This window comes from Sabethes cyaneus, chromosome 2 (assembly GCF_943734655.1).
Source record: "Sabethes cyaneus chromosome 2, idSabCyanKW18_F2, whole genome shotgun sequence".
In the NCBI taxonomy this organism is placed as follows: Eukaryota; Metazoa; Arthropoda; class Insecta; order Diptera; family Culicidae; genus Sabethes; species Sabethes cyaneus.
In genome coordinates this window covers 145,920,715-146,045,442 of record NC_071354.1, presented here as the reverse complement: position 1 = coordinate 146,045,442, position 124,728 = coordinate 145,920,715, and the positions used below count along the sequence as shown (strand labels likewise).

The window sequence follows — 124,728 nt, the reverse complement described above, 5'->3', positions numbered from 1 at the left end:
ATGGATGGATGGATGGATGGATGGATGGATGGATGGATGGATGGATGGATGGATGGATGGATGGATGGATGGATGGATGGATGGATGGATGGATGGATGGATGGATGGATGGATGGATGGATGGATGGATGGATGGATGGATGGATGGATGGATGGATGGATGGATGGATGGATGGATGGATGGATGGATGGATGGATGGATGGATGGATGGATGGATGGATGGATGGATGGATGGATGGATGGATGGATGGATGGATGGATGGATGGATGGATGGATGGATGGATGGATGGATGGATGGATGGATGGATGGATGGATGGATGGATGGATGGATGGATGGATGGATGGATGGATGGATGGATGGATGGATGGATGGATGGATGGATGGATGGATGGATGGATGGATGGATGGATGGATGGATGGATGGATGGATGGATGGATGGATGGATGGATGGATGGATGGACGAAGAACGAAAAACGAAAAATGAAGAACGAAAATCGAATGAACCAGAATTGTTTGTTCTATTGAATGAAATACCACCACCAATTTGGAACTGTTAATGCTATGCTAAGCTTTTTACTATAACATGTACATTTTCTGAAATCTTGTTTAAAATTCCTTAAAATTGAATGAATTATGTACATTTAGTTAAAATATCTGAACCAGGTTCCAGTCAACGCTTCGCTCTTAACCAGCCCTAACGGCTTTTCTCAAAATGTCGCTAATCGCATTCTCCACTCACGCGAGCTATTCAAAGACGCATAAAGCAATATGTCCTGCGGCGATAAACAGACAAATTCGATCAATGGCTTTTTAGTCGTTCGTTCGTTTACCCTCATACGCTGCTAGTGAAATAACGAGAACCTAGAACGTGCCGCTCTGGTAGCGAACCCTACACGAATCGTGTCACTCACTCAATCCCACTTCCTATATCACAAACATTTTCAGGCCAACCGAAAAGGACGCCGGACAACGAACAACGGAGTGATAACGTAAGCAGGCGGCAACAGCAGGATTATTTGACATGCTTCACTAAGCAACCATAAGCTACGAGTTGCAACCGTGCAAAACTCGCTCCGCCGCGCGGTCGAGGGGAAATCACGGAGAAAGTAGTAAGAAGCAGAATAAGAAAAAAACTTTCTTCACTCAGCTCTGGCTGATGCATCAGCTTGCCGGCAGGTTGCGGGTGCAGGAGGTATTCTTCATATATGAGTTACGGGATTTTGGGCAAACGTGACGGGAAACTGTCTCTTCTCGTAAAATGTGTAGCGTCAAACTCAATTTCCACTCCCAATCACGACATAGGACATAGAGCTGCGCTTTGTTGCATTCTACTGCAGGCAATCGCAACCCGGGTAACAGTTCGAGGCAAGGGACAACATAATTGCACTTGAAATAGGAAGCAACCTAGAAGCAAGCGCACCCTTTTGGTCACGTGAACGTTGCATTCATTCTGAGTGTATTTGAAAAGTTGAATTCAGCTCCTTATACATCTTGCTATTATGTAGACAAAATGTATTTGGAAAAACCTGCCTGATAAACACCGACAGTGAAGGGCCACACGTAATAACTTCCAATGACTAAAAGGGCGGGAATTTTGTAAGATTTCGACCGAAACGTAGGGGACACTCTCCTTTAGCAACCACCCTCTCATCCTTGTACTGTTCGATAGCACGAAACAACGCCAGCAGCAGGAGCATGAAATAGTTTATCTCCTTCCGAGTATTTAGCAGGATTCTGTTCTGGTGTGACATTGTCGACAAATACCCCGCTGCTACTCTTTGAATCAGCTGGAATTGGGAAATTGCTGTTTGATTATGCTAAAGATATGATTTGCACTTCATTTTCCGAACGCAATTTGGGGGTGAGAACAGTTGGGATTAGGAATCGTCGCATAGATAAAACGGGCGGCGACTGTTCCTATTCCCATCGGATGACTCATAGCGAGGGTGGGTGGATTTGGTTCTAATGTCCTGCACGGTAGGAGATATTTCAACTCGAAGAATATATTTCCTATGATGGTGAAAAGAAAATACTGTCGAGTCAGAATAAATTGCGCTGACTTCTATCTTGCGGAACTTTCCGAAACTCAAACAGAGAGGGAACAAAAACAAATAATCGCGAAAAGTTAACCGATTTCCCCGAACAGTGAAAATAAAACGCGCGGTTTTTCACCTCTTGCAAACTTTGCTCGTGTGGCACAGGGATCACGGAAAAACTTCCATTTCTTTTCTGTTTTATTATGAGCTTTTTAAAACTAGATCACGACATGGAGAGCGTTTCCTGTGGCTCAATGCCATATATTTTTTGTGGCTTTTTGCCGTATAACTTACTGATATCTACACTGATATTATTTGATTCTTATATTTAACATCGCATGAGCGGAAAGAATGAATACACAGTTTTGGTCATTGAGCCACTTTACGCGTATTCTATTGATGCATATGCCTCAGTATGCCAATAGGAAATGCTATCAATTACAGAAACAAAAAGGATAATGAATTTATTTGTTTTTCAACCACAACTTTTCATAAGATGTAAAATAAGAGATATGGTCAACCGAGAATTGGTGTTCCGCAAAATGGTATTCGGCGAAATGGTTTGTAATGATGGCGAATATTTAAATGCTATCCGCTTTATTTTATCAGGCTAAGCAATGGGGAGAGTTGTTTTCTTCTTTACTGTGAGGAAAATTTGTATATTAAAACACCCATGAACTTCCCAGAAACTTGCAAAACTCAAGATTGTGAGAAAGGGCATCCGTGATTCACGATTTATGTACAACACAGTTTAATTTGTGGCAATACGAAGTTTGTCGGGTCAGCTAGTATTTAATAAGAGAGGTGTGAAAATCAGTACACGTCGAATATAGATCTGACCACAAGTGAGGGGCCAATCTATCTATCTACCAATCTATCTCCGAACGATTGAATATGAAATGCTGTATTTCGCAAGCTATACCTAAGATGGTGGACCCATCAGCGGGATATATGTATTGCGACCCCGGTAAGCTCATTTGCCACAAAAACGAAAATGATTATAAATCACTGTGGCGAAATAAATCCCAACGAATGATCCGTCTAAAAAATTCTATAGACTCAACCAAAATTTGTCTCAGTGAATGTAACGTTAGGCTTCTTACAGTTTTACTTAGACTATGTTAGGCGCCGTTTATCCTTTTAGCATTCGACCAGCCAAACATATTGACTTCATGCATATTTTACGATAAATTTGCGCTCTCTTCCGGAGAAGAAAAAAGCAGAGCAAAATACAACATCTTAGGGTAAGAAGGGCAAAAGAACCATACAATATAGTGCCATCAAGCTGTGTGATTGATGGATTTCAAATTGCTGACTCGTTTCCCGATGATCTGCTACCGATAGATAAAAGTTATTTCTCTTACGCCACCCCATTAGTTGTTGAGAAAAGGGAAGGAAAAGTGAGCATCAAACAAATATTGTATTTTGGACTTAAATCTTTCGATCGATCCAATTTTGTTTGACTTCTATACTGGAGGAAAAATGATGTTATAAAAATGCGTTATATTAAAATTATCACCATATGTCAAAATAAAATCTTGAATTAATGGACCATTCATTCTGTTCCTTGACCTAAATACGTCGTATTGAAACGCTCGTTAAATGCATGCATATATCCACATTAAATCAGTAGTAAATGTCACTGCCACTACCAATCAACAATCGCAACAATAAACATTCCGACCGATAAGTGACCACGTGGCCCCATCGTTGCAACTCACTGCGCCGTTCCAAGGAGAGTTTTACGTCGGCCGAAAGATTTTTACGACAGGCAGTGGTTTTTATTGCAGTTCGTATTCTTGCTGTTTCCGGAGGGTCAGAAGGGCAGCTTCCTGTTTCCTAATGCCATGGCATGTGCCGTTCATGCTCTGCGGTGAAAGCCAGTTGGTGAATGTCGACCGCTGGGGCATCTGCAGTGAAGCACCAGCTACGAATTTAGGTTACGAAAACGTTTCCCAGTGTTGTAATATTGTAATAAATTCATTGGCAGTGGCCTGAAGCACGTTTTATCAGCACGTTCTAAAATAAGTACTTATGTTGAAATTGTATCGATTACTCTCATGACCCATTGACCAATAATTTCTGCGTGGTACATACTCATAATTTATCGTAATTTTATTTGACATGAGCACTTTAAAAGTCAACAGAAAATATTCAGAAATATTATATTCATTAGAGTAGTAGCTACTTTACTGCTAACTTCCACCTGAAGCACAATTCTAACAACGCGACTTTTAACCGTAAACCCCACCAGGCGAATCATTACTGCCATGACCTGTAGCTTGCAGACGTATGCCGGAATTCCGAGCCAAAGTCCCACTACAGGACAATTATGCTCTTGGCATAACTACAGCCGCAGGCCTGATGATGTAGCCTGTGTCCTTGTTGCCGGCAAAGTCATTGACCGTAAATAATTCATTCGACTATTCTCCCACTGAACGTTGCATCGAACTGCATGTGTATGAAGGAAGATGCAAACTTGCGTACCCAACCCAACTCAACCAACCAGCCAGCAGCGAATAGGAAACTTAGCTCTGATATATACAGCCATCAACAATGCTCGAAAGTGTTTGCTCAAATAGGAAATGTCGTCTTTTCAGGCCAACGAAGCCATTCGTTGAAGATGCTAGGGACACTACTAGGAACGTAGCAGAAATTGCACCAGTACCTAGTAATTGAGGTCTTATTGTTTGGAAATACTTTTCAATAGAATTAATTACAACAGTTGCCTTACTAGGCTGTAACTATCGTTGATGAAGGGATATGGGTGTACAAAGAGAAACAATATCTTCAGCAGTTACAATGCTGTGCCAGAGTAAGTTAATTAAGTTATTGAATATTGATTTAATGGTTTCTCTTCTTCTGTTAAACATCATTGTGTTTCAATACACGGAATTACCAAAATCATAAACGGATTAGACTTTAGGGAGGTGTTTCTTGAAATTGTTTTTCACATCCATCTTGTGATTTGTTACTGAATCAGATTATTACGTATCAGAGGATTTTCAATTTCGAAGACTATACTTATTGAAAGCAATTGTTTAGAAATTATTTACTCACTAAAGTAGAATGTTTATATTAGTTTTCTTTGCCTCAATGTATTCACGCATGTCACTAATAAAAATTTTATATATATTTTTCTGACGCATGACTGCATTCAATAGGAAGGTAAAACGAAAATTTAAAAGTAGAAGAATGGCCAGGTTTTGAACCCTAAATAATAACTGCTTCTCGATTTATTGGTTTTTCATCTCACGACAAGGAACTAAATTCCTCCAATTTACTTGGTTGCTGGCTGCCGCTCTACCACTACCATCCCTTGGAAACCGTGCACTCGCCGCCAGATGTCGTTTCGCCTAGTCTAACTATCTTGCGGGAGGGGTGGTAGACCCGGTAGCCGTCAAGTACACATACTCTGCATTTACAACCGAATCGTTTTGGTTTCGAACCTTAGCAAAATGCAGGTTATTCAATGTCAAATAACTTAACCAAGACTTCATTCTTAGGCCCCCATTACCCTTCCTTCACATTAAATTCTACCCTTCCCCTTTGGAACTTCTTGACAGTACAAGAAAGGTCACTATCATAGTTAATAAGTTGCACATAACCACATCAAGCATTTACTCTTCCCCAAGAAAAAGAGTAGATAAGAGTACTGTTCAGAGGCGAAACCTAGCCCTTGACAGAGACAGCTATAGCTGGATACAGTATTGAGTAGACTAACGAGTGGGTGTAGTAGAGCAAGCTACAGGAAGGATAAACCCAAAATACCACAAGCCTACATAACCAGCGTACGTATTCGTCCGGCCTTAGTCACTTTTGAACATTGGATTGATCGTAGACTTACGCGAATTCATGGTTCATCCTCCGCCTCCATACTCCGTTCTCGTGAACGCCGCTAAAGATCGTTCTAACCACTCTTCTCTCGAAAATTCTGAGCACGCACAAATCCTACTCGAGCATTGTCCACGTTTCATGACCCGCAAAGAACTACTGCTCTAATAGGGTACACTTTGTACAGGGACTACGTCTGTTTAACCGCAATTACCTGTAATGCATCACACGACCACGCCTCTGAACCTTTCGGCTGGTGTCATTGTCGCAGCCTTCAAACAACCAGTGAGCGTTTGCAGAACAACGGACATGAGAGACCATCACCTTGATGAGGCGCTTCCTAGGGTTCTGGCATTCGAATGAATTCAACAATCAGTTTGATCAGTTTCCCAGGAAAGCCGTTCCAGTATATAATTTTTCATAGATTTTTGCGATCGATAGTATCATATGCTGCATGAAAATCAATCGGGGCCCTTTTTTCACACCATTTTGGAAGATTTTCGGCCATTCGTCAACAAAGCCAATAACTTCCCATAAATCTACTCGCAAGTTGTGAAACTAGGCGGAAGATAATTTGGGAGAACACTTTATAGATTGCATCGAAAGCGATGAACGCATGATAGTTCTTAGAGTACCAGTTGTTCAACCTAATATTTTTTACAACTAATAAAAACAAACTAACAAAAACTGGAAAAACACACACGGTAGTGGTGTGTTATCGAACAGGCCGTTCTATCACTTTCTAACCTGAGTATGATAACTGTCTATCTGGAAACAATAGAAATAAAGGGCAGTCATCCAAAAATAATTACCGTCGGTGAGGAAGCGTGTGGTGCATATAGGGAATGATAGAATTGGAGCAACAAAATTGGATCTTGGACTACCAATACTAACGGATGACGGTAGCTTAACGCAAAAAACCTTCGGGTACCAATCGAAAGATTGTGGGTTGAAATTCCACCTGTCATTGCACTCCCCGATATATTTTGGTCCATATCTCGAATTTCCAAGTTCATCCAATTTACCATTATGCATCATACGCTACTAGCATACTTTCGCACCTACTTTCCACGTTTGAATATTCGGAAACACACCTGGAGGCATCCAAATGGAGACTCTAGCTCTCAGATCGATCATGTCTTGAATGACGGTCGACACTTTTCGGATGTTATCGATGTACGGTCTTTTCGGGGACGACCAAATATCGACTCTGACCACTATCTCGTAGTGAGTAAGATTCGCGCAAGGCTGTCGAACACGGCGAAAGCTCGCACTGAGAGGACGCTGCGTTTCAACATCCAGCGGTTAACGGCAGACGTCGTAGCAGTGGAGTACGCCAAGAAGCTTCACCAACGAATCGCAGAACAGCAGGTAGAAGAAGAATATATAAATGGGCTGTGGAGGAACATCCATGGTGCCATCCAAACAGCTGCGAGAGAAGTGGTAGGCACGACGCGTGGAAGACAGCGTAACAGCTGGTTTGATACCGAATGCCAGATAGTGACAGATGAAAAGAACCAGGCCAGGAGTCGCATGATCACTGTGGCAACGCGTCAAAACAGAGAGATACAGAGAGACTAGAGCTGCGGAAAAAAGAATCCATCGTCTAAAGAAACGCGAGTACGAGGAGCATGTGCTCGCCGGCGCCGAGGAGCGATACGCCAGCAACGACACACGGAGTTTCTATAAAACGGTGAGATGCAGGAATTTTGCCATCCCTGTGATGTGCAATGATAGAGCTGGCAACCTGCTTACCGACAAAACGGCGGTAGCAGCCAGGTGGAAGGAGAACTTTCAGACACTATTGAATGGAGAGGTAAATGCGGAGATCAGCAGGAACAGGATAGAAATTCTAAGCAATGGTCATGCTGTGGAGCCACCAACACAGGAGGAGGTTAAGAAGGTAATCAGTGAGCTGAAAAACGATAAGGCTGCTGGGAAGGACGGTATCCCGGCTGAACTTCTAAAAGCGGGGAACGAGCGGCTGTACGAAGCAATCCACCGGATCATTGTCAGGATCTGGGAGGAAGAACAAATGTCGGAGGATTGGTTGGATGGCCTCATTTGCCCAATTTTCAAAAAGGGACATCGAAAGGAGTGTAAAAACTATCGAGGAATTACGTTGTTCAATTCTGCCTGCAAGGTGCTTTCCCGTATCCTGTTCTGCAGACTGAGACCGTTAGCGGAGTCCTTCGTCGGCGAGTACCAACCTGGTTTTCGTGAGGGTCGCTCCACGACGGATCAGATATTTACCCCACGTCAGTTGCTAGACAAGTTCCGGGAGTACATCTTGCAGACACACCATCTGTTTGTAGACTTTACAGCGGCGTACGATTCAGTTAAACGAAATGAGCTGTGGCAGATAATGCTAGAACATGGTTTTCCGACGAAACTAGTTACGCTGATTCGTGCGACGCTGGACGGATCCAAATCATGCGTGAGAATAGCGGGTGAGACCTCAGCTGCTTTCGTGACGTTGGATGGACTGAAGCAAGGGGATGCACTCTCTAACCTGCTATTCAACATTGCCTTGGAAGGTACATTACGAAGTGCAAACGTGGAAAGGAATGGAACTATCATCACGAAATCTCACATGCTTCTTGGTTTTGCGGATGACGTCGATATCATCGGAATCAACCGTAGAGCAGTGGAAGAGGTCTTCAGGCCTTATGAAAGGGAAGCGGCGAGATTGGGACTTACCATTAACACCGCCAAAACGAAGTACATTGTTGCTGGTAGGGAACGTGGGAGCTCAAGTGGTTTTGGTGCTGAGGTGGAGTTAGATGGGGAACGATATGAAGTAGTGGAGGAATTTATATACCTTGGTACACTCGTGACATGTGACAACGATGTAAGCCGCGAAATGAAACGACGAGTTGCAGCCGCGAATCGGGCTTTCTACGGATTACGTAGCCAGCTGAAGTCCCGTAGTTTGCAAATTCGCACAAAACTGGCGCTCTACAGAACACTAATCCTCCCGGTGGCCCTTTACGGACACGAATCATGGACGCTAAAGGAAGCTGATCGGCGAGTGCTTGAGGTTTTTGAGCGTAAAATTCTGCGATCTATACTTGGTGGCAAAATGGAAAATGGAGTGTGGCGCAGACGCATGAGTCACGAGCTGTACCAAGTATACAAATATGCTGATATAGTGAAGGTGGCCAGAATACCCGATGAAAGAGTAGCCAAAACTATTTTTCAGCAGAGAACCAGGAAGAGGCTGTAGACTCTGAGGCAGACCCCGCACCCGGTGGGTGTGTGCTGTCGAAGACAATGCACGTTCAGCTGGTGTTCATGGGGATTGGAGAACGGCATCGGCACCCTGGACCGACGGTACTGGAGGACCATAATTCGTTCGGCGCGGGATCGGTACCCGAGTAGCACACTTTTGTCATTTCTGGTTGCTGTAACCTATTCATGACTGAAATTAGTCATTATTCGGTTACCACAACTTGTTTATAACAACTGTGCTAGTAGGGTAACGGACCGTTGCCACTAAAGTAAAGTAAAGTAAGTAAGTAAGCAACATACGCTACTTTACTTCCCAAAAAATGAGTTTTACGTTCGACTGCGTATCAGTCGGCGACAAGTACAAACTAATAAAAACTGGCAACCTGAGTTGTAATCCTCCAGTAGCCGCTCTGTAACCCAAATTTATATTATTAGCCGGTGCAGACAAATAGCCAGCTATACCGTGCTTTTAAAAGGTCTGGACCGATCTCATCCTTCCTAGCCAATTTATTGTTCATAAGCTGATTGTTCTTCATTTGTCGCATCCAAAAAAACATTCTCCCCGCCGCCATGGTTCGCTGGTAGGAGCTCGGCAAAGACTTTTATAACTTTTGAGTTTTGTAAACGAAATACAACTTGAGAAAAAAGAAAAAGAAGACAAAATTTTATTTTTTAATCCCTCTTTTCTTCTTCTTTTTCGATTTTCTCAAGCTGTATTTCATTTACAAAACTCAAAAGTTATAAAAGTCTTTGCCAAGCTCCTTCCAACAAAATAAAAAAAAAGTTTATTCCAATACGTTGTGTAGTTTCTGAGAAAAAGATACATAAAGTTTGAAATTCGTGGTTTTTCAGGAGCAGCGTTTTATTCCGTCGAGGTTGTTCCACGCCGCATTGGAATGCTTATGTGTGTGATCGTTTTTCAGCCACTTCCCGTGGTCGGATCATTACAAACTATTACAAGCGGAAAAGATTGCAAAATCAAAATCTGAAACAAAAAAATAATGAATTGGTTTATGTCCCCTTAAGTCAATTTCCATATTCTGCGCAGATTCCGGACGCTCGACCGCTTTAATGGAATCACTCGATTATGTCGTTAATGTCCCCAAAATTGGTTCCAACATGCAATAACTCGTGACCGCGTTCGTATAGAACGTTGCGGTCTTTAGGAAAGTTATTCAAATGATTGCAACTTTCAAGATGGTATGGAAAATAATGGAAAATCGACTCACTACGTGGCGCTAGCGTGTATATAATATCCTTGTACAGGCTGTAGCATTCGCTGCTGACTATCTGGAAAGTTACGGTCTTCGGAAAGGTTATTCAAATGACTGGCCACCTCTGAGATGTAATCCTGGTATGGTGAGACAATTCCGAAATACTACAATCTAACGAAACCCAACGAAATCCAACGAATTGGTTGGAGCCAATTAAATTAATTGCTATATGCTACGTAGACTCCATTAAGACGGTTTCCATTAAGGCGATCCTTATTAGCGATATTATTGGGGGGATTGCTGTATGAGACTTTAGAATGATTTTATTCTTAGCACTCTCCACATTCTTCTTTCACACTAAATTCTGCAATTACCAGCAATAAAGCCTCTTGACAGGGTAAGTTATAAGAGTAATACCGGACAAAGGTGCGTAATAAAGACTCTTGGCCAAGGATAAATTATAACTTGTTCCACTACCTGGTTCTAGATTTAGATTGGTGATGCAAAGAACACTCTCACTCTTAGTGCTGAACTCTGTTTTATCAACCATAATGCCTCTGGTCGGGGCTAGCAATAAGAATGGTACTGGCTCAGGGTGCGAATGAACCCTCTTGTCCGAAGGCAAATTAAATTTAGCCTCCACACTTCCGGGTTCCTGTGAACGGTTGAAAAGTAGTCAAAAGAAAAAAGAAGTGAAAACACCGATACTTAAGCATAGGTATTAACCAGTTCGCTCACTCTATAGCGGTACTGCAGGAAAAAAACAAAGTGCGGACAGCAGAAAAGAAACCTGAACGACATGACAATAGATCAAAATACTGGTCGGAGTGATAATGCTCATACATCATGTTCAAAGAGATAGTTCACTGATTCGCTGTTGATAGCTGTTTTGATGGCGTTACAACACAGGCCAGCTTGTCCTTTTCCAGTAGCGCAGCGACTTACTACGTTATGGTCATATCTTTGGAGGCAGTGAAGGTGATAAATCTTAGGCCCATTTCGTTAAGCAGCAGATGTGTGCTGAACCCTCCGATCACCGATGTGTATTCCTCCTGCTGGCCGACCAGGACCTTGAAATCCCAAATGACATGATTTGGGCAATATGATCGCAGTAACGCTCTAACTGTGCGTAGAATTCCTCCGTTTCATCATCGGGCCTTCCGAGGTGAGTCCTGTGCACGATGAAGACGCTTAAGTTGAAGAAACGAGCCTTGATTCTCAACCTTTATATTCCGGGACTACTTGACCACCTGTTGCCGCATCTCGTTCACTACCATGAAAGTTGTACCAGGCTCGTGTCTTTTACCGTTACTCTTGTAGATGATGGGACCACCCCTGAAGGTTCGTACCGTCGAGCCCTTCCAGTACACGTATTGCAGCGCTATGACATCGAAACTGTAGCTCTTCGGAGAGCGCTTGGCTAATCTTTTAGAACTTGAGTGATGTTCGAAACTAATTTACTTTGCTACAGGAGTGCCAGTGAGCTTAGAACCTCTTTGAGTAGTAGCTCAGTTAGTGAGAGAATAGTTTTGGATCTATCATATCGCAAAGGTTTAGTCCGCATTCCGTTCACGAAAAGTACGGAATAAAAGCTCGAATATGTAACAATTATTTAATAAAGTATTTAAGCTTAAGACAAAGCAATGTTACTTCTATTCATTGTCAGCCACGTTAAATCGGCCTTTACAAAAGCTTCGTCAAGTTCAAAACGCTGTGAATTTTGGATTCGGTGCAGCTGCGATCATTCCAAAATTAGTCACAAAATATTCAGAAATCGGCAGTCTTACTTGTTACTTCTTACTTCTAGCAGTATAGAGCCGGGTTGACTCTTGCTGTATCAAGAATTTCTCTCCACTGTACTCGGTCCTGGGCTACTCGGTTCCAATTCGTTGATCGTCTCGAAACGCGCAAGTTGGCTTCAACCTAGTCGAGCCATCTGGTACGTTGAGCCGATGTTTTCCCGGTACCGGTGGAGTTCTTAAAGTGAACGGATTTTACTGGACAGTCGTTCAGCATCGTTGCGACGTGGCCGGCCCACCCTAGTCTCCCAACTTTCACCAGGTGTTCATACACCTACGCCACTCTCCGCTTTTCGTTTGTTCGTTTGTTTGTGTGAAGTATGTCTTCTGTAAGCAAAGTTAGAGTCTCAAGTCCGTAGAGTACTACCGGTATGGTTAGCGTTTTGTATATCATCAGCTTTGCTTATGCTTGATCGAATGCGTATGAATGGTGTATGCGTATGCTTGATCAAAGCGCCTTGCGGAGCGAAATGTGGGCATGACTTCCAGCTGGAATGCGTGGTTTAATCTCCACACTCGTATAATTATCAGATAGTTGAAATCCCAAACTTATCAACTCATCAACTACTTCCTGTTCATCGTCGTCAAAAGTTGCTGTCCGTGGGAGGCGAACATTGTTTTCTCTGGAGCCACTTTCTACCAGATATTTGGTTTTCGTCGCGTTTATTTGTAGCCCAATCTGTTGGAGATTACCTTCACCGCCCCAAGTATCAGCATCTTTGGCTCGAGCAGCACGTTCCTCCTCGAGCATCGCCCCAAGGTTTCTAGTAATGGTGTCGAGATCATCTGCGAAGACTACGAGTTGGCTACTTTTGCTAAAGATCAATTCCTCTGGTTTCGATACCCGAACCCCGTCAGTAGCGCTGTTGAATAATATACAGGACAATCCATCCTCTGCCGCAACCGTTTGCGCGATTCGAAAGGACTCGAAAGTAGAACACGACTCGCCCCAAGGTAGCTTTAATCAGCTATCTCAGTATGTACGAAAAACCGATCTCGTGCATTATCTGCCATAGAGGTCGCCCTTTTTAAAGATGGAACAAACCACACATTCCATCCACTTCTCAGGCATCAGCAGCTTCTCGTCCTCCTTGCAAAACGTTAGAATCATCCAGTAAATTGCCGTTGCTAGTGGTTCTTTGCCGTTTTTGTGGAGTTCTGCCGGGAGTCGGTACTTGTCGACGACTCTATTGTTTTTCAACTGACCGATTTCTCGCCGGATTTTTTCGAGATCGGAAGCCGGCATACTGTTATCGTTTATAGGCGCTCCTAGGTTAACTTCCGTTCCGTTCCGTTTACTCTTTACTCTTTACTCTTTACTCTTTACTCTTTACTCTTTACTCTTTACTCTTTACTCTTTACTCTTTACTCTTTACTCTTTACTCTTTACTCTTTACTCTTTACTCTTTACTCTTTACTCTTTACTCTTTACTCTTTACTCTTTACTCTTTACTCTTTACTCTTTACTCTTTACTCTTTACTCTTTACTCTTTACTCTTTACTCTTTACTCTTTACTCTTTACTCTTTACTCTTTACTCTTTACTCTTTACTCTTTACTCTTTACTCTTTACTCTTTACTCTTTACTCTTTACTCTTTACTCTTTACTCTTTACTCTTTACTCTTTACTCTTTACTCTTTACTCTTTACTCTTTACTCTTTACTCTTTACTCTTTACTCTTTACTCTTTACTCTTTACTCTTTACTCTTTACTCTTTACTCTTTACTCTTTACTCTTTACTCTTTACTCTTTACTCTTTACTCTTTACTCTTTACTCTTTACTCTTTACTCTTTACTCTTTACTCTTTACTCTTTACTCTTTACTCTTTACTCTTGTGGTGTATGTGTGTGTATGTGTGTGTGTATGTGCGTGTATGTGTCTATGTGTGTATGTGTGTGTATGTGTGTGTATGTGTGTGTATGTGTGTGTATGTGTGTGTATGTGTGTGTATGTGTGTGTATGTGTGTGTATGTGTGTGTATGTGTGTGTATGTGTGTGCATGTGTGTATGTGTATGTGTGTGTGTGGAACGCAACTTTTCTATCGCCTGTTTCTCGGAGATGGCTGAACCGATTTATCCGCAGTTACTCTTGTTTGAAAAGTATTATTGTCTAGTATATCACTATTTAATTGTTTTGTGGTCCGACATTTCGTTTAAAAGTTATAAGCAAAAATGTCAAAATTACGTCAAATTTTCTCCGTAACCACACAACCGATTTCAATGATCTTAGTACCAAATGATAGCTCTTGTTAACGCTAAATTTTTCAGGAATTTTTATTGAAAACAAACAAGTAGTTTAAAAGTTATGCTTGAAAAACCTGTTTTGACAAGGTAATATTTAACGCCTGTTTCTCAGAGATGGCCAAACCGATTTATGTGCTAATAGTTTCATTTGGCAGGTAATAGCCGGATAGATCACTATTGAATGATTTTTTGATTGGACGTTTAATTTGAAAGTTATGAGTAATCGTATACAACACATTAAAATTTCCTATAATTGATAACGATTTCATCATAGATAATTTATCTAGTTTAAATTGACTGAAGTTTTTGGAGCGTCTTAGTAGAATACGAAACCTAAAAATAAAAATAAGAAAACTTATCCAATTTAATTCTACTATGTGTATTTTATTCAATGACAGATACGTATTTCGCCTACGACTTGCAGGCTTCCTCAGTGTCTGTCGCAATAATTTCTCATACGCAATAATTTCTGTTTTATTTGTATGAGAGTCTTTATCCTCAAGGCATTATAAAATAAATTCATGCCTCCAATAACCCTCACATTCCAAATTTGGTTCCATTTGCTTGATTAGTTCACGAGTTATGAGGAAATTTGTGTTTCATTTGTATGGGAGCCCCCCTCTTAGAAGTAGAAGGGGTCTCAGTACACCGTAGAAAGAAATCTTACCTCCAAAACCCTCCACATGTCAAATGTGGTTTCTTTTACTTGATTAGTACTCGAGTTATGAGGAAATTTGTATATTATTTGTATGGGAGCCGTCCCCTCCTAAAGAAGGGAGGGGTCTCAATTCACTATAGAAAAAAATCTTGCCTTATAAACCACCACAAGCCAAATTTGGTTCCATTTGCTTGTTAGTTCTAGAGTTATGAGGAAATTTGTTTTTCTTTTGTATAGGACCCCCCCTCTTAGAAAGGGAAAGGGTCTTAGTACACCATAGAAAAAAAAATCCTGCCTTCTGAAACCTCCACATGCCAAATTTGGTTCCATTTGCTCGATTAGTTCTCGAGTTTTGAGCAAATTTGTCTCTCACTTGTATGGGAGCCCCCCTTCTTATGCCCTCCTTAAAATTGGTCTCCAACCCCCCGTAAAATTGCTGGTAATTTTATCTATCCAACGACATATAAATTGATCAGTTCCGTTCAGTAGTTTAGTAGTTATTAGCATTTGAAATCTTTCATTCAAACGTTACACTTTTATTTTCGTTTTCACAAAGTGCTACCCAGTCCCAGTATAGTAAACAAAGACGTAGTCCTACGTCAAAACAAAATATAATTAATAAAAGCAGTAATTTTGTGATGGAACATGACCAATTCTATTGCATAAAATAAGAAACAAAAATGTGAAAACATTTGGATTTGAGACACTTTTACAACAAATTTATTATAAGTTTCAATGTCCACAATAAAAAATGTTGTAAACGCATTGTTTATATTACAGAATTCAATGTAAATTTTTTTACGGGTAGTTTCATGTCCGTAAACTTGACTCTGAAACAGGATCAGAATTCTGTACAGCGGTAACTTTGTGCAAGTTGGCAAGCTTTGATGGCTACCGTAGACTTGGATTTGGCAGAGTAATTAGTGAGCATCTTCGTATTCTCGTTCTCAAAGGCCTAATAGACTCCTCCGCGGTCCCTCGGTCGATGATTTCAATGTCATCTGGCAATGAGACTTCCATATTTTCTCTTCGTATTATGTACATCGTTGTACATGCTTTTGTAATTTTGAGAGAACATTCCGTGTTTCAGTTCATCCAAAGTCACGAAAGTGTATGAGGATTCTTCCGCTATTTATACGCATAATTTTTTCCGTTTTAAAATCTTCTAACTAACCCCATTCTGCTTTGCTTCAACTTGTGCCTTTTGATGATTCAGTGCAAAGATATCGTGCTCACCGCAAGGCGCCTTATTTTAGAAGAGCTCCAGGAGCTGAACTATAGCAGCTATTTAAATACCTTTTTTCAAAAACAAATTGTGTTAAAATACAGCCAAGAGCTACTGTAAGATTTATATAAATATTCACTTTAATCAGTTAAAAGGTTTTCTCTAAAAAAATTCTAGAAAAATCCACTTTTTTAAGCCTCCTAACTGTATATAACCCCTTAACCTTCGGTTACTCACACTGTTGTATTTTGTACAACACGCGTAGGTTTTTGAATGCCATATTGTTTCTATAAAGTTACAAATCGTTGTTTAACTAACGTATATTCTTCAATTAACTCGTCATGAGTAAAATGTCATAATTATTCGATGCATTAATACTCTAAATTGTTGGGAAAATAAATCAGCATTAACCGACATCACAGAAACGAAGCAATCGGCATGTGAGGTGTACCGCAATTGGCTTCAACTGGAATTTTCTCCCGTTGCTTCATGTGGAATAATGATGTACAGATGCAGCAAATGTATAATGTTTAAAATGTATCCATTTGTTGGTAGTCGAGAAATTCGGGGTCAAAATTAGGGTATTTTTTATAATCAAAGTTCTACAGTTCCTAAACAAGCAAACATAGAGGTATACTGTGTTCACCAAAATTGTGTATTTTTACTATTTGTACAACTCTGTAATACATGAACAAGTAATACAACACTTACAAAAAGAGCTAAATTAGAATATCTGATTTTACAAATTCATATACTAATTTAGCTGATTTTGTAATTCATCAAGAGTTTTCTATCTTCGCTGAAGAGATAGAAGGTTACCGTCTTCAGTAAAATTTCTTGTAATAATATACTCTAAAACTTTGCAGAACACATTAATGTGGTATATTGAAACTGAAGAAAAATATTTTTTTTATTTCACGTTTAGGGGGATTAATCAAAATTTAAATTCTGCCAGACGATAGAGCTTTCAATTTCAAGAAACTCTTCCAAAGGTACCGTAAACCTAAAACTAATTTTTCTCAGTCAAAACTCCAGTGCGCACGTTTTTTTTTTGGTTTTGGGCTATTGTGCGTGCGAGTGTGTTACAAAAGTTGGCGCGAGTGTTCGAGGGTTAATATCTTTTGACCGGCAAAACTAATTTTTCCAAATTTTGTAGATATATTTGCAGCACTAAAACCTCTGATTTGATGGCAAAATAATTTAAACTACCTAAAAATAAAAATAAGAAAACTTATCCAATTTAATTCTACTATGTGTATTTTATTCAATGACAGATACGTATTTCGCCTACGACTTGCAGGCTTCCTCAGTGTCTGTTTTCGAACCTGAGTTCGAAACCTGAGTTCGAAAACAGACACTGAGGAAGCCTGCAAGTCGTAGGCGAAATACGTATCTGTCATTGAATAAAATACACATAGTAGAATTAAATTGGATAAGTTTTCTTATTTTTATTTTTAGGTAGTTTAAATTATTTTGCCATCAAATCAGAGGTTTTAGTGCTGCAAATATATCTACAAAATTTGGAAAAATTAGTTTTGCCGGTCAAAAGATATTAACCCTCGAACACTCGCGCCAACTTTTGTAACACACTCGCACGCACAATAGCCCAAAACCAAAAAAAAAACGTGCGCACTGGAGTTTTGACTGAGAAAAATTAGTTTTAGGTTTACGGTACCTTTGGAAGAGTTTCTTGAAATTGAAAGCTCTATCGTCTGGCAGAATTTAAATTTTGATTAATCCCCCTAAACGTGAAATAAAAAAAATATTTTTCTTCAGTTTCAATATACCACATTAATGTGTTCTGCAAAGTTTTAGAGTATATTATTACAAGAAATTTTACTGAAGACGGTAACCTTCTATCTCTTCAGCGAAGATAGAAAACTCTTGATGAATTACAAAATCAGCTAAATTAGTATATGAATTTGTAAAATCAGATTTTCTAATTTAGCTCTTTTTGTAAGTGTTGTATTACTTGTTCATGTATTACAGAGTTGTACAAATAGTAAAAATACACAACTTTGCTGAACACAGTATACCTCTATGTTTGCTTGTTTAGGAACTGTAGAACTTTGATTATAAAAAATACCCTAATTTTGACCCCGAATTTCTCGACTACCAACAAATGGATACATTTTAAACATTATACATTTGCTGCATCTGTACATCATTATTCCACATGAAGCAACGGGAGAAAATTCCAGTTGAAGCCAATTGCGGTACACCTCACATGCCGATTGCTTCGTTTCTGTGATGTCGGTTAATGCTGATTTATTTTCCCAACAATTTAGAGTATTAATGCATCGAATAATTATGACATTTTACTCATGACGAGTTAATTGAAGAATATACGTTAGTTAAACAACGATTTGTAACTTTATAGAAACAATATGGCATTCAAAAACCTACGCGTGTTGTACAAAATACAACAGTGTGAGTAACCGAAGGTTAAGGGGTTATATACAGTTAGGAGGCTTAAAAAAGTGGATTTTTCTAGAATTTTTTTAGAGAAAACCTTTTAACTGATTAAAGTGAATATTTATATAAATCTTACAGTAGCTCTTGGCTGTATTTTAACACAATTTGTTTTTGAAAAAAGGTATTTAAATAGCTGCTATAGTTCAGCTCCTGGAGCTCTTCTAAAATAAGGCGCCTTGCGGTGAGCACGATATCTTTGCACTGAATCATCAAAAGGCACAAGTTGAAGCAAAGCAGAATGGGGTTAGTTAGAAGATTTTAAAACGGAAAAAATTATGCGTATAAATAGCGGAAGAATCCTCATACACTTTCGTGACTTTGGATGAACTGAAACACGGAATGTTCTCTCAAAATTACAAAAGCATGTACAACGATGTACATAATACGAAGAGAAAATATGGAAGTCTCATTGCCAGATGACATTGAAATCATCGACCGAGGGACCGCGGAGGAGTCTATTAGGCCTTTGAGAACGAGAATACGAAGATGCTCACTAATTACTCTGCCAAATCCAAGTCTACGGTAGCCATCAAAGCTTGCCAACTTGCACAAAGTTACCGCTGTACAGAATTCTGATCCTGTTTCAGAGTCAAGTTTACGGACATGAAACTACCCGTAAAAAAATTTACATTGAATTCTGTAATATAAACAATGCGTTTACAACATTTTTTATTGTGGACATTGAAACTTATAATAAATTTGTTGTAAAAGTGTCTCAAATCCAAATGTTTTCACATTTTTGTTTCTTATTTTATGCAATAGAATTGGTCATGTTCCATCACAAAATTACTGCTTTTATTAATTATATTTTGTTTTGACGTAGGACTACGTCTTTGTTTACTATACTGGGACTGGGTAGCACTTTGTGAAAACGAAAATAAAAGTGTAACGTTTGAATGAAAGATTTCAAATGCTAATAACTACTAAACTACTGAACGGAACTGATCAATTTATATGTCGTTGGATAGATAAAATTACCAGCAATTTTACGGGGGGTTGGAGACCAATTTTAAGGAGGGCATAAGAAGGGGGGCTCCCATACAAGTGAGAGACAAATTTGCTCAAAACTCGAGAACTAATCGAGCAAATGGAACCAAATTTGGCATGTGGAGGTTTCAGAAGGCAGGATTTTTTTTTCTATGGTGTACTAAGACCCTTTCCCTTTCTAAGAGGGGGGGTCCTATACAAAAGAAAAACAAATTTCCTCATAACTCTAGAACTAACAAGCAAATGGAACCAAATTTGGCTTGTGGTGGTTTATAAGGCAAGATTTTTTTCTATAGTGAATTGAGACCCCTCCCTTCTTTAGGAGGGGACGGCTCCCATACAAATAATATACAAATTTCCTCATAACTCGAGTACTAATCAAGTAAAAGAAACCACATTTGACATGTGGAGGGTTTTGGAGGTAAGATTTCTTTCTACGGTGTACTGAGACCCCTTCTACTTCTAAGAGGGGGGCTCCCATACAAATGAAACACAAATTTCCTCATAACTCGTGAACTAATCAAGCAAATGGAACCAAATTTGGAATGTGAGGGTTATTGGAGGCATGAATTTATTTTATAATGCCTTGAGGATAAAGACTCTCATACAAATAAAACAGAAATTATTGCGTATGAGCCATATTTTTGTAACAAGCGGTAAGCTGTGAAAGTAAACTAGTAAAATCTCGGAGCAAAAGACAGTGAATCGACGTCGCTAACTCACGTGTCAGTTTCCATTCATCTCAAAAGAGAAGGACATACTTAAGTTGTAACCAATGACCATTTTAATGACCACAAGCGAGTTAAAGTAAGATTTTTGAAACATGTCAAACTACGCATAATCTTATTTAATACAATAGTCTGTGGGCTGGTCATTTATAACCATTTCAACCTCTATGATGCACACAAGTGATTTTTAAAAGAAATCTCTTTGTCTGATTGGTTGCAGGCCTTGTACTAACTTATGAACCCCCGTCCACGTATTTTCAAAGCGACCATTGCATTCAATAAAGAATTGAATTTGAATATTTCGCTCTTCTCTGTTCAAAGTTCAATTGCAGTTCAATTGCACTAACAGATTCTTATAAACATACATATGCCAGAAATGCAGTTTACATTAGTCCTTGATCTAATGATCTGATGAGTCCTACGTCACCCTTTCGTACAACCCTTAGGGCTGCATACCTTGTAGTTTTTCCGCTTTAAAAAATACCATGAAAGGACGATAACTGAAGATGAAACAATACAATAAACTGGAGTGGACTATAATAAATTGGATTGGTTGGTTAACTTTTCTGACGATAAGTTTTATTGTTTTTACTGTATTTTGTATCCTACTGTTACAATAATTTTTATCTTCGAGCTATGGTTAATTTTTTTCCGGGTAGGACACTGTAGGAAGTAGATAGATAGGTGGCCTTATGAAATGCGTATCTGTCGGAATAAAATTCATTGTAGAATCTAATGTATCATTGAACACAGCTGGTTTTAGAGTGGAAAAAACTTGCTTTGTATTCTAGTAAGCCGCATCCGTACATATGTCAAATGTGATTTACTGAGTAAATGAATAATGAGAAGTGACCTGGTGACGAAAGAAATCAAAAGTAAGCACTTGTGTACTCTAAAGTCGAATGTATTGGATTACGTTTTTCGTTGGTTCATCATTTCCCCGTCTGCAAATCTAGAAATCAATCTATCCGAACTATTTTTCTTCTTTCAACTTCAAGATTGAGAATAGCATGAACCGATTCACTCGCTACACCAACGCTAACGGCAGTTCACGGAAAATCGTGCTGACGGTATTGGAGAAAATTGTTTACCTTTGGCATATAAACCATGAAAATAAATTGGAAAACGCCGACACGTCTCGCGCTTCCTTACACAAAAGCAAATGTTATGCATAATTACCACTTATAAGATGACATCCCGTATACTTTGATACCGCCGAACAAGATGCTATGTTGAAGCTAGGACTTCCATCATTATTAATCTTTCTTTCCAGCTATGAAAGGAAAACAGGGTGTATGAAATATTCTCAAACATGACGTTGATTATGATTGATGGGCCTCTAAATTGCTAACTACATTGTAGTATGGCTGCTCGGAAGCTTTTTATATGAATAAATTGAATTGATAGCATCGTTGCATGATGCTGCGTCATTGGCTTTGTCACCAGACATTGCTGGTGATTCATACGAAACACTTTGGGCCGATGTCTACAAATTATGTAACATAGACCGGTGCCTCATTTCAGTTGCATCAGATATAGTTTGAATTTATTGACATTTCTGACAACTCTTTATTCCCAGAACAGTCTCAAACGAAAGATAAAAACTCAAACTGAAAGCGTCCCCCAATGTGTACTACATTTTATCCTAAACAGCTCTCAAATAATAACAAGACCGACTAGTCTCTTGCTTCCCCATTCCAAATTTAGCATTCAAATTGCTTCATCTTCAGTTCAGTAGCAAATTTCGTTACTTACGAGATCGGTGCGGCGCGTGTCAAACACTCGTCCTGCTGCTGCTGCTCCTGCTGGCTGGTGTCGACCAGCTATCAGTGATGGCATTGCTGTAACCGACAATGTATTTCAATGCAAACTTCCACCGGGGGGAGAGTAGGATTCACTGTGGCCACCGAAAGCCGCGTCATTCATTGCGAGATAAGTTTGTCATTTTTCCCGGTTTGAAGGCTGCTGCTGTGGGAAACCGGCTTTCTGTCCGCATCAGCGTCCCATTGAACGACGCAAAAGGGAGCATTTGTCAAACAAAATTAGTATGCAAATTTCCGATAACAATCCCGAGAGGTAAGCAGCCATGCTTGGCGAAAGCGACAAAACGCGACGGAAGTTCCATCTAGCAAATGAAGGCAATTTTAAATTTTGTCACAGTTGGAAGCACAGCGATATATATTTTAAAAGTGTATAGAGTAAAGAGTAACGAGTAAAGAGTAAAGAGTAACGAGTAAAGAGTAAAGAGTAAAGAGTAAAGAGTAAAGAGTAAAGAGTAAAGAGTAAAGAGTAAAGAGTAAAGAGTAAAGAGTAAAGAGTAAAGAGTAAAGAGTAAAGAGTAAAGAGTAAAGAGTAAAGAGTAAAGAGTAAAGAGTAAAGAGTAAAGAGTAAAGAGTAAAGAGTAAAGAGTAAAGAGTAAAGAGTAAAGAGTAAAGAGTAAAGAGTAAAGAGTAAAGAGTAAAGAGTAAAGAGTAAAGAGTAAAGAGTAAAGAGTAAAGAGTAAAGAGTAAAGAGTAAAGAGTAAAGAGTAAAGAGTAAAGAGTAAAGAGTAAAGAGTAAAGAGTAAAGAGTAAAGAGTAAAAAGTAAAGAGTAAAGAGTAAAGAGTAAAGAGTAAAGAGTAAAGAGTAAAGAGTAAAGAGTAAAGAGTAAAGAGTAAAGAGTAAAGAGTAAAGAGTAAAGAGTAAAGAGTAAAGAGTAAAGAGTAAAGAGTAAAGAGTAAAGAGTAGGATTGGGCGATACCGTATCGATACCCGCGATATCGATACTCGAAGGCCGATATTTCGATATATTTCATCGATACTTACGACGTCGATATTATGCTAAATCGATAATTTCATCCCGATACTGTTTTGATAAAGCGGGATATGCAGCTAAAAATATAAGCTAAAACTAGGCCTGGATATACTGAAGAAAGCAATATTTTAAAGATTTTTTCTGGTGCTGTTTTCTTTTCAGGTACCTACTAAGCTTAATTCTCAAATTTACTTTATTGGAATTGACTCTTATGCAAAACCTTGAACAATGTCACTTACATGTTTAATGCTTATTGAGCAGTAAGTGCATACGATACGCGATTTTCAGCAATTCTTACCTGACCAGAGAGCACAGAGAGTAGTATTGGGCGTTGACGCTATTAACAAAGACTTTCCAGCTTTTTACACGCCATAATAGCGGTGAAAGTGGTAGGGGTGGGACAGAGATCGAGAAGAGCTAGAACCGGAAAGGAGCAACTCCCGGCGAAACTCTGTAGGAATGGCCAAGAACCGCCAGCAACGACACATCACCGGATGGTTTGAGGGGTTTGGGAGAGGGCAGCCGGACGAGTGGACTTAGGGTGTGGTTTGTCCCATCTCAGATAGATTGCTGTAATTACCGCAGCATAACGCTAGTCAAAGCCACCAACAAAGTGCTCTCCCAGATTTTGTTGTGTCGTCTATCCCCGGCAGCAGGAGAGTTCGTAGGGTAGTACCAGGTGGGCTTTATGGAGGCCCATGCTACTACCGATCAAATTTTTACTCTTCGGCAAGTCATCCAGATGTATCGGGAGTACAACCCATCATATTTTTGTGGATTCCTGGGCAGCATACGATTTAGTCGGGCGCGAACAGCTGTGGCAGGTGGTGCACTAGTGCGGTTTTCCGTACAAAGCGACGTATCCGAAATAGAGGTGTTTTTATTGATTAATTTTATGAATCCCTTTTTTGTGTAGCATTTCCTAATCCCAAAATGCCGCCTTAAATAGTATCGATAAATCTAATATCGATACTTCATGAACGATATATCGAAGGCATCGATAAAGCGGCGGATTTGATATTGATATTTAATTATCGATACTTTCGGGAATTTTGCCCAATCCTAGTAAAGAGTAAAGAGTAAAGAGTAAAGAGTAAAGAGTAAAGAGTAAAGAGTAAAGAGTAAAGAGTAAAGAGTAAAGAGTAAAGAGTAAAGAGTAAAGAGTAAAGAGTAAAGAGTAAAGAGTAAAGAGTAAAGAGTAAAGAGTAAAGAGTAAAGAGTAAAGAGTAAAGAGTAAAGAGTAAAGAGTAAAGAGTAAAGAGTAAAGAGTAAAGAGTAAAGAGTATAAAACAAAAACGAATTAGTAGTATTCAAGCCTATATCATTTAAGTGCTGCTCCTGAATCGTTTTTTATTCGTGATGAAAATGAAAAATCAATCAACTCGCTTACAGAGCGTTTTTTGTTGTCTTTTTCCACGTGTCAACCACGAACGGTTCAGCAGAACGGAAGCGCATAATCGAAAACAAATTGTGGCACATACAAACACATGTTGAAAAACAACACCAACCAAAACACCGCAAGCGCCGTCCGTCGCTTTCACAATCATAACTTTCCTGCTGCCTATTGTTGCTTGTTTGCAGGCCAATAAATCAGAGACACAATTCGATGGAATTTTAATTATGTTCCACGGTATGTAAATTAGTGCGAATACATCGCTGCATAGCGCTTCAATATTTCCGTTGTGGGTACGGCGCGTGGTGCACATTCACATTTCTGCCATTTCATCGCGGGGAAACTCAGCATCGTACGGTCAGAACAGCCACTTTGAAGAATGAAAATGTGGAACGTTACTCGAATGGTTGGAAGGATTCACGGTATGTTTTCCTGTGCTCTAAATAGGAGGGTATTACAGTATAAATAGCAGTACGTACTTAGAAGTGCACAAAGAAATTGTGATGCTGGTTTACCACGTTAATAAAAATTGTCAATTTTTAGATTTATTTGTCTTGGCAGAACAGCATTTTCTAATACAAAAATTTGCAACTTTATTAAATAAATAATAAATAATCTACACTGATTTGATTTAAACTGTGGTTTTATAGAACTGAAAAACTTTCTGGCATGTTGCATTTCCCTTTGAAACAATTCACATCAAAAAAGAATCAACATTAAAAAACTAGTCAAGGAGACTAACAAAGCATTCGCAACCTTTTCCCCCGAAGTTGTAACGCAACAGCTAAACTGGGTTTGTTAGATGATCAAAGGAAGTAAAATGACACTCACAGCTCTAGATGGCATCGATACAACCCCTCGGTGCTTGGTGCTCGGTGCCCAAAGTTTGCTGCTTTTCCGTTTCCGTTTCCAACAGTAGGTACACTAATCGGCATCCAGTTTCCAGTCGGTAAGCAGAAAATTGAACTAAATTAAAAACAGCAACTTTGACTGCTGCAGTGCAATGCTTTCAGTCTATCTCACTCGTCGGCAACTCACTCGAACGTCATCCGTTTCCGGTCGGAAAAGCTGATCAGCTACAAATAAATAATTCCACCCCGTTTGAGAGCCAAACGACAAACGACTGTTGCTTGCCTTCGGCTGCCGAATGGAAAGTGTTAGAGAACGGGAAAACTACAAAAGGACGACCGAAGCGAAATGATCACCACGCCAGAGTAGGTACGATTCATTTCGGGTTCAATTGTTTTAGTTTTCAATTAAATTTCAATTCGAGACACAAAACAATTTTCCACCACAACGAATAGCTTTGCAGCGAGTTGAACGCATCCGCTCGGTGGCGCTCGGTGAACCAGAGAGCCTGGCTGATCGTCACGATGGAAACTGTACACGACAGCAGCGCGCTAGCGTATCGGCAAAGCGCTATGTAGTCTGCAAGGACGCGGACTATCGCATCGCATCGATACAATGCAATCTCGCTTCATGTCGTTTGTCGGGACTCTGACTGAAAATGAGATTTTGAACAGCAAAATCGTCAGATGACAAATAGATCGTATTACAATTTGCTTCCGCTTACGAAATGTTTCGTTGTTGGGGTGCTGAAATTGGTATCGAAATCAACCGTGCATACTATGGGTTTAGTATTTGTTTTGTACAAGCATTCTAGTGTTTCTGTTATCTTCTACTCGCTAGGGTGATCATTCAAGAGAAAAATGATTAGACCGATTTTGACTTGGGACTACGTTTTATGTGGGGTGTCATTCATTCCAAAAAATCTAAAAATTCCAACATAACAGAAAATAGTTTGGTTTTAAGTTAAAGGGTGTCCTCGTTAAAATTGCAACACACAAAATTAATTCACATAATTCGATTGCCATCAAACTTTCAGGCATCAAGTGAAACAATTGAACTTAGATTTAGCGAACTTACTTTGGCCTTAACCCTACCCATGATATTTTGACCCCCCCCCCCCCCCCCCCCCCCCGGCATTTTTTTCGACAATTGCATTTGACCATTTCAATAGTTGCATGCACCGAATAAACTTCCATGTGCGAATGGCCTGATACCATGAATTTTGCGCGTAATAATTTGATATCTTTCACCTGTCGGAAAATTGATTTATTCATCATAAAATTCACCGTCCGGTTGCAGGTTACTTATAAGATCTTGGATGCAGTATCTAATTTCATATGCCCCACGTCGAGCTTTAAAATCGTCCCATGAAAAGCAGTGCGCTTTATTTGTACCCGGTAGGTCACAAACGGACCAAGCCGTCTATTTTTACTTCTGCATTTACTTATGGCGAAGGACTACGTCTTCCAGCAGGGTGTCATTCCAAAATTTAGATTCAGGTGAGCGTCACGAAATAATAAGATTTTGAACGCTAGTTGCTCAGCCAGTTCTGAACGGTTCTGAGTGGTTTGTATATCATTCGAATAATAAAAGGTGTGGCAATTGTATAGTAATCATTACAACATTGTTTTTTTATTTGTTATATATTGAAAACCAACGAAAAGCTTCAAGGTCAAATATTTCGTTTTCTTCGTGATCGTCTGGCTTGACAGGCAGGAACGACAGTCAAAAACACCATCTGTTTACTGTGAGCTCGATTATTTTATATTTAGAAAAAAACTACAAGGTATACAGCCCTAAGGGCTGTACGAATGGGTGACGCAGGACTATATCAGACCATTAGATCAAAGACTAATGAAAACTGCATTTCTGGCATATGTATATTTATAAGAATCTATGAGTGCCATTGTTTAAATAAATGTTTAAAAGAGAGCGAAATATTCAAATACTTCATAGAATGCAATGGTGGCTTTGAAAATACGTGGACGGGGGTTCATAAGTACAACGCCTGCAACCATTGAGACATAGAAGAATTTTTTTAAAAATCACTTGCGTGTATCATAAAGGTTGAAATAGTAATGAATGATCAGCCCACAGATTATTGTAGGGGATTGTCCCCTCTTGTGAAACGGTCCCGGTTGTGAAACACCCGCAATTTTTAACGTTTTTATTATCCTAGTACAGACAAGTTACTACCAACGTCTAGTCTCATAGTAATATAACTTTTGAGCAAACAACGGTCAAACTTCAACATTTACAATACTTTGTAGGAAAAGTGTTCAAAAAAACACCCAAAAAAGTTTTTTCGCATGTTTTGCAATTGATTATTTTGTGTACCAAATGGAATAAAAAAGCTCAGGTAAAGGCATATAAGCGAAGTTTTGGACCTTTATTTCATCACACAGACAAATTTTGGGGGAAATAATTGACTCAAAAAGTAATATATAATTTTTTTGTAATATGGCTACCGCCCCGGTTATGAAACAGTCGAGTTCCCCGGTTGTGAAACATCTAGAAAATCAATTATTTTATACTTCAATGATCGTACATTACTTCAATTGGGGCTTTACGAGTTTTTATGACAGCAGGATTCATTTAGGTTTAGCAAAAACTCAATTCTTTGTAACGTATGTAACAGGCCAGTGCATTTGAAATGCGCCAATGCATTCATTGCGATTCAGATTTAGGTGATTAAACGAAGAAATTGATTAATGATTTTGTATTTTTAGTTTTTTTATGAATAAATGATTTCAATTTTTGATTTTTCTTCGATATTTCTATATTTTATTTTCTTTTCTAAAGATTTCACGAGGTGTTTCACAACCGGGTACACTTTTCTTTTAGCCACAAAAAACCATGTTTTGAAATTTTGCTACAACTTTTGTGTTTTAAACAAAAACCATATACTTCCTTAGGCAAAAAGATAGGTATACGTTTAAACTTTCCAATGCTTTAAAAATATTTAAAATTGGATGATTCGATCAAAAGTTATGGCCAAAAAACAAAACCTGTTTCATAACCGGGGACATATTAAATATGATAATGCGTAGCTTGACATGTTTGAATAATCTTACTTTTACTCGCTTGTGACCTTTAAAAGGGCCATTAGTTACAAATAACATTAAAGCCAAAGCACGTTCATCGCAATTATGATGTGCCATTCGGATGTCCTTCTCTTTTGACATGAATGACATCAGGCACGTAAGTTAACGGCATTGATTCACTGTCTTTTGCTCCGAGCAGGTTTTACTAGTTTACTTTCACAGCTTACCGCTTGTTTCATAGTAGAAAATATGGTACATACGCAAAAATTTCTGTTTTATTTGTATGAGAGTCCTTATCCTCCTACCACAGAGGTGAGGGGTCACAAACCATCATAAAATAAATTCATGCCTCCATAAACCTCCACATGCCAAATTCACGTGCCAAATATGGTTCCTTTTGATTGATTAGTTCTCGAGTTATGAGGAAATTTGTATATTATTTCTATGGGAGACCTCCCCCCCCTCCTAAAGAGAGGAGTGGAGTCTCAATTCACCATAGAAAAAATTATTGCCTTCTAAAACCCCAATATGCCAAATTTGGTTCCATTTGCTTGATTGGTTCTAGATTTATGAAGAAATTTGTATTTCATTTGTATGGGAGCCTGCCCCCCACCCCTTTTAAAAGGGGAAGGGTCTCAGTACACCATAGAAAAAATCCTACCTTCTGAAACCCCTACATGCCAAATTTGGTTCCATTTGCTTGGCTGGATCTCGAGTTTTGAGGAAATTTGTGTTTCATTTGTATAGGAGCCCCCCTCTTATGCCGTCCATAAAATTGGTCTCTCGCCTCCTCCATAAAATTGCTGATAATTTTATCTTTCCAACGACATGTAAATTGTTCAGTTTCGTTTAGTAGTTTGGTAGTTATTAGCATTTGAAATCTTTCATTCCAACGTTACACTTCTATTCTCGTTTTCACAAAGTGCTACCAAGTTCCAGATAGTAAACAAAAACGTAGTCCTACATCAAAGAGGTAATAAAACCCCCTCGTCCAACAGATTGATGATTCTTTATGACTTTCACTTGATGTCTGTGCTCGGGAAGCAAGCCAGAAAAAGTGATAAGTCCTTTTGTTCAGTGTAATCATAGTCAATGACACTCCTCAAACAGACATAGGGTAAGGAACGAGTTAAGCAGTGTCACCTATTTTAATCAGTTGAAAATCACACAAACACAATTTACTGGGTTTCCGACAAGAAATATGATGAATTAAAAATTGTTGTCCAAAAACGTACATTTTCAGCTGCTGAAGGCAATCGCCATCTCACTACTAACGAACCTATCATATTTTTCAGCACTGATTACAACCACTCTAAAAGTCAAGCACTCAATTGTCACATACCATATTATTCACTATCTTTTTTCCATTATCTAAGGCTTTGTCACTAGCCGAAAGTTTTATTATTTTATAACAAAACTGAAAACAAATTCTGAATTGACGGAACCTGTTCACCAGTAGCAGCAGCTGCAGCATAACTGATGAACTATCGTGTTGCCAAGGCACTGTTTCGGTTCTGGAAATAAGAATTATAGGTTTGAAATTAACTGAAACCTCTAATGGTGAAAACGTGGTTCAATACTTTCAAGAGAAATGTATGTTCATAATTAATTTTTCTTTATTAAAAACAACAGAAAACAATAGCTTTTTCAATAATTTTCGAAGATTTTCTCAGTGATTTAATGAAGCAACGATGTGTTTCAATGTTATTTGCTTTGACAACACTGTTCTGAGTCGGACCGTGTGTACTGCTATGTTTACCTCTTTTGTTCTCCCACCATCCTTATGAACAGCGAGTGAGAAGTCAAACTCGCAGTTTCCCATAAGAACACTAGAGAATTAAAGAGACGACTAATACCGTTTGCCGAACGGTGCGGTGAGTGTATGCCCCGATAAACAATTTAGACAGATGGCATTTTACGCATCTGTGCCGATACGCTACGCCAATTTCGCATCAGATGCCGATTAGCAGGTCGCGGATAGGAACTCGAACTTACTGAATAGGGGGAAAAGTTTGAGGGATTTTTTATGGGGACGTAAAAAAATTCAGATTCCAGGATTGCTTAAAAGAGCACCTTGAGGGTGAAAATATGTTTGGTCTGATCAAAATTAGTTAGACCGCTCCAACTTTTAAAGCGAAAATTCAAAAGTTTAGCTCAACAATAGTGTCTTCCAATGGTAACAGCTTGAAAAACTAAAGATAGCAAGAAGACTGGTATGCTGATATCCCGCACTTAGTCAACCCATCGCTTGTAATAAGGTAAAACAATCAGTGACCCGCTTAGACTGCTCAAACCCGTTCCTTTACCCTATAAACTGGGTTTTAAAATTCCGTGCAGCAAGTCGATTGAAATTCCACCTACCGATAAATGTAGTTAACAATCTCGGAAGCAGTCAACAGAAACACATTGTTCCAAAAGATTAGTAGTGAGTGGTAGACATATTAATTTTTGTTAAAGAATTTCTTATCGCTAAACTTATAAAAGTGTTTTTTCATTAATTAAAATTTAAAATTACTTGTTAACTTAACTTATTTTCTAGAATCTAGGACTAATTCCTTAAAATTACTAACTTAACAGTTATTCTGTTCCAATACGGAAACCAAATTGTAAGTCACATGCAAAATTACTATGAATTGGAACTACTAGAATTTAATTTAGCTTTAGCTGATCATTCGGAAAAATTGAGTGGTTTGCTAAGAGGATTCCGAAATACACATTTCTACAAACACCCCTCATCCCAACAAGATTTCTTAGGATCGAGATAGATCTAGTCCAATTTGATGTACAGAAAGTGAACAGTTGTAAAAAAGTGAGCGACCAACCCCATCTTTCGCCCTATTGTATCCACATACTGCACGAATTTAATCAAAGCTGATGTCTTATATGAAAAAGGGGCTAACAGAATATTCATGTAGGGTTTATTTTTAATTCCCGTCGTAGTAAGGAAAGCCACTTTAATTTTCATCATTTCTTAGGTAGATTTAATGAATACTCCAAAAGTTCTGCTGCTGATTTGACTCAAACACACTTATCTTCCGATCCGTGCCCTTTGAATTCAATAAAAAGCGATTATTAAAGCATTTTATTCAAATTACGCAACTGACTTTGTATCTTAAATTCGTCGTACCGTTTTAAAATCCGTCCATCGAAATTTTTCATCGTCCGAACTAAAAATCACAGTAATGTTTATGAAGCTAGCGCGCATGTATTTGTGTAGGACGGCATGACAAATGTTATTCTGGAAAATTTCTGCAGGTCAGGTAAGTTTTCCCGGCTGCAGAATAACGACAATGCGTTGCGTGAGCCATTTTCATTTTATGAATGACGGAAATTGAAACGATTCGTCGACATTTTCTTCTTCGTCGCACGAAAAAACGTAGAAAATTTGGCTACTAGGAATTCTTTAATGAAAAATGGCATTTAAATGGCATTTAGATTGATCGCGCATGATAGTCAAAAAACTAAAATATTAGGGAATAACTAATTTTGCATTGTGTGTCATAAAAATCGCTGATATGTTTCATAATTTGTGTTGGATATGACGGGAATAGGCAATTACGACGGAGCAGCGACATACCCTATTTGACGTGGCACAGTAATTTTCAAAGTAAGGAAGAATTAGCAACTGTCTAATCCGAAAATAGGGAATGGACGTTTAATTTGTTGCTTTACAATTAGTTGCATGCAATTGTTTACGTGTCTTTGATTGTATTGCAAGTGTGAAATAACTGATAAACAGAGTGTCAAAAAGCACTAAATATTCATGTGCAGAAGATGTTGGCTAATTCTCGGGTACTTTTAAATTTCGACGTAAGAGACAATGATATGTCGCCGTAATAATCGGAAAAGAGGGACACCAAAGAGAATCTCTCATTATCACTTACGTCGAAATGAAACACCCGAGAATTGATAATATTTTAATTGTAACAATTTTAACTTGTTATTCGTATGTTAGTTGAAAGGCAACTATATTTTAAATTAACCTGCACAACAAACGGTGCCATATATAAACTATTTTCAAGGAAACGAAGGACGAATGAGTGAATTAGTGGTAAATGATAATCGAGATTATTTATTTATTTTTCCCTTTCAACCGTAAGTTGTGCGTCCAATTACAATTAAAAATCAGTTAACATTCATTTCAAGCCAGTTACTTAAAGTTGACTAGTGCTACAAGTCGCATAAAAACTTTTAAATTGCGATATCGTCGCCAATCACCAGAAAGAAGTGTATTTGTGGCCTGATGCTATTCTTAATGGAACGGCAAACTTTAAGAAGCTTAAAGTTGAGAAATTTAAACTTGCCTTCTTGTATCAAATTTATAGGAATGTTCCAGAGCATTTATTACAATACAGTGAATTCAAAAATTGCGTGACAAACATTGGCAAAAGAGGCGAACCAGCCGCAGGCTGAAAACCTCTCTAATATAGAATTAAAAAAAAAATTGGCAAAATATCAAGCTTTGCTCAATTGAACCTGCATTCGTAGTCCTACATGATCCCCTCGTGCGCGCCCCTACGCACATACCTTCATACATTTTTTTTCCTTCATTATTTAATATTTCTCTAAAACGTACGAAAATATCTTTTATTATTTTGACGATAGCTTGGTCAACTTATCATTAATCTTAAAAGTATAATTTTAAACAATATTAGTCGAGAAAATAGTACTAGCTTATCTAAGTCCTCTATCTAAGTGTTTTTGTGGTTGAGTCGGTCGAACGCCTTTTCGAAGTCGACGAACACCAGCAGAAGAGAGTCCTGGAGTTCATTGATCTGCTCTAATATAATGCGGAGCGATGTGACATGGTCAATACAGCACAAGCGACGACGGTTTCCCCTTGTTCGGCTAGGGAGTCAGTCCAGGTTCTCTTGTTCCGCCTACAAGCTCGTTTAACAGCCCTCTTCAGTTCGGTGTATCGTTGACGGGCAGCCAGGTTTCGCATCTCTTCGCTTGTCAATCTTGCTCCAAGTTTCATCCGAAATCCACTCTCTCCTCCACTTCCGCCCGCTATGCGCTTTGCCGAGAGTTTCGTCACTGGTCGTAATGAAAGCGTTCTTGACGCCGGTTCATTGCCTATCGACGGTTACACCAGGTGGCAATTCCGAGGCTCAGGTTTCAAGTTGCTCGACAAATGCCCTTTTTACCTCAAGATTCTCCAATCGGCGGATGTCGTAACGGTATTCAACTTTCTCCTCTCGTCATTGGACACGTGCGACGCGCAAACGTATCTTAGCCATAACAAGATGATCGTCGGATATAATATCGGAGCTGCGTTTGTTGCTTACATCAAGAAGACTGCTTCGCCATTTTCGACTGATGCAGATGCAGTTGATTTGGTTTTCTGTTTGGTCATCGCGGAAAACCCATGGGGAAAGAGCAATCCACCAAGAACTATGTTGTTATTACCACAGAATTCTGTAAATATCGTCCCGTTTTCACTTATTCTTTCGTTTATCAGTTCCCACTTCATCAGGGTCGCATGTGCCCCTGGGCTCAGTAGGTATCCAACTTCTCTTTCTCGAGTAGCAGTTCCACTTCGTATGCTAGAGTAAAGCAGGACTTGCCCGGATTTTGTCTTACAATCGACAGTACCCGGCCAGCGGACCTCGCTTCACCCCAGGATTCCAACCTTCAGATGGCCAACTGGCCTTGCAAGTTGAGTCAGCTTACCCTGCTAGGCAAGCGTTAGTATATAACATGTTCCGAATCGTGTCCTTTTGTGCTAAAGCCAATAATCCAGTTAGATTTATTTTTTACTAGCTGACCCGACAAACTTCGTATTGCCACAAATTAACCTGTGTTGTACATAAATCATGAATCTCGGATGATCTGTGTCACAATCTCGAGTTTTGCAAGCCCCCCGCTTCCGACGGCGGGTCACCGGCAACACTCGCGACCGTCTCGTCCTGAATGATCTAGTGTTACTATAGATAGTTTTTGTGGTCTTGTATTGACTAATGTTTTATGAAAGAGTCTCGAATTTCTCGAGTTTGATTAGTTTTTGAGTTTCGCAAAAATTTCTGTTTTATTTGTATGAAAGTACACAGGGGTGAGAGGTCTCTAACTATCGTAAAATAAATTCAAGACTCCAAAATCTCCCGCATGCCAAATTTGGTTCCATTTGCTTGATTAGTTCTCAAGTTATAAGAAAATTTGAATTTCATTTGTATGGGAGCTCCCCTCTTAAAAGGGGAAGGGGTTGTAATTCACTATAGAAAAAATTTCTGCCATCTAAAACTCCCACATGCCAAATTTGGTTCCATTTGATTGATTAGTTCTCGAGATAAGAGGAAATTTGCATTTCATTTGTATGGAAGCCCACCCTCTTAAAGGGGAGATGGGCCATAACTCGCTTTCTAAAGAAGAGAGGTCTCAATTCACCATAGAAAAAAATCTTGCGTCCAAAACCACTTACATGTCAAATTTGGTTCCATTTGCTTGATTAGTTCTCGAGTTATGTGGAAACTTGTTTTTCATTTGTATAGGAGCCCCCCCTCCTCTTAAAGTGGGGAAATCCATAGAAAATATACCATAGAAAATATTCTTGCCTGCAAAAACACCCACATGATAAATTTGGTTCCGTTTACTTGATTAGTTCTAGAGTTATGAAGAAATTTGTATTTCGTTTGTATGAGAGCCCCCCCTCTTAAAAAGGTAAGGGGTCCTAATTCATTATAGACAAAATGGTTGCCTCCAAAAACACCCACATGCCAAATATGGTTCCATTTGCTTGATTAGTTCTCGAATTATGAGGAAATTTGTATTTCATTTGTGTAGAAGCACCCGCTCTTAAAGTTGGGAGGGGTCCTAATTCACCATAGAAAATATTTTTGCCTCCAGAAACCTCCACATACCAAATTTGGTTCTATTTGCTTGATTAGTTCTCGAGTTATGAGGAAATTTGAATTTCATTTGTATAGGAGCCCCCCCCCCCCTCCTAAAGTGGGTAGGGGTCCCAATTCATCATAGAAAAAAAATTTGTCTTCAAAAACACCAACGTGCTAAATTTGGTTCCATTTGCTTGATTAGTTCTCGAGTTATGATGAAATTTGTATTTCGTTTGTATAGGAGCCCCCCCTCTTAAAGTAGAGAGGGGTCCTTATTTACCATAGAAAATATTCATGCCCTCGAAAACTTTCACATGCCAAATTTGGTTTCATTTGCTTGATTAGCTCTCGAGTTATGAGGAAATTTGCATTTCATTTGTATAGGAGCCCCCCTCCTAAAATGAGGAGGGATCCCAGTTCATCATAGAAAAAATTTTTGTATCCAAAAACACCCACGTGTCAAATTTGGTTCCATTTGCTTGATTAGTTCTTGAGTTATGAGGGAATTTGTATTTCGTTTGTATAGGAGCCCCCCCTCTTAAAGTGGGGAGGGGTTCTAATTCACCATAGAAAATATTCATGCCCTAGAAAACTTTCACATGCCAAATTTGGTTCCATTTACTTGATTAATTCTCGAGTTATGAGGAAATTTGCATTTCATTTGTATAGGAGCCCCCCTTCCTAAAGTGGGGAGGGGTCCCAATTCATCATAGAAAAAAATTTTGTCTCCAAAAACACCCACGTGCCAAATTTGGTTCCATTTGCTTGATTAGTTCTCGAGTTTTGAGGAAATTTGTACGGAAGCCCCCCCTTCTAAAGAGGAGAGGAGTTATAATTCCCCTTATAAAGAGGGGAGGGGTCTCAATTTACCATAGAATAAATTCTTGTTACCGAAAACACCCACATGCCAAATTTTGTTCTATTTGTTTGATTAGTTGTCGAGTTATGCAGATATTTGTGTTTCATTTGTGTGGGAGCCCCCCCTCTTAGTGGGGGGAGGGGTTTCTAACCATCACTATAACCTTTCCTGGCCCCAAAAACCTCTACATGCATATTTTCATGCCGATTGGTTCAATAGTTTTCGATTCTATAAGGAACATACGGACAGACAGACAGACAGACAGACAGACAGAAATCCTTCTTTATAGGTATAGATTTTCAGTACATTTTTGTTTTCCGGTACAGCGAGCTGTTAACCTAAGGTCCTTATCTCGCTGACGGGGCTTCCATCTTAAGATGGGCGGGAGCCACTGTGCCTCCTTGCTTGTTAATGTACGACAACCGAGGTTGCGTACCCCAGCCACCACTACGTGAAGGTTGGGATAGGAGTTAGTGAACAGAGGTTATGTTATGTTATGCACATGTTCACCCTTTGCCAGGCCCATTTCAATTTCGGCTATTTGTTTTTCGACCATTTGTGTTTCGGCCTTTCGGAATGAAACGTAGTTTTTAAAAATCATCGCGTTCATGGCAGATATTCAAAAATTTATAGAATGCAGAGGGGAGTCTTCAGCATCCAGCATTCAGCAGATCGTAGAACAACAAAAAAGAAAGTGTTGAAAATAATGGAAACATTGCTGCTCACAGAGGACGAGAAAAGCTAAGAATTATAGAATATTTCCGTACCTGCATTTTGAAATATACTCTCGATTTGTGTCAACTTAATGAAGCTCTTTGTATGATAAACAAGCTGGATCTTTTCCACAAATTGTTTAATTTTTCGAAAGCTTAACATACAAGATGTAAAGCCGGCTAAATTCATTAGCCTTCAGTGATTGTCTTTGATAGAAAACCACCGAAATGAAACGATTTTTGATCGGGGGTGAATGCAATATTATACTTCCATTATACTTATACTGAGCCAGGTGCTATGTGCTTTCAATAAAAATCTAACAGAAAGGAAAATATGAACAACAGGCGACCGCAACAGTGCGAAGTAATTATTTAAACATTGATTAATAATTACTAGATTATAAAATTAGTAAAAAGTTTAAAGCTCACGTTTCTCTGTTGTTTGTATGATCGCCTTGCTTCCCAGCCCGAAGTGCCAATTAGACACCTTTTCTGTTTGTTTACTGCAATTAAAATTATTTCTTGTTAAGAAAAAAAAAAGGGACAGAGTTATACCTGAACCTAGAACAGTGTGATATCTATGGGTAAACTGTACAAGAAAAGTGTGCACCGATTCGAGTGATTTTATGGATATGCTACTCAAAACTAAAGTCTTGTAAGAAAAAGGACACGAAAGTGATGTAGGTGTTCTTTCTCGTTTTGTCACATTATGTGTTGTAATATTTTGAATATTACAACGATGTAATTTAAAATGGCGAATAACATTTCAAAGTGGGATATAAGCAGTTCATTTGCTCCACCCCACTAGCTAGATGCGAGAAATCCTTGTTCCAACGTTAAACTAATCGTGTAAATTCCGCCCAAATAATCTGTGTTTTCAACAAAGCACATATGTATGCTATATATAATTTTAAAATAGTGGAAAATCAATCCAATCACAAAACTCCTTACCTAAAAATTTTAAGCTCCCGAAACTTGTAATCCCCGATTAGATTTTACAACTTTAGTATAAGGCCAATATCTGGAAAGTTTTACAAACGTTCGCTTAACTTTCGAATGCCCCACAAATCGCCGGTTGGTATCTATTGTAGCTCTCCCCCATATAGCCCCTTCCCAACCCTGTTAAGCATGCGTCTCTTATTGGCTGCCACGACTGCACTTATTGTTGGCACTCTATATCCAGCAGCCCTCGCATAGTTGCCAGACAGAATCCATAAAAGAGCGACATTATACAGTCTCAATTTTCCCTCCCGACCCGACCTCGGAATATTATGCATCCCTTTCCTGCCACATGATGACGATGATGATGCGACGATGGCTGCTGCACAACAAAACGCCCCACAGTACAGGCTGCAGCCGTTGTAGTCACTTCCGACTAGACGGGGTGGTGTTTTTCCCGAAACCCATCCGATCCGTACGAACGACGCTGTCAAGTTTCCATTCACCCAGCAAGCATTTTATGGCCCACCACACCTCCCTTGGCTTGGCTAACTTCACCATCATGCAATTGATAAAACTGGAATCTAAATGATGTCTAGGAAGCGGGAGCGAAACAAAAACAAAAGAGAAATTTTTAGTGATAAAATACCGAATCAATTTCCCCATCAACTGGTGCCCTGACTGCTGGGTAATGTTGCAACAGCGGTTGTTTTTCGACATGAAATTTTATGCAATTGGAAACACCGGACTGCGATTGCCGGTTTGGTAGTCACTCGATATCGGAAAGCATTTGCCGCTGGCTGGCTGGCAGTGAGCCCAGTCTTGTATCGGTGCACACTGTGAATCTGTTTCTGAATTCATTGATTCAATTTTTTTTGTTTCTAGTATGAGAAGGAAGCATTTTCAAATTTCACCGGAAAAGGCTGAGCGATCAGAGTGACTGTGTATGCTATGTGAAATGAAACTGCTGCGACGCGGAAAAACGTGCGGGTTTTCGATGCGGAGAAATGAGGATAAGGAGGAAAAGCCGTACTCGCCGATGTGAAGGTACGGATTTTTATGGCACACGAGACAGTTAAGGAATGGTAGGCACGCAGAATGTGAACCAAAGGATACCGAATTGTTTCGACCGCAGCATCAAAACGTTTTGACACGCCTTTCCAAACCGTTGATGCGAACGAATTAAAGTTATGAGTTTTAAAGAGCAGGCACAAAGGATTGGCTCTTGTCTACACTTCGTGTAAATAAGAATAAATAATCGCGTATATAGCCGGACAAACCTCTAATTCTAATTTTCATACTAATTTATGCTCTTATGGGGGATACCATTCATGACTATAACAAAAGTATTATCCATGAATGGAAATCAAATTACCGCCCAACGTTCTCGCGATGTTTTCTACCCATAGCCGTCTATGGACTTTTGTCGAATGTGCAATTCATCTCGTAGAACCCCTCAAACATAATGTGAACGATTTGTACTCGTTCAACAACTTTCGGTCAAATGTCCACCTGGACATTAAAAAGCTAGCGGTAAGGCTCCGCTCTACCGTCATAGCTACCGAGGCGGAGAGGCAAGAGCTTCTGAAGCGATGCGACATCACCGAACCTCAGGCAATGGTTACTAAGGCTATGGTCATGCCAAGTCAGGCTCGTACACCGCTTGCCAAGCGCAAAGCGGCGACACGGGTTGCAAAGAGGCAGCGGACTGACCACGGATGGTGCAACCGGGACCGAAGATGATTGGCGGCTAGTTAGACGCAAACCACCTCATCAGAAACCACGGGAGGTTGCGATCTCCTTCGCAAGATGAAAGTGGATCCCAAGTTGCAGGAACTAGGGGCCTTCGAGCTCAAAAGGGACCCGTTGGTTCAGAGTTCGACGTGCAACGACCTGGTGGGGAAGTCCCTGGATGAGGCGGGCCAGGTCAAGGCCCTGTCGCAACGTACTCTTGTGAATGCAAAAACATCGACGAGATTGCGACGGCAGATGACCTGAAGGATGCTCTGACAGACCAACTCAAGATTGAGACGGCGCTCTCAGACATCAAATTGCCGAAGGCATACGGTTATATGCAAACTGCAACTCTAAATGTGCCAGAGGGCATCGCCAGCCAAATCTTGGCGTCTAGCAAAATTAACGTAGGGTGGTCAATGTGTTCACTCCTGAGCAAGCAGCGCGTGGAGCGCTGTTTTAGGTGCATTGGTTTAGACCATCGGGCGGGAAAATGCAAAGCCCCATTATGTATACGCTGCGGTGAAGAAGGCCATTACGCGACTGGGTGTACCAAACCACCCAAATACCTGGTCTGCATAGCAGAGTCGGGTAATAAGCACACAACAGGCGGACCTTTGCGTCCGGCCTATAGGCGGGCATTAAAGCGTTAATGGTGCAGGTTACACAGATTAACCTCAACCACTGCAATACAGCGCAGTAGTTGCTTTGGCAAACGGCAGCCGAGACAGAGTGCGACGTTGCGCAGCACAAACTGGGTAATGGATAATGGTCGGATGGCAGCGGAGCAGTTTGACCGGCTGCTAGATATGCTTACCGACGAGCTCGCGGGCTGTAAGCCGGTTGTCATTGAAGGCGATTTAAATGCTTGGGCAGTCGAGTGAGGTGGCAGGTGCACTACCCTTAGGGGGCAAATCTTGCTGGAAGCCTTGTTCAAGCTGGACGTAAGTCTGGCAAACGTGAGCTCGATTAGTACCTTTTGCAGGGGTGTACAACAATCGATCATCGATATCACCTCCTGCAGTCCAACGTTGCAAGCCAACATGGGCCGGAGGGTGTCCAATGAGTACACGCATAGCGACCTCCAAGCTATACGGTACACGATTGAACGACGGATGCCACGGTCACGCGGGTTGAAGTCGACTGGCAGGAGGTGGAAAGTGAAGACCTTCGACAAAGACCTGTTCGTTGAAGCACTCAGCGCAGAGAGTAACCGCTCGAACCTGAGTGCCCGTGAGCAGACCAACGTCCTAGTACGGGCATGAGATACCACTATGCCCAGGACGGGGCAGCCAACGAACTGTCGTCGCTCGGTGGAGTGAGACCAGCGCTCTGCTCCATACCAGATGCCACAGAGCGAGAAGGCAGATGCAGAAGGCGGATGTTGTAGCGCGTGGGGTTGAGCTTAAAGCGGCCAAGTTGGCGCTCAACAAAGAGCTCCCCTGGAGTGGTGCATACCAGGTGGTGATGAAAAAGATGGATGGTACATCCGCTCCGCAGGAAACCTGCCTCCAAAAGCTGCCTCCAAAGTCATCGTGGAAGGGCTCTTTCCGCAACACGATCCAGTTTGATGGCCTCCGACCCCGTATGGTCAATCGAATGATGTCCTCATTCCGGTCACGAATGAGGAACTCATCGTAATTGCTCATCGTTTAAAATCAAAGAAAGCGTCCGGTCCGGACGGGATTCCGAACCAGGCACTCAAAGTGGCGATCCAAGCATATCCCGATATGTTTAGAGAGACGCTTCACAATTGCCTAGAGGTATGCAAATTTCCAGACAAAGTCCAAAGATTGGTACTGCTTCCAAAGCCGGGGAAACCGCCTAGTGATACCTCGTCGTACAGGCCAATTTGCCTATTGGACACGTTAGGCAAATTGCTAGAGTGGGTAATCCTAAACAGGCTGACGCCTGTGGTGGAAAGTGATGTCGGACTGGCAAGCACGCAGTTTGGCTTCCGTAAGGGGAAGTCCACTGTAGACGCCATAAAGTCCGTGGTGGAGAGGGCCGAGAAGCCTATGAAACGGAAAAGGCGAGGAGACAGGTATTGTGCCATAGTCACATTCGATGTCAAAAACACCTTTAACAGCGCTAACTGGGGTGCAATCGCGTTAGCGCTGCTTAGGATAAGTGTACCGGACCATTTATGCAGGTTGCTTAAAAGTTACTTCGAGAACCAGACGCTAGTGTACGACACAGCGGATGGGGCGAAGAAGTACAAGTTGACCGCGGGTGTTCCACAGGGCTCGATTCTCGGCCTCACGCTCTGGAATGCCATGTACGATGGGGTACTGAGACTCGAACTACCCAATGGGGTCGAGATCACTGGCTTCGCCGAAGATATCATCCTTACAGTGGTAGGCGAGTTTCTAGAGGAGGTGGAAATGCTGGCATCGGACGCCATAAGCATAATAGAGGGTTGGATGGCGGGCGTCAATCTACGATAGGGCGGCAACGGACGTGATAACGGAGTTGCAACGGCTAGAACGCTTGCAACGACAGGGCCTGACAAAGCTTAGCTAGGGTCAAATAAAGGGTTGTGTGGGCAGCCCAGGCCCTAGGAGAGGCTGGCTGGCAAATGAGTGAACATGTGCAAATATATCACCTCTGTTTTCTAACTCCTATCTCTACAGACAGAGAAGGTGGAACACTCGCCGTGTGGTTTCCGGCTACCTAATCATGCAGTTCGGCGCAGGATTTTCGGAGGGCGCGGCTGCGGGGTGTGAGCACACCGGGAGAGAGTTATTTTCTCAGCTGGCTTAGCACAGAGAGAGAGAGAGACTCTTAATCGGTCTGTATCACACAATCTGCACTTACGCCCTTTGGCGGTTGGTGCCGAATTGTACGTTTGGGCGAAAATTGAGCCACGGGACCTGATCCTGCCGGGAGTCGGCAAATCAGGTGCCCCTAAGTCAAGGTCTATCTCCGTGCCGATGACTGAATGGCTGGAGGGGTGAAAACATGCCAGTCGCGAACGGAGTGCTTTGGGCATCTTGCCCCTACTGTGCCATGCGGGGCTCTGGTACGGTCGATCTTTGTTGTCCCTTGCGTTTCGTGGGAACAGCATAGTAGTCCTGCCCAATTTCCCTTATGGGTTTTACGCCAAGTGCGTTCTGGCCAACTTAATTGGCTTCGCTTACAATTTGCTGTCTGATCTGTGTTGGAGATTGTTTGTGCATATACTAGTCAAATAGTTAGAGTCGCACAAATAAATCTTCAACACAAACGGGCGGCAAATTTGTATTTATGCGAAAAACTTTTTAATGGCTGTGTCACCATCGCATTGGTTCAGGAGCCATATTTTCGCAAGGGGTACTTTCATTCGACGGATATTGGAAACCAGAACTTTGCTGTTTTCAGCAAAACTGGTATGACAAATCCTCGTTTGATGCCCAGGGCATGCATATTGTTGCATAGGTCAATTAGTGCATGCCTTATCTCTGAGTTGACTACTCGAGATATTTGTGCAGTCACAGTAGAACTCGTCGTGGATGATGTCCATAGGTGCTATGTCTACTGTTCTGCATACTTACCACACGATGAACCGTCTCCCAGCGACGATTTCAGAAATGTAGTGAGATACTGCCAATCTAATGGGCTTGCGCTCATTGTAGGCAGTGATGCCAATGCCCATCACATCATTTGGGGCAGCTAGGATATCAATCTGAGAGGCTCTAATTTGATGGAATATTTGAGTAGTACCAACCTTGGAATACTCAACATTGGCAATTGTCCAACTTTCATACGAGCTGGTAGAGAGGAAGTGTTAGATATAACACTCTGCTCTAACAGGATCAGTCATGAGTTGGCACAATGGCATGTTTCAAATGAGACACCAATATCTGATCATTGCTTTATATATTTTGATCATTTGGGTGTCTCCTTGAACGCTGCAACATTTCGCAATCCGAGATTTTCTGACTGGGAACTCTTTGAGGAGGAACTGGCGACGAAATTTCAAGGATTCGAACCGACGATTGAGTCATCGATCGACTTGGATGCGGCTGTAGATGTCACAACATCTTTTATTGCGGAAGCTTTTGAAGTAGCTTGCCCGCTAAAAACTATTAAAACGACTAGAGGAACACCGTGGTGGAACTCTCATCTCGCGGAACTAAAGAAACGATGCAGGAGAGCCTGGAATAGACGTCGGAGGGATGGCGTGGAGCCTTTCAAGCAGGCCCGGAAAGCCTATGCAAAGGCTCTACGATCTTCAGCACGCACGAGCTGGCACAGGTTCTGTAGCAACGTTTCCAGTTTCGGCGAGGCAAGTCGACTTAATAAAATACTGTCAAAATCGAAAGATTATCAGGTTAATAACATTCGAAGTTCGAACGGTGAATACTGTTCGAATGACAATGAAATCCTGGAATGTCTCTTTTATAGTCACTTTCCGGGCTGTGTGGAACCTGAAGTTCGAAACGATCCAGAAATCGTTTTAGGTGGCTTAGACTCATGGGCTTTTGCTCGGAGACTTGTCACAACTGAAGCGATTGAGTGGGCCGTGAACAGCTTCTCTCCATACAAATCTCCTGGAACAGATGGAATATACCCTATTCTACTGCAAAAAGGATTCAAGTACTTCAAACACATTCTGAGAAGGATGTTTGTGTGTAGTATTGCTATTGGGTACATCCCAACTCAATGGCGTGAAATAACCATTAAGTTTATTCCTAAAGGTGGACGCGCGACATACGAGCAAGCAAAAAGTTTTAGACCAATCAGTCTAACGTCTTTCTTGCTTAAATCACTTGAGCGGATTGTTGATCACCACATCCGCGAAACAAGCTTAGTAGAAGTTCCTCTTCATTCAGCACAGCATGCTTATCAAAGTGGCAAGTCTACAACCACTTTATTACATGATGTGGTGGATAAAATTGAGGTTGCTTTTTCACAAAAGGAATCTTGCTTAGGAACTTTTTTGGATATTGAAGGCGCGTTTGATAACGTATCTTTCGCTTCCATTTTGGAGGCTGCTCGTTATCATAATGTGCCTTCAATAATCATAAAGTGGATAGAACAAATGCTTAGTAACCGATTGCTTTTTTCGTCCTTACGGCAAGCAAGCATTTGGAAGCAAAGTGTTTGTGGATGCCACCTTGTGGACGTTCTCTCGCCTCCTTTATGGAACCTTGTGGCGGATGGCCTACTGAGGAAACTCAATGGTCTAGGCTATCCGTCATATGGTTTTGCGGAGGACTATCTCATCCTAGTAGTTGGAAAGTGCATAAGCACATTATTTGACTTAATGCAGCAGGCACTACGCGTCGTGGAAACGTGGTGCCGAGAAACTGCACTTTCGGTAAATCCGAGCAAAACATCTATCGTCTTATTTTCAAGACGTAGAAATACCAATGGAGCTCGCGCTCTGCGCTTTTGCGGTTCCGATGTTGATGTTGATGAACGGGGTGAAGTACGTGGGGTTGATTCTCAACTCCAAGCTTGACTGGTCCACAAATATTGATTTCCGAATTAAAAAAGTGTGCATGGCCTTTGGGCAATGTAGACGAGCAATTGGCAACTCTTGGGGGCTTAAACCCAAATTAAAACACTGGTTATATACGGTCGTTGTCAGACCAAACTGGCGTATGGTTGTCTTGTATGGTGGCAGAGATGGGAAGTTGTGACTGTCCAGACAAAGCTAAACCATCTTCAAAGGATGTGTTTAATGGCAATGTCTGGTGCATTTACTACAACTCCTACTGCCGCCCTAGAAGCTATTTTCAATATTAAACCTCTACACTTCCACCTGAAGCAAGAGGCACTAATATGTGCTTATCGACTACACGCGATTGGCCTTTGGCAGTCTACTCGATTGTGGTCGTGATCGAGTTATACTCGATTGTGGTCGCAAATTGTTGCTGAGGACAAGTTTGCCCTTGCTCCTAGCGATGTAACGCTCATGCGTACTTTCCCGTATAGGACTTTCTCAAGTGACTTTCCTGCTAGAGAGGATTGGATGTCAGGCTACATGGAAAGGAAAATTTCCGACTATGTGGTCTGTTATACCGATGGTTCCTTGTACGAAGGTCGCGCGGGTGCTGGTGTTTACTGCCGTGAGCTGGAATTGGAGGAATCCTATTCGTTGGGTAGTTACTGCACCGTTTTTCAAGCTGAAATCTTTGCAATTATGTGCGGAGCTCAGTTTGCACTTCAGAAAGAACTGATAGGCAAGATTATCTACTTCTGTTCTGACAGTCAAGCCGCTATAAAAGCCCTTTGTGCGGCTAATTCTAAATCTAAAATAGTCATCGCCTGCCACACCCAATTAGAAGAACTAAGCATTCTAAATGCCGTTCATCTGGTTTGGGTTCCTGGCCATTCTGGTATAACCGGAAATGAATGGGCTGATGAACTAGCAAGATCTGGAGCAGAAAAGTCGGTTTTCGGACCGGAACCTGCTTTACCAATTGCGGCATGTTGGATAAAACAAAAGATTCGATCTTGGTTTTCATCTGAACATGTACGTTATTGGGAAAATCTTGAAACTTGTCGTCAAACGAAAAGTTTCATTGTTAAGCCTTGTGAGAAGGTTGCGAAATTTCTTTTGCAACACTCAAAGGTAAATTGCAGTATTCTTGTCAGATCACTGACTGGTCACTGCAGACTAAATTATCATATGGCTACGATTCAGCGAGCTGAATCGTTTCATTGTAATTTATGTGAATCCGACTACGGTACACCATATCACGTAATTTGCAACTGTCCTGCAGTAGCACAATTGCGTCATAGGATCTTTGGATCCTACGTCTTAAATGAATCGGATTTTAGGAAACTAAAATTACGAGACATTTTGATGTTCCTTACCGAAAGCGGTATTGAGCTATAAGCTCTTATTTATTATGAGTATACCCCCCAGGGGGTGTACTTTTGATAAGTTAACTACCAAGGATTGCAGTATCCCCTCGGGGGTACAAAAATCTCTCGGTATATATATGTTTGTGTTTGTCCAAATTCCTCACCCACCCCTTCCTATTCCTCCTGTTTTCCTTCCCGTCCTCATCAGGTAAATGATGACACGGGCAAGATGGGCAAGGCACAAATCTTCCACATGATTGTGAGGAACGTGCTGTTCGAGCCAAAGATGCTGATACCTGATACCTGTGTGGGCAGCCCAGGCCCTAGGAGAGGGGTGGTGGCGGAATGACATAAGAAGGTTTGTTGCTTGAACCTACACCAAGCAACCGGTACGATGGAGTGCTTATGCACGTCCTCTCTCCTGAAGTGAAACCTAACGGTAGTTCCGGAACAGTTCTGGGAACGGGGAGCACGAGAGTTTTTAGTAGGCAGGCGCAAGTTGGCACCTTGCGAATCCTACTCGGCACCGTGAGGGGGTTGTTTTCGGAAGATTTTCTCAAACCTGCATAAAAATATAAAAAAAAAGTGACGAAGGTCTCAAACTGATTTTGAAGACGGTGGCAGTCATCAGTTAAAGTGATTCGAAAGTACATTTTAAGATCATCTGCATACAAGAGTCGTGGGACCTGAATGGCCAAATTAACGTCGTTGAAGTAAAGGAGGAGCTGAGAAATCGGTATATATAACGTCTGTTTGAGCTCGTTGGATCATACTGTCCATTATGTATGATGTAAGATACAGTAGATTAGTGATGGTAGAGCGCTGAGAAGTCAAGTCATGTTGATCGGCATTTAGATATTGCTCACAGTGATAAAGTAATGGTTTCATGACTACCAGCTCAAATAGCTTCGAGATTGTAGATGTGATAGATGGACCTTCTTCGGGGACTTACTGTGGAAAATATTTCTGAAGTCATCGCTTTTCTTCTTAATGGGGGGGGGGAGGAATGGGGAAGTATCCTGCCTACTGCCAGTGGTTGCCATCTAGCGTCAAGTGGATCTGGTCATCCCTTATAATCACGACATTGCGCTTCACCGGGAAGCACGAAAATTGTTCACCACAACCTTCAGCCGCTCTTCTAGGTAATTGCCTACTACTCAAACGCCTGACGTTTCGCCATAAAAATATGCATTTTGGCCATTTGTCCGGTGCCACCATCCCTATTTTCAGCTTCAGCTGCATTTTGCGGTCGCGTAACAACATCGGTTGGTCGAAACCAGGCTACCGTTCAACGCTTTTGCCTTTCTCCAGAAGGGAGAGGATGTTGTAGATGTCGGATCGACTCCGGCAGACACGAAGTGCCCAGGTAGCTGCAATAAGACTTTCACTGGTAGACGGAAATACAGCCCTGAAGGCGGCCAAGCTGAAGGTGGGATGGTCCGTATGCCCACTGAGCATGTTCCAGCAGCCGGAGGCTTGCTTCCGGTGCTTTGAGCGAGGTCACAAGTCCTGGAGCTGTAAGGGGCCTTTTTTTTTTGTATTGTTTATGCAGGGAGAAAATCTTCATAGACAGCACCTTCGCGGTGCCGAATAGGATTCACATGGTGCCAACATGCGCCTACCTACTAAAAACTCTCCTGCTGCCCGTTCCTGAACCCCTCCCGGAACTACCGTTAGGTTTTACTTCAGGAGGGAGGACGTGCCGAAGCACTCCGACTTAACCGTTGCGTGTGTGGGTCCACACAACACCCTTGCCTTTTCATACCGCCACTACCCTTTACCTAGGGCCTGGGCTGCCCAATCAGCCCGTTACTGACCCTAGCAAGCTATGTCGGCCCTGTCGTTGCAAACGTTCTAGCCGTTGCAACTCCGTTATCACCGCGGTTACCGCCCTATCGACGGCACCCCATGCACGCTGCTCAGCGCACATTCTCTGCACGATGTTGTCGGCGTTGGTGTCTTCTCCAACGACCGCAAGCATCACCTGCCGAGTGGACGTAAACCGCGGGCAGTGAAAGATCACATGCTCCGCCGTTTCCTCGGCTACCGTGCAAACGGGGCAAAAGGGTGAATCTGCCCGCCCGCGCGTATGTAGATACTTCTTAAAGCATCCATGACCCGACAGGAACTGGGTAAGGAAAAAGTTTACCTCACCATGACCTCTGCCGATCCAGGACGATATGTTCTGGATCAGCCTATGGGTCCACCTACCATGGTCGGTGCGATCCCATTCCGCCTGCCAACGCCTAATAGAGTCCAGCCTAACTCTGTCCCTAGCGCCCCTGACGTTCCTCTGCCTATGGCACTCGATATCCTCACCTAGGAGTATGCATATTGGAATCATGGCTGCAATAACCCCAATCGCATCCAACGATATGGTACGGTAGCCGCACGCAACGCGCAATGCTAACAGCCTGAACACCTTGTTCAGGCATGCCTGATTGCGCTTACTCTCCAAAGCCGGGGCCCACGCCGGTGCACCGTATCGTAGCACCGACATGGCAACGCTGGCCATCAGGCGTCTCTTACTGCTGCTAGGACCGTAGCCGTTCGGCATGATCTTAGACAGAGCAGTGACCGCCGTTGACGCTTTACCACAAGCATAATCCACATGACTTGTGAAGTTCAGCCTGTTGTCTGTCATGACACCCAGGTACTTCACACTTCGTTTGGAGACAATCACCTGTCCCCCCACGATTATTTTTGCCTCTATGGCCGACTTTCGGTTGCTGACCATCACAGCTTCCGTCTTATGGTGGGCCAGTCGCAGATTGACGCCCGCCATCCAACCCTCTATTATGCTTATGGCGTCTGATGCCAGCATTTCCACCTCTTCTAGAAACTCGCCTACCACCGTAAGGACGATATCATCGGCGAAGCCAGTAATATCGACCCCAGTGGGTAGTTCAAGCCTCAGCACCCCATCGTACATGGCATTCCAAAGCGTGGGGCCGAGAATCGAACCCTGTGGAACACCCGCTGTCACTTTGTACCTCTTCGCCCCATCCGCCGTGTCGTACACTAGCGTCCGGTTCTCGAAGTAACTCTTAAGCAACCTGCATAGATGATCCGGTACCCTCATCCTATGCAGCGCTAACGCAATTGCACCCCAGTTAGCGCTGTTAAAGGCGTTTTTGACATCGATTGTGACTATAGCACAATACCTGTCGCCGCGCCTTTTCCGTTTCATAGGCTTCTCGGCCCTCTCCACTACGGACTTTATGGCATCTACAGTGGACTTCCCCTTACGGAAGCCAAACTGCGTGTTTGCCAGTCCAACATCACTTTCCACTACAGGCGTCAGCCTGTTTAGGATTACCCGCTCTAGCAATTTGCCTAGCGTGTCCAATAGGCAAATTGGCCTGTACGACGAGGGATCCCCAGGCGGTTTCCCCGGCTTTGGCAGCAGTACCAATCTTTGGACTTTCCATTTGTCTGGAAATTCGCATACCTCTAGGCAACTCTGAAGCGTCTCTCTAAACATATCGGGATACGCTTGGATCGCCGCTTTGAGTGCCTCGTTCGGAATCCCGTCAGGACCGGGCGCTTTCTTCGATTTCAAACCCCTGGCAATTACGATGAGTTCCTCATTCGTGACCGGAGTGAGGACATCATTCGATTGACCGTACGGGGTCGGAGGCCACCAAACTGGATCGTGTTGCGGAAAGAGCCCTTCCACGATGACTTTCAGCTTTTGGGGGCAGGTTTCCTACGGCGCAGATGTACCCTTCATCTTTTTCATTACCACCTGGTATGCACCACCCCAGGGGTTTGAATCCGCATCGCGACATAGCTCCTGGAAACAGGATTTCTTGCTACGCCTAACCTCTTTCTTAAGCGCCGACCTTGCCGCTCTAAGATCAACTCCCCGAGCTTCAGCATCTGCATCGGTCCGGGCCCTCTGCGCTAGCCTTCTCGCTCTGTGGCACCTGGAACGGAGCTGGGCAATGGTATCACTCCACCAGTATACCGAGCGACGACCGTTCATTGGCTGCCCCGTCCTAGGCATAGTGGTATCACATGCCCGTACTAGGACGTTGGTCAGCTCACGAGCACTCAGGTTCGAGCGGGTGCTCTCTGCACTGAGTGCTTCAACGAACAGGTCTTTGTCGAAGGCCTTCACTTTCCACCTCCTCCCTGTCGACTTCGCCCCGCGTGGCCGTAGCGCCCGTCGTTCAATCGTGTACCGTATAGCTTGGTGGTCACTATGCGTGTACTCATCTGACACCCTCCAGCCCATGTTGTCAAGCAACGTTGGGCTGCAGAAGGTGATGTCGATGATCGATTGTTGTACCCCCCTACAAAAGGTACTGACGGATCCCACGTTAGCCAGACTTACATCTAGCTTGGACAGAGCTTCCAACAAGCTTTGTCCCCTCGGAGTAGTGCACCTGCTACCCCATTCGACAGCCCAAGTATTGAAGTCTCCTCCAATGACAACGGGCTTGCGGCCCGTGAGTTCGTCGGTGAGCACGTCCAGCATCCGGTTAAACTGCTCCGGCGACCACCTAGGTGGAGCGTAGCAGCTACAGATGCAGACGCCATCGACCACCGCGATCACGAACCCCTCTTGGTCGGACGACACCACCTCCTGGATCGGGTATCTACCCATCACAGCGATCGCTGCCATCCGACCCTTATCGATAACCCAGTTAGCGCCTCCACGGGGGACCCGGTAGGGATCCACGATAATGGCAATATCGCACCCCGTCTCGGCTGCCGTTTGCCAAAGCAACTCCTGTGCCGTTTCACAGTGGTTTAGGTTAATCTGTATAACCTGCACCCTTATCGTTGCAATGCCCGCCTATAAGCCGCACACAGTGGACCACCTGTGGCATGCTTATTTCCCGCATCGACTGTGCAGAGCATGCACCTGGGGGGTTTGCTACATCCCCTGGCGAAGTGGCCATCTTCGCCGCACCGCCTGCACAGCTTGGACCGATCGGGGGCCTTACACTTGGCCGCCCGATGGCCAAAGCCCATACACCTGAAACAGCGTTCGATACGCCGTTTCGACACCAGTGTACACACTGACCATCCTACCTTAATTTTGCCAGACGCCAACATCTTGTTGGCGATTGCCTCTGGCACGTTTAAAGTCGCGGTTTGCATATCTCCATATGCCTTCCGCAAGCGGATGTCTGCGGGTGCCACATCAACCTTAAGCTGATCCCGCATAGCCTCACTCAGGTCAACTGTCGTCGTAATCTCGTCGAGGTTTTTACACTCGACCAGAACACGCTGCGACAGCGCCTTGACCTGGCCCGCTTCGCCCAGGGACTGCTCAACCAGTTCCTGGTAATTCGAACTCTGGACCGTTGGGTCCTTTCTAAGTTCGAAAAGCATATCCCCTGCCTGGGTTCGGCGGGTCTTTACAACGTTGGCCCCAAGCTCCTGCAACTTGGGGTCCACACGAACCGGCTTTGCAGCCGCAGCCTCGCTCGGTTTCGGCCTCGGCGGTTTAGGCGGTTTACGCCTAACCACCTGCCAATTCTCTTCCCCGGTCCCGGAAGCACCATCCGGGACCGCCTCCGCACGTTCGCTGGTAGAGGCGCGAGCCGAAGTCCGCTGCCTCTTGGCCACCAGCGTTGGTCCATGGTCGGGCGTAGCCGCCTTACGCTTGGCAAGCGGCGTACGCGCCTGACTAGGCATGGCCACAGCCTTAGCGGCTATGACCTGAGCTTCGGCGATTTCGCATCGCTGCAGAAGCTCTTGCCTCTCCACCTCGGCAGCTATGACGGTAGAGCGGAGGCTCACCGCCAGCTTTTTAATGTCGAGGTGGACATTTGACCTAGAGTTGATGAACGAGTACAACTCGTCCACCAACTTTTTGGCTTCCTCCAGCTTGCTACTGGCTGGAGGAAGCCCGACTTCGCCCTCAGGAGGGTGCACCATGCCCTCCGTTGACATTTGCCTACCGCTGTCGCTCGCCTTCTTGGCTGAGCTGGCAGCGATGGCCACCGGCGTTCTAACTGGGGTGTTAGTCCTAGGTGGTGTCAACTTCCTCTTCGGTATCGCTCCCGTTTTCGGGGGGCTTCCCTGTATGGGCTGTGCCCCCGACTTCGGCGGGCTTCCCTTCTTGGGTCGCGCCCCCGATAACGGGGGGCTACCTGTCTTTGCTGTTGGTGACCTAGCCAACTTACTACTTTTGGCAAAGATATCATCTTTGCCACTAGTAGCACCCGTATTCGATCCCTCTTTGAAATTTAAAAATTTTTCCATTCGAAAGGGTCCCAACTCTAGGCCGCTATCTCCACTCGTAATTGTGTAGTCGCCTTAACGATCCCATGGTGATCTATGCAAGCAGGGAGGCCATGGCTAGGGACACTCCCCCCTACCCTTCATGGGGGCAGGGATGTCAGCATCCGATCGGCGTTAGTCAGGAATGTATCATCTGAGCCTACACCACCGCACTTTGACGTGAGTGACGAGCTTTGAACGTACCTAGAGACCAGCCACGGTTTTAACGGGACGGAAGGCAGCTGTACCATTAGCCTACTCGCCGTTTCGGGAAGGTATCACCCTTCCTTACATAAGGTAGTAGAATAGCACAGCCGTCAGCCCTGTAGCGCCAAATCCAAACGATTATTCCCGCTGTAAGGGGCCTGACAGAAGCCACCTGTGTAGAAGATGTGGCGGTGCGGGCCATATAGCGAAGGACTGTTCTGCGCCGCCCAAGTGCCTGATATGTACAGGCCAACGGGACGCTAAGCACATAACAGGAGGCCCAAAGTGCCCGGTAGACGCGCCGGCGACTAAAACACGGGCGTAGTGCAGGTAACGCAACTAAACTTGAACCACTGCCACGCGGCCCAGCAGCTGTTATACCAAGCAGTTACTGAGTCGTTGACGGACATTGCCATCATCTCGGACCCATATCGCATCCCTGCCGGAAACGGTAACTGGGTCTCGGATAGGTCCGGGATGGCGGCTATATGGACGACAAGTAGGTTCCCGGTTCAAGAGGTTGTGTCAACTGCAGACGAGGGATTTGCGGTTGCCAAAGTGGGTAGAGTGTTCTACTGCAGCTGTTATGCTCCGTCGAGTTGGTCGATCGAGCAGTTTCCGCGGATGGTAGACCGAGTATCAGTTGTACTGACTGGTCTAAGGCCGGTGGGCGACTTTAACGCTTGGGCGGTTGAGTGGGGAAGTCGTCGCACGAACCATAGGGGTCGGATTCTGCTTGAGGCTCTGGCAAAGCTCAACGTAGACCTGGCCAACGTCGGCACCACTAGTACCTTCAGTAGGAATGGTGCAGAGTCTATCATCGACGTGACATTCGGCAGTCCTGGTCTGGTAGGAGACTGGAGGGTAGACAATGGCTACACACACAGTGACCATCAGGCTATATGGTCCGCTATGGTGTTGGTCAGATAACGAGGCGGCAGGCGGCGGGTAGAGCCAACAGATTTCCCAACTCGTTAAAAAAAAAAGACACGAAGTGCCTCATGATATCCAACTTCTTCGCTCCGAGGTAGTGCTAGCAGTACGAACAAAGCATCGAGCGTAATTTCTTGACTGTTTTCGCTATGGCTGCTACAATAGCGCTGTCAATTTTTTGTGTACACAACAGGCAGAGGTGGATTGACCACCAGATGGCAGGATAATGGTATGAAAACTTGCTGCTCAGTTAACTTTTTAAACGTATACGTTGGTATAACATTAGGTTTACTTTTGCTGCATTCTTCTCCTCCCTAACTGTTTGTATTCAACATCAAATCAGCAATTTCTTTTTGCTGCAGCAACTTATGGATACGCAAATGTCCTTCCACGAACTTCAGGAGTTGCTGCATCTAGCGTTGGCAGTGTCATTAAGTATCTATAGCACATAATCGATGCCTGTTGCCCCAACAATTGTACATAATCAGAAGCCGATATCAAGTGAAATTCGAGAACCTAAGCGAATGTGGGGTCGTTCATATGCTATGAAAAGGCGGAAATGAAATCTGAAAATAAGCTTGTAGACCCTGGAGCTCGTGACGATGCAATCTTAATTAGAAATTATACGAAACTAATAGAAATCTGAACTGGGCCTGATCTATAGTCGAAGATTTGAAGATTTGAAGGTATGAAGATTTGAAGATTTGGATGATTTGAAGATTTGAAGATTTGAAGATTTGAAGATTTGAAGATTTGAAGATTTGAAGATTTGAAGATTTGAAGATTTGAAGATTTGAAGATTTGAAGATTTGAAGATTTAAAGATTTGAAGATTTGAAGATTTGAAGATTTGAAGATTTGAAGATTTGAAGATTTGAAGATTTGAAGATTTGAAGATTTGAAGATTTGAAGATTTGAAGATTTGAAGATTTGAAGATTTGAAGATTTGAAGATTTGAAGATTTGAAGATTTGAAGATTTGAAGATTTGAAGATTTGAAGATTTGAAGATTTGAAGATTTGAAGATTTGAAGATTTGAAGATTTGAAGATTTGAAGATTTGAAGATTTGAAGATTTGAAGATTTGAAGATTTGAAGATTTGAAGATTTGAAGATTTGAAGATTTGAAGATTTGAAGATTTGAAGATTTGAAGATTTGAAGATTTGAAGATTTGAAGATTTGAAGATTTGAAGATTTGAAGATTTGAAGATTTGAAGATTTGAAGATTTGAAGATTTGAAGATTTGAAGATTTGAAGATTTGAAGATTTGAAGATTTGAAGATTTGAAGATTTGAAGAATTGGAGATTTGAAGTTTTACAGATTTGAAAATTTAAAGATTGGAAGTTTGAGTTGAAACTGCTCAGAATCCTCCTAAAGTTTACCAACTTTGCTGTGGGTAGCAATTTGATTCAATTTCTGACATTTTTCACCAATTTAAGATGTTCAATTTTCGCTTTACGATTTACTGTTTCAAAACGACTCAAAATTTGTGTTTGTACACCGGTTCTGAATAGTTTCAAGCAATATATTACAGCAGTATAACACTCTTGGTATATTTCTACCACAAACGAACAAATTCGCTAATCCATTCACACAGTCACTCCTATTTCGATTACTACAACCTTCTCCAGTGCGCGGTAATAAATTTTATCGATGCCTTATTTCCGCTGTAACATCATTCGCTCACATACAAATTGATCTTCGGTCGCCTCACATGGCACTCCATACTGGCAATATAAATATCTTCGGTAATAAATTGATTTAAAGTGACAGTTATGGCGATTTATTGCTGGCGGTCAGCTTGCTCGTTTGTAACACAAAACCGACGACGACCGCCGGTCCAGCTCTATAGAAAACCGGTCAGCTTGCAAGCTCGCCATCAGGACAAAAGGCCAGCCCACTGGAGCTTCTGTCCCAACTAGCACATTTCCAAGGAAAACAACTTTTGCTACTTTTAGTCGAAAGTTCGATTCCAGCCCATAGAAAGGCTGCGTACACGAATGTCTCAATATATGTGCTTGTGTTCCCCCGATGTTAACTGAGAAATATATGTCCACAAGGCATATTGCTTTCACTCTGCACTTTCTCCTCCTGGTGGAATCATGTACTGTGGAACGATATACAAAAGATATTGAAAATTCTCGTCTGACAAAATCAAATATGTTTTCCCCGAGTAACCCTCCCCGAACGGCACAGCACAGTAGTAAAAAGGAAATCACGCACGTGATGGAGACATATCCTCCTCAACACCCTCAGGTTTCGGTCACCGAGCGAGTCCGGCAAAACCCAAGAACAAATGGGACTGCGGAAAAGTTTATGAGCTGTGAAATTGACAAATCGATTCACCATCCGGATAATTACGGTTATTGGTTTCCTTTACGGCAAACTTTCCACTGCAGAGACAAACATCTTTGAATATGTGTGTGGAAATAGGTCTTCAAGTGCGGTTACCGCTGGCTGACGACGACGACGACGACGACGGTCCATTCAGGACAAACATTTTGCCAACTGATTGTGCACGCATACAGCAGGGAAAAAAAGTTGGTCAAATGTGCCGCCGACTAAACTGTACGCTTCCGAGAAAACATGTGTTTTATGACCACAATGACACTGTTTACTTTGTGCCTATGAAAGCTGGAAAAAATAATAGGAATTTATCGTTTGAAATTTCCGTTCGAGCGAATCGATGTTTGTATTTTTTTGCAGTGTTTCCGGTTATATTTGAATGTTTGAACAACTCTGCGTGATTGTTGACTCGTTGACATGTGGGAAAAGAAAATGAGTACCTACTATCATTTGATGATGATGAATGATTGTTGTTTTTGTTAATGATAGAGCTTACACGGTTGTAAGATGTTGAAGAACACAATGTACAATGACTAAGAAAGTGGCTATAAAACTAATCACATAACTCATTTCCTGTGAAGCAGCTGTAGCATTCTTGTTTGTGAAAATCACGCCGGTTGGCATACAACTTTTAACTCCGCTTGTCGCACCAGAAGAAGAAGAGATCTGTTCCATCTCATTGAATATGCAATCAGTTGGCTGCAGCGTATCCGACGGGAGCAGCAATTTTGCCCCGGTTGTGGCCGAGGTGCTGGAAAACTGCTATCAATTTCCGAATGCACCACATCAACTGTTCCGATTTCGCCGCATGTCCTCTTGGTCCATTTCCTCCTGTGCTTCGGATGCAGCCGGCGAAAGATGGATGCAAGGGGATGTGCGGATCCTTCATCACATTCCCGGTCGAGACTGCTCGTCTTGCGGAAGACCATAAATTTTGTTTTTTCATTCGCACGGTTCATGAGTTTGCAACTACCGCTAATAGGGTAGGTGGTCCAGATATCGTCACAGAAACATCACATTTTATTGCAAATCGAAAACAGTTGATTTTATCCTCGAGTCGTCCGCATAACCTTTCCGAGCTCATCAAGCTGCAATAAAGTTTATGCTCGCCTCTAGCCAGTGTTGCTTCATCGAGTTTGATACTAGAGATAGATATTTCAAGCTGATTCCAGACATGACACCGCTTCGCCATCCGATGCACCGACGGTAGATGACGGATGAATTTACTCTTCATGGATGGGAAAACAATTGGCATGGTATGGGGTGAAAGGTTTCGCAAAACTCTTCACTCTTATCACGTTCGAATTCCGACTGCTCAATGCCGATGGCTAGCGAAAAATTGACCGGAATCCTACAACAAGACAGACGGATTTCATATTTTGAAGACCGCTGAAGCATGACAAATTTAGTGCTAACAGCAGATTATTGAAGCGGTACGATCAAACTGAGAAAAATGGTTTTCCTACAACTTTGAGATGTACACAGCCAATAACTGACATGGACGAACATGGGTTTTCAGGAAACCATACTATCAGTACATGATAAAAATGTACGAAAACTGGTGTGTTCTATAAAAATACCGAAAATTCATAAACAATGGATAGAAAAGTTGAAAACAAATTCAATATTCTACAATATTGTTTAAATAAATGTAGTTGTTGTAGTTGTGTACTTATTTCAAATATCGGCAATCGGTCGATAACGGTAAAGGTCCATAAATTGAAGATACTATCCTATGAGCGGCACCATAAGCGAATTCATCCTAAGCACAGACGGTTACTTGAAGCTCTAATTGATCTAAAAGCGTTCATTGTTTACTTTTGCTTTCCCTTTATGAGGAGGGGATGTCATACCGTAAAATATATGTATAAACGTATAGGAGCGAGCTAGACTTCCGGTACTGAAAAGGATGGTAGCAGAGGAATATCCGGCTGAAATGGTGAAACTCAAAGATCATAATTTTGATTGCTGTAGATATGAGAATACTGACTGCTTCCGTTGGTAAATATTTGACGTATTTCTAGCTCTTGAAAGCAACGAAATTTGAATTAGTTTTGGCAATATTTTACCTACGTAGTAAAACACCTAACAGCTGGTTGATGTTGTGTTTAGTATTTTCAATCGAAATGTTGGCAAAAGCAATATTACTCTGTAATTCTAAATGTGGCGTTATGATAATTTATTTACAATCCTTTACTTTGGACTTTTAGCATTCCTATTATCATTCGAGAAAAACAATATTTCTCCAATTTAATAAAAATGTTGAATGAAGTTTGAATGAAAACATTTCATTCATTCATTCACTCTTTACTCTTTACTCTTTACTCTTTACTCTTTACTCTTTACTCTTTACTCTTTACTCTTTACTCTTTACTCTTTACTCTTTACTCTTTACTCTTTACTCTTTACTCTTTACTCTTTACTCTTTACTCTTTACTCTTTACTCTTTACTCTTTACTCTTTACTCTTTACTCTTTACTCTTTACTCTTTACTCTTTACTCTTTACTCTTTACTCTTTACTCTTTACTCTTTACTCTTTACTCTTTACTCTTTACTCTTTACTCTTTACTCTTTACTCTTTACTCTTTACTCTTTACTCTTTACTCTTTACTCTTTACTCTTTACTCTTTACTCTTTACTCTTTACTCTTTACTCTTTACTCTTTACTCTTTACTCTTTACTCTTTACTCTTTACTCTTTACTCTTTACTCTTTACTCTTTACTCTTTACTCTTTACTCTTTACTCTTTACTCTTTACTCTTTACTCTTTACTCTTTACTCTTTACTCTTTACTCTTTACTCTTTACTCTTTACTCTTTACTCTTTACTCTTTACTCTTTACTCTTTACTCTTTACTCTTTACTCTTTACTCTTTACTCTTTACTCTTTACTCTTTACTCTTTACTCTTTACTCTTTACTCTTTACTCTTTACTCTTTACTCTTTACTCTTTACTCAATACTCTTTACTCAATACTCTTTACTCAATACTCTTTACTCAATACTCTTTACTCAATACTCTTTACTCAATACTCTTTACTCAATACTCTTTACTCAATACTCTTTACTCAATACTCTTTACTCAATACTCTTTACTCAATACTCTTTACTCAATACTCTTTACTCAATACTCTTTACTCAATACTCTTTACTCAATACTCTTTACTCAATACTCTTTACTCAATACTCTTTACTCAATACTCTTTACTCAATACTCTTTACTCAATACTCTTTACTCAATACTCTTTACTCAATACTCTTTACTCAATACTCTTTACTCAATACTCTTTACTCAATACTCTTTACTCAATACTCTTTACTCAATACTCTTTACTCAATACTCTTTACTCAATACTCTTTACTCAATACTCTTTACTCAATACTCTTTACTCAATACTCTTTACTCAATACTCTTTACTCAATACTCTTTACTCAATACTCTTTACTCAATACTCTTTACTCAATACTCTTTACTCAATACTCTTTACTCAATACTCTTTACTCAATACTCTTTACTCAATACTCTTTACTCAATACTCTTTACTCAATACTCCGGTAGATGCAGAAGTGCTTATATTCTAAAAAAAACGATACTAATACTTATCTTTAAACTATGTGCAATTTCAGGAAAATTTCTCTGCTTTAATCAAAACTGGATCGCGCGTTTTATTTGTTACCGTCATCCGGGGTGAGATTGTGCCACGGGGGTGAGATTGTGCCAAAAACCAAAAATGTTTATTTGTGAAAATTTATTATATCTATAGCGACTGGTGACCTATATTCAAAATGATGATGAACATAACATATTTATTCATAACTTAGAATGGAACACAGATAATATTAGCAAATTATTTAGCCCATACAGGGTTTCAAAGTTCGCGATATAAAAATACTCGGATATAACGCTAGTAAAAAATGTTCCGCATAAACCAACCCAAACAAGAAATCGCATCAACTTGCTATTTTGAAGGTATATAAACTAATCATTTACCATGTATTGAAAGGTTATTATGCGTTGGATAAGTTTTGATTACGAAAATAATATTTTTCGAAACTTTGTACTTTTCGAGCTTCACGGGGGTGAGATTGTGCCAAGCCATAATGATCGATCCAATTTGTGAATTTCACATATACAACAAAAATACGTCATTATACACAAGTACACTCACATTCTTTGCTATTATGCACAATATTTTGATAGATTAGATTGCATCACCCATTTTGGAGCACTCTTTTTTTTTTTTTTTTTGTATGGACTCATCACTGCGACCAGTATAGTTAGATCTATTGTGATATCGCCCGGGTGTTTGCTGTATGACCTGCACTGCATTTATTTGCTATAATCGCTATTGAGTGAGCGATATGCTTATTGAATTTCATGCGTGCTTGTGTGTAATTGGGTTTTACCCTTCTTTCAATGCTTTCTCTACTTTACCCACCTTGTTCCACATGATAGCGCTGTCCCCAATTATAGCCATCCCTGGCACTGCACACCAGTGCATTTAACTATAAGGGTCTCATTTTGCACTGTCAATAGGCCTTATCGGGATAACATAGAATGCAGCATTAATGAAGGGCAAATGAGGGGCCTGAGAATAAACCCATGCTAAAAGTCACTTTGAACATCGAATGGCTTGATTCTACTAAGATTCGAACCCACGACCATTCGCTTGCCAAAGCAGACTCGGTAACCTTGCGGCTACAGAGCCCCTCTTTGGAGCACTCAGCATCAGACCTATGATAAATAATTTAAACTAATTTTTACTTTTTCTCTGGAAATTTCAGATGCTTTGAATAAACACTCTAATATAAGACGAATATATCATACCGTGTATAAACTGCCAGTTTTAAGGAGGGGGAGGGAGTGGGATAGGCCACATGTTCTGCGGCCGCGAGTTCTCGAACGAAGTAATGGTTACTTTTGTTAAATGATCAAATAGGTGTGCCCCCTTAGGATACACCACTTCATATATCTCCCCCTTGTTAACCCTAGAAACGGTACTGGCTATATAATGGCATTGACTTATTTATAGTTATTTCAAACCTCCCCGGGCTATTTTCGTTCATACTTTTTGTATGATGCGTTGTTTTTGGCCGACCCCCTGCCCCTAATAGTCCACTTAGTTCATGGACGGCCGCATATGAACTACTTTATTCTGACATTTATATGTGTTGTTTATAAATGCTAATGTTCACTGTTTAGGTTTTTAGCTTAACTTGATGTTTTTGGCACATTGTCACCCCCTAGAAGGGGTGAGATTGTGCCAAAGTTCATGCACTTCCAGTAAAATTAGGTTTCATTGTAACTAAACCATCTCTACGGTAGTTGTTAATTGAACAATTTAGTATATATTGACAGGTTTGAAATCAACTTAGTTCCTAAATTGTGTGTATACTGAGCTAAAGAACAAAAACATTTGCTTTTTTGGCACAATCTCACCCCGGATGGCGGTACCGATAGAGAATTATAATTTCGGAAAATTCCCGTTGAATTGAATTCAACTGAGTGCCTACTCTCAAAAACACGGAGCAAATCGTTTTAGTAGATTTACCGACTAACATGTTAATAGGTCCAATGTGCAATTGAGATTCTCCTTGCGTCTCTTCTCTTGCGCGCTTATCACTGCGGCATAAATGCATTTCAACGCAAATTTGCTTACAGATTAACCAGCCAATAACCACCTAGCCAGTTAGGTAGCAACCGTTTCTTGCAAAACAGCTGCATACAGGTGCATTTGCATCAGTGGTATAAGCGTAAGAGAGGAGACGCGAAGAGAATCTGTCATTTGCACATTGGACCTTTCGTGACTATGATGGGCGTGGTGTGACAAGCCTTGGGCATGGCGAGTCTCCAAGAAAAGCCCCAAAAACTCGATAGCGGCTCTGTGAGACAAGTTGACGCTGCCTTAAGTGTCCTGCCCTCCATCTGAGCGCTTGTCACCATGTCAGGGATAGCTCGGATCCAGTAAATAAGCGTATTTCCTTTGCTAGGGGCGGATATAGCCACAGTCTTGTTAGAGCTCAGGACTTTAAACAAAAAAGCCACGCTTGGGCGTGTGAACCGGCACATTAGGAACGATTCCAGTAAGATCCCAGTAAGAGATTATGGTAAACTGCACACAGGACAAACGTTTAGAACTAGACGCAATGAGGCCGGAGTCCGATTATAATTCACAGAGCTAGAACCTGCGAGCGAAAGCGGAAGACGACGACCTTTAACAAAGACTTGTTCGTTGAGACGCTCCGGGTGGACAGTGATCCTGAGGTCGACCCTGAATGCGCACGAGTTAACGGGCATGTGATGCCATGCCATGCCAAGAAAACTGGAGCCGCGAAATGCGACCAGCTTACTGGTGGAATGAGACACTTACTTGTTTATTGTCCAGTAGCGTAAGATTAATATCTTTTTGAAATTGCTACTTCCGGTTCTAATAAAAGGTACATCATTATAATAATTTAATTAACTAATTAACACTAATTCACGATAATTACATTGTCTTGTCATATTTTAGTTTATACGGTTCCAAAAATTTATGCAGCCTCTCTTGAACATTGCCTCCGACGATGAACGTTTTACTTCGGGCGGTAGCGAGTTCCAGCTTACCACACCTCGAACGAACAGTGAAGCAGCGTAACATGCAGTGTTGTTGGCTGGTACCACAAGGTTTTGCAATCGGCGTCCACGAGTTTGGATCAGTTTCTGATGAAGAATACTGGGGGCCTGAGTTTTTAGCAGATTCCACAGAAAGACGCACGATCTATGAGCGTAGAAGTTTTTTATCGGACATCCAATGAGGTTCTGTTGCAGGTGGCTCACGTGATCGTAGCGGCTCAGTCCATACACGTATCTCACACAGCAGTTTAGTGCCACACGTAATCGATCGAAGGAGCTTGCACTGGGCCGAATGAGGAGGACATCGCCAAATAGAAAATGCGGCAGGATCAAGGATTTAAAAAGCGTCAGCTTAACGGCAGTCGATGCAGAGGAAGTACAACAGTAAAGCGTTCGGAGGCTAGCGTAGATTTTACCACATTGTTGTGTTATCAAACCATCCCACTGCAGATCGCATTGAAAAATAAATCCCAGGTTGCTGGCGCTTTCTGACCACGGGATATTGTCAGTTCAGAGAAAAATTCTCATCGGGCGATTTTGAACGAAAAAGAAGAAGCAACCCCGCAGTTGTCAAACTTCTCAGACACTGAAACAAAAACGCCGTTATGAATAACACGTGATACACTCATAATTGGAAATGCACAAAAACAAAATTTTCGCGCAAATCGTCACAAAAAATTTTATTCCGAAGAACTAACGTCTGTTTTTTTTTCATTTAAATATAGAAAAACGTTTATCTAGTCACATATTGCCATATTTTACTTACTCACATATTGAAAAAACGTCACGTCGAAATTTATTTGTTTATAACATTCAAACAACCGAACCGATTTTAATGATTTTGGTTCCAAATGAAAAGTATTCCGATGAAGTTTTTAGGGAAAATATTAAGCTGAAGCAATAAAACGAAATACGCTTCTAATTAAAAATATGTGTGAATAATAATCTTTTAATTATATTGGATTTGGTGTAGGCCAAAAATAAATTACCCATAATCCGACCCTATTCAGCTTTTTACGAGCCATACTGGTAGACGTGTTCGTAATATTTGAACAACATTTTTGACATTTCCCTAATACATTGCACGCTTTCTTTCCTAGGTCTATAGAACAAGACAAATTTTGATATTTAACTTTTGTCATACAAATAAGATTCTAAGTTGAATTTATATTTTATTAAAATTATGTACTTCTTTAGATTTGGATTTAAGAAAGAATTATCTGATAAACAGTGTAGAAGCCAGGCAGGATATAATTTATTAAGTAGAAATATCAACGCCTTCTGGAAAAGAATTTTTCTCCTATTGTCGAGAGTTTCAATGTTGAGTAGGTTGCAGTGGTCTTGATACGGCGGAAGCACTAAAGGGTTTCACCAGGGTAGAAATCTCAAAGCATACCGTAAGAATTTTGTTTGTACTGCTTCCAACCTGGAGGACTAAATTCCAGTGAGGGGCTCCAAACTTCAGCAGCATACTCTAGGATAGAACACACAATAGAGAAGTACAGGGAACGTAAGCAAGATGGATATCTAAATGCTTTGGGTACCCTATGAGTAGTGTATGAGTAGTGTTTCCGAAATCAGATACTCGTATCAAGAAGACTTGGGAGTTCTTTGATTACATTTACCCATTCCAGTATTTCGTTGCTGATGCGCTAGTTTCATATAATAGGTTCTTTCAGGCGACTAAAAGAGATGATCGAACACTTGCGCACGCTAGTGGAAAGCTCATTCTTAACACACCAGTCTGCAAAAATGTCGATTAGTTTTTGTATTTCACAGCAGTCTTCAATTGATTTGACCGGCACAAACATTTTAAGATCATCAGCGTACAGCAATCTGGATCCTCGTGGAGGTACAGCACAAACGTCGTTAAAGAATAAGGAAAACAATAGCGGTATAAGGTTACTTCTTTGTGAAACGATATTGAAAAACATACAGGACAGTCCATCCGCTTGCTGCAACCCTCTGCGTGATTCAAAAGGACACGAGGGTGTCCCCGAAACGCGCACGTAGCACATCACTTACTCCAGAGTAGCGTTGATCAGCCGCGTCAGTTTATCCGGAAAACCGTACTCAATGTATAAAAAGCTTACTAAATAATAGTCCGCCATCTTGGATTTCAAAATGGTGTCAAACATCTATTTTCGACTACTGGCAGTTAGCTCCGATCTAAAAAAGTGTATTGCAAGGTTTTTCATGAAAAATGCTAAATAATAGTCCGCCAACTTGGATTTCAAAATAATGTCAAACATCTATTTTCGACTACTGGCAGTTAGACCCGTTCTAAAAAAGTCTAATTGCAAGGGTTTTCATCTAAAATGCTAAACAATAGTCCGTCATCTGGGATTTCAAAATGACGAGACTTACAAAGAACGCATAAGACTATTTTGCAAGATGACATTTAGTATCAGTGATGAAACTGACCGTCACCAGCCCCGATAGGGGTAGCAAGTACATGTAGTTCACTACGAGTTGAGCAGGTTTTTAAACTACTGCACGATTTAGTTAGATACTCTGTCTAGCTCACAGCAGCTCTATGTTTGATTCTAATGGGATGCTTTTTATAACCTTTTCCATGTTAATAATTCGTATTTACATTGCTAACTCTAAAAAAAATATGTTTGCGTCGTTGAAATGTATATTTTAAATGTGCTTTTTAAATTTTTGAATTTTTGTGCGATTAAATGTATATTTTTGCAGGTTATGACTAAAAATAATTCAGCGTGTACGCATAATGTTTACGTGTTTCTTAAGATGAATTTGTATCAGTGTTTTATCAGAACTGTCAGTTTCGGTTGTCAGTTGCGGCTGTCAGAATGAGCGCAAAACGCTAATTTTTCTCTGAACAGACAATACTCTGACCATCGAGAAGAAGTCCAGGCACTGGTGAAACGATACTTCCAGCTCTTCGACGTCTGCTTGTGATGAATAGTGCTTTGCTCTTAGCAGGATTCACAAAGAGTTTATTCCGTCGAGACCAATCCGCAACACGTTCGAGATCATCATTCATCATTCTGACTAACTCATGTGCACAGGGACCACGTCCGCCGACGTAGAGTTGTACATCATCGGCGTAAATCTGAATAGAGCAGTGCTTCAACACAGTCGGTAGATCATTGATATGACAGCAGAATAGTAGAGGGCCGAGTACTGAGCCTTGAGGTACTCCAGATGGTACTTCCACACTACGGGAGCAGCAACCACCACAAAACACAGTCTGTCTTCTTTCACACAGGTACGATTCTATCAGACTCACGGCAACAGAAGAGAAGTTGAATTGCGTATATAGCTTGGCTAGTAGTTTGCTGTGCGGAATGGTATCGAAGGCCTTCGAAAAATCGAGCATCAACAGTATACCCGCACCTTTCTTATCAACAATGGCTCCTAGATCATCGTACACTCTTAGAACTGCGGTTTTGATGCTCTGTCCTTTGCGGAAACCAGCCTGGTAGTCCGTCAGTAAGCCACTGTCTTCCATGTAAGATGTCATTTGCTGCTTGAGAAGCTTCTCAAACACTTTTGACAACGCGCAGAGGATGCTTATTGGTCTTAGATTAGTGATATCGTTCAGGTGCGCTTTTTTCTTCAGCGGTATGACTTTCGCGTGTTTCCAGGAGTCAGGAAAGGTGGACCGTTCGATAAACATATTAAATAAATATGTAATGTGCTGCACAACTAACGGTAAGATGATCTTCACAAAATTAATTGGTAAATCGTCCATCCCAACGGCGTTAGACTTAATGTCCCAGATAGCGTTCACGACTTCCCAGTAATGTACTTGCTGAAAGGAGAAACTGTGCAACGATGCTGGTGCTGAACTCTCTGGTGTTGGTCTGCGGTGAGTACTGTTCGTGAAGTTAGCTAAGAAGGTACGATTCACTTCATCTGGATCGAACTCGCAGGGACTATGCTGTTTATCCTTGCCAATTCCAAGACTCTTCACTCGCTGCCATAGGGTTTTCGATGAAGCTCTGCTGTCTAGAAAACGATGCAGATACTGCTGTTTGGCTTGCGCGATTTTCGTGTTAGCACGATTTCTTAGCGCTTTGTATCGCTGCCGCTTCACGTCCTTCAAATGTGTTGGAGCTTGCAACCAGTCCTTGTACGCCAAGTCACGCTCGAGCAAGCTCTGACGAACGCTATCAGAAAACCAAGGGTTGTTCTTACGGCGACTGGTACTGACACGAAGAGGGATGCATGTTTCATGCACTCTTTTGATATGCGCATTGAAAAAATCCAGGCAGTCGCTCGGGTTTTCCATCGCATAGAACCGGTTCCAGGGGATAGCCAAAATTTCGTTTTCCAGGACATAAGCATCGAAGTTGCCGTAGTCTCGGTAAAAACACAGGCTGGAGGGTGGTGAGATGTCAAAGTCCAATGACGCAAAAATTAAATCGTGCTGCGACAGTGCAGGAAAGCTTACTTGTCCGAATCGCAAGACCTTCTCGTTTCTAGTGGTAAGGAAAAGATCGAGCTGCGAGCATCCTCCATCATAGAAAAATGTTGGTTCTTCACTAACGGATGTCAAAGAAAAGGTACTGAGCACCGATTTGAAAAGCGCACGTTTGCTACTAGGCTGAAGCATGTTAGTGTTGAAATCCCCCACCAGAAAGATATTGTCGTAGCGTACAGCAAGATTAGCCAACTTTTCCTCCAGGAAAGACGAGCAGTCGTTTTCCGGAGGATTGTAGATGACTATCAGTAGAATTTTCCGACCCGCCACTCGAAACTCCAATGCCAGACATTCAGTTTTATCCGTTGCATCTTCTGCAAGCATTGTGCCAAAAACTTTAGAACAGGTTAAATACTCCCTGTAGTAAACCGCGATACCTCCACCACGCTTATATGTTCTGTCATTCCTCACAACGCGATAGCCTGTAACACCGATGCTGCGATCGCTTATCTTCGAATTAAGCCAAGATTCAGTGAAACACGCAATTTCAACCTTGGAGTCCCATAAGATGTCTCGAACCTCATCAAGCTTACTACAGTTACGTGCACAAAGGCTTTGGGAATTTCCGTGACAGATGTTCAGCTTCCCAGGTAATAGAACAGCGTTCAGCACTGCTCTAGGAATGTTCGTTGAGGTGTGGTTAAAAGAGGGAGGCATCAAATATAGTATGGGAAGCAATTTCTAGAGGGCTGCATAATTATGGAGGAACGGGAATTAAAAATGTTTAACATACAATTTTCTAGTCAACTCACAAGAATACAAAAAATACTACTTAAACATTACTACAAAAATGAACGAATGTACATAGTTACGAATATTTATCCAGCTCATTCTCGGACTGAATGGCTATGGGTGGTCCACCAGCTGCAATCTTGACGTAGACGACACCTTGTTTAGTGTAAACTGATACCAGCTTTCCCGCCTTCTTTCGATGAAGTGCAGCCGATTTGAGTTTACGCGTTTCGATGGAGAGGTTCTCGTTGATGTACACACGACGATCTGAGTCCAGTCCAATGTGTCGTAGCTTAAGGTCTCGTTTCCGCAAGTATGCACTGTAGAACTCGTCCCTTGTGGTCTTCAGCGGAAATTCCACAACGATTAGCCCATCGCTGTCCGATTTGTTGCCGGATTTCAAACGCCTGATTTGCGCCAACGTGGTGGCCGTGTCGTTCACTGCTAGATGTCGTCCTATTGCCTCTAACGTCGAATGTAAATTTTCACCGTTTTTGAAAGGAATTCCGCTTACAATGAGCTCGTTTCGATTTTGTAAAGCTCCAAACTGTTGCGTCATATTATCCACCCTTGCGTTAAGCTGATCAAGTGCATTGTCATGTTGCTGAAATTTCACTGCACATTCGTTTTTTACCAATTTAATTTCATCCATCAAATCAACTTTAACGGAGTCAATTTTGCTGTTGACATCCCTAATTTCAGTTCGTACCGTATCGATCAGCTGTCTCGTTTCCGAAAATTGCTGCATCATCGTCCGCAACATACCTTCTAGTGTGATCGGATAAGCATTTGCATCACATTCGTCAGTCCGCAGTCGTTTGTTTGTCAACGGAGTATTCGTGCTAGCACTAGCAGCTGGCGGTGTACGTTGAACGCTCGACATTGTGTCGTGTCTCGTGTGTGAGATGGAACAGTGAAAATCCACAGATTCTATGCGCGTGTGTGAGGCACTAGTGAGCGAGTCTCGTCTGTTGGTGTTATGCGGGACAATAGCGCAATAGCGATAAAGAAATAGCAGTCTAGTGAAGGCAAAATTTCGATCAGCAATAAACAAATTGTTTTCGATCGCACAAACGGGATAACATGACCCGAAATAATACGGACTCTCCGGATCGCGATGGAACGATTTTCGGTGGTGTAAAAACGGGTGAACTTCACTTTTGTAGCAATTTAATCCGCGACTTTTATCGACACATTCTTAGCAACCTCCGCGCAGGTCGCCTCAGAGCCAGACGACGAGTTCAGAGAGCCAGAAATCCAGTAGAACGTGAAGAGTGCAGACTGATTTTCAGATTGGCAAGGATTGCGTTGAAATGGAAGATACAACAAAGCAAACGCAACTGCTACAAGAAGCTGTGTCAAGAAGCTGACGCCAACCCCTGGGGCGACGTGTACTAAATCGTAATGGAGCAAGTAAAACGTGCTGCGACAATTAGGGAGGTGTATCCGAATAAGCTGAAGACTATTGTGGAGGGACTTTTTCCAACGCACCCCCTACGATGTGGTTACCAACACCGTACGGTCCAGAAAAAAGAGTCAGCGCTGACGGTCTGCAAGTCTCTATCTATAAAATAGTAGCAGAGGCAAGCCAGCTAAAGATGAAGAAGGCCCCTGGTCCTGACGGGATTCCTAACGTGGCTCTTAAGGCAGCAATACAAGCGTTCCCGGATATGTTCAAAATCGTGTTGCAGAAATGCTTAGAAGACGGTAGGTCCCCGGAGAGTTAGAAGATCCGAAAGCTGGTGTTATTGTCGAAGCCAGGGAAACCAGCCAGGGATCTGGCGTCATATAAGCCGATATGCCTGCTGGATACATGCGGAAAACTCCTGGAGAGGATTATCCGTAACATGTTAACGAAGTACACGGAAGTGGACCATGATCTGTCAAACATGCAGTTCGGGTTCCGGAAAGGGAAGTCCACGGTGGATGCTATTCGGACAGTGATCGAGCGAACCGAGAAGTCGTTCAAACAGAGGCGAAGAGATTGTTTTTGCGCCGTTGTAACGATGGACGCAAAAAACGCCTTTCGTTTTTAAACGAACAGAACGGTCTCGCGTGTGCACCTTTTCCGATATTAATATTATAGGATATTTTAGAATATTTGCATACTTTGAAAATGTCCCGCAAAGAGGCTCTTTCGCAGTTCATCAATCAGATTCACGGCCGCCCAGTGGTGGTGAAGCTAAACAGCGGAGTGGATTATCGTGGCGTTCTAGCCTGTTTGGATGGTTACATGAACAGTGCCAAATGGGAGACCATCGCCGAGTCGCTGCATAGAATGCATGTCCCGGAATATCTATGCGGAATTCTGAAGAGTTACTTCAGGAATCGGACGCTTGCTTACGAGTCCGCTGCGGGGCATAAGACGATGAACATTACGTTTGGAGTTCCACAAGGCTCCATCCTTGGCCCAACGCTCTGGATAAAACGGAAGTTCTGTTGGTTAGCAACTGTAAGGCCGTCCAACATGCTGTCGTCACCGTCGTAGAGCACATTATTACTTCAACGCGCGCTCTCAAGCATCTGAGAGTAATGATAGGCGACCGGTTGAACTTCAACTGCCACGTCGACTACGCTTGCGAGTAGACGAAGAAGGTTATCAATGCGATATCTAGAATCATGCCGAATAGTTACGGATCGAGTAGTAGAAAGCGGAGGCTGCTGGTTAGTGAACCATCGTCGATACTGCGGTATGGAGGTCCAGACTAGATCGCAGCACCACTATCAAAACGGAATCGCGTGAAGCTGAATAATACTTTCCGACTTATGGCTGTAAGAGTCACCAGTGCGTATAGAACACTATAGTCGGCAGGGATGCCACATATAATTCTGTGTTTTCTGTTGGAAAAATCTGACAATCTGTACGGCGAGGAAAAATATCTGTGCAAAAATCTGTCCAATGCAAAACAGTGAGAGTGAAAGAGATAGAAAGTCATTTTGCTGACTATTTTCGTCTCTTTCACTCTCATGTAAAAGCTCAAAAATCTGTTTAATCTGTGTAATTTGGCGAAAATCTGTATTCTATGTATACAGATTCTGTACAGGCGGTTTCTTTCAAATATCTGTTAAATACAGAATAATCTGTACATGTGGCAACCTTGATAGTCGGAGGCAGTATGTGTTATCGCTGGAATGGTCTCCATCGACATCATGCTCGTGTACGACAACGGCTGGTACGGACGAAGAAACACCAGAGGAGCCCGGAAGCTGGCGAGGTAAGAGTCGCTGGGCAAATGGCAGCAAGAGTTGGATACGGCCGAGAATGGTAGATAGACGTACCGACTCATACCAGTTCTGTCAACCTGGTTGAACAGGAAGCATGGAGAAGTCGGATTCCACCTGACGCAGCTTCTCTTGGGTCACGGTTGCTTCAGACAATACCTGCACCGTTTCGGGCACGCCACGACGCCAGTCTGCGAGAGTGACCGTGAAGGGATGGACATCTTCCCAAGGTCTGGACAAGATGGGACTATCACCAATCGATTCCTTGCATTTTTTTTACATAGGAATAGGTTTCTTGCGAGATTCCAAACTAACGGCTTCTAATTATTGGGATTACAAGCTCATTTTTGTTCATTGTGCATTGTACTCTTCTATTAACCTTGTTTTCCCCTTTTTTTACTTTTCTCTACTTAATTTTGGCTCTTTTCTTACTATTCTGACTATTTTTTCAATTCATTTAAACAAATTATTTTATATATTTTTGTCCTTATATCCCTCTTTTTAACTATTTTTGCATCGTTTACATCATTTATTTTGACTATTTTTACTCCAATAACTCAAAAATTTCGGTCACAAAATGGAAAAATGTATTACTTGAAGAAGAGGTAAATTAGATAAATAAAACAGATATAAAAAATTGAAACAAAAAAGAGAAAAATTGCAACAAAATTTAAAAAAAATCATTTAAAATAAAACATGAAACAGCAGGAAAATTAGATAAATACGTACAAAATAGATAGAAATATGTAGCAAATTAACACAATGTTGAAAATAATCTGAAATGAGACTGAAATAACATGATAACAATTTCTTAAAACACTTCAACCCGAGTACAAATTATACGTTCCACTTGAATAGTCCTCACATTTTGCCCATCACTGAATACCTGCACCGTCACAGTTTTCGATTTCAATTATATCTCGTATTGTTCCAATCACATCTACTCTCCCTCTTATCAGATTCCAAATTTTTTCCAGAAAGCAGTTGAACTCGAACATTCATTTCAAAATAATATAACTTTCATCGCTTCGCTACCGCTTGGAAGGTGGTGCAAAATCAAACATGCAAGCAGCCGATAGGGAAATCTACCCGAATGGTTTCTGCGTCTGCAAAGTTGTGGCCAAAAGTTGGTGCATGTGTAGCAGTGTGTGTATGTACGTTTGCGGCTAGTGTCTGTAGAATGTTTGTGCAACCCGGCATCATTGGTTTGGATGTGGTCTGTCTGCAGTGCGCCAGTCGGTATGAGCAATAAAGTTCAATCTATCAATTTGATATCGAAGTAGACGTTTTGTGCCAGCGCAGCGAGTGGCGAGGAAAGGCACTTGCAGAGGAAAGTGCTCTGTTATTTACTGATTTGAGGAAAACATCCAAATTCTGTGGTGCAGCGTGGTGAGTGGTTGAAAAGTTTGCGTTGAGCGCTAGAAGAAGGAAAAAATCGCCAAGTAAAAAGTTTTATTGAGTTCAAATTGGTTAGTTTGTACAACAATTTGCTCACGCTCGATGGCGTGAGACGTCGAGAAACTGCCATAACAAGTACAAGTTTCAATTTAATGGTGCTATCCATTTCTTTTTGCGATTGTCTTCTAGTTTTGATAAAATGTTTTTCGATAACTTTGATAGTACTCAAGTTAATCGATTTTGTTGAGAAAGAAACAATAAATACGATGATAAATTGTAAATAAACAATTCTGCTGCTTGAAGTTTTCATCACGCTTCGTAATGTGGAGAAACCGTGTTACTCTAGCCAACCCACAAAGTTAACGATGGAAAATCGTTTACTGTACAATAACTTTAATTTATGTGCATAATAACGACTGTTGCTTTTAATTAGGATGTAATGAAAATTTCCCTATCGCTTTACGTTTCACATATAATTCGCTCAATAAATTTCAATTACCATTTCCGTATCTTCCGGTTTCAAATCTGACGGTTTACGATTCGGCCACCGGCCGTTTGCTACCATTGCTTGCTCTCTAGATACATCGGTGCTAGGGATATGCTTGCTAAATCAGGAGGCAGTAAGTTATGCAATACAAATCTTTAGTTGGTTTGGTTCATGTCGTTTTTGGCACAAATTTTAAACATAAGGTTTAAGCAATTTGACATAAAACAGATGAAAATGCATGCTTTCCTGCAGGTGCTTTAAAGTTTTTTGTACTTTAAAAATACACAAGCTCGGCCTAGCTCTACAACAAATAAATGGAAAGCCACTTGGTACCGTAAAATTATAAGGTACACTAAGAAAAGGAAAATATATTGAAAAGGGTGCATGTTAATCAGTCGATAAATCATGTTGTGCACCACCTAATTAGCATAGGCATTAACATGTTCAGAGCTTCATGTTAAAAGCCCATAAATGCTTATCAGGCAGAACAATAATCGGGCAAAATGACGGGGTGTTTCAATTTTCACTCAGTTGATTGAGTCATTATCGCGTAGTATAAAATAGGCTCGAATTTATTGTTAAGCATAGGGCAAAACACAATTCAAAATACGTGCTGTAGCATTTCTCCACACAATTGACGATTCTTACTGAAATTTGAATCCATCTGGTTGCCTAAACTGTCTAAGAAGTTATCCAATGAAATACCGTTGCTTTACTATGTTGCAGAATTCTACTGGAAGTCCGTTTTTCCGATAACTCTATTGATCTTCAGTAGTCTAATATACGGGACCATAAATATACGAAAACACAGCAATATTTTGCATTACAACTAATTATACAAATACTCCATGAATAAGATATTGAAATTCTGTTTGGCTGAGGATTTGCAGTCAAATGAATCAAAATTGAGTTTAAATGATCGTGCCCTAGTTGGTCAAAAATTAGCGACGTAAAGTTATCCAAAATCGAGATTTTCATCACTCCAAAACAGAATGCCAGATATAGGTATGGGAGCAATTCTGGATGCTAAACTATGCTGAAGCACATAAATAGAGTTAATAATTAGTATGGGTCATACTGGGGGGGGGGACAAATATAAAACTTTTAACCAAAAGTAGTTTTTTGGGTCTACATCCCCATACAGTGACCGAGGAGCATCACTATAATATAGCTCATTAGTATGCTAGACAAGAAACACCGAGCAATACGAAGGACATTCACAAAAGCATTTAGAAGCTTTACTCAATTTATCACCATTGAATCAGTCATATGATGGATGGGAAAAGATATTTGATTGGTCCAAATAAGGCACTTCAGCATCCTGAAACTCGCAGACAATTGAATGTTCTAAGCAAAGAATATGAAAATCAGAAATATGCTGAACTGCATGGCCACAGTATGAAAATATTTGTAGCTAGGAGCCGACAATTTTCCAAGCAGAATTTGGCCATATTAAAATTTTACATACACGGCGGCCTTTGAAGATAACATAGACATGCCTACCGCGTTTCCTAAAGCAACGATTGTTCCGTGCTGTTTTGACCGGATTTGTTATCATTCTATTACGGAACAACTTATTCGCAATAAACAGCGATTACAGAAGTTTCCATCGTCATTCTAGAGTATCTACGCCTAATAGCCGTCATCTATCAGGATACGCAGGCAAACTAGGCACCAGCTCAAGACAAGTTTTTTAAATTTTGACGTAGGACTACGTCTTTGTTTACTATACTGGGACTGGGTAGCACTTTGTAAAAACGAAAAATAGAAGTGTAACGTTTGAATGAAATATTTCAAACGCTAATAGCTACTATACTACTGAACGAAACATAACAGTTAATATGTCGTTGGATAGATAAAATGTCCAGCAATTTTATAGTAACATATTAATAATAATTTTTTATACACTAAATAGTAAAAATGTGTGTTAAGTTTTAAGGCCGAATTTTCCCATACATTTCCCTTGTGATCGCCTAGCTTCACAGGCACGGACGACAATTAGATACACCAAAGGATTTGGATCCAAATGATAACCTTTGAGACAACTTTGTAAGCCACACCCCTTTTCCAATCCAATTGGCAACATCGATGGCTATTGACGGCAACACCGACCCCGAAGACAAGCGGAATCAGCGGGCAATGGCCAACGTGAATCCCACACGATGCACTTTACGTTACATTTTGCATTATCCCCATCGCAAGCATGCGAAATTGTTCGATAGCTTGCTCAATCAGTGTCGGACAATCATTTAAGCAGCAGCAGCCGATATGGTTTCCTCCACCACCTACACTAGCTTACAAGTAGCAGCGGCAGTGCCAGTGACTATAAAATGGTACACTTGGTTCGCCGCCTGCTCATTTATCGCACTATCGCACTGACGGACGGTCAGTATTTACCATCGACGGCTATTGGTAGCGAAAGCAACGGCATTTGGCGGCAACACCAGCGATCGGAGGCAACACCGATAGCAATTGGGAGGTAAAAACGATAGAATTTTAGCGGCAATTGGAGGCAAATCCAAGGACTTTTACGGCAATTAATGTCATCTTCGATGACAATTCGAGGCAAACCCAATGGCATTTTGGCGGTAATTTTCGCAAACCAACACTGAAGGCAAATGGAAACGGATCGACTGACGGGCAGCAAATTCAGCAGTAGGCCATTGTGGTCTTTTATTTATTTATTTCATTCTTTTATTTCATTCTTTTCAAGAAGGGAAAAGCCCGCGGAAGTGGAACTTTGTTCGACGCTCCTTCTTCCGTAGGCACAAAACCTTCATTTTTGCACCAACAGTTTACACCAAATGATACAATTAAAAGCAGTTACATAATGAGGACTTAAATTATAACACAAAGTTTCTTATTATCTATAAGTTGATGACTAACACTATACATTTTGCACGTGATTTACTTCAAAGCATGCAGAAAATTATTTTTAAGGACAGAACGGGACAAATGGAAATCAAACACATTAAAACAACGGTTGAAGACACGAGACATACTCGAGATAGGCTCGTTTTGGCCATAATTGGTGCGTGAAGCAGGAAGATTGAGAAAGGGGTGAGATCGGAGGGATCGCCGACGGGTATTGATGTTTAGTTGTTGGAGTATATCTGGGCTGTCAATTTGAGAGTTTAGAATATCAGAGATGAACAGAGCCCTAGCAATATCTCGTCGTATAGCTAAAGAGTCAAGCCCGATCAGATTACAGCGGTGTTCATAACTAGGAAGATTTGAAGGGTCGTTCCAAGGGAGAAGGCGTAAGGCGTATCGAACAAATTTTCGCTGGATAGACTCAATCCGTTGGATGCTGTTATGGTAGTACGGTGCCCATACAACTGCAGCGTATTCTACTATTGACCGCACTAAGGAACAATATAGTGTTTTTAAACATTGAATATTGTTAAAGCTCTTAGTAAATCTAAATAAAAAGCTTAGATTCTTCGAGGCTTTGGTAGAAATATAGGCCACATGTTCTTTAAAAGATAATTTTGAATCGAGCAGAATTCCCAAGTCTTTTACACATGTTTCCCTTTTCAAGGATGTTCCAGAGACTTTGTAATCATAGCACACAATTGATTTCTTGCGTGTAAAAGAAATGCACGAACACTTAGAGGCATTCAGTACCATTCTATTCGTTGTGCACCAGTCGGCGAAATTATCCAGCTGCGCTTGCAGAAAATCAGTGTCTGTGTTATTTCTGATAACGGCAAAGAGTTTAAAATCATCGGCATACGATGATTTCATGCATTTCAAAGCAAAATTGATATCGTTCAAGTAGAGGAGGAATATATACGGGCCTAGATGACTGCCTTGGGGCACACCAGACGTGACGGGGAATGGCGAAGAGATGATGCTACCTACTTTGACAGACATGAAACGTTCAGTGAGGTAAGACTTAAACCAACAAAGCATATTATCGCTTACTCCCAGTCAGGGCCTTTAATTATCACCGAATTTCAAACAAAACAGAAAATCTTTTTTCTTAGCATACATTGTTTTTTATGCCTCTGAGTTTCGTATGTACAACTGCACAGTGATTTTCATCGTAGTATACAAGTTCAATATATCGTGAAAATAGAACAGGAGAAAGTGATTTTTAAATCCACAAGGTGATATTCACTTCAGGAAAAAAACAATTTTAAATGCAGTAAATGAAAAGAAAAATCTTATGTCCAACAGCTGAACGCAATAGATGCTAAATAACCACATAAGGGTAAACGGGGTAACAACGCCCGCCGGGGTAATACCGCCCACCATGTTTTTACAGGGCCTTGCTCAAATTGGTGTTAAATGTTGATGACAGTCATATTACTGAATGCGTTCGCAATATTTTACAATACCTTGTACAGCAATATCGTATAAACTATCGGAGAAATAAATAAAAACAGATTTTTCGTTATAATTGTTTCGTTTTTTATAACTTTGTTCCCGCAGAACCTAGGGTCTATTTTATTCAAAACGTTAAAACTTTTAGTAAATCCAACCCATATCGCATCTCTGATCCTGTCTTCATCCGACAGTACCTAAATTAGGTAACTGTTCATGCAGTTTTGTTGAAATAAATAGTGAAATGTGTAACTCGGTCATTTGGGGGTAAAACCGCCCACAACGAACGGCGCAAGACCGTTGTACAGAATGCTAGTGCGCTAAGGATATTTTTAAAATAATTGCATAGTTTGGACCAAAGAATCTCAGATTTACATAAAGCAATATAAATGTGCTTAGTTTGTAGCTGGTAGACTGTTTGGAAAAATCTAAATCGCCAATTTTCCCGCGGGCTCTATGGACATTTTCTTGTTTTCTCAGTTATAGCTTTTTTCAATAATTCCTCCCTCTTGGAACAAATATCATGGAATAAACATATTTTTTATGAAAATATAGCAAATTATCTTAGCAATGGAAAAATAATATGCATCTGCTTTATCAATCAGAACAATTTGAAATGTCAAAAAATGACCCACCCGATAAATTGTAGGAACTTTAATACCCATATTGTTATATTTTATCTTAGATCCTCTCTAGTCCTTAAAGATTGACTCCAGGATGCCTAACCCGATCCATCTTGTTGTCTAAAGAAACTATACGGTATCAATTTCAAGACTGTTGGTACCTATATTACTGATATTCTTCCAATACGAGTGGTTGCCGGACACTCTTTCGAATTTGCGAATCTCGGGGAACTATGTATTGTTTGATAGCAAACTGGTTCAATTTGTTTAAATTAGATAAATTCACGAATCCAATGCCACCAGTTTCATTCAAATCGGTTGAATATTGTTAAAGTTATACGCTATGGCGGTTTTACCCCGTTAGTGGGCGTGTTTCACCCCGCATGGAAAAAATACTCTATTTTTTGGAAGTGTTTCCAAATCGCAATAAAAAATAGAAAATCATTACAAATATTTATGTTTTTATTTTTTACATGTAGGTAATAGATCAATTGTTCATTTAAAGCAGATAGATTAGAAATTGAGCTACAACTTTTTTTTATACAGGTGGTTTTGCTTAGGCGGGCGGTCTTGCCCCGTCTACCCTTACATTTTTTTTATTGATTTTCACTGCTCAAACGTGAATATCAGTTTGTTACAATATCACAGGGCGCTGATATTGTATATTCTCGTGCATGAAGTTCATGCTTGCTGCATTTAGTTATTATGTACGTTTGATCAAAGCAAGCAGATTTTCAATGCAAGGTAGACTGATAATCCAGAAGTTTGAACGCTATGCTGGTGAATATTAACAGCACTGCTCCCAGTTGCTGAAGTTTGGCGACTGCAATCTGATGATTTATTTTATCAAAAGCTGCTGAAAAATCGGTGTAGACTGCGTCAACTTGAAGATGTTTTTGCAACGAGTGGGCTATAAAGGATGTGTAAGACACCAAATTGGTACAGGTTGATCGCTTGGGCATAAAACCGTGTTGAGTATTATCGATGTAGCCGGAAAAATTAAACGATAGGAACTCGAGAACTATAAGCTCGAAAAGCTTCCCACCTGCACAAAGCGAAGCAATCCCTCGGTAATTGGCTACGTTCTGCTTTGAACCTTTTTTGTGAATCGGAAATACGTACGACGACTTCCAGATTGTAGGGAAAACACCCGAAAGCATGGACGTATTGAAAATTTTTGCCAACGGGCTGCATAAAGTAGAGCAACATTTTTTTAAAATTATTGATGGAATGCCGTCGGGGCCAGGGTTCGATGAGCTCTTCAAGGTAGAGCAAGCATTCAGGATAATCTGGGTTGAGATGGCAGGGTAGGATCCAATAGCTGCCTTGTCTGGAACATTTGATATGGCACGAGAAACTTGCTGACTGCTAAGTGTCTCATGAGAGAAAACTGCGCTAAACTGAGTACGAAATAATTCGCATATGTCCGAAGCAGTGGACGCTTCCGCATCACCAAGCATCACCAAGTGGGTAAACCTGATTCATTTCTTTGCTCGTTAACATAATGCCAGAACTTTTTGGGGTTACTACGTAGACATTGTTGCATACGGTTTTGATACGAGTGGAACAGTTTCTTGTTCAGTCGTTTATAACGAGTGTTGAGGGAAATATAACGACATTTGAATTGATAAGTACCATGTTTCGAGAATCTCCTTAGAGCCATCCGTTTAGCAGATTTATAACTTTTTAAAGTGCAGGTAGACCATGGGGGATGTGAGGGTTTGCAGAAAAGTCTCTTTGGAGTAAACTGATCGATAGCATATAGAAGAACGTTTGTGAAATTTTGGACCGCTAAGTTAGTATCCATATTCTCTAGTATTGAGCACCAGTTCACGTCTAACAAAAATTGGTTCATTTTTATAAAATCGGTCTTGCGAAAATCATACGAAAGAGGTTCGTTAGGTTCATCGAATGAGCAAGGAATACCAATGCAGAGAAATACGTGAAGCGCTGGATGGTGACGAGTTATCTTGACAAGAGTGCTGGGTGCGCGGTAAACCGAAATCCTGTCACTGCCGAATTCTGTACTAACGAAACACAGATCCAATATACGTCCATTTTCTTTGAAAACACCATTTGTCTGAACCAGTCCAGCTGTGCTATACCCGTCTAAGAGCTGAGTTGCGCAGGAGTTTATTGATGAATAAGAGGGATCAGGATATAGAGCATGATGGTCATCAGCAAACGTCCAGCTAATGCCACTAAAGTTGAAGTCGCCCAATAATATGATTTTGTCTTTGGTTCCCATCCGCGAAGTTATCCATGAGAGCGAACTGAGATGCTGATCAATGAGGGTAGAATCATTCACGCGATTTGGCGGGATGTATAGTGCACAGATGTATAGTGAATATACAGTTATGACCCGATTTTGTCACCCCCATGATGAATTTAGGGGTGACAAAAACGGGGCAGTCACTAAATCGGGTATTTTTTCAATTTTTTATTTTTTTGCAGATAACTTAGAACGAACTACATATACTTCATTCTGATCACTTTTAGGACATGTCGCACTTCCTTCTACCTCTCTGTGGACATTTGTCACCTTTTCACAGCACTCCCAAAGGTATGAAAACACGCGTTTTTTAATTGCGCCGAAATGGTTAATTATACTGGTTAACTATGTTCAGAGAAATTTCACAGCGTAAGAAGCTCTTTCTTATGGTATGAACGATTCTTTGATTAACCCCCCTAAAAGTAAGATAGAAAATTTATTTTTCAAGCAGTAAGAGATAGAGCAAAACAATGTTCTACAAAACTTTTGAGAAGATTATTATAAAGAACTTTGCCAAAGAATGTAACCTTCTAGCTATTATAGTTGTGGAGATAAGAAACAACTTTTGTGGAAACTCCACGATAATCAACTTGTTGAACACAATTCTTTTCACAGTGTTTTAACACATTTGACATACTAAGCTTTTGATAAATCAAAAGCGTGACAAAATCGGGGGTGACAAAATCGGGTCAAAAACGTGACAAAATCGGGGGTGACAAAATCGGGGAGTGACAAAATTGGGGAGTGACAAAATCGGGTTACCACTGTATATTCATTCCTACTGTGATCCATTGTTGCTCAACGCCTGAGCAACCAGGGGGCGAGAGTGACCGAGATTTGTATTGCGAGCGAACGGCCAAGAGCACACCGCCGCCAGATTTTTTATTGCTATTATCAGCAGTGCGATCTTGGCGAAAAACTGTATATTGTTCACCAAAAATCTGTTTGGAAAGCGTGTTGCTGTTGAGCCAAGTTTCAGTGAAAATTAACATATCATATGAGGCATCGGAAACAGCAAGCGCATAATCTGTAATACTCATGTTGATACCGCCTAAATTCTGATAGTAGAGTGTAAGGCCATTGCTTAAACTAGAGTTGTTTTCATGAACCGTTAAACAGTTAAACAGTTCTTAAACAGTTCTTATAAGAACTATAGTAATTGAAGAATGGAAAGATTTTTCTACACTTTCTAAATGATTAACGTTCCATTCGGATAATTATTTGAGCAGCAGCAGCAGCCGATCTGATTTCTCCCATACCTACACTAGCTTACAAGTAGCAATGGCAGTGCCAGTGACTATAAAATCGCACACTAGGTTCGCCGTTTGCTCATTTACCGCACGATCGCACTGACGGACGGTCAGTATTTTGATAAAACTAATCCATTTCTACTTTACAGTGATTTGGTATTTCCTATCACTCCTGTATTAGCGGGCAACCATCATCCTAGAGTCTAAAGGACCGAATAGCGACATCCATCTATATATTGGCAACAGTAATTATAGTACTGATTTTTAAGAAGTGCTATCAGCTCAAACATAGTTCTTTTCAGGGCCACCAAACAATTTCAAACGGTTTTTTTCAAAACCACCATTGATTCAATTAAGAATTAAATCAGAATATTTCGCTCTTCTTTTACAAATAAACACTCAAACAATGATACTCACAAATACTGAAATATGCATATGCCAGAAATGCAGTTTACATTAGTCTTTGATTTAATGATCAGACATAAAGTTATACTTCTTCGATTAAAACATGTTATCAATATAATGAGTATTATATGACACAGTCCTACGTCACCCTTTCGTACAACCCTTAGGGCTGTATACCTTGTAGTTTTTTTATGACATTATTTTTGGCAATTGACAGAGGTAATGTTAGAAAAAAGTAATGTGTAATGTTCCTCTTTACCCAAGGCAAATTTTTTTAGAGCTATAAAAAAATAAACCGTTTCTGAACATATTTAATCCTTAGATATCATGTAACTAGGTAAGGATACTAGACAATAGACGTATTTTCCAAAATTGGACAAACGAGAGCACAGTACAGTAACTTCCAACAATACGGTGGACATTGAGTCAAGCAGAATTCCTAAATCCGTCACTCATGTAAGTCCAATAAGAGTAACGCCGCGGCAATATTCTGCAATATTTTTCATACCATCTTGAAGGTGGCAGTCATATGAATAACCTTCCCGAAGGCCACAGCTTTCCAGACAGTCAACAGCGCAAGATACAGCCTATACAAGAATGTTACATATATGCTAGCGCCGCGTAGTGAGTTAATTCTGCAATATTTTCCATCCCTACTTGAAGGTCTCAGTCATATGAATAACCTTCACGAAGACCGCAACTTGCTAGATAGTCAGCAGCGTGAGATACAGCCTGCATAAGAGGATTACATATACACTAGCGCCACGTAGTGAGTCAGTTCTGCGCTTTTGTCCATGCCATCTTGAAGGTGGCAGTCATTTGAGCAACCTTCCCGAAGGCCGCAACTTTCTAGATAGCCTGCAGCGCCAGATACAGCCTATACAAAAATATTACATATACGCTAGCGCCACGTAGTGAGTCAGTTCTGCGCTTTTGTCCATGCCATCTTGAAGGTGGCAGTCATTTGAGCAACCTTCCCGAAGGCCGCAACTTTCTAGATAGCCTGCAGCGCCAGATACAGCCTATACAAAAATATTACATATACGCTAGCGCCACGTAGTGAGACAATTCCGCAATACTATAATCTACTGAAAACCCGTTGATGTACTGAACAACTTTGTCGAAGACACCAACCGTGTATACGGTCAGGATCACGAGTTATTCCATGTTGGAACCAATTAAGTCAATTCCCATATGCTACATAGGCTCCATTAACACGGTTTCCATTAACGCGGTCCCTATTAGCGTCCTTATTGGGGGGACTACTGTACTACCGGTGTAATATTGCGAGGTGTATACCATCGATAGTTTTCAGTGGATATGTACTGTTGCTAAGTAATGATACGAGTCAATAACCGCACCACGTGTACAGAACATATGTTATTGATATTCAAACAGAACCAACCATCGATGATTGTATTGTCGATTTGGCTTAATGTGCGCCGGTCAGGTGATTTCCAGGTGGCTTTGAGGATATCTTTGCGGGTAAAGAAAATAATTCTGATCACCAGGCCTTGCGAAGCTGAAAAAATTGATACTTCGCTGGCCGTTATCGTTCATGTCAGAGTGCAGGCTATTGGACCCGCTCACCGGTCTATAGGGTAAGACTGTCCAGAACGCACCGGTGGGGTAGAATGGCCCATGCTATTAATTGCTTAAAAACGCGGAAACTATTTGGTGAAATTATGAATGCGCATTTTATTTTGGTGTAAAACACGCTAATTCATAATTATGTAGCATGTAAAATCATCAAACATAGCCACATCCAATAAAATCAAGCGATTATCCGCGATCTCATTCCACATGTAAGAAATCACGGTTTTCTCTTAAGCTTTTACCACTAGTCGGTATGCAAATTTCATAAATACAGTCTATCTAATTGATATACTGTTATACTCGATGATTCATCACAAAAACGGCATTAACTAGGCATATTTTTCACATATATTGCAAGAAACTTCAAAATACAAAATAGGGGTAGAATGCATCACAGCGGGATCGAACAGTTATAAAATATTTTTAATTTGCAGTACATCTTTTGTTTCGGATTATTTATATTATGTATTGTATAGGACTTAGAATTTGCCTTAAACCTAATTGTACATTGTTTAACTTACAATATTTCATCACGCATCAGTTGGAGAAAAGTAGATGATTAAATTTTATTGCCAATTATGTTGAGATATGAACCCATTGTATCCCAGCAAAGAAGCGTATGTAACAAACGCTATAACGAACGCTTCCGCCATTGCGGCAGCCTAGTTTTAGGAGTTTATGCAACATGTGATTGAATGGTAAATTTTTTGGTTGCGTTTAACGCCTATCTGGGCAAACTTGGTGCGTTTTGTCCACGTGTTTTGGCGTTCTGCCTCACATAATAATTTTGACTCTTGCCAAAAATCGTCAAAAATAACAAAAAATACTGGTTTTTGTTAGGAAACTTCACCAGGAGTAAGTGTAAAAAAGATCCCAAAGTCTTCTAGAAGTTGAAAAACGTGGAACAAACACGTCGTTGCTCTGCTAAATGATGTTTTGCTTAAGCGGTGCATTCTGCTCCACCTTACCCTACATCACTTCCCTGCCGAACTGAGTGTTGATATCCCCGATGATCATCTTGACGTCCCGTGGCGAACAGCTTTTGTACGTTGCATTTTACTGCGCATAGAACGCTTGTTTCTCATCGTGGATTCTACCTTTGTATGGACAATGCATGTTTATGATGGTGTAGTCATTGATCGCTTTACAGTCCATCACGCGATCCTGCATTCTGCCCATCATTACAAAATCCGTTCCCAGCTCAATGATCGCTCCACTGCTTTGGTAAAATTGGGCCGTCACGAATCTCTCTCCACCTTTTTGTCTTTGCGACAGATCTCCGACAGTGCCACGATACCGTACTTTCGTTCTAGCTGATTCAATAGCAGGGTGGTGCCTGGAAATTTAGCTATCTGCATTTCCAGGCAAGCATCTATTCCATGTCCATATTTTACCGCCTTTGGAGCATGGAGAATGTTCTGCGACGAGTTTCCTTAATTTTCCATGGTAGGATGGGGTTACTCAAGCAACAATGTAAGTTTTATTGTACTCTTATGGCGGTCTTTACGACTAATTTTGGTCTTAAATCCCATCGTAAGAGTGAGATAAAAACCAAAATGCTGCTTGGGTAAGTAAAGTTCGTTTGTCCGGTCTGTTCGCTAGGTTGACAGTTCGGTAGATTACGATCCACGAACCCAAATTTCGTGTTACCTTCGGGGGCGTTCGAAGGACCGAGGTTCTTTTTCAAGACCCGTTCGTTTGAATGCTCTTTCTTGTGAACCGGTGTATTGCAATGCGGAGTGTAGCAACGAGAAGTAGTCTTGTCAGCTTTGAGTGCCTGTTCTAATGTCAGGGGCGACTCCTGATGGCTGATGGCAAAACTCTCCATTGTGAACTACGTTCGGTACCGACGCCATCCTCGGTTAAACCTTGCACGGCTGAAGCAGCCAGACATCGCCGCAAACTACACCCACTCACTCCACGCTGCGCTGCCGGAAGAGGACGAGCTGGACGAAGCCCTTCTCAAGGACTATTACAACACCATCAAAATAGCCATTAGAAGTGTATCGGGGAGCTCCATCGGGCATCTGGCACGGAATCAGCGGAACGATTAGTTTGACACTGAATGTAGGAGGGTAATGGATGAAAAGAACGCTGCGTGGGCGGCCGAAATGCATAGTGCGATACGTCAGAACGTGAAAAGACACAAACAGAAGTAAATACAGCGAAACCAAAACTTTCGGGGGGAAAAGCACTACCTGGAAGAGTAGGAATATGTAGAGTTGGAGCGGCTGCATCGTTCTCAGGAAACGGCTTTGTGGCTTTGTGCCGGGCCTTGGCAGCGGGGAAAGCAACAAACAGAGAGGAGATGCCAGCCGCAACGATAGGCGAAGTTAAGGAGGCCATCATGCAGATAAAGAACAATAAATCAGCTGGGAAATTAAAAGATGGGGTTATCTGCCAGATTTACTGCCACATCTGCCACAGTTCTGAATGCCGCCTACAAAGTGCTGTCCCAAATCATTTTTCGCCGAGTATCACCCACTACGAACAGATTTGTGGGAACTTATCAACCGGCTTCGTCGAAGGTCAAACTACAACGGATCAAATATTTACACTGCGGCGGGTCCTCTAAAAGGGCCATGAATACCATGAGTTCCTACGTACCATTTGTTCGTTGACTTCAAAGCCGCATATGATACCAACGGCCGAAAAGTGCTATGGAAAATCATGGACGAGAACAGCTCGTCGCTGGATGTACTCAGTGCTGTATTCATATTTCGGGTGGATTGTCAAATCATTCAAATTACACAGAGGGCGTGCTATGGGATTCATAAGCAATTGCGGTTGAATAGACTAACCCCCCTTACGAATTGCACCCAGTACAAGACACTTATTGGGCCGGTTGTTCTCTACAAGCATGTAACAAGGACAATGCTCGAGGAGGACCTGCGAGTGCTAGGAGTTTTCGAAAGACGAGTGCTAAGAACGATCACAGGAGAACAGAATATGGAGGCGGAGGATGACCCATGAACTCGCTCAGCTCTATGGCCAGTATCCAGTACCCAGTATCCAAAAGGTGGATAAAGCTGGACGAATACGACGGGCATGGCATGTAGCAAGAATGTCGGACACCCTGCAAAGATGGTGTTTGCCTCAAATCCGGTTGGAACAAAACGGCCAGGAGCGCTGCGAGCAAGATGGTAAGACTAGGTAGAGCGAGATCTGGCGGAGAGTACTCGATGACTGACATGGGATATGAATCTTATCTTTTTAAATTCTAGGTCATAATTTCGAAGCTAACGTTTGAAAAACAAAGATCTTAACTGGAAAATACGGCCGTATGATAATTACTTCTCAATGAATTTGTTGAGCTTTTCTGATGAATGAATGAATGTGGTGAATAACATTGCCAACGCAATTTCCCCCTTTATTGATAGATTCACCATTGATCTTAAGATTTTCACAATCACAAAAATAACACAAAAATCTTAAAAAGACAAAAAAAAACATTCTAATGTACTTGAAGAAAAACAGAAATTTCTATTTTACATGGCTAAACAGTAGCTTTTCGATACACGGGAAGCACTTAATAATAGTCAGAATTCAACCATACTTCCGGACATTGAACCTTGTTATACACTAAAACACTTCTATTATAAAGTACAAATCAGCAGTTTCTGTACGTAGAGCGAAAAAAGAAACACTGTTCAATACATTTTTCTCGTGCAAAACCGAGTAAAAGCAAGGCGCCCGTGGCGAAGAAAAGTTGTAGCAAAATCATTGTGGAGTCGCTTGCGGAAGTCTGCGAATAGAATAAACCAGGGTAGTCGCTATTTTCATTTAAACGTAGGAGGTAAACGAAAAACATTTAGACTGTTTCATTGTTTCAGTTTACTGGAAAAAAAATGTATTTACCCAAACAACAGCCAAATAAAACGAAATAAAACGAAACTAAATTAACGCAACCACCCTGGTTCACTGGCTGATGAAACCCGGAAATACATTAGCACGTGATGAAGCAAATTCTCTAGCAAACGACGAATAACAACAGCTTAGTTGTTTTCAGTGGTTGCTGTTGTGGACGTGATCCCTCCCCTCGGCTTTAATCCCTGCATCTTAACCCGCAATGGAATGGCATCTTTTGTACTCTCGAGAAGGCGCTCTTAGTTTTGAGCTATTTGCTATTGTATAAAATGCGAAAAAAGGTGGTCAAATTAATTTCAACATTTTGTACCCGATTATCTGTGTTATTTCATTTATATATCGTTTGATGATAAATTTGTCATTTTCTTACTGTCCTGAAATTCTGCTGACAGAAATTCATTGTCATTGAATAGAAGGTCAAAGTAAATATAGGGTTCTTGAAAGTGAATTTCATCTGTTCAGCATGCAGTACTAATAGTCTGTTTCTTATTACTGTTAAAGTTTTGTAGTCAACTTGAGCGAAGAAACAAACTTCGTTTTTGAAGAATTCTATAAAACAAATCATCTTCACTTACCTATCTGACTTCCGAAAAATGATTAAAAATTTACAAAGTCTTTTGTAAAGTGTATTTGAATCGTAATGGATGAAATAAATGAAACAAATTTCAACGTCACGGAACGAAATTAGGATTCCCCATACATTCCCATAAATCAACCACATGCTCTTTTCAATCGCTCCAGGAGCAATGGCCGGAAATCGCAAATCCTATGAAACGAGTCGAATTGTTCAATTAAATGCCAATCAGCTGTCGCCATGTCAGCAGTATCAAGCGAGCGCAGCGAGCTGTTTGAACCCGATGCACAAAGCTTTGGCGTAGGCAGAATCCTACAGCACGATTTCGGAATTCGGTGGACTGTGCAAGGATGAGCGGTGTGGTAGAAGGAGGCATGCAACGGAAATGTGGTTACTAAACAATCTTTGATCCGATAACAGTTGCTAATGATCGGTTTCATCGCTTCGACGGATCCCATGTTCAATTCGTGATTGAATTGCCTGTTTCCTAATTAGAGGATTCACTAATCTGTGGGCAAAGCTTGAATAAATGCACGCTTCAATGCGCTGCCAAAAGGTTATTTATGGATCCGGTGGTTTTACGAACGAATTCTTATCTGCGGCTGTCGGCAATCATCACCAGCTGTGGCACACTGCTTTTATGATCTTTGTTTAAAAATTTCCGATAGTTAGTAATCACTTACTGCCACTAGAACTTTGTGTTCGTATGATGATAATCCGCCAGCTATCATCGTGTGCCTAGTTTTACTAATTTACCATAGCCCGACGATTCGTGTATTCGCTTAATGAGTTGAGGGCAAACATTTACCTGATATACACAGCTTAAGCAACCCTTCTACAAATGGAAAATTTGCCTCATACTCCATGCAGAGAGCGGAAACTAGGGTATTTCATCGAAAATTTGACTTTAAGTGACACACTAGAAAATGTTCAATTTGGAATATAAATTACCTAATTATATTTTTCCTTCCCTAAATGCTACAAACCTATTTGGAAAACAAAGGTGTGAAAAATTCTATATGGTCACAAGGAGGTTACCTACCCTAATTGGTGGAGATGAGATAACGTTCTCTTACCGGCACTGAAAGCCGTTCTTCGTACAGCTAGCAATGTAGCATCCATGTTAATGGTTATAAAATAAATAATTACATCGCCCGTCTTCCCCACTACTAACCACAAAGCCGCGTTCGGAAATAGCAACTATAGTTTGTACATATCACGACTGAGAATTCTCCGTACCTAAATTGGATATCAATGCGGAGAACCTAAGGATATTGAATGCGTTATAATTGGCATGTTTACACATATGTGCAAGAAACTGGAAAAGGATCTTGATTTTGTGATTTCACAGTTCACGCGAAGAGAGTTCGACCTTTAATTATCAAGAATTTGGTAACTTGTAAACGGCATTTCAGTAACGAGAATCCATTATATATTCTACATTTTTTGGTATAAGTGATTGGGTATGCCAGTGAATATATGAACTCCTTAACCACCTCATCGCAGTCCGTAGTCGCTGTTCATGTGAGGCAAACATATTTTTCTTTGGAGACTCTTCCTATCAAGGTTGTCTCCGAATGCAAAGATTTTGCTATTCTTGGTGAAGATCGTTCCTCACGTTTCAATGCCCGCTCGACGGATTACACCTTCAATAATGATGTTAAATAACATAGAGGACGGTCCGACCCCTTGCGCAATCTTTTGCGCGATTCAAAAACACTCGAGAGTGCCCCCGAGAAACTCACACATCATTCGCCTCAAAGTAGCTTTGATCAACCGCGTTATTGCATCCGGAAAATTGTCCTTGAACATTATTTGCCATAGCTGTTCGCGCTCGACTGTATCGCATGCCGCCCTGAAACTCTCTATTCTAGACAATTCCGGAGGATTTGTTGGTGTGCTAAATATTGATCCTTATAGCACGAGCACGGCCATAAAACCCATCTGGTACTGCCATGCGAAATCTCTTGCTATTGAGGATAGACGTAACAAGATCTGGGCGGGACACCCTATACTGCCCATAGATTCATTGTTGACGTAAAAGCCAAAATGACTAAAATGTACCTTTTTGGTTCTACGCATTCTTAACTATGTAATATATATACCCAGTGCTTAAACAACATTTGTTTGTTCGAGAATATTCGGAGCTGCTCTGCATAGTTGACGTAACTCCCCGCGTAATCATCTAGCATAGCACCTGCTTTTCCGTCTGCACTTTGTACGTATGCAGTCCCTCCCGCTCCTTGGCTCTCTAAACGAAAGACTTACACAGATTCAACTTTTCGGCCACGGCATCCCTAAACGCTTCCACGACACGCTTGTGATCACCATCGCATGATTCCGAGTTGTTTTCCGATGTCCCGATAAGATAGTTGAGGATTTTCAAGGTGCTGCGCAAAATCAATTCGCGACGTTCCTTTTCGGGTAACGCATCCAATTTTCGAAAAACTGACAGCGATAAAAATACAGTGTAAACAATACACTCTAAACTACTTCTATCTAAACTTTCAAGAGAAAATTCCCAATAAGTAATTTCCTACACTGAGAATATAATTTCGTATTGTTTTTGAAAAAACATTCGTAAAAATATATTCGTAGCTGGTACAAATAATTTCATACCATCTAAAAACTTTCGTAGGTTTATTGTCTACCGCAAATGTTGTTATTACGAATGGTTCGTAATTTTTACGAGAGCACATTCGTAGCTGTCTTGCATCAAGACAGTATAATCAATATATATAGAATGCCAGTGTCGCTGGTGTTTCATGGATATTTTGGTGGCAAACATGTTGATGGTTCGTGTCTTGGATACGGGAACTACATTGTCAAATTGCCCAATAGAAAATTTTCCTGCCGACGAAATACCCCAAAACGACCAAATCGGGTGATTTATGCTACGTGATTTACGGAAAAGCAGAAGTATTTTTTATTGGGTTGCCTTTTTAGTTTGACAATCAGATTCCCGTTTCGAATCGATCACTCTCACGTATGCGTATACAGTGTAAATACGTAATTTTCAAATGTGTGATGTTTACCACGAGCACTGCAGCGATACTGGCATTCTATATATATTGATTCAACTATCAAGACCCATTTGATGCACGGTTGTTGTCTGGCATCATTATCGACGAAAACGGGATGCGAAGATTGTATGAAGAGAAAACAGACTTGTGCAATTATGACCTTCTTGGTATGCAGTAGCAGTGGTTTTGTGGTTTGCGGCGCCGCCGGCTGTTCGTATAGAAGTATGATAAACGAGCTCAGTTCGATTCCCGATCTAATCAGCTTTTTTCAGAGATAATAAAGATTTCGCTATTTGTCGATAGGTGTCGGTAATGTAGCATGCTGACACCGATCGGAAAATAGTGAAATCTAGTATTATTTTTATCGACACCCTTTTCGTGCTTTCGTAAAATCTACGAACCATTTTGTAAAATGCAATAATTCGTACGAATATAGCTTTGTTACTATGTACAAAACATCCAGGATTGATTTTACGAATCTACTTCGTGGTAGAAAACAACGAAAGAATTCGTAAAGCAAACGATCGTTTTCGTACTATAAACCAAGTTTTATTATCAGTGTACAGCGTTTCTTCCGTGGTGCAATTTGATGTGGGACACCCTTCAAAACATCGGTTTGAGCTCGATGTGCCATACCTGCCGTTATGTCAAATATAATACACAGCAGAATAGTAGTGGTATTGCGCTGGGAAGTGAAGCCATGTTGGACAGAACTTATATATTGCTAACAGTGACAAAGCAAGGATTTCATGATCACCAGCTCAAATAGTTTCGAGACTGCACTCAGCGATGTGATGCCTCAATAGTTGTCCTTTTATGTGTACAGGGAATATATGTGGAAATTTCCAACACGATGGGAAAGTCCTACTGAAGTTGAGCATTCGTAATAAACGGAGTAACGCTGTCAGGGTATGTGGCTCTTCAAGAATACGGAATGTACTCCATCGAGTTCAGGATTGAACGACGACGACTTGAGCACGGTCACTGTCTTCGAAATGATAGTCTCGTCATTGATATCAGTGGTACTTAGCGTTTGACCATATATTGGGACATTGTTGGCTGTTGGGGCAATACGGTCTGCACTCAACACCTGATTGGTGAAAACTTCTTGGAAAAGAAACGGCGTATATGTATCCTGAGCAGCAGCAGCGACTTCACCGTTGTATTTCATTGATGACGAAAACCCAGACTCTGCGTTGCTCTTTTTCGAAGTTCCAGAAAGACTTTGGGTAATGCTTCAGTCTTCAATGAATACTGCATTGATACCGGGAAAAACATTGGTTACTGACTCACCTGTACAGATTGTTTATCCACGCATAGTGGAGTCGAAGTCGGCACCGAAGTGTCATTGCTAGTAGTTTTTTACCATTTTTGTTGAGTGCAGCCTGGAGTCGGTCCTTTCCGGCAACTCTATTAATCTTCAACTGTTCGATTTCATGCTTGGTCTCTTCGACATCGGGAGTCGGGACGCTGTTATCATGTGAAGGCACTCCTAGGTTAACTTCCGTTTCGCCCCCTTCTGTTGCATCGCCATTGAGACTCCCATCGAAGAACTGCTTCAACCTGTCGACCACATCGCCCTCGTTTGTGATAATGCTTCGCTCCTCATCTCTGCACTAATCAAGCTTCAAAATGTATTCTTTACGAGATTGCTACATCTGCTAATAGATCTTGCGCATGTCATTAACCTGGTTAGTTTATCTAACTCTTCACAATGTCTGTCCCATTTTCTCAAAATCGTAGTCAACTTATTGCGCGTTTAATAATACTTTGCCACAGTATTCCTCGTGGCAAGACTTAGATACCTTTTCCAATCTCTTTTTTATTCTGCTGTTCTAACTGATTGAGCGATCTGCGTTGCGGTACCAATCACGACGCGTTGGGGTCCATCGATGACATGCAAGAAAACCAGAGAGGGAAAGACGGTACATGCGCAGACTGCTTCACGGTCAAATTTAGAAGCGCTAGCACGATGTCGGGCTAAACGAGGTAGCGGCTTGCAGACTCTTCCGCCGGTCACTGAAAATCATGTCCCGAATGTCTAGCATTTGTTTAGGTTTCCAGCCGTCCAGCTCAGCAAGCGTTGCCTTTTGTCCGTGGCAGTTCAGAACCATCACGTTACCACACGATTACAGCCGGCCAAAATTGGTAGCGTTGCCTTCTCGTGGCTCTCAATACGGTAGCTGGTTTCACCGTATAATCGTATCGTTTTCACGCTCATCGTGGCTTCTGTAGTCCACAGCACTCAGTTTAGTGTCTTCGCACTTTTGGCTAACTTGGCAAACGACTGGTTTTTAGCTAACTTTTTGGGGTTCTCTCCGAACTTTTAATCAATTAGCAACCTGACTTTTTAGCTCTAGCTCGAGGTCGACTGATCCTGAATGATTCATCCTTTTCCCCTCTGTGACATTTTTCATCCTTCATCTCCCTACAATCTATCGATATTCTTGCCTTTCATCTCCCTAACCGGATGCTGTGCGTTCGTCGGCGAAATTTGAAAGTGATCGGAGCGGTAACTAGATTGGACTGTCATCCTGGCTTTAGCGCCAAGACAATACATTTCTTAATTCAGCCGCTCGCTTCGAAACAGACGCTATAGTGAGCCGCTCCTAACCTGGAGTACAATCACTCACTTGGTTGACTAAACGTCAAACCGTCACGAACCGCTCCTGATATGGGAACAGGCGCTCAAGGCTGACAACAATATTCCCTCGTTACTACACTCGGTATTCTGCAACCTTGTTCGTATTCCAGCTAGTGCCACTGGTACGAATAGGAGTTACTGGATAAGGGGTTAAGAACCACTGTGGAGTCTATTTTACAGCTACAGCTACGCGAGGCACCAACGTTACGTTATCCAGCCGTTCATCAATTTCAATAGACACATTCTTTCGTTGATCACTTTCTTGTCACGCAATCCTGTATTCTGCATCTGGCAACACAATAGTACCTCGCTCTAGTAAAACTAGGGGTTTTCATTACAAATCTTCAAACTTTGTGCCCCTTGGCATAAATCTCAAGCAGAGATAAAAGCATAGCTTTGGTTATTACCACCTTTATGATATTACCCTTCATTATCGACAGACTTCGCAGCCGTTTATTAGAGTACAGAATAATTACGGGGCTAGTGCAACGATCCTACTGACTCTATTTAGCACCGCCCAACAAAAATTCGAACATTCGATGATTGGCCTGTTAGTCCAGCATCGTACCTCGAAGCAAACTGAGTACCCTGTCGAATTTTCGGATTTTCAGCTATTTGAGCAGCATGCGGTTGCCATTTACCAGATTTAGCAACCTGGAGTTTCACGTACCGACTTTTCATTTATCGTCCTTGTTTCGTCGCCTCTTTTTTTGTGTGTGTGGATATTATCACTGCGACCAGCATTTTGATTTATTGTGAACGTATCCAGGTGTTGTTCCGCACTTCGTTGTTATTGCAGTATCGCTATAGAGTGAGCGAACTGCTTTTATTATCCGTGCTTAAAGTGTCGGTGTGTTTTCACCCCTTTTTCATTCTGTGCTGAACTCTGCTTTACCGACCATGAAACCTTTAGCCGGGACTGGTTAATGATACTTGCTCGATGTTCGAATGAAACCTCTTGTCCTAGGACAAATTGTAATTAATCTCCGCACTTCCTGGCTCTAGAGCTAGATTGGTTGAAAGGTAGTAAGAAGTTTAGAGGAAAAAAGGGTTGAAAACACACCGACACTTTAAGCACAGACAATAAAAGCAGTTCGCTCACTCTATAGTGATACTGCAATAACAACGAAGTGCGGAACAACACCTGGATATGATCACAGTAGATCAAAATGCTGGTCGTAGTGATAATATCCACACATACAAAAAAAACTTAAGCAAGTACCACTCTTATAACTTGCCCTGGCAAGAGGCTTTCATTGTTAGTAAATGCAGAATGCAGTAGGAAGGATGTGGAGGGGCCGGGGAATAAACCCGTGCTAAAGTCACTTAACATCGAATGGCCTAATTCTACTAAGATTCGAACCCACTACCACTCGCTTGTCGAGGCAGACTCGGTAACCTTGCCCCGTCGCCTCTTAGTCGAGGGCGCATATTTCGATCCGTATGTACTTGAATGTTAGCAGTAGTTTGGTTTAGGTAGGTTGCCTGACTATCCGCCACGCAACTGAGTCTAGTGATGATAATTGTAGTATTAAACAGTTAGGAGCAAGGTCATAAAAATGAAACTAAAAAGTCGTAAAATTTATCAAAGATGACTCAGCAAACAGTTTACGAGATGTCGACAGTACCTCATCGCGATGTAAACGTATGTTATAGTCATGATTATGAATAAATATTTCATGATATTTAACTTATTACAGCACTTGGTCCCAACACCTGAATATTCCTAGTATCTTTGAACGAAAAAAATCGAGAAAAATTCCTATTATCGTAAATTTCATATCATTCACAAACATCCGCCGCAGTCTTCGCCTTTCCTGCTTCTTTGAAATCATGTAATAATAACTTAATACGCCTTTCTGTTCGAGTGCTGTGGAGAGCACTCGTCCTCTAAATAAAAGCTTACTTCGGAAAACGTAACAAGAAAACCATCCCAAAATACCTTTCCAGTGCAGTGCGGTGGTAGACGCCGCCGCTTCCAGTCCGATAGGTTCTCTACTACACAGGGTTCTCCAACTCCAGACCAACCCTAACCATGGCAACGTCGGGCTACAAACGGTAAAACTCGAGTTTAATTTTCACGCGCCTTATAAGGGTAATTATTTGCATGGAAGCATGCCTAACGACAAATTATAAATTGAAAATTTCCTTTTTATCCGAATGAAGCATGAGAATAAGGTGCAACGCTGAGCCCCTTCCTCTTGGTGCTGCTGCTGCTTCTGCTGCCGTCGATGTCGTTTTCAACTTCCTTCCAGTCAGAATTTTACTTCTGTTTTGCTCTTCGCCGATACGAATAAAAAGATGGGTTGGGTAAATCCTAAAACTCCGATTATATTACTCGGGTACCGTGTTGACGCTTGTTTCCGTAAAAATTGAAACATCTGCGGAAAACTCGGGAAAAAGAATGGTGGGACTCTATGTTTAATATTGACAACTATTGCTATAGAAAAAATGTTGTATATATAGCTCTTTAGTTCAAAATAGGAAACTGTACGGTACCTCGTACCAGGTTTTCATTCGGAAATGGTAGAAACAGCAGTAGCTGAACGAGGCTGAAATTGGGGCAATTTCCTTATCTGAGAGATATCAGCCAAATTCGTTAAATTTTATGATTGAACATTTGGTATGCTGATTTTGACGCCCCGTCGAATGTGAACTGATGGCGTAAAGAAGGAAATTCATTCAATTATGATTTCTTCTCTTTTATCTATCCCAATTTACGCAGCACTGACTGGTACAAAAGGTGACAGCCCATATAAAATTTCAACAACTTTTCCGAAGCGGAGAAGGTTACTGCTAGAGCTCCCGTTCGGTGAATACGATGCTAAAACAAACCCAAAAATCATGTGATATTTAATTTGGATTACAGCTTTTTGATCCAAGCCATTTCACCGCTGACGAGGGTTTGTTTCGAACTGTTATTGCTGTTGCTGTGTACAGGACGAGCATCAAATCCTATCTTCGGGCTTAAGCGGAAGCTCCACTCCGCAGCAGACATACAGAGCAGTACCATGGTAGAAAAACATTACCCCGAAGGGGCTATATTGGCTTTCGATAATGTCTACTGATAATGTACCCGAAGATGGACATATTAAGAAGCGAGAGCTGGATTTCATTCCGGGAATATGCTATTATCGTTATTTCCAGTCAATTGATTGTTATTTTTTTTAAGCAAAACAATTGTTATTGCAGTTCTCACAGAATTTAGTTGTTATACATATAGTGGGCCAATCAAGACGATCTATTATAACAAAAATTGTTTTAAAATAACATTGGCTCACTGAATCACTACATCCATCGTAATTTTATTGCAAATACGTGAACAAAAATGTACTGAGTTGTTCGATATTTTGCGGACAAAATCAATATAAACGAAAAGGTTATCAACCATGACTAGAAATCCTAAGATACGATGAATTGGAAAAGGCAGTACACATTCTTCGAAAAGTGATGCAGCCCGAAGGCTTTCTCTGGAAGAGGTAGCAGCAGCGTTGGTGAAAAGCATCTGTCAACTCAGAGATATAAGATATAAGAGCTTTGTTTGTAACCAACACCAGGCCCCTGATAGGACGCCACATTTTTGTTGTAAGAATCTCCCACATTGGGCAGATTCAAACCAATTATACCAGATTGCATTCAAAACGAGCAAAAAGAAATGTAGTAGCATCTCATTGCGTTACATAGCGTACCTACGATTCACCCTCAATTAGATGCGAGGCTACGCACGCGCTTACAGCTAGTACAGTAAGTACTCTATAATCCCAAGTAACAATTTTAAGTCTTATTACGTTCCTCTAGTGGTTTTCATGACCAATTCCATAAAAATATGAGCTCCACCAGAACTTTCTAATGACCGTTATAAACTGCCTTCCGACCAAGTGACTCACTCTTCGGAAGGTTTTAATAACCTCTTTAAGAGCCAAGTTATAAGCTCAAGTAGTCGTATCACGCTCTGCTGGAAGCAGCAATAACACCGATTAAGCTATCGCTGCTTGACAGTTTAATAAAGCTTTTCGCTTTTCGCTGCTAGATTAGTTCACGCTTTGTCAGCTTGAAAATATATTCGTAAGCAGAAAAGTTGAAGTTTTATTGTCGGATCATCCTGATCGATTTGGTTTATAGCGACCATAATAAAGTATCCCATAGAATAATTAATAAATTTTGAGCAATCTAATTAATCATATTGATATGATAGGTAGATAAAAGCAACGCGCCATTCAGATTTTGCAATGTTTGAAAACTGGTTGTTTTATTCAGTATTTATGTATATATTCAGTTGGTCAATCTCAATTCCAAGCAAAATCATTTGAGTTGCTTCCTGAGTAATTCTCGCTGAAACGGGGCCCCTACTGACTCGAGGTCTTCAAATATTGGAACTTTTGCACTTAAATGGTTGAAAATGGTTAAAAATAAGAATTACACTTTTAACACCTCGAAATAGTGGACCCCTCGTTCGCCAAGGGGCTTATCAGTTTCAAAAAAAGTGGAATTTTGAGCAAACCTTGAGATCTATATCATGTGATATTTCATAAATTTGCAACAACTAACAGATGGCCCGGTTCTGTAAAGAAAAAAAATAGGGCTTTCAAATGGAGTGAAAAAAATTTTGGCGGTCATCTTGGATTTGGCCGCCATATTGGATTTTATAAAAAAATCTCCCTTTTCACCATGAGCCCCCCGATTTTTATTTTAAGAAAATTCTATAAGAAATATTCATCAAATTAAATGTGCAATGGCACTAACTAAATAAAACAATTTTATGTTGCATAATATTCCATTAGAGTAGGGCGGGGCATAAGTGCGATGTTTGTAGTTGTCACCAATTTTCGTGAGAATAAAGAAAGGACAACAACATAATATATTTTATAGTGATGCAGTACCTCAATGTCTTCACATTCAACTATAAATCATCTGCGGTAATAGTGTTTTGCAAAATAAATTCTTCTTTCTTCTGATCAAGTGCAGATTCGCACTTTTACCCCACTAGCGGGGCAAAAGTTCGAAGCTAGAATCCATGAAATTAACCCAGCAGTAGCTAACAAAACCATATTATCTACAATCTGCGTTGTGTTTCGGTAAGGAAGATTCTCAATTTGCACCTTTTCTATTTTGGGCTGGTATATTGCAGCCTCCGTTAGATCGAAACTTTTCCAAACGTTTGTTTTTTGTTTCATCAGCGGAAACACATTGTTTTTCTTCGACCAACATCTGTAGAGCACCCCGTTTTCTGCAGATCTTTCATTTCTAGTATCTGTAATATAGTGCCTAAGGCTGTATATAATTAGCTATACATTTTTGCCTCGTCCATGAATCGCACTTTTGCCCCGTCCGTGAATCGAACTTTTACCCCGCTAGGCGCTTGACGGGGTTAGATTAAATTACGGAAAAGCGAAATATATTTTGTAAATTATTTTCGACGTATTTTCTAAATAGATTTGTGAGTGATGTAAAACGCTGCTACAAATTTTCAACAAGTAATATCCTCCTGTTGATATCGTATTTGCCGTATAACGAAAAATTACATCAAAACCGCCCTAAAATAACATTTGCACATAACTCAACAACTATGCTTCGTAAGCAGACAGAGTTTACGTTAGATTCAAGCTGTCAAAGTAGTCACCCATCCATGTCAATGTAGAAAATTTACTCGGAGTCTGCACCGATAAATCATTTAATCGCACTTTTACCCGCATCGCGCTTTTACCCCTCCTTACTCTATATGAGAGTTGTAAACCCTGATAGAGATAATTAATTGTTTCGTTTATTTAATGCCACTACACATCTAATTTGATGGATGTTTCTAATATCATTTGTTCTCAGTTTTCCGACGGTAGTCTTGAAATTAAAATCGGTTAAGGGGATTATGACAAAAACAGAGATTTTTTGATAAATTCCAACATGGCGGCCAAATCCAAGATGGCTGCCATTTTTTTTTACACTTAGTTTATAATTCTTATGTTTTCTTTTTACAAAATCGTGTCGTTTTTAGTTTGTTTCATAGCAAATTTTGGAAATCTATACCTATAAAAATGGATTTCTGTCTGTCTGTCTGTCCGTATGTTCCTTATAGAATCGAAAACTACTGAACCGATCGGCGTGAAAATTTGCATATAGAGGTTCATGGAGCCAGGGAAGATTCTTATGATGGTTAGAGACCCCTCCCCCCACGAAGAGGGGGGAGGCTCCCATACAAATCTATACCTATAAAAAGGGATTTCTGTCTGCCCGTATGTTCCTTATAGAATCGGAAACTACTGAACCGATCGGCGTGAAAATTTGCATATAGGGGTTTTTGGGGCCACGGAAGGTTCTTATGATGGTTAGGGACCCCTCCTCCCACTAAGAGGGGGGGCTCCCATACAAATGAAACACAACTTTCTGCATAGCTCGATAACTAATCAAGAAATGGAACAAAATTTGACATGTGGGTGTTTTTGAAGACAATAATTTTTTCTATGGTGAATTAGGACCCCTCCCCACTTCAGGAGTGGGGACTCCTATGCAAATGAAATACAAATTTCCTCATAACTCGAGAACTAATTAATCAAATGAAACCATATTTGGCATGTGGGTGTTTTTGGAGGCATGAATTTTTTCTATGATGAACTAGGACCCCTTACCTTTTTAAGAGGGGGCTCCCATACAAATGAAACACAAATTTCCTCATAACTCCAGAACTAATCAAGCAAATGGAATCAAATTTAACATGTAGGTGTTATATAGGCAATTTTTTCCATGGTGAATTGAGATCCCTCCCCTCTTTAGGAGGGGAATTATGACCCCTCCCTCTTCAATAGTGGGGGGACTCCCATACAAATGAAATACCAATATCCTCATAACTAGAGAACTAATCAAGCAAATGGGACCAAATTTGGCATGTGGGGGCTTTTGGAGGCAGGAAATTTTTTATGATGGTTTGAGACCCCTTACCCCTGTGGGATAAGGACTCTCATACAAATAAAACAGAAATTTTTTGTGTAACTTAAAAACTAATTGAACTCGAGAAATTTTAGCCTCTTTCATAAAACATTAGTCAATAACAAAACCACCAAAAACTATCAATAGTACCATTAGATAATTCAGCGCGAGACGGCCATAGGCCGCGAGTGTTGCCGGCGACCTGCCGTCGGAAGCACCGTCTACTGCGGGGGGCAGGCCCCCGTAGAGATCACCTCTATCTAGGTTTATCTAGGTTATTTTCCTAGATCTACTGACCTCTATTACTTTCCTTCAGTTGGGTCACCCCTGCGAAATGGTACTTTCTACGAGAAGATTTTCCGTGAAATGGTACATCCCGCGTACGGTTTTTCGCGAAATGGTATTCTGCGAATATTCCGCGTTATGGTCAACCAAGAATGGGTGTTCCGCAAAATGGTATTCGGCGAAATGGTTCGTAATGATGGCGAATATTTAAATGCTAACCGCTTTATTTTATCAGGCTGAGCGATGGGGGGAGTTGTTTTCTACTGTGAGGAAAATTTGAATATTGAAACACCCATGAACTCCTCAGAAACTTGCAAAACTCGAGATTGTGACAAAGGTCATCCAAGATTCACAATTTATGTACAACACAGTTTAATTTGTGGCAATACGAAGTTTGTCGGGTCAGCTTGTAGCTCTATAAAACTAGCAGATTTCATGCGGTTTGACAAGAAGCCGCGAAAAGATCAATTTTCATTGGTGCACCCTTTTTGTATTGCTACGCCACACTTATGGTAAGTTTATAAGAAACGTGGAGCAGCCATCTAGTTTTACCGTGGTAATATAAGCAACCACAATAAATTTGCTTTAATAACAGTTTTGATATGGTTTTATAGCTAGCTATAACCGTGTTTTGACACGTATCCTCTTGGTATTGCTCACTACCACAATAAAACCACAGGTAATGATTAATATACCGCAATAAAACCTGTATAAAATTCAAGTAAAACCAACTGGCTTCAGAATTGTTACTTGGGAGGTGTGACGATGTGAGTAAAGTGGTATTAGTGCAGTGAAGAAATTTGATCATAGTGTTGGTGGAATCGAAAATTGATAGGTGACGTCTCTATTTGCCATATGTTTGATTAGACGAAGTCTTTACCGGATCCTGAAAGATTACTGCCAGTGATTACAAGTTGTTACCTAATCTGTCTTAGTGCCTTGTACTCAGAATTTGTGAAATGAACGTTCTTCACTAAAACAGCGTTGGAGATAACAAATTCGTTTTAAATTGCTAGCTGGATGTTTCCGCTTTCAATCATGGCACTTTGATTGCAACATATGTGCGTCATATTTGATATTTGAATTGGAAATGGAATCAAGATGATATTTGCATTTATCCTGTTCTACTGGTTTTCTGTGTTTTGTTTGCTCTTCTATTCCATCGTTATCTTCAACTTTGCAGGTTACCAACCGGCAATCTATAAAGACGAAATGCAATCCGTTTTTAAGATTCAAAGCTGAATGAATTGTTTGTGCTTATACTAAAAATGTACTTATTAACGTTAAATCATTGGTTAACATTTTTATTGCAGCACATTCTCATTTTCTACTAGTCAACGGAGATGTCACTTTCAACTCAACCACATTGCTAACCGAAATTCTTTTGTAGAATTGCGATATAATTAAACCGAAACAAGCCACATGCCTGTTCGGGATGGCAGTCCGACGGAATTTTCCCTATTTCAACTATGTTAATGAATACATGACAACTTTTTGCTTGGTACCTAACCCACCCTCACCCGACTGTTGCACGCTCAACACATTCCGGGAACAATATCGCCTTGCTACCACGTGAGTAAGCTTTCGTACGATGCCGGAAATGGCAAAGTTTCAATGTTTGAAAGTTGAATTGAATTTCGCTTCCTGCTGTGTGTGAGTGCTATCGAGTTCAGGCTAGAAATTACGTTAAAAGCCAAACTGTTTCGTTGCTCTCCCAATTGATGTGTCCCTTATGCATTTGGCCTGGCAGTTACAACTATCCTCCTTCGCAGTCAATTCCTTCTCAGGAATAATCAGAATCAAACTTTGTGCGAATAGGTGTGGAAAATTCTATTCCAAAAGCCATTCCGGCATGCCAAAGGGCCAAGCGGTGGCATCAACGAGGCAAGGAAAACTTTTTCACCGAAAACAGAAGCATTCCTCTGTATGATCATTTTCTACACTCGTAGCAATAATACGTACTACGGTAAACACAGCGCACAGGAGACGTTGTTCATTTCATCGGCTGCTGTCAGCTCTGGCGGAAACTGAAGTGTCCCTGAAATGAAATTTCGTTCACCATGCAGCGCATTTGCATTTCAGCACTTTTTGAATCTGAGAGTTAAATGGAAATAAATTATTTAAAATGTTTGAAATGTAAATTTGCAGCACCGCACAAGTCAGGTTGCATCCGCCCACTCCGTTCCATTTTGACAGCTGTTCCCATTCATTATGTACAAGCGGAGCAGAAGCTTCGTTCGTTAACAGTTTACTCCACAACAAATGCTGCTTTCGTCAGGCGAAGATGAATGTTCAAATTGTTGACTGCTCCGGTTGGTTGAATGGAAGCGAGTACTTTTAATGATGCCACAAACTTGCAACAAAGGAAAATTCTACTCGACAGATTTGAACAGACTTACTCTGCTAAGCACCTAGTTGGTATTCAACGGCCATCCGAACGGGTACCTATACAATTTGGAATGAAAATTCACACTGCATTTTCATTGTTTGAAATTCAACGAATTGGTTTCCACCTCACCTGACACGGTCGGTGTCGAGTGCGAGAATAAATGTTGGAACTAATGCTTCGCAATAGCAGTGCAGGGGACATCGGAAGTTGAAATTCAATTAAACAAGTAGGTACCTATCTAGTCCGTCAGACTTTCAGCAGCGTTAATCAATCAGTTTGATCAGCTCAAAAACTATTAGTAAATTAGTAAACTAGCAGTATTCCTAAAGTCACTTCAATCGAATATTTGAGAAAAATGTTCGTGCTATAAAAAGATGTCCGTCTTCACGATAATTTCCGATAAGTGAAAATCTTTAAACATCTTTTGTTTGGTGTTTTACCTGTTTCACGCGTTTGCCATTGCGAATCGAAGGAAACTAGGTCACATCGGGTTCGATGGTGGTAAAACACCCTCTTTGCCCTCGCAGTTGAATATAGTTTTTTCTTCATATTGGTAGCGGAAACGACACGCATGAATAAAGAACCAAAAGAAAAGGATTCTAAAATAATTGGTTGATGTTTTGTTGGTTTTCCATTATGTTAACAGCCTCGAAGTCTCGTCTTTTTCAAGCACATACATTCTAGCACTCGATAATGTGGAACAAAACCAGACACAATTTGTTATAAACGGTATATGAAGTAGCAAGTGCACTATTTATTTGCACTTCAAATTGATTATGAATTATTTTTCGGGCCCTTACAAAATTTTCCGAGCTGCTAAAGATATAAGGATTTCATTTGATTCTACTGCAATATTTGTTGCACAATCGACTTTAAAGATATTGTAATCTTCATTCATGTTAAAAAATAAGATTTGCACCTATTTTATATGGACCAATCTGCTCAGATTTAAATAAATATTCTTTATGCATTTCAAATATTTGATCAAATCTAATTCGCATATCAAAGCTTGTATTTTTCTAATCATATATCTCATATTACGGTTAACCGTACCCTGGTGAGGACCCATTGCGTTCCTCTGACCAGTACATTTTAACTGTAAGAGAGTTTTTTGCACCGTCAAGAGGCTTCATCGGGGTAATATAGAATTCAGCATGAAAGAAAGGTAATGACGACCCAAAGAATATATCCATGGTAAAGTCGATTGACATCGTGTGACTTGATTCTACTAAGTATTAAGATTGGAACCCACGACAACTCGCTTGTCAAAATGGACTCGGATTTAAAATTAAAGCCTGGCTAAAAGTTAATCCGCATAGAACAACCTATGATTCGGGACTGAAGTGTCGCAAAAAGTTCATAAATGACTGAATTGCAGTATTTCTATTCAGCTTTAAGTTTCACAGTGTACATCATTACATTTCTCTGGTTCTGATAAAACTTTTTTCTTAACAGCACTCATCGTACCCTGTACAGTTTAAGATGCGACTTTATCAGTAGGGGAGAGTAGTCAGTGAGATAACAGGGACAGTGAGACAACGTGAATAACTTCACCATAAAGCATTCAAGATCCATGATATTTTCATGGAAGGTGAAGTTTAGGCACCTATATTACATAATGTAATTTGAACAAAATTTGTTGATTTTTCAATATTTTTTTTACAAAAGTAATTTTTGGAGGGGTCAAAGTAAATCTTATAGCAAACATTTTCAGGTGATTTTCAACAGCAAACTGCATATTTAATCCAAATTGAATTTACTACATGGCATCACATACTAATGAGTGATAAAAATATAAAAAATATGACAATCGAATTGTTTGCTAACACCACTATTTCACTATTTTTTATAAAACATTCCTATTTGAAACAGTGAGACACACAGATAATGCCCACGCCATGCGATTTTTTTTAAAAAATGTTTGCATTAAATTGTAAATCGATACATATGAATTGACTGTAAATGAATTAAGCGTTTTAAGTGTAATTAATTTTAAGTGTAACTTAAAAGTCAGATGATTAGCATTATTCCTTTATATGAATATATATGTAGATATGAAAATAGTCGGAATTTTCAGTCATTTTTTTTCCGTGTTGGGTATTTTTATCACTGCGACCATTTGTTTGATCTATTGTGATATATTCCCCGTTTTATTATAGCTATGTTGTCAAGATGACGCACCACTAGCAGAAGTGATTGTCATTGTTTGACTAATAGCATTTGTCCAGCCCGGTGATGCACTTCGGATGAAGTGCACTACTGCGCTCGGCATAACAGGTGTTCCGAGTCTTCTTTTTCTATGCCGCAGAAGCGACATATATCATCATGAAGTTTTCCCACTAGCTTCAGATGATAGCGGCTCGGACAATGTCCTGTTATAAGACCAGTATAAATGCTTAGATCTTTCTTCGAAAGCTCCAGTATTTTGCGAGTAATTGAAACGTTTGGAGAGATGAAACGTTTCGACTGCCTAGCATTGAAAGTGTTATTCCAATTTGATTCCACTTTCGTACATTCCCATGCTTTTAGCTCCATTTTTAAAGCAGAAGCAGATAAGCAACAGAAGGGCTCAGGTCCTACAAATTGATGAGATGATCCGAGTTTTGCTAGTGCATCAGCTCTCTCATTTCCATCAATTCCACAGTGACCTGGGACCCAGTACAAGTTGACTTGGTTACGACGAGACAATTTTTGGAGTGATTGAATACATTCCCGTATACCGTACCGTACCGTATACCGGACACGTCAAAGCCGCCCTCCTCGGCTGAACATCAGGCAGCTAGATAACCCACAAGCTGCCGAGAACTACGCGCGAGTACTGAATGAGGCACTGCCTTCTTCCGAGGAGTTAGGTGCTTCAAACCTCGAAGACGGTTGGGGCAGAATACGCTCGGCCATCGGTGAGGCCGCTACCGCGGCACTAGGTATTGAGCCTCGGAGTACACAAAATGATTGGTTTGATGGGGAATGCCAACAAGCGGTGGAGGAGAAAAAAAACGCTTGGAAAAATTATCTAAGTATTGCCACTAGAGAGAACCTGGCCAAGTACCGACGAGCTAGGAACCAGTTGACCACGATCCTGAGGAGAAAAAAGCGCCAAAAGGAGGACAGAGATCGTGAAGAATTAATTAATTAATTAATTCCGAGCTAATGACACGTGCAAGTTTTATGAGAAGGTGAACCAAACTCGGAAGGGCTACACACCGAAACCTGACATGTGTAGGGACGAGGGAGGGAATCTAATTACAAACGAGCGCGAGGTGGTCGACAGGTGGAAGCAGTTCTTCGATGAACACCTCAATGGCGAAGTCGCAGAAGGAGGCGGAACGGAAATTAACCTAGGAGCGCCCATGGAAGATAGTGATGTCCTAGCACCTGATCTCCAAGAAGTCAAACGAGAAATCAGGTTGCTGAAGACCAATAAAGCCGCTGGGAAGGACCGCCTACCGGCAGAGCTTTATAAACATGGCGGGGAAACGCTAGCAAAGGCTCTACACTGGGTTATTTCGAGGATTTGGGAGGAGGAAAAGCTACCGGAGGAATGGATGGAAGGAGTGGTTTGTCCCATCTACAAAAAGGGTGATCGGCTAGACTGCTGCAACTATCGTGGTATTACGCTGGTAAACGCCGCCTACAAGGTACTCTCCCAGATCCTGTTACGCCGGCTGTCACCGATAGCACAAGGTTTCGTAGGGAATTATCAGGCGGGTTTCATGGGGGCTCGCGCAACTACGGACCAAATGTTTACTATCCGACAGATCTTGCAGAAATGTCGGGAGTACAACGTGCCCACGCATCACATCTTTATCGATTTCAAAGCAGCATACGATACAGTCGATCGAGACAAGCTATGGCAGATAATGCACGAATACGGTTTTCCGGACAAACTGACGCGACTGATCAGAGCTACATTGGATCGAGTGATGTGTTTCGTACGCATCTCTGGGACACTCTCGAGTCCCTTCGAGACGCGACGAGGGTTGAGACAAGGTGACGGTCTATCCTGCATGCTTTTCAACATCGCTCTTGAGGGGGTGATCCGACGAGCGGGCATTGAAACGAGAGGCACGATTTTTACCAAGAGTAGCCAACTTCTAGGCTTTGCAGATGACTTCGATATCATAGCCAAGAACTTTGCGACGGCGGAGGCAATCTACGCCAGACTGAAAGCGGAGTCTAGGAGAATTGGGCTAAAAATAAATGCGTCGAAGACCAAATACATGAAAGGAAGAGGCTCAAAGGAAACAAATGCGCGCCTCCCAAGGACGGTAACCGTTGACGGCGACGAACTAGAAGTGGTAGAAGAGTTCGTGTATTTGGGATCGCTGGTGACCGCGGACAACAACACTAGTAAGGAGATCCAGCGGCGCATCCAAGCGGGAAATCGGGCCTACTTTGCCCTTCGTAAAACGCTACGATCGGGAAGCATACGCCGCCGCACGAAGCTAACAATGTACAAAACCATTATTAGACCGGTAGTTCTTTATGGACTTGAAGCCATGACGCTGCTTACGGAGGACATACGCGCCCTTGCCGTGTTTGAGCGGAAAGTGCTGCGGACGATATTTGGCGGAGTACAAACTGAAAGCGGAGAGTGGCGGAGGCGTATGAATCACGAGCTACAGGCACTGCTTGGGGAGACTCCCATCGTACATCTAGCGAAAGTTAGCAGGCTACGGTGGGCCGGACACGTCGTAAGGATGCCGGACGACAGTGCGACGAAAACAGTCCTCTTCAACAACCCCACCGGCACCAGGAACAGGGGGGCCCAACGTGCACGATGGCTCGACCAGGTCGAAAGCGATTTGCGACTTCTGAGACGACTAGGAAATTGGCGACGAGTGAAGACCGAGTTGAATGGAGACGAGTGCTTGAAGCAGCACGAGTCACCCCGGCTCTATGCTGCTGAAGAAGAAGAAGAATACATTCCCAGACAAGTTTTGATGTGCATGTCGCCGACTTTAGAGCGTTTAGAGCTACTTGGCTGTCGGACATGATGCATATATTTGAATGTTTATAGTTCCTGCGCAAGCACACAGTCGTACATTCTAGAATTGCTTGTATTTCAGCTTGGAATACAGTTGGCCATCTGCCCATAGAAATTGACATGTCTATTCCTGGGCCAGTGACTCCTGCTCCCACTTGATTGTCCATTTTTGAACCATCTGTATAGAAAACTGTCGAGCCTGGACGAATATCGGGACCACCATCTTCCCAAGAATCACGTCTAGGCTCAAATACACGAAATATTCGGTTGAAGTTGTATTTTTTCTTCATCCAATCTTCATTACTGGTTACAAGAGGATTTATACTAATAGTTTTTAGAATACTGAGGTGACCTGTTAAGTCCCCTTTAAAAAGCTTCTTTGATCTTTTGATCCTCAGAGCACTTTTTTCAGCTTCTAATTGTATAAACTGATGCAATGGAAGTATATAGAGTAAAGCATCCAATGCCTTCGAAGGTGTACTTCTCATTGCACCTGTTATTGAGAGAGTGGCTAGCCTTTGAAGTTTTTCCAGCTTTGTTTGGGTAGTTTTCTCTTTCGTTTTTGGCCACCAGACCAACGAAGCATAGGTAATCCTGGGTCTGACAATGGCCGAATAGATCCAATGGATCATCTTCGGTTTCAGTCCCCATTGCTTACCAAACGTTCTGTTACATATCCATAGAGCATTTGTTGCTTTGTTTACTGCTTGCTCTAGATGTGTGTTCCAATTGAGTTTTCTGTCAAGAAATACTCCAAGATATTTAACAGTGTCTGAAAGTTTTAAAAGTGTTCTTTTCAATCTGATGTTATTTAATGTAAATTTTTTCCTTCTCGTAAATGGTATGATAGTAGTTTTATTGGCATTTATGCTGAGACCCTGCCTATCACACCATGATGAAATCAAATTTAAAGCCATTTGCATTCGGTCAGCGATAATAGAATCAAATTTTCCTCGAACAATTATGACTTCGCAGATGGCGAAGCCAATTATTTCAAAGCCTAGCGCCGTCAACTTTTGAAGAAGATCATCAACTATTAAAGACCACAGTAGAGGTGATATTACGCCTCCTTGTGGGCAACCTTTTACTGCTCTAATGCTTATAGATGAGCTTCCAAGGCTTGCTGATATCTCCCTTTTTGATAACATTTCGCTAATCCAGTCGATAATGGATATATCGAAACCACGTTTCGTCATAGCCGTAATCATTGAATTATGAGATGAATTATCAAATGCGCCTTCTATGTCAAGGAAGGCACCTAGTGAAATTTCTTTCGCTTCAAAAGACTTTTCTAGTTTTTTTACAACAGTTTGTACTGCTGTTATTGAAGATTTGCCTTCTTGATATGCGAATTGATATTCGCTCAAAGGATCTTTGGTTAAATATGATGATTTTATATGCTCATCAATTATTTTTTCCATTGTTTTTAACACAACGGACGATAAGCTTATCGGCCTGAAGGATTTTGGTGAAGTCTTATCCTTCTTATTAGCCTTCGGAATGAACGTGACCCGTACTTGTCGCCATACTGCTGGTATATGACCTAGTATCAGGCTTGATTGAAAAAGGTTTGTTAGAATAGGTGTTAAAAACGCCTTGCCCTTCTGTAGTAGTACAGGAAAAATTCCATCCCTACCCGGTGATTTGAAGGGTTCAAAAGTGTCAATCGCCCATTCAACCTTGCTTCTTGTAAAAATTTTTTTGGTCAAAGCACAAGAATCATTCCTGTTTCTATCTAACCCAGTCATTTCATTCGCTATTTCGTGAATGTCTGTCCTGGTTTCAAGATTTACAGTTCTCAATGCCGGTGCACTTTGGTCTCCGCATGTATTAATGATTGAACAGGGAAAATGTGTTCTCATCATTAACTCTAATGTTTCCTTAGTTGAGTTAGTAAAAGAGCCATCCTCTTTTTTCAAAGTACCTAACCCATTAGAATGATCTTTAGCGAGGATTTTCTGCAATCTAGCAGTTGCTGGAGTATTTTCAATGTTTTCACATGTGTGCCTCCAGTGAATCCTCTTTGATCTTCGTATTTCCCTATTATAGGCAGTGAGAGTTTGTTTATACTCCTCCCAGTGTTGTGTTCTTTTTGCCCGGTTAAATAATTTCCGAGTTTTCTTTCTAAATTTCTCCAAAGTTTTGTTCCACCAAGGTACATCTCTATTCGTAGAGCGTTCCTTTGCAGGACAGCTTTCGTGATAAGCTTGTTGGATCAGGTTTGAAAGTTGTTTTGAGTTGTCCTCAAGTTCTTTACATGTCCTTGAGCAGCCTTTCAAGTTCTTGACTCCAACCTTCAGTTTCAAATTATACTGATCCCAGTTTGTTTTCCTGGGATCTCTTATAATTTCCTTAAGTTGCTGATTAGCTTCGTAATCAAATATGATTTGCTTGTGATCGGACAAAGATTCTTCATCCGATACGTGCCAATTTTTTATTTTATCAGTCATCTTTGGACTGCATAGTGTTAAGTCAAGTACTTCTTGCCTTATTGCGTTTACAAAAGTTGGCTCTTCCCCTTTATTGCATATATCTATATCATTTGATGATATATAGTCCTAAAAGGAGTTCACCTCTGTTATTGGTATCTGTGCTGGCCCAAACAGTGTGATGGGCGTTTGCATCACATCCAATTACAAGTGCTTTGTTTTGTTTCTTGCAGTAAGAAACCAAATTTACCACTTCTGGTCGAGGTACTTCACCCAAATCTCCTGGAAAATATGCAGATGCTACGCAAATTTCAGTCGTGCCATGGGTCGTTGGAACCTCCATCATTATTGCTGTGAGATCTTTTGTAATCAATTCTGTAATTGGAAAACTTTTTATGTTTTCACTTACTAAAATAGCAGCTCTTGGCGTGAGCTCACCTTCGGCGTAAATCAATTTACACGACTTTGTAGGAATTCCTTGTATCCTACCTTTATAGGTCCAGGGCTCCTGGATCAGTGCTACATCCAGGTTGCTTTCTGTGAATCTTCTACAAAGTACAGCAGTTGCTCCCTTTGCATGGTGAACATTTTTTCTTTGTAATTTTATATGATTTGTGGTACGACCGGGCTGTTTTGGGTTTAGTCCTGCACCGTTGACACAACTGGGTCCTGGGATTTGACTGATTATATCAACTTCGCCAGTTTCCTCTTGGGTCTTATCGATGTCAGGGTCCCTCCTGAGTGCTGATCCCCCACTTGATTTGTTATTTATATTTATATTAAAAGTTTTAATAATTGTTTCCATCTCAATGGTCTTAATTTGCTGGGAGAAAGAATCAGCTGTCCGTTATCAGCTTAGAACAGAGGGATCAAATTACTGCACGGGGTGCCCTGGTACCATGCAGGCTCCGTTCGACCTTGGGAGACTTAATTAGACCCCCCCAAGCATTCATCCTTAGGCACGGGTCGCGTTACACCGAGGATTGGGGTCCTCCTCCGCAATTTACTCAGAATGCAGCATGCTCCAATGTTGCTTGCTACATTGGGAGCAAACGTTTTTTTACAAGATTTGCCGCGGAAGAGACTCGGTGCAGATCTAGATGGATCCATCACGTGTTTGTCATGGAGCCATCCAGCGCTGCACACCAAAAGACAAATCTCAACACTCCTCCTTTATCCTGGCTTGTGACAGACAGTTTGGGTCCCGTTCCAATTTCCCCATCACTTGTTCATTCTTTTTATGGAGTCACACGTGCTAGTTCATCAGCGTGGTCCCTCACTGGCGGAGTTATTGGCGGATTTTCAGTCATAGCCAGCTATAATGTATCTTTTATACACACAATAAACAGTACGTCCCCTAAACTATTCTTTATAACCGAAAAATATGGTTTAAATTGAATTCAAATATGTGTCTCAGTGTTCAATACTTGTTGTCTCACTCTTCCCTCCTATTATGGAACAGTGAGACAAAAATACACCTTAACATTTGTGGCTGTAACTAATTTAGCTAACTAATCTAAAAATTTTGGAAAAAAGTGTCTCAATGTAGACGTCTCTCCCCTATGTATTTTTCGCTTTGAATGCATTTCTGTACATAATCAGCAACCATTTTTGCTATGTGAACTAGTTCCTGTTGCACGAAGACGAAATCATCGGCAAATTGCTGAAAAAATAAGTGAATAAAGGTAGCTCAGTTTATCAGTTGTATGTAGGGCTGTCTAACCGGTAGTATCGGTAGTTCCGCAATACCGATTTTGGAAAAGCAAAAAACCAGCATCTATACCTATAAAAATGGATTTCTGTCTGTCTGTCTGTCCCTATGTTCCGTATAGAACCTACGGAATCGAAAACTACTGAACCGATCGGCGTGAAAATTTGCATGCAGGGGTTTTTGGTGCCAGGGAAGGTTCTTATGATGGTTAGAGATCCCTCCCCCCACTAAGAGGGAGGGCTCTCATACAAGTCTATACCTATAAAAATGGATTTCTGTCTGTCTGCCCGAATGTTCCCTATAGAATCGAAAACTACTGAACCGATCGGCGTGAAAATTTGCATATAGGGGTTTTTAGGGCCAGGGAAGGTTCTTATGATGGTTAGAAACTCCTCCCCTCACTAAGAGGGGGGCTCCCATAAAAATGAAACACAAATTTCTGCATAACTCGAGAACTAATCCAGCAAATGGAACAAAGGTTTTTGGAGATAAGAATTTTTTTTATGGTGAATTGAGACCCCTCTGCACTTTAGGAGGGGGGGCTTCCATACAAATGAAATACAATTTTCCTCATAACTCCAGAACTAATCAAGCAAATGGAACCAAATTTAACATGTGGGTGTTTTTGCAGGCAATTTTTTTTCTATGGTGAAATGAGACCCCTTCCCTCTTTAGGAGGGGAATTATGACCCATCTCCCTTTTAAGAGGGGAGGCTTCCATACAAATGAAATACAAATTTCCTCATAACTCGAGAACCACTCAAGCAAATGGAACAAAATTTGACGCGTGGGTGTTTTTGGAGGCAACAATTTTTTCTATGGTGAATTAGGACTCCTTACCTTTTAAGGAGAGGGGGCTCATACAAATGAAATACATATTTCTTCATAACTCGTGAACTAATCAAGCAAATGGAACCATATTTAGCATGTGGGTGTTTTTGTAGGCAATTTTTTTTTCTATGGTGAATTGAGACCCCACCCCTCTTAAGGAGGGGAATAATGACCTCTCTCCCTTTTAAGAGGGGGGGCCGATCGATCGAACGCCTTTTCGAAGTCAACGAACACTAGCAGAAGAGAGTCCTGGAATTCGTTGATCTGGTCCAATATAATGTGGAGTGTTGTGATATGGTCTACACATGATCGACCAGCACGGAATCCAGCTTGTTGTCGGCGGAGAGTAGCGCCGATCTTCTCCTGGATCCGGTTGAGGATTACCTTACAGAGTACTTTGAGAGTAATACAGAGCAACGTGATGCCACACCAGTTACCGCATTCAGTTAGGTCTCCTTTCTTAGGGACTTTGACCAATATGCCCTGCATCCAGTCCACCGGAAAAGTTGCGATTTCCCATATATTGCTGAAAGTCTGATGCATCATCTGGACTGACAAAGATGGGTCAGCTTTGAGCATTTCGGCTGAAATACGATCTATCCCTAGCGCTCTATTTCATACTCGGATTTCATACTCTTGATGGTTGCTACAATTTCATCCAGCGATGACGCCTCCGAGGTCACGCGATTGATTCGACGAACTGTAGGCGTCATACGCTGGTCTCTGACATTTGAAACTCGGAAGAGTTGTTCAAAATGTTCAGTCCATCGCTTAAGCTGTTCTGTACGGTCAGTCAATAGCTCTCTCCTTTAGCGGTATCTTTGCATTCATCCTGGCACCACTAAGGCGGTGAGAAATATCGTACTACACAACGGATATCACCATTGGCGGCGGCGGTTTCTCCTTGTTCAGCTAGGGAGTTAGTCCAGGCTCTCTTGTCCCGCCCACAAGCACGTTTAACAGCCCTCTCCAGTTCGGCGTATAGTTGACGGGCAGCTGTCTTAGTCGATCTGGTTCGCGCTCGCTCAATGCCGGCTTTTGCCTCTCTCCGCTCGTCGATCTTCCTCCATGTTTCATTCGGAATCCACTCTCTCCGCCCGCTGCGCTTTTTGCCGAGGGTTTCATCACTGGTCGTGATGAAGGCGTTCTTGATGCGGGTCCATTGCTCTTCGACGGTTCCACCGTCGGCAACTCCGAGGCTCGAGATTCAAGTTGTTCGACAAAAGCCCGTTTCACCTATGGCCGGCCAGGAAAGATTTTGTAACATTTTCCAAGCCTTTCGAGTGATATATGGAGGGGACCTGCAGAATTCTGGAGGACTGGGGGACCAGGCACCCCCTCTAGCCACGTCAATGGCCATTTAGCTCCCAGTCCGGCCCTGGTGCCACCATATAGATTGGATATAGATTGAGCTGTATACATTAATAACACTACTCCACAAATTCAGGTTTCATCCCATAGATACGTAAGATTTGTGAGTAAATTTACACTTTTATTTACACTTACAATAGGGTGCTGGGTGGGTTCGTCTACGACTGGTCTTCGTCTATTTTCCAGACATATAGACAAGAAACCAGCATTGTAACCAATTTTGATACAAATTACATTCAAACTAACCTGGTATTGATGTTTATGGATTTTCTCTTCGCTATCGAGGGGAAGAATATGTTAGAAAATTACTATTTTTCACTATTTGCTGAAAAAAATAAAAGTCCTCTTGGTTTTTCAACCAGTTTTGGGTATGACTAAGAGAATCTGCTGATCGCTCGGTGTAACTACTTGAAGTTTTGAGCTGTGATTCAAACTATTTCCACTTTTTTATAGTAGTTGGGTAGCTCTTGCACACGGCTCAAAGAATATGCTTATTGTACTATACTGATATTGTGAATATGCTTGCTTATGACGAATTGAGTTTTCGTATGACGAACTCCCGCTGGAGCAAGAAAAATTGTTCCACTGAGGAATGTAAGTTCCGAAATATTTTTTCGGGCTAAATAGGTAAACAGGTACAGGCAAGATGTGTCAGGTATATCTGGTGTAAAAAACTTGAATACTTGCGGATTAATTCTTATAAAAACTCGCAATAAAGTATGGATCGTGTTTACGTACGACGTACAGGTTTCGTTACCTTATTTAGTATTCGATCTTTTGTTAGGTTTTCGTGGTACTCGCATCGATTTATCCCTTTAAAACTTAAGTGTCGAAGCTGCAAGCATTCACTAAAAATCTAACCACAGCTGTACTCCCATAAATTTCCATTATATTTAACAGCCTACATCTGATATATCACAGTCAGTCAAATGATACTGATGAATTATCAACGTGAACGTAAGTACCAGATATTGGCTCTCTTATATCCATACGTCACGGTTCCGTTCATGCTGTGGACCAAAATTCTATCACAGAAAACGGCAACTGGTACCGGCTGCAGCAGCGCAACGACGAAGCGAGCGCGAAATTTTCCAACACTGACAGCCAACACCATCGGTTCCCAAATTGAAAAGTTTTAATGAAAGTGTCACGTCAATTGCTGTCGCCATCAGCCGGCTCTATTGAAAACTAGCACTAGGTATATATATATACCTCTAGTACACACACAATGATAGGCTTATACGAGTTTAGCTTACCCATAAGCGTACATCGAGGCACAATTGGCGATTGCAGTAGCGAAATAGACATTGGCGCAATAGAATCCCTATGAGGGAAACGCATGTTAGAAGTATGGCAGAGATGTGTTAAATCAAACCGACCAACATCACGTCCTTGCAAGGATTGCATACCGTGCTGAAAGGCTGTGAATGTTTCATTTGCTCCTTGCCTTTTTATCCATGTCGTAATGGTCGAAGATGGACATAGCTCGAAAAAAAACCTAATGGAGCCGGTGTTTTTGCATTTTCTAACACTCAGGGTAGGAATGTAACCGGTAATGTGACGAGCATCATGAATTCGACAAATTATTTTCAATGTTTAGATACCGTCTTATTTATTTTAGCTGTTTAAATAAATTCTAATGAAAATGCGCACCAATCAAAGCCTATAGTTTATAAATTTAATATATATACTTCTAGGAAAAATTCTATTGGAATCCTTTTTAAGTAGTTTTTTAAATTAGCGCTCTTAATGTTAAACGGAAAAGCTAGTGCATCACACACCCTACCATCTGTAGCTAACTGTTGTCCCGGTAACGCCAGTTTCATTCCCTTCATGGACAGTTGGCATACTATGTGAACGTTAGGTTAGCACACAGCGAATTCGTGTTGCCAAGCGCAACACAAAACGGGTTGGAATACAAAGTTTTGTGTGTTTTTTTATCGGAAATCTCTGCATCCTGTTGCACTTGGTTTCTGGCCTGTCAATCACCGCGCGCTTGTACTGCGGTCTCGTCTTTGTCACTAAAATGATTGATGGTGCTGTTTGGTCCAAAATCAAAGCTGTTGCAAAAGCGTTGACATGCATTCGGAAGCGGACTAACATACTGAATGCACTTTGATTCGATTATGCAAACGCGAAATCCTTCTATTGAGAATTGTCGATTTAATTCTTTATGAAAATGTATTATTTTACGGTACTAATGCTAATATGCCTATATTTCTTTCTGTATTTGTATTTTTTTCGCCCAAAATAATCCGATTGATATGTGTTCCCGCGAATTCAATATTATATCCGACTGTGATGACTTGATGAGTTTAATACATCTAGAAGAACTTATAAAAATAGAAAAAGTTTACATTAAGAACTGTCTGTGCAACATAGTCGAAGACCAGGAAAATAAGGTCATTGAAAATATTTTTTAAAGTTTTTATCCTTCGGAGGTTGGGCAACTGAACGGGGGGGGGGGCGAAAAAAACAAAGAGATTTTTTTAATCCCTCCAAAAAATTAAGATTTTTAGGAATTTTTACTTGAAGTTTAAACGTAAAACCCGAATTTATTCTTGTTTTCCATATATACCTACGATATTAATTTCCATGCAAAAGCCTTCCAAAATAGAATAGAAATCGAAAAAAAAATTTTTGCCGATTTTCGGAAATTGTATTAGGCCATTGCAAATTATTTTTAAAGTTTTTGTCCCCCGACCCTTCAAAATTGACTCTAAAAAGCGGGGCGCAAAAATTTTTTTGTTAAACTTGAGTAAAATTTTTTTGTATAAAATCAATTACATAGGATTTCGAATTTGCAACAAATGCGTATCGCCTATGTTGCCAAAATCGAAACCGTGCCAAAATCGAGACCCTTTTTCGATATGAAAATTTTTTATGTAAATGCTTTAGAAGTTGACTAAATATCATTAATCACCGATTGCAACCATTTTATGTTTAAAAAGTCCGACAAGAGCTATCCGTCCGGTGCAAATAAGTTATTGACACCCTGCGATAAGACGTAGTCCTACGGCAATAAAAATATTATTGTTCGAAAACACTTAACTTTTTTTCATAAACATACTCAGGGCATCATTTTTTCGTCATTTAAGGCGGAACCGAAAGTGGCTAACGTTATTGTGTTAGTGCGACAAACACTGTACTGTACATTTCATGTGTTCGTTAAAAACCTAAACGTTTATTTGAATGTTGCATTAGTATTGGTAATATATGTCAAATAGCGGAGCTTGCAAACATAAACAGCTGATCCGCAGCCAACCGCACTGACTACAAACATCCCGAAAAAGGGTTTGTTTTCTTTATCAAGGCATTCCGATTCAATCAAAATTAACAGCAGCAACTGAATAATGCGTAGGATCACTAGGATGTTTAATTAATCCGCTTGCATCGGATTGCGTTTTTGATTCCTGCGTTTGCGTTTTTTTGTTTACTTCACTCTAAGCTCATCGATGCGGCGAAAGTTGAAAGCTCTTTAAAAGCTCATTGATGTGACGAAAGTTTGATACTGTGTTGCTGCTTTTTCGGAAATCGCTAGTTCAACGAAATATGTGCGTAACCAAATATCTATTAACTAATTCCAAATTATACATTGGTCGCTTTTATGAACACGTAATGATCGATGTGTTCAGTTAAATTTATTTTCCATTAACAATTATGTTTTGCTGAGCGTTTATTGATACATAGCAGATCGATAAATTGAATTACAAGTTTTAGGAAATTATAACACCGCTGGAAGCACTGATTACGTGGCGAAAGCGTGCTCTGCCAATACAGATGCATTTTTAAGGCGCAAAACAATACATGCTTCGAATGGTAGCCATTTAGCCAGCCATCTTTGAGCCACTTTCGGTTTCCCCTTAAAGCATGTATGACGAAACTGATTGGTATTTAAGCATATTTTTGGAAGAGAAATATCTTGTGTTGCCAAAAACGGATACTTTTGTTGCCAAAATCGAGGCATGCCAAAATCGAACCATGCCAAATTCGAAATACAACTGTATCTGTGGGTTTTACGGCCTAAAGAACTCGAAAAAAGAGTATACGGAGTGTTAACGCTTCTAGCACGAAACAAAAATGGAAGTACTAATAATGTAGCTTTCGAAAAGCGGCAAAAAAAAAAAATTTTTTTCGATTTTGACTTTCTTTTGGAAGATTTTTGCATAGAAAATAACAACGTATATATCAAAAGCAAGAATAAATTCGGGTTTCACGATTAAACTTCAAGCAAAAATTCTTAAAAATCCTTATTTTTTTTTCGTGATTAAAAAAATTTCTTTGTTTTTTTTCGCCCCCCCCCCCCCCTCAGTTGTCTAGCATCGGAAGGATAAAAACTGTTTTTTTTATTTAGAGTGGTTTTAACCCAAAGGGTCATTCACCAGGAAAAAAGCTTTAAAAATATTTGTAATGGCCTTATTTGTACTTCCACTTTTGTTTCGTGATAGAAGCTTTAGCACTCCGTAAACTATTTTTTCTAGTTCTTCAGGCTGTAAAACCCACAAATAATTGATTTTATACAAAAAACTTTTATTCAATTTTAACGAATTTTTTTTTTGCCCCCCGATTTTTAGAGCCAATTTTGAAGGGCGGGGAGACAAAAACTTTAAAAATAATTTGCAATGGCGTAAATCAAATTAAATTAAATTTTTGCTCATTGGGGGAAATAGCGCTCATTTCCAGAGGGGGCTATACTGCCGCTACTCGCATAGCAGTTCCATTTAGGCCAGTGGTGCCCAGGCATAGGCGTGGTGCGAGCCAGATTAGTTCGCCCCATGAGTCCGCGGGCCGCAATAACTTCTGGTCATTTCTGCGAATAACAAAATGTTACATAGGCGGCAACAAAAGCCGATTTTTAGGAATCACCACAAAATTTAAACTGGAAAGCAATCAGATCCACAATATACACGAGATATTACGACTGATCTGAGTGACCTCTGTGTAATCAAAACAAAATTAGTCCGTCATCCCTCAAACCAGTCCGCGGGCCGCACGAATCATCTCGAAGGGTCGCATGCGGCCCGCGGGCCGCGGTTTGGCCATCACTGATTTAGGCCATTACAAATATTTTATAAAGTTTTTGTCCTTCCGGTGTTCGGCCACTGAAGGTGGGGGGGGGCGAAAAAAAACAAAGTGAATTTTTTAATCGAGCAAAAAAAACATGGATTTTAAGAATTTTTATTTTAGGTTTAAACATGAAAACCGAATCTATTCTTGCTTATAATATATACGTTATTATTTTCTATGCAAAAATATACGAAAACCTGATATAATCCACCTAGTGGTGAAAGGAACCTTTGTTATACGGTTTTATTGCTCTTTGAGATAGAAATCGACAAGTCTTCGGAACCTAATTCATCTATTGGTTAACGTTGCGTAGTGCGTTGGTTTTCATAAAACTTTTGGAAATTGAATAAGTTTACAAAATTTTAACAAAATAGCAGCACCTATAAATTTTGATAGATCCTTTTTTTATGAAATTACTGAGTAAGGGTAAGTTGGTTGTTACTAATTTGAGTAAGTGCAAGTAAAAGAAAGTTGTAAGAGGAAATATTATTCGTTAACATATACATTGCGTAGTAAAAGTCTAGTTCATAGGTTTTTGAACTACGCATAAATTTCTGTAATGCCATTCTTTTTGATTGACATCAATAAAGTTTTCTTGAATAAATTTCATCAATTTTTATTAACCTTCGGTTACTCACGCTGTTGCATTTTGTACAACACGTGTAGGTTTTTGAATGCCATATTGTTATAAAGTTACGAATCGCTGTTAAAACTAACGTATATTTTTCAATAAACTTGTTATGAGCAAAATGTCATAATTATTCAATGCATTAATACGTTAAATTGTTGGGAAAATAGATCAGCATAAACCGACATTACAGAAACGAAGCTAGCAGCATTAAGGTGTACCGCAATTGGCCCCAACTGGAATTTTCTCTCGTTTCTTCATACAGAAAAATGGTGTCTGTATGCAGCAAAACTATCAGCAAATGTAAAATGTATAAAATGTATCGGTGTAAATGTATAAAAATTCGGAGTCAAAATCAGGGTATCTTTTATGATCAAAGTTCTACAGTTCCTAAACAAGCAAACATAGAGGGATACTATGTTCAGCAAAGTTGTGTATTTTTACTGTTTGCACAGCTTTGTAATACACAAAAAAGGCATACAACAATTACAAAAAGAGCTAAAATAGACAAACTGATTTTACAAATGCATATACAATAAATAAGATTTCTCTAACTTAGCTGAAGAGATAGAAGGTTACTGTCTTCAGCAAAATTTCTTGTAATAATATGCTCTAAAACTTTGCAGAACATATCAATGTGTTATATTGAAACTGAAGAAAAATAATTTTTTTATTTCACTTTTAGGGGGATTAATCAAATTTTAAATTCTATCAGACGATAGAGCATTCAATTTCAAGAAACTCTCCCAAAGGTTTGATAAACTTTAAGCCAAGTTTTCCTAGTCAAAAGTCTAGTACGCACGTTTTCTTTGGTTTGGGCTATTGTGCGCGCGAGTAACCGTGTTACAAAAGTTGGCGCGAGTGTTAATATCTTTTGACCGGTAAAACCAATTCTTATGAAAATTTGTATATATATTCGTAGTGTCAAAACCTCTCGATTGATATAAAAATAATAGAAATTAGGTAAATTATCTTGATTAAAATCATTATAAATAATTGTTAATTTTGGTGTGGTGTATACGATTGCTCATAACTTTCAAATTAAACGTCCAATCAAAAAACCATTCAATAGTGATCTATCCGGCTATATTACCTGCCAAATGAAACTAATAGCGCATAAATCGGTTTGGCCATCTCTGAGAAACAGGCGATCATTTGAACCTTGTCAAAACTGGTTTTTTAAGGCTAACTTTTAAACCACTTGTTTGTTTTCAATAAAACTTGGCACAATGTTTAGCAATAGTAAGAGCTTTCATTTGGTACTAAGATCGTTGAAATTGATTGTGTGGTTCCGGAGAAAATCGTGTCACGTAGTTTTCACATTTTTGCTTATAACTTTTAAACGAAAAGTCGGACCACAAAACAGATAGCATAGCAATATTCTCCACTATAATACCTTTCAAACAAAAGTAATAGCAAACAAATCGGTTCAGCCATCTCCGAGAAATAGGCGATAGAAAATAAGCAGCGCACACACACACATACACACACACACACACACAGACATTGCTCAATTCGTCGAACCCTATCGATTGGTATATGTGACTCGGCCCTCCGGGCCGTAGATCAACTTCGTGTTTTTCGACCAATTCCTAAACCTTTGTTATATAGTATAACAAAGGTAAAAAGACAAAAATGAAGGAAAATTTTTTTGGACGATTTTCGGAAATTCCATTGTTTGAATTTCCATTTCCGTTTTGTGCTAGAAGCGTTAACTCAACTTGTACACTCATTTTTCGGGTTTTTCAGAGTGTAGAGCCCACAGGCAATTGATTTTATAAAAAAAAATTTGACTCATATCCATATTCCTATTATTTCTCATAATTATTTTTCTGCCCCCCGAGTTTTCAAGCTAATTTCCAAAGGGGGTGGGGGGGTGACAAAAACTTTGAAAATGATTTGCAATGGCCTTATATAGTAAACTCCATAAAAAATGGGACTGTTATACGAGTAGCGACAATAATAACCCCCCACAAAATTTTCAACTATTTTATTTCGTCGACAAATTAAAACTAAGTGCACATTAATATGTTTTCCTAAATTTAAAAAAATCAAGTCAATTTTTCTAGGTGGGGGAGGGGGGCATAATTGCTCCTACGGGGGCTTAGCTGTAATTTGTGGAATCAGTATTTATTATATGGGCAGACATGAGCAGACTCTCAGTCGTCGGAACTGAATTAGGAACACATTTCGAGTAAACTTGAACAAAATCAAAGCACTAGCATCAAACCGCATCTTTCCACATAGAATTTCTAATTATTTCTCCTACTACCGAACAAGACCGATCTCGGCTAACCACCAACCAGTAATCATCGGGTCAACTATTAAGGTGAAACTAGTCGTCATCGATTCTGCATGTTTCAAAAGCAGTTTTTTTGTTTGAAACTTAAATTTTGTTCATGAAAATATATTCGCTGTGTTCGGATTGGCAAAAAAATGCAGCGAATACATTTCTATAAACAAAACTTCGCTTTTGAGTCAAAAAACTGCTTCCGAAGTTGGGCTTTCCGACGAAAAGTTGATGATTGCTAGTTTCCCGTTAAGGCCGAAGCAGCGCAAGCAATCAAGCATCAAACAGCGTTGGTGCATAGCGTCGACCTTTTATGGGTCTCTACAGTTTCGGAACAAGAAAAAGACACAGGGGGCCAGCTCTGAGGAATACGGTGGGTGAGGCATTAAGGAAGTATAGTTTGTGGTCAAAAATTGGTCGCGCACAAGTAATGATGCATGAGCAGGGGCGTTATCATGGTACCAAAGCCAATTTTTGTTACATCTTCTAGGCCCTCTGAGAACATTTTGTACCACCGACAAACATTGCTTTTGTCCAAAGTAGTTTCGCCGTATGCAACAGTAAACATTTGAAATACGTCCGGGCACTTCCAATTGTTTTTTTACACAAAATTTTACACAAATTCTTTGATTTTTTGGAATAGACAAAAATCGGAGACAAGCTAAAACACATCCACGCACAATAGCTGTCAAAAACTGAACTGACTGAACTTTCAAAATGGACGAAATTGTCAACACCATCAGTGAGGGTAATGGGTAAAGGGTGTCCCACATCAAACTGCACCACGGAAAAAACACTACACAGACAATAAAATATAATGGGCCTTAGTTCCGATGCGTTGAGGGGAGGGTTTCATGCCCTTGGGTACGAAAGTTACCCCGTTGGCTCCGTACCGCTCCAGGACATTCTTTGAATAGTGGCACGAAGCTGTTTTACCAATATCCATTTTACGGGGGTTTTGTTTTATTCATTGGCATTTACGAATTCCATGGAAATAGACCACTATGTTGCTGAACGTTTTGGGGGTTTCAGGTAAATTATTTACGAAATCATAGGGGTCTATGGTACATTGGTATGAAGATATCGCATATTCCAACAAAAGTTGGTATTGTTATGTATTCTCATATTGAATCCCTTTATACCCTGCCCATCAGAGCGGTTGGTTTGACGAAAATAATTTAATAGATTTTTTATAGAACTTGTTAGATTGCGTTTCCTATAAAATTTGGTAAATGGTCAATAGACCATTATAATTCAAAACGGCTCTAATGGAACGACTGAAAAAAATTAATGAACAATCGACGGCAAAAAAATTATATAGTGATGAATTTTATTTGGGCTCAAATCTCAGTATTTAGTGTAATTTATGCCCCAAAAGGTAATCGAACTTATAGAATGCAATGTTTAGTGATTCGAGTTGCAAGATCTTATGACAGCTAGTAGGTTAGTTGAACTAATTTAATTTTTTTGTTATGATTTCCCGAGTCTATGGGAACATGTTGGTACATTGAAGATGGCAAGGGAAGGGCGATACTAACTAAGGCTGTGCGAGATCTCGCGAAATTTCGTCTTTACCGAAATCGAACGAAACTGGACGAAATTAGACCATAGATTCAACTGTAATTGAATGGTGATCTACTGTAAAATCTAAGATGAATTTCGTACGATTTCGTTGAATTTCGGTAAACACGAAATTTTGCGAAATCTCGCACAGCCTTAATACTAAATGCCACAAACAGTGTTGAAAAATTCATAGCAGCAAAAAACTCAATGAGATTTCAAGCACCATGAAATTTCAACCTTGATCAGAAGCGCCGAACTCACATATGAATTTTTCTCGCTATTATACGCGATGTCTCTGTTGCTATGCGATGTGAAAAAAATGCAGCTGTGAGCATTTTGCTTAATTTTCCACAGCTGGCATATTTCATACAACGAACCAGAGAGCGAAAGAGAATTAACCGCCAGAGAAAACATCAGCAGCGAAAAAAGTTAGCACACATTCATGAATTAAGATGACAAGCATATTGGAGAAATTTACATTTTTCCTTTGCGGGAATCGATGTTTTCTTAAGTAGAAAGTAAAAAGCCTAATAAGAATTAGATAAACATGTAGTTTAAATGTGTGTTTTAGTTTAACTGTTGTTTAGCTTTACGATTTATTTAGAAATTCATTCTTTCGCGCTCACTCACGGTTACGTATCGCACGAGAGAATGCCT

At 40.9% G+C, this 124,728-nt stretch overlaps 1 protein-coding gene across 1 annotated transcript; it reads right to left on the bottom strand.

Annotated features, from left to right (window-relative positions):
• Window positions 1-3,822: 3,822 nt before the first annotated feature.
• On the bottom strand, window positions 3,823-67,504 carry LOC128736153 (uncharacterized). The gene is made up of 2 exons (XM_053830633.1): window positions 65,984-67,504; window positions 3,823-3,951 (listed from the first exon to the last, which is right to left on the bottom strand). The coding sequence occupies exons 1-2, from the start codon at window positions 67,502-67,504 to the stop codon at window positions 3,823-3,825; spliced, it is 1,650 nt and encodes a 549-aa protein (XP_053686608.1).
• Between the last annotated feature and the right edge of the window lie 57,224 nt (window positions 67,505-124,728).

Excerpts from the sequence above, each read along its gene's own strand:
- LOC128736153 (XM_053830633.1), bottom strand. The coding sequence starts at position 67,504 with ATGCTTGCAGAAGATGCAACGGATAAAACTGAATGTCTGGCATTGGAG. Across the intron at positions 3,952-65,983 it reads TCAACTTCTCTTCTGTTGCC|ATGCCCCAGCGGTCGACATT; the intron begins GTGAGTCTGATA and ends GCTTCACTGCAG.